We start from the raw sequence: 132,260 nt of genomic DNA on the forward strand, positions 1-132,260 counted from the left end.
TGGAGAATATACACAGCGCGGGTTAACCCTTCGCAGTGGCCAGATTCATTTCATTTTTATGGGCGTCACGGTTCTATTGTGACATAGTCAAAACTGATGATTACAGTGTTCGAGTCGATTTTTATTTTAGCGGGGGGAGGGGCGCATGTAAGCTGGCGACAACCTTGTATGAGAAGTTCCACATTGTCGATTTTTATTTTCCTAATTCAGTTTTAATTTTAGCGGGGGGGGGGAGGGGGCATGTCAGCTGGTGACAACCCTGTATGAGAAGTTCGACATTCCAAAGTCCCTTTATAAATTTGAAATTTCTACCCGAAATCAATCAATATAGTTTTTTCAATTTCCAAAATGTCGCATACAGGCATACATATACCGGAATACCGGTAAACTTATTACCAACGCCTTATTAATCTGATGAGGGAACTGATGGCTCACCATATATGTTCACAGTAGAAATCACATTGCAAGCAAAACCGACACTGTCGCTATAGAGGCACCCATCACAGTAGTCAACATAAATATAATATGTATACGAGGATGATGAAATGTATAACAAAATCTCTGACAGTTGCTGGCGAAAGCACAAGTCCCGGTACAAACGAACTCAGAGCTCTTCGATTCTAGTTAGACATTCCGTCAACACGAATTACACCAGCCCATCATACACCGACAGTGCCTTCACGATTGTGACGTCATTTTTCGCGCCTTCCACAAACTCCTCCTTCGTAAGCTTACCATCATTATTCTGAAAAGTGGAATATATATCGATCTCAAACTATAGGTTAGTTAACTATAAACAGTAGACACACTGATCAAAGAGATGTTGGTATGAGAGCGGACTCTGGGCATTCGAATTGCTGTCTTGCTGTCACCAGCCACCATGAAATATTGATGTTACATCCTCGTTGAAAATATGTTTGTCCCCGCTTAATTGTCCGGCTATATAAGTGTGAAGACGGCAAACCTTTCAATATTCCCAATATTCAGACATCTTTTCTCGCGGCAATACCGGTAGCATTAGCGATGCAATGAATATCAGACGACCACGACCAGTGGTTCTCAAACTTTTTTAGACACGCCCCCCTTTATGATAGTGAAAATATTTGCGCTCCCCCCTCCCAACGGATAGTTTGATGACATGGAAGGTTATGACTGCTGATGAGAGAATTCTCAAATATGAAATTCGAACTATACACAGAGCAATAACTATGAATTGGAGGTAAATCGCGCAAGTCGTAAAAAAATTCAGTTGACCGCAGCTTCGCACCCCTCCGGATGCCTTCACGCCCTCCCCCCAAGGGGCATGTCATGAACACCGCGCGTAACCACGGGGCGTGAGAACCCCTTGACCCCAAATGCTTTGGCTCGGTCATTGTCACGCCATATATGTTCACTAGGGTTTTTCAAGAATAACTTTTTTCCGGATCCCGAGGTTTCGCGGATTAAATCGTTAGGTTGCATAAAAAAACCGCTGTACACCAAATTTGACTCAATTCCAACCAGTATACGCCGACGCGGCCCAAATTTTACTCTCCACCAAATGATATTGTTGAGCTTTTTAATTTTTATTGTAAATTCGAAAATTTCAATTGGCTCTGCGTTGTCGCATACTGGTTGGAATTGACCCAGACTTGGTGTGCAGCCTTTTGTTACGCAGCCTGACAATTTGATCAGTGAATCCCCGGGATCCGAAAAAAGTAATTTTTAACAACCCTAGTGCTCACTGCAAGTCTTGATGGATAGGCTACTTGAAATTAATTTTGCGCACCTCTGATTACGTAATTAACCCTCCCAAATTTTCATCGTGGCTAGATCTTATGGCCAGCATCAGTTTATTATTAATGTCATCAGATCAAAACACTGCACGATTCCCGGCCGATGTAACATCGCTCGTGTGTTTGCGTTCTTATTATAGAGTTTGAAAATATAAGAAATAATGTGGCCTGCCCATACAATTTTATGTGTTTCATGCGATCCGCAGTACTCAAAAGGTTTCTAGCTCCTGATATGTATGATACAAAGTTGAAAATAGCAAATCATATTATAGATTACGAACCTACGGATAGATACGCAAGTACCGTTGTTACGCTTCGGCAAGCAGCTACACTTGTTGCTGAGCAATCTAAAAGCGGCATAATTGGTGGCGTTATAGCTTGCGACCCGAGGGCTTGAATGTTATGAAACTGGTCTTAATCGAGAGCTACTGCCGCACTGATTCCGAAAATACAAATTAAAATCTTGTCGGGGATATGAAACCACCTCAAAACAGCCCTCAAAATCTGAAAATCGGCATTGTTTCAACAATGGCACCGCCGCAACACGATGAACGTAACAATGCCAATTTCGTCAAGCGATTGTTCAGAACAATGCCGATTTTCAGACTTTGAGGGATGTTTTGACGTATTTCCATTTCCCTGACAAGATATAAATTTGTATTCTCAGAATCAGTGCGACAGTAGCTCTCGATTAAGACCAGTTTCATTAAATTTCACCCCTCGGGTCGCAAGTTATAACACCACCAATTATGCTGCTTTTAGATTGCTCAGCAATAAGTGTAACTGCTTGCCGGAGCGTAACGACGGGACTTGCGTATCTATCCGTAGGTTAGTAATCTATAATCATATTTAGATATTACGAATCTGGGATAATATCAAAATCAATGGATATTAGCATTTCAGATACGGCACGGCTCACGTTAATGCAGTGCGCTTAGGCTGCTAGCCCTCCGGTATAATCCAATTACTTTCCACACCAATATTCATTTGATCCAGACCCAATAACGAGCAAGGCAAATGGAAGGTACCGCTTCCTGAAGACGGATTTCTAAGACACGGAGCAGAATAAAATGCAGACAATATCTATTTTGTCCCACTCAAGGCGGCCCGTAAGCGTGTGCTCAGTCATTACGCCATTAAATATTGATTCCATCATAACTCAACAGAGTACCGCGTCAATAATTGATGAGGCATTTTTCGGCGGGGAACGGGTCGCATTGTGGGAGGTACAGACATAGCTTTCAATTAGCTTAGCGCTGCATTTGCGACCCGTCTCGACGGGCCAGATTATTGGCAGTTATCCTCTTCGATCGGGGGATATCGCGCTGTTATTTGATGCGATAAATGTGACTCACATTGGAAGTGGGAGTGGGGGAAGAAGAAGATAATAATAGACACGTGAGGCAACAATTTTAATTTGTAGTTAGCGTATGGCATTCGGTCACAATTTCAAAATCACGTCAGAATTTTTATGACGTTACAGTATGCGTAAATCGGGAACTTAGGACGCTGCCAATAGACTCCATTGAAGCTCTATCGACAGTAGTGATACTATGTTAAAAGATGCAATTGATTTTGCATCATAAATCCATGGTCGTTAAAATAACAATAGCCTTTGGTATATACCTACTCAAGGATTATAAAGGGTTTTCCATTAAAATAATCAATATCGGATTAACTTCGGTCTAGGATTTTGGTCGGATTTTAACATCCGACAAAGAATACACTTATTTTTACAGGTGACATTAACAGATATCGAAATTGCAGATTTTTATAGCAAATGTTGATCGGTCGTGGGTTGACCGTGCCGGTAGACTAACAACCGGTTTCCATGGCTAATTTGCGCTAGGTTTACCCTTTTTTAGTCAACTTTTGCGTAAATTGTATAGAAAGCCAGTTTTCACGTGTCTTTTCCACCAATATTACCATTTTTAGTTGTCTCTAAATCGTCACACATCACTCACGATAATAAAAGAGGGCATTTTGGCGTCCTCGGAGAACATTTCGGTTTTCTTGAAAAAAGAGGACAGATCATTTTATAGAGGACATATGGTTTTCCTATAGAGTACGGGTTGTTGACAGCACAAGCATACCTCCCACGTTGACAAATCAAGATTGAAAACCTGCCATTTAAGATACACAAGCCGGAAGATCGATATAAAGACCCCTTCATTCCCAGTATATTCGAATGCTATCATAGCTGGTAAAGAGGCTCACAAAAGCGCATTACCAAGCTATAACTCGCCGTTGAAGGTTCTTTCTCCATTCTCGGCAAGCTACTTTGTAAGAACAGACACTTTCTAACCGAGAATGTAGGAAAGTATCATTCGTTGTACTATACAATGACTCATAATTATTTGTACCATAATGCGAAATGTAACTACTGGAATTATTCATAGGTCTCGATTCCGTTGATATAAGGTTTTTTCATGTAAAAATTTATTATTTTCAAGTCAAAACGTTTTTTTCAGGCCAACACCTAATTTACATACATGAGGGCAAAATTCTGTCAAAATTAAGATTTTTAACGCCACAAAACGTCAAGATTTTCATTTTCAGTGCAAAATCTTCCGTTTTTAAGTAAAAAAAATCGCCCTAGTCAAAACGAAATCGACAATTTGTTTAGGATAAAGCACATTTATATGATGGAATGACAATTGTAATCGAAATCAGCAAATGGTACCTGGTACGTATCGCTATTATAGGGAATCAACTGATTGAGCGATGTCAATGTGACGAGGCATGGATCATAGTATCGAGCTCTTCCCTTATAGCAGGCACACCTAACACGGCATGAAATCAGCTGTATAATGACGCAATGTAGTTACCTTATCCATAAATTGAAAGATTTTATTCACTCGCTTCTCTGGGGTGTTTTCGTCCTCTGGGAGATCAACAGTATTGCCCTGTAAAATACATCGAACCAATTGTAGGACAGAGGTCAGTCGGAACAAGCCAATAAGTAATGGTAGCATATTTAAAGCAGGCGGTTTAATATGGGCAATGATCTCAATATCGATATGAGGTCACGCTAACATGATGACGTAACAACGTGTAAAATTTCAAATATTTGGGACTGTGTAGCAGGGATGTCGAGTCGGCGTTTTTTTTAAGTGTTCGGTCGAAGGAGTCGGAGTCACAGAAGTAATGTAACAACCTTCATTCCTTTTGGAGTCGGAATCGGATTTGACGAAACACATACAGGCTGGAGTCGGAATTGGAGTCCGTTAAATAATGCTATGGCTCTGACTAGGACTCTCACACAAACTATACTTTAAATTCGAACCAAATGTTCTCAAATGTTGATAAATCAACCGTTTTGATTGATTTATCAAGTTTTTCGCCTATATGCGGACTAGGGGAACAAATTTAATTTATTTCTGTTAGCACCATTTTCTTTTAATTTCTGCGAACCATACTTGTATAATTCCAGTGCGATGTCTAAAGTGACTTGTAATAAGCGAGTAACGTAAGCCTAAAGCAGTGGTTCGTAATTTATCTGAGATGCGCTCCCCTGCCTACGGTAAAAAGAAATTAAAATTAAAAAGAAGGTGTTCATCAGGTGTTTGCATTAAAGACATATTGTCTTATGATATGGAAGGCTTAACTGTCTAAAGAAGCCAACCAACCGGGAACGCAGAGCGTTAATTTCACATGGTTACAATTACGAGAGCCATTCACCAATCCAGTACTTTTGAATTGTCTTAATGTGAATTGTTTCTATAACAGTGACATTATGCAAAATGCGTCGAGCATACACCAGGAGTCGCTATCGGCTACATACATTACATTGTAAACAACGTAGGTTGAAATGGTTGTTACTTATCTTCACAATGCATATTATGCATTGGGCAAGAGACCCGTGACCTGTTCCGAGTGGGATAATGGTGCTAATTCTATCGGTTTCTCCAGACAATCATCCAATTCGATGCTATGAATTATTCATGAGCTGTAATAATCGGAATATCTCAGGGCAAAATGGAGATTATACACCGGTAAAGTGTCATTAATCACGAGAATCGCAAGTCAACATTGCACTGTAAATAATTGGGTGCATAATAGGTTTATCTACAAGATCTTCGCTAAGGTATGGGGTCCACTTGGGTATGCAATTCGATCTTTACACCCACATCAGTTTTTGAAAACAACAAAATAAATTTACTCTCCAGAGGCCAAATCCTGGGTGTGTTATGACCCTATGAGTCTTGTTTACACCCAATCTTTTCGCACGTCCTTGCGGTGGCTAAAAAAAACAGGACCCGCTACACCCCTGAGATACATATCCAAATGCATTCATGTAATTGGATCATTTGCACTAACTGGAACGGGTGTGCAACTGTGCATGTACATAGGGCTGTTCAAAAATAACCTTTTTCCCGGATTCCAGCCATTCACTGATTAAATTGTCAGGTTACCCTAAAGAACGCTGCACACCAAATTTGGTTCGATTCTAACAAGTATAGGACTCCGCAGATCCAATTAAAATTTTTAATTTAATATGGAAAATTGAAAAAAAAATTTTCCAAATTTTTCTGCCAACCCCATGAAATTGTTGAGCTGTCTTCAAAGACGTTGAAAAACAAATTTGAGTCAATTCCGACCAGTAGAAGCGGAGTTATGTGAGTTTTTCGTTGATAAATCGCGGATTATCCACCGATCAAGGATAATCCGAGAATTCTCATCGAAAAGCTCACATAACTCCGCTTCTACTGGTCGGAATTGACTCAAATTTGTTTTTCAACGTCTTTGAAGACAGCTCAACAATTTCATGGGGTTGGCAGAAAAATTTGGAAAATTTTTTTTTTCAATTTTCCATAATAAATTAAAAATTTTAATTGGATCTGCGGGGTCCTATACTTGTTAGAATCGAATCAAATTTGGTGTGCAGCGTTTTTTAGGGTAACCTGACAATTTAATCAGTGAATGGCTTGAATCCGGGAAAAAAAGTTATTTCTGAACAGCCCTAAGTACATGTGTCCAAGCATAATTTTGTACCATTTGCACTTTACGACAAGGTGGAACTTGGTATACAATTTTCACGTGGAGTAGTGTTTCACAAACTTTTATACACGGCGCTCCCTGGACCGCAAACCAGATATCGAACGACCCCCAACTCCCTCCTACTCCCGACAAGAAGTTGTTTGGTCCATTGCACAGTCATTACATTTTCGCGTAGATTTGTGGCAACTTATTGGCAACTCGATATACGTTACACGCTATATCGGAGTGGTACGAATTCTAGGACAGACACAATCAGTGAAAACAATCGTCCAAGGCCATTTCTCTTCCAAAATCATGGCACTTCGTTTTGGTGCGGTATGCGTTTGAACTTTCGTCGTCCTGGTGGTATACATGCGTTTGAATGCATGCTCATAACTTGCGCTCAATAAGTGTCACTGAATAATTATACTACTACTTGTTTGTTTGATTGATTGTTAGGTTAGTTAGAAAACTCAATGCCACGTAACAATGGACATCCGTGGACGACAAGGGCGGGCAGCCATCTTTACCAGTGGACCAAATGAAAAGCAGAACATACGTGACAGTTTCCGATAGTTCATAGGGCCTATGTTTATTCTCACAGCCCTCTTCCTTTCTCTGCGGCTACTTTGGGGCTCACTCACTTCGAGTGTAATTGGAAACGAGGTCCTAATAGCTGGTGTGTACAGCTGCGATCTCGTGGCATCTAACTTTATTGCCCAGGCATTGGCATCCAGATGATATCATGTTGCAGATGCAACTTCCCGAATGCGAGTATATTGTGCGTGGAGCAGCGATGGGAGTTAGGTCGGACTTTTTGGGTTCTACTTTGGAAAATATAGCTCGGGCTTTACTTGGGGTTGCATTCAAAACAAACGGTGTTTTGAACAAATGCATCGTGTTTTTTCTTTTCAAACGTTGTGTAATTATACCATAATGGTGTAAATATGTCCGTAAAACCATGCAGTATGTTCCTACGGACGATCAGCATCCAAAATAGTCGGCGTATACGATGTGGGGCGACCGGAAACCTCGAAATCGTCGTCGGTACAACTATAGAAATTAAACATGGAACTGCAACGACCGATTTTGCAGCTTCGTTCCGCTTCGTCGAGGCTGGAGTGGAGACTGGTTTTGCGTAAGCGACTGTAGGATTTCTGGTAATTCAAAAGCTATCTTCCCGAGCACAGAAATTATTGAATGTGGTCTTGATCGAAAGCCACTGTTGCACCGATTCCGAAAATATAAATTAAAATAATGATCAGGCACTGATCCACCTATAATCCGTCCTCCAAGTCGAAATATCGGCATTGTTCGAACAATCGGAGAGTCGCAACGGGTCATTGTTATGGTCATTGTGTTGCGGTTACCCGATTGTTCTGAACAATGCCGATATTTCAGACTTGGAGGACAGATTCTAGGTGGATCAGTGCCTGATCATTATTTAAATTTATATTTTCGGAATTGGTGCAACAGTAGCTTTCGATCAAGACCAGATTCAATCATTTCTGCGCTCGGGAAGATAGCTTTTGGATTGCCAGAAATCCTACAGTCGCTTACGCAAAACAATTCTCCTCTCCAGCCTCTGCGAAGCGGAACGAAGCTGCAAAATCGGTCGTTGCCGTTCCATGTTTAATTTCTATAGTACAACAGTTTTAGCACATAAATATGGATCATTGGTACGGAATGGGTGTTCTGATGATGATGACCGCCGACCGTAAAAATGCTGCATAACGATGTATATAGTCCTGGTTAAATATGCTTTTGTCTGTTTATGACAGTGGTCGGAAGCCCTATCCATCGAAGGAGCCATATTCGTGACGTAACGCTAAAACACACAATAAAAACATGTTTTTAAACAAGGGCCTTTGTTTTAAACATGTTTGTTTTAAATTGATTTCTGTTTTAATGCAACCCTTTACTGATTACTCAACTAATCCACGATTTACAACTTGTACTATAGTATCCGGACTCAATCCGGGGTGTCATATCAGCCCCCAGGATCTGAGCTAAAACCTACATGTTTCGGGCCCAATGTACACCGGCCGATTCCACATTTGGGTCATAAGCTGGTCACTAACGATCGAAGTTTAGGCCTACTCAGGTGAAATACTCATCACCAATGTTATACACTTTTCCGATTTTGTCAGGTGTAAGCAGATTTGGATAAGATTATTCTTATATCATATTCCGAGTGATTACAGCGTTTTCGTCTATATATAGCGCATGACTGCAGTTGGAACATGTTTACAGAATGTTTGTCACAGCTCGAAAAAAAAATCGACAAATATATACAAAGCCATAGCGAATCGCCGCTGTTTCCAAGATAAGACACGTAAACTCATACATATTGCATAGCCACCCGATTTCACCTTGGTATAGTTATCCAGAGAAACAAAATACACCCCTCTTTGACCTATACACGTGAATTTTCAAAAGCATACATCTTGGGAATTAGATGTCTTAGAAAATAGCAACAGATGTTCCCTGCAAAGTGATATACGCGATGATGTAACGTACAATAAACTTTCAGCACAAACCTTGGCCATATGCCAACCTCTCGGAAATTTTTTTGAAATATGTCATCTCCCAAACCCGGAAACTTGAAGCACGGTTTTGTAAACTGAAGTGGAGTATTAATATTTTATAGAGCATTATCGATATCTTTCTTTGAAAGTTACAAAAAGGTACGCCTACATATTTAATAGTTTTGCACAGTTGTTTACTAATCTGTGCCAAGAAGAAGTGCAAACCTTACGCAGCCTGGGATTACGGTTTAAGTGCTAATATCGCATCAATTTTTCGTTATATCACTAAAGGTCACATGGAACAGAGCGTATATTCGCAACAGTGCCACTTGTTGTGAAAATACCAAGGTCTAAAAGCTCCATACGGCGTGAAGACAGGCCTGACCATCAGGACTAATGAAAATGAATTTGTTCCAGAGGTGGAAGCCGGGTCGGCATTTCACGGTCCAGACCCACTTCGGAATATATTTCAGGTGGTTGGAATGCCCATCTCGACAAATCTACGATATACACTGGTACGGTAATTTATCATGCTCTAATCAGGTTACAATATCTAAACTAGGGTTTAAGTCGGATTTGGATCACCCCAATCTCCCCTTTTCCCAAAATTGCCAGGCCTTGCATATTATTGCGACGATACATTGTTATTGGTCGATATTTGCAAATGTAATTTTACTCCTATCCGTCGTATCACCGCAGTACCGTGCCCAGAGTAACATTTTAATACAATTATAGAAAGTCTGTAACAAAAACACCCATTATACCCGCATACCATCAACTCTAGTGAATTCGATTGTTCTATTCATTGCGAGTTATGACAACTGTCTTTAGCGCTATTACCAAGGATTTATTGCGACTGCTGATTATACTCACCACCATCATGAATATTGAGCTGACAATATCCAGCATTTCCTTTTTGGTGATGAATCCGTCGTCGTCAAGGTCGTAAAGGTGGAAGGCCCCTGAAATAAGTGGCCTTTGTTACAGCGCGATACGGAAATGTTGAAATGTACTGGGATTTGCTTGAATGCTTTAGTTATAACAAAACTAGGTACACGGTCATTTCGTGACAGAGGTGGATGTCCGGACGGGAATTTTCGGTTTCTACTAATCTAAGGTATACAATTTGTAAAAGTGATCGGAATCAACTCAGGCTGCAATAAATCTTTGGATTCGGTACCAGTGTACAAGACCCGACCCCCACATCTGTTTTCTGAAATTATTTCATTGATTAATTGGCGCATTACGTCACGATTTCGACCTCTCCGTTCGCCCGGAGATCAGCATGAATTTGTATGCGATAAATCCGTATTTGAAGATTGTGTCGTATGTAGGCTATTGGATTCGTATTCCAATGATTCATACGAGGAGCCAGACCGAAAGAGTCAGAAAGCGTCAAACGACACAGATCATTAGCGCTATTGATTCACCATTGATATGCATGGAGTTTATATCAGTATTGAGTAGACCGAGGTATAGTTACAAAAAATATAGCTGTTAGATTGATTGACTGACTGTACAGTGGCAGTATGCAGCCGGTTCTACGAACCGGAATCATTATCGCAAAACAGAGTGCCATTCCTCATTTAAGTTAACGCTTGACAGACGACTAAGGAGATCGTTACCGGTCCGCGAAACGTTTGTATACATTTTTTTCGAGCAACGTGAAAGATAATATATGATCAGTGATCAATATTTAGGCGAAACCCACTAATAGAAACCCTTTAAATTTAAACCCTGTAATAGAACCATGTGTGTTACTGGCAGTGGTATAGGTGGGGAAGAGTGTTTCATGTATCCATGGTAGCATGAAAGTTATTGAAAGTACAACGATGTTACCAACGTTGTGAATGAAAGTCGTGCCGGAATAACCCGACCTTGCCGAAAAATAGATCCAAAACTTTGCCGGCGTTTGCGTTATTCCTACTTTAGCGAGTTCGGATTTACCGCAATGGAATAAATTTTCAATGTTGAACATTTGTGGATTTGAATAAAATTTAAACTTTGAAACTGGTCCGCAGAACAAAAAAGGTTACCGACCCTTGCCCTGGAATCTAGATATATCCCCTCGTCGACTTCCTAGTAGGTTTTCGATCACGTTGACCGCAGCGCGTCGCAACTCGCCGCACGTATATGACATGTCGCTTCGCGACTGATGATAATACGTTTTTTTGTCGCGGGTGACGAATTTACGTGATTTTCAAGCTGATTACTAAAAGTTTTCAAAGCGATCCGACCCGGCAAGTGTGGTCATTTGAGATCATGAGTAACGACGAAAATATTTCAATAATATATGCTAGAAAGTAAATAGGCTGACAGGTACGGGCGAATTGACTAGAACGCACCGGCTGCGTTATTTTTTGTCAGCGTCCTATGCTGAGTTAACATCTATCTCAGCCATTTTGATCAGCTACCGTGAACAAAGCCTACGGGCTAGCCTATCCACGACAATTCCTGTGTGCTGTGGATGAGCAAGGGAATAGGCGTAGCCAGTATGAAATATATTCTAGGGAAGTGTCGAGTATAGGCGATATTATTCTAATAATGACAAGTATCTATTGACAGGTGGTGAAAAACAATTACGCCACAACCTCCAATTCGAATATTTGGATGGCACATATGGGACCTTTCCCCACCATCTATTATGCTTTATGACCCTGGACATGGACTATGGACTCTGCGTATAACTTCACATAACAACGTGGAGGGGTAGAGGTGGTCAAAGTAGTTAGCCTTGCTACTCAAGTAGAAGTAGTGAAACAAATTGTTGCTAATCTACAAGTAGAATTTCGAGTACATGTTATAACTACTTCAATTGGAAGTAGAAAGTCAAACCTGCTTCAAAACTATTTCAAGTGGAAGTACTTGTTGTTATGTTCGTGCATTTTACGTTGGTATCGTTTGTCTCGTATTTGTCTAGGATTAGTAATTACCGCCAATCATTATTTCCTCGCGTATCGTGCTTCGTATTTATACCCTGTGTTCTGTTGTCTACTGGTCTTTCGTTTAACTGCACTCTGGATCGTGTCGCCTGTTTCAAGTTATTCTGCTGTATAATATACTAACTGCATATTGCAACCTCTTCGTATGAGTTACTGTTCAAACGAGATCAAGAACATAACACTTGTCCCTAAGCCTGACAAGTACTGAAGTAAGTATAGTTTCAAAAAGTACATTTGTTCGCGTGTCGCTTGGTTTTTGCAGCTAATCGGTGTTAATCGGTGGTATAATATGCATATTCGTGACTACAACGCAGGGGCGGCCAACCCGTGGCCCGCGGGCCAAATGTGGCCCGCGAGACGGTTTTGAGCGTCCCTCGAGTTAATTCCCGAAATTAGTTACAATATAAAAATATAAATTAGCCAGGAAATTTATTGTGAAGTAGCAAGACTTCGAAATTTGAACCTAAAATACTTCATACTTTTCAAAATCCAAATTGTAAAAAGTGAGTTATAGTTATACCTGAAAAACCCTCTTTCAGTATAGAAGTGGAATTAGTCTGAAAACATCAACATAAAAATTCTGAAATTCCATCATTATTTCATATGACGTCCTGTCGTGGTATAGATTGAGTTTCATTGACCGTGGTACAAAAGGCCCTCAGGCGATAAGCAACCTAAGTACTCCGACAAATCAGAAGTAGGCTACTTCTTACTGACCAGCTTTGGTAACATACACCTCGCCAGACCCTTGGCATCAGTTGAGACTCACATTTCAGTTTCTCGTCCAGCGTTCCCCGCGAAGTGATGCTCAACGCCAAGATGAACTCCTCGAACTCGATCGTGCCGTCCTTGTTCTCGTCGAACGTGTGAAAAACGAACTTCGCGAATCTCTCCGAGTTCCCCTGCGGAAAGAACTGCTTGTAGATGCTCTTGAACGCCTCGCAGGTCAGCTTCCCGGAGGGGCAGTCGCGCAGGAAACCTTTGTACCACGTGTTGACTTCGTCCTCCGTGACTGAAAGGGAGGGAGGTAACGTTCAGCTATCACAGGAGCCCGATCGATATCGGATTTTTGAACCGATACCGATTAAAACCGATAACCAGCACTTTCAGAGATAACCCCAATGCCGATATTCAAAATATATGGCATCTATAGCATGCATTTCCAAAACTTCAGATAATATATTTAAACGGCTTTACAGCTATTGGTGCGCTTGTACCATGTACATTGTACATGCAGATATGAAATAATCTAGAAGGGCTACATCTGTACGCCTACGTAACTTATATGAAATATATCAATATTCCCAGTGTAACAGTTGCAGGTTTTAGTTCTATGACTCCCTATACTACAATGTTGTGACGACGAGAATGGCCGATATTTATTTACCACTATAATGGCCGAAACCGATATTTCCTCCAAAGTGCGACATCGAATCGATATTGTACTCGAACCGATAAATATCTAGTAGTAGTAGTAGTAGTAGTAGTAGTAGTAGTAGTTGTTGTTGTTGTAGATGTGGCGCTTATCGCCTGACGGCCTTTTGCACCAAGGTCAAAGACATTGTAAACGAAAAGAGGAAGTCGTATGAGATAATGACGGATAATAATCTAGTTATGATAGATTGCATGCTGCTGAGCGTTCGAACAGAAATGGGGGAGTCGAAGTCGGGATATTTCTGCTCACTTAGGAGCGGAGGTTCAAGTCGAAGTACAAACAATTTCTGCGGAAGAAATACTATAGTCAACCCTCTAGTTTAACGGACCACTACCTGACATATCGATCTCGCCTTCCGACACATCCCACCTTTTAATGTCACCTGTCGTTTTATATTATCTTATTTCACTTTTCATTCAGTGTGCATGCCTCCTTTTTTACGTCGCCTAGGACAAGGTGGGTGTCTGATTTCGAAGACTACTCCAAGTCGTTTCGACGCCTTCCTATCTTTCATTGTATCGCAGTCTTGTGATGTATTGAAATGATGAATTTTCTAGCAATAAATTGAACTAAATTAAGGTGATCAATTTAGTCATCTTTGGTACTCAAATAGTAGTAAATAAAAACGACTTAAATTTCAACGCAATTAAAAGTATTCCAGGCCTACTTTCTGACCACCTCTGTGTGTGTTCAAGGGTCGAGAGTAGGAGCATGAGTTGCTATTCAAATCTAACTGAGTAGCGAATAAAAATTAATTAAAAAGTATAGTGAGTTAGAGTCAGAGGCGGAATTTTGAATCCTACGAGAGTCGGGATTGGGAGTAGAATCGGCCATAAATTACTTAATCTCCCATCCCCGGCCGTTACAGACAGACAGACAGACAGACATTTATTGCTTCGTCAAACAAAAAAATGATTTTATTGAATTTGGTTGAAAAGCTATAGGCTTGATGAGTGCAACCAGCACGAATGTACTGTATACATGTGTGAAGATGATACATTTTGTAACATGAAGGCCAGAGGTGTAAGAAAAGGCGGCGTGGAGAAATTTCAAACGCAATGCCAATCGTGTAAAGACATTGCGCGCATCTCGTAAAACGTTGGCCGAGCATTGACATTCGGAAAAAATCGTAGAAATTTCGGCTATTTCTTGAGAAATATCACTATAATTCTGCGGTAGAATGTATGCTCGAAGTGAGGGGTCGGTAGATATATGTGGAATTATTCAGTGAATTTGTTGTAGTGTCATGAAGTTGGGTGAATTCTACGTAAATTTCTGTATACGTTCGGACCTATACAGAGTTGCGATAGGGACTTCGGAACTGTATTGAGCATTATGATTCTGTGGCCACCACAATACATTGCAATGCGCGAGACACAGATAATTTCAATTGTTTGCTATTTTCCGCCAGCGCGCGTGTCGGAAGTTTTATTAAATACATTTGGCGCGTGTCATTAGTAAGCGAAACGATTACATTATAGCCTAATTATCGTGACGTACTGGTTCAATTGGTAGGCAAGTTATTAGTAGCGCATGTAAAGTTTGAAAGATTGTCTCGGAGAATTACAGAGACGGGACTAAAGATAAAGTTCAAGGTTTTGCGAAGCCGCACATAAAAATTAATTGTTACGTCACTCAACTCCTCATCATACGAGTCATACCACTCAGAATATATGTCCGTATAAATATTCCAGTTGTATTTATCTGACGATGGGTTATTGGGATAGGAAGATCGCACACGCTCTACCGCCAAGTCCGACAGGAAATCCGCAATAGGATGAATTATTTATCAGAAATAGCAAATGTGCGAAATAATCAAGAAATTCCCGGGAGACAGACATTGTACGTATTAACTGCTGAAGATGGCATAGGATTATCTTTTGAAAGCCGTTATCACATTTGACAGCGATCATGGCGGATGATTACCTATTACAGGAGCCTATAACCCGAGACCAATCGCCCCTAATCTCTTTCACTTGAAAAAGCGCAAAATGTCGTCAACAGATCATGTGTATTTGTATATATAAGATATATGATATTTCATGAACAGGTTATCCAGTACCCACTCATATATCTGCGCTGGAAAATAGAAGCGCTTTATATTCCCAATATTCGTCAATACATGGTTATACATTCCCGACTCACATCCACATGCATCCAACAATTCTTACGGTGAGCAAATTTAACACGCATTACTCTAAGTCAGGGGTGGGCAAACTTTTGAGCTCGCGGGTCGCATTCAACATCTGAATCCATTCGCGGGCCGCACTATATAAATTTGAGATTATAAACCAATACGCAACATTGGTATTTGATTACATAGTGAGGACATGGAGATAATATAAATTTTAAACAAACCAAACATTGCTTTGAATCGTACACGCGTCAGAAACAGTGGCGAGATTTCATAGGCTGGTCGACCTCAATAACCAATTTGTCAAAACTATAGAGATGAAAGTCGGTTTCACCGATATTTCGAACAGGATTGAAATTTAAATCTGTGAGCGGCGATCTGTTCATAGATCTACTAATTCCATTTTTGGTTCAGTTCCAGGACACTCAATGCTGACAGTATCATAACCATGTTGTAAATGTTAGCTTCAAGCACGCTTCTACTCGATGTGTAGATAAAATATAAATACCCTAATTCTACGCATACAAAGAACGAATCTACCTAAGACACGAGCGAATATGTTGTACTAAGCAGATCACTGAATTAAACAAAACTGGAGTGGCCAATCTGAAATCACACTCGCGATCTGAAAGATGTCAATCTCGTTTAGGATTTCTGTGATGTTTAGCAGTTGAAACTTTTCAAACAGCGTGGGCCTTGAGATCGGACTGTCGCGCCAGAAACTAAACATAAAAAATAATATAGGAAGTGTTTACCTCAAAATAGTGGTTCTCAAACTTTTTAGGACATGCCCCCTTATGATGGTGAAAGATTTCGCGTCTCCCATATCGCCATATCACAAAACGCAACCAGGCTACTAGTAAACCTAACGGATAGTTTAATGGAATGGAAGGTTACGACTGTGGATGAGAGATTTTTAAATATGAAATTCAGACTAAATACAGAGGAATAATTATGAATTGGGTGGAAATCGCGCCGGGCGCAAAAAAAATTCAGTTGAGCTCATAGCTTCGCGCCCCTTTCAGATGCTTTCACGCCCCCCAGTTTGAGAGCCGCTGCCTTAGAATTATCATGGCCGCTTGACCAAACGACGATATAACATTAATAGTGATTTTAGAGTTCAAATCGGGCTCGAATTATGAAAATTAAAATTGAAAATGGGATCATGTTCATTTTGTGCAAACATTGTTTAAGTCACATCATGGAAAGACTCGTGGTTTAGCCATCCCGCGAGGTCTTTTCCTGCTCGATATAACATCAATCGTCTGCTTTGAACTTTCCATACGGAATTTGAAAATGAATAACTAATGTGGTCCATCTAAAGCAGTGGTTCCCAAACGGTGGGGAATTTAATGATTTCTGGGGGGGATATAGACGCATTTGTTCAAAATTATATACATGACAGTCTACATATTAACGGAGACACATGCGCAATTACCGTTACCAGTTAATTGCTCTGGAATGTATGTATCGAAAATTATATTGCGTGTTGTTCACAAAACCTCATTTTTAACTCTGGGTGGCCAATGATGGCGCCACAAACGCATCCAGCACGACTAGTTTGACGTGGAATAACGCTATCGCGAAATTTTGAGCGTTACTGGTATCGGTTCACAATACGTTATATGTTGCAGTTGAAGGCGAGTGGTGTGGTCGTGTGTCTTGTGTAGTCAAACCAACAGATAGCTCCTCTGTGATGACAAAAGTGCTGGGTAGTGGGGAGCAGGACCGTAGTGGGGCGTTCTCGAAGAGGCCCAAAATTTTTTCGTGAAGTAACATAAATTAAAGTAGTTTTTTTTGAAATTTATGCCACTTGATCAAAAAATTTTCGCTCTAGGTGCGCGATTTAATATTGCCGAATATCTGATAATTCGGTACCCTTCCCCCACGAGAATACGTAGAATTTATAGAAATGGAGACTTCGGCGTCGGCCATTACTGCACCACGACGCACTAAGGCCATGTCACATGCAACTCCGAGAAGTGTACTAGAACGATCAGCAGCGGGAAGACCTTGGCCGAGAAGGAATTGCCTTGTGGTTACCGAAAACTTCGATATATATACAATATACATATATGTTTAATTGTCCTTAGGCGGCTAAATGGCTGGCGCCGAATGTTCCTGTCCTGGCGATCCGAACCCCACCGGGCAAATGCCATCCCGCAGGGAGAAATTATTTGCCAGTAAAGCAATACCAATTTGAAATCGTGTGTGCCTTTTATTTTAGGCGATTTCCATATCTTTTGACACAGCAGATATAGGAAGTCACGAAATAGCATAATGTAATGAAGTCAATATACCAACGAGTCCGCCTGAAAATGATTAATAATTATTTAGGGGACCTACCTTTTCCAACACACCTCACTCAGCTCTACCGGTAAATCTGATTACGTGAGCAGAGAGGGGATAAAAAAATTGGTAACAAAATATATGCAATTCCAGATTATATTTACCGATTCAAACACGACCTATATAAATTTTTCGCGCTTCGCGCGTTTAGTCCACATAAGGTGACGCACTAAACAGTATACCCAATGTCGCTGATAAGTAGGGGGAAAAAGAGTACACGTTCGGTGGGGCTGAGGGGGTTCTGGGGGGCTTCGCCCCACAAAAGTTAGCTTTATCGCCCTGTGGGGGCCCATCATCAACGGTTTTTTGGGCGGGGCTGACGCAGTGCTGTTACGGTCCTGGTGGGGAATGATGGTTCGGAATAAATCTGAAGTGGGGTCTGGGAAATGAAGACAAAAAGGTTGGGAACCACTGATCTAAAGTTTTAGGCCATTCATGTGGCCCGTAGTACTGAAAATGCACCACTCCTGTTCTAAAGGCGTCGTAGTCGCCTTGCAATACAATTGAATGCGCAGACAGAAGCGACATAGTTAACCCAGCTAAAACACCGATTACACAGAGTGGATTACAGCCACGGCATGTCAGATTGCTTACAGGATTTCAATATTCATTTCTGTCTTCAAATAGGAAGCGAAAATAGTCTACATACATTTGGTTTCCTTCATCAGTCTCTCCATGATTTCTGGTTTCAGCTTGCTTTTCTTATTTCCCATATTCGTTCTGTCCGCTCACGATATCTAAAACGAATTCGCTGAGCTTATAACAACGGCGTCCTGAATGAACGTCAAAATAAACAACTACGGAGCAGGCTTTCGCTCTCGTAACTAAGGTACCAACGCTGACTGGAATGGCTCTCGTGCGGTATTTAAAGCACTGGAGATATGAGAGAACCCCGTTGATAAACAGAGCGAGAGTCATTGCTTTATTGTAACAATAGGTTGAATAGGGCTGCTACTACCATGCTAACATAAGCGCGTGGCCGATTTTTCATTCAAAATAAATAATGATGAAACAACGATTGGTGTGCGCTAGAGATAATATCGTATTACAATAAGACAGAATGAACTCGAAATTCTGCTATGACGAATTAAGCGCCCCGTAACGTGACACGAATACCTGCAATCCATACCCCACAAATAGTACGGATATTGCGACCGACCGTAACACCAAATAACTGCTCGGTTTTACATAATATTAATATCCGCAACCGCTGAGTTCAAACGAATTGATATCTAAATCGTCAAGATTTGGTTGGCTGGCATAAAATTTTCAAATCTGCTATATTCATAGAATTTGACAAGTAACAATGTTCAAACTGTATATTAACCTGTCCAACATTAAAAAAACATCAATTTGAACAATGGCGATAGTGTAGAGATGCGTGATTCAAAAATGTTTGTATCCAAGCAGAATGGTGCTTTTCATTCTCCTTCTACGAGCTAATGGTGCCCGTTGGTGACCAGAGACATGACAAAACGGCGATCGTAAATTAATTATACTATAGCACAGTGGTTCTCAACCGCAAGTGCGCCGCGAGTGATTTATTCGGAATTGTTGGGATTATGCGCTAAATAATTCTAGTCTATAGCAGACGACCAATAATTAGAAACGGGCTCGTTACAAGTTTGTAAAGTACATTTGACAAATCAAAATTGCTGTCATGCCCGCAACCAACATCCTCCGCGAATTCGCTTTACCCGACATATAGCCCGCTATGAAGGTTGAATTCAGTTTTGTACATTGCGTTGATTGAACGCAGAGAAGAGAAGACACATCGGCGCTTGTAAGACAATGCAATTTTCAAATCCTCATCGTTTTCCTAATCTCCACCGAGAAGTGAATTCCTTTAGAAGTGATGCTCACGTTAACAAATTCCAATTACCAACAATATACATCCACATTGCGATTGTTAGACAGCGTGTCGGCACTGCCATTAAAATGTAGGCTCGGAGCGCAACGTTATGTTACCGGCGACGAATTTGAGAACTGAGAAGTAAAGTTGATCTAATTACATCAGTTAACAAATTTTCCGCCAGCAGAACAATTTAGGTATTGCTATCTACCCGCGTGCTACACGATCTGCGTGGAAATGCGTTTGGCATACGCCTCTAAACCTCCGTATTCGCTTGTGGCGATCGTGCTTGGCCTGTTCGATGCGATGGTTAATTATATCGACAATACGGTAGTGGGTAGAGTATATTTTCAAACAAATCTTATGAAATATAGCATATAAGTGCAGACCAAAGTTTCAACGAGATCACAGCGGGCTAGTGTTGTGGGCGCAGAGGTAATAGCTAAAAACTCAAATCCTCACTCGGAAGCGAAGAAAGTCATTCTTCGGCTTGCACTAGAATCGTAAAATAAACTTTGGGACCAAAGCTGCGGAAGAATTGAAAATGATTCCAGTGTCAAATCATACCATTCGTATACGTATTTGTGCTGATATAGACGATACCGTAATTTCTTCTTTGAAGCTGAACAAAACCTACTTGAGTGCTCCGAAAGGTTAGAAGTACTTCGACTGTAAGACTGTGGGTGCTGCTAAGTATTCTGGTAGTTTTCAGGTGCCGTAAGCCAAAACAAGTTGAGAACCAAGTGTGCCGCGAACAATTTTTCTCCCGTGAGGTCAAAAAGGTTGAGAACCACTGCTATATAGCATATCACTAATAGCCTACCTACCGACTGCGCGACTACGAGTGATTACTTTGGATAATTCGTTACGACGCAATTGATGATAATAGGTGAGGTACAAATGAGCAGTGCGGTTCATAAATTCGACGTTCCTATATTATACAAGGCATGCGGTAATCGTGATTTGTCATCGATCAATTACGGCGGTTACAGCATATTCAAGTTGGCTAATCGTAATCTTTATCGAATATATTGGAATAAATAGACGGTTCTGTATAGAACATCGTTAAGATCGAGACATATCAATAGAGACTTTTGCGTAAAATCTGCTATGCGGCAGGCTACTTTCGGTTCAACGCACACCCATAATAGTCGGTTCGGATAACGAAATATTCGCCAAATCATTGAGTGACAGCATTGAAACTTGGTACATAGTTAGCCGATATAATCAAGATATACCATGCGAAATCTTGTCCCCCATCTCGATATAAAACATCTTCAAACTCAAAATCTAACAATACCGACTTTTGCATTGAATCAGTGCTGCAAACGGATCGACAATAACTAAGTGGACTACCCAATCAGAGAGTGACGAAGGGTATTCACCGTCAGTGTCCGCACCACCTTCGAGCACGCGCTGGTATCAGTATAGGACCAATTTGTTGATAATCAGGCAAATAGAGGATTGAATTCCTCGAGAAGTTGGAACAATGATGATGCAATAAACTAAATAGACCACAGGTGAGGTACAATTTAAGCTTGATCCTGTTGACGAGCAAGGTAAAGGCTGAAACTATATTCGCTCGATGTAAATGATACAAGATGATTGGAAAAATCCACCCAGAGAAGTACTAGGGGCCAAGCGAACTACTTCAGTAGTCAGAAAGTGCTTCGTTGTTACAACCTCTGTTCACCTGCTACTGGCGTGTCCCGCCATCTCCTCTGCATTTCCTAATTCGTATGGACGGCACCGAATAAGCCTACATAGTTGCAAATCGAGCTGCGGGTCCGCGCGATCGACCTTCCTATATTCATTCACTAACGGTCCTATAGCCGGTAGCGCGAGACATCAACGATCAATCAAACATCCATAACAATCATAGTACGAATATTGTTCAAAATGAGCGGAACAGGCATCTATAAAATTTACGGGCCACGCCAACGAAGCAAGTCGTAAACACTCCTGTATCCAACAGTTTGCTAGCGCTTGCGACAAAATCTCATAATCTTATAATTCAACAAATTCGGCATCTCCGTTCGCGTGTAGATCAGCGTGTCTTCGTCGATGGTGATGTTGACTTCCATGGAATCGGAAGCGTGAAGGTCATGCTCCACGCACACGGAGTTGATCTTCTTCCCGTCTTCATTTTCGTAAATCGAAACGACGAGATCTGGACAAATTACAGCTACTGGGAGAGATTAGTCGACTTGGGAAAACAGCAATGTCAGAGAGCACCGTGAAGAGAGGTGGCGGATAACGAGGTACTTCTACTAATGAGCGTTCACCAACCGTAATTTTACGACACCCTAATCCTAACCTCCCATCCTAATCTTACGATACCCGGAACTATCTCTAACCCCCAACCCTACTTTTAAGATACCCCGACAATCAACCCAAATTCCAAAACTAAAACAATTATAAACGCTATAAATGTGACCTGTTCGTGGGGAGAACTGATTAGTAGGGCAAGTTTTTGCAACTTTTGCAATTTTTTTTACGGCTTCCGACAGCTTCCTAAATACTCGTAAGATATGGAGAATGCTGTTTTAAGCTGTTTGAAGGAATCTTATAGTGCAACTTTTGTCCATTTTTTTTCATGCAACTCTTTGCAACTTTTTCGATTTTTCATGAAAGTATTTTCGGTTTTTGTGAAATACACGGCCAAATTCGACTGAAACACCGTAAATCAGCACCGAAGTACGGGTATTTGGGAAGCTGAGCCGGTAAATTGTCCTTTTATTAGTCAATCGAGCAAAATGTGGTCTTATAGTGCAACTTTTGTCAAAAATAGATAAATGCAACTTTCCGCAGATTTAACTGCAACAAAAACTTGCCCTAGTGATTAGTTGTGTAGATGAGAAGATAGTACACCAATTTGGAATACTTAAGTAGGTTCTGTGTACTTCCTCCATTGCACTGCTCCCACTTCTACTTTCACTCGAAGTAGTTTTGATGTCTTGGAAATTGCTGCGACTCCTAATACGAGACGAAATTTCATTGTTACTTCTACTTGAGTATCAACACTGAATACTTTGACCATCTCCGAGAGTAAGCAGTTTAGCTTCTACTTGAGTCCTCTGAAAAAAAAAACAGTAATAGAAGTAACTTCATAAATTCCTACTCAAGTACAAGCATAATTAATTAATATAGTAAGTATTTTAGGCCTAGCTTATTGAAAACTTACGTAGAAGTAGTCTAAAATGATAACCAGTGAGAAAAATCTACCCGAGCACTTCAAAAAAGTAGAAATACTTCAATCAACGACTGCTTTAACCGGCTACACTTGTAAAAAAACGAAATCTTACTGAAGAGCGCATCAGGTGATAGATTGTTCTGTCGTAACGCGGACGCCTCCAAATGTAAAACCGCAATAACATCCAGCTCGTTCTCGTACGACATGGCGAGCACTCCTAGTTCCGACCCCGTCGATTGAGAAGATGATAGCCTGCGCGGGCTTCTTAGAGTTCGACCATAAGATGACCTTGCAGCTAAAGAAATTAACAGGACTTCCAGTCAATACGTAACAAGAAAACAGGAGCGGTCACAGTAACCAGCGTTGATACTCAAGTCGAAGAAACTCGAGTAGCTTAATAAAAGTAAAAATTGGTATATGGGTCAAATACTTTTAGCAGGGAAAATTTATATTGTTAACGTGAAACAGTGACTATTGCACGTAACCTAATAAAAATTTTCCTTGTAAAAGTGACGCAAAAAAAAACCACTTGAATAACCAGTGCCAGTAGGCTAAATCTACTCGAGAACTAGGAAAAAGTAGAAGCACATCAGTCCCGAGCACCTTTGCACAAAACAAAAAGCATGCTCACCCAGTAGTTGGCATTCTTCCGGCCTATTGATTTGGATTTCATACGACTTTTTCACACCTAGTTCAAGTTTTGCCGCGCATTCCCGCGATTGATTCGACACTGCAGGAATACCAAAGATATATACCACTTTTCATCCATGCTGACAAGACTCAAATACTTTTGCCTTACCGGAGTCATTGCCTTGAGGCTTTGTGCTAAAGTGGTACACTGTCGCAGTACGTTTATTAACTACCAGTATGCGTCCGCTATTGTCAGGATGAAATCGAAATCCGGACGTATGACTGCCGTCCCATTTCTGATCAACCTGCATCAAAAATGATGTGTGAATTATGTGACTGCTGCTCTGGTAGCTATAATGGTATGTCAATTATAGGAATATCAGATCACCGCTACGAAATACTATCTGGAAAGCGTTCGACACACACTGCGATAGATATGCCCTGTGAGTGATGACAATGACGTCCCGACAAGGGTAAATTGTTTCAAATAATTGGTTGTACCGATAATAAATGTGTCTGCTTTGGATCCCTCAACCACTACCAAGGTTGCCAGATTACATAGAGCAGGGGTGTCCCCTGACATAGAGCCAATTTCTGCGATCAATTGGACACGAACACAGAACAATTTTAGGTTTTCAGTGACACCAAAAGGGAGTTCTAATTTTGTAGTGGTAATGCTAGTTTAATCATAAGTACTTCTAGAAGTAATAGTAATCTATCAATATCATAGGAAACTGAATGTAGGAACTCCGGTTATTTTGACATGAGAAACACTTCATTTTGATATCCAATGATACCATTTGGCATTATATCAACACTTCATTGTGCAGATTTGCACCAAGTGATCTGTGGAACAGTACCGGTTCAGGGATCAGGGGTCGGCGACTCTTCAAAGCTACAAGGTCAACTGTGATCTTCATATGGGAAGAGCTAGCGACCAAATGAAAAATAATACATAGTACCTACATGAAACTTTAACACCTCAATATTGTTCACCAAACTCCTCATCGACCAGGTCGTACAATTTGAATCAACCGGAACTGCATAATGGTATGGGACACCGCCGATCCGCACCAAGTGCTTAGTAGCCTGTTAAAAAATATTTCAATTACATAATGTAAAACCAACAAATTCAATATACAATTTCGAGTTAATATTTCTATATGATCCCGAGAAACTCATCGCCAAGAAGATAGCAAGACACAGGAATATTAGCTTGACAATATTTTTGTCAACTGTAATATAATTTGCAATCGAGCTGCTTTCAGTATATGTGATAGGTGTTCAATGGTGCAACACATGCAGTAGGCTGCTAAAACATTTTGCTGATATTTCTTAAGCCGCACTATGATACCAAAACAGTGTCTCTTACCTTAGTTGAAAAAAGTGAGAGATCCGACCATTCTTCGAAATCATCCAGGAAGAGCGGGTTGCTCATGTATGGCAAACCAATCGATGCATCACCGACAGATCCACGGATATAAGTGTTTGATTCGGAGAACAGCATAGGCTGGCATATTTGTAGATCGCCTTCATTGATTGAGAATTTTGATAAAATATCCTACGGTATCGAGTATAACAAATTAGGTTCACAAAAGGTAACCAACGTCAAAACGAGATCACCTTTCTCCCGTAAAACGTAACTTTCGAGCCGGTTTTCTTCGTTAAAACCAACATATCGGTCATTAAATCAATTTCCAAGTCGGAATTTTTCGACACAGTGACAAAATGATTGATAACACGCATTGGAAATACACCAAGAATAACATATGCTTTGAAAATCTGTCCTTGCACGGACGCAGTGCTTTTAACGAGAACTTCACCCATTTCTTCGTCAGTGCTTATGTATTGATAATTGAAAACGATTGAGGAAATCTGCTCTCGAGCTTGATATAATTCTTCATTGAAGATGTCCTCTTTGTCAGATGTGCGCGACTTGGATACGGTGAAATTATCCGCAAACAATCTGGTACGGATACATATTCTGTTCAATCGCCGCGCGTCATTTATCGAAAACTGGTAGATCCAACCGTCTTTAGTCAGAAGAAAGATGCAAGGTAGGTGTTGCGAATTGGGTTTCGGAACACATCCGTTGGGAGGATCCATGGAGACGGCGTCTACGATTCTTGGCCTGCAATAAGTCTGAGCTTTCGAGACGAGAAAACATCAGGCACACAAGTAGCTAAGGAGAGGTGGGATTGGAAAAAGACGATTTGCGGATCTCAACTAGATTTGGATATGGAATTACTAGCAGTGTCGGGATCAAGACACTACCTTCGAGTCACGAATCATTGCACATTTTGACTCGAGTCGAGTCAATCGATTTTTGAAGGTGACTCGAGTCAAGTCACTCGTTTTTTTGGATGTGACTCGAGACAAGTCAAGTCAAGTCGAGTCACGAGTCAAGTCACAATTCAAGTCAAATTGAATTTTCGAAGTATCAGTGACGATCCAAAGTCATTACATTTTGCTAGCTGTGTGAAAGACAGAATAATTTGCCACTTATCTTACTTCAAATAACTAATCTAAAGTTCAATATGCAAGCGAGAAGGTGTCTATCACGCACACGTAGAACCGCAAATAAAATACGCGACTAACTATATAGCTATGCCGCAGTCTGTTATTATATCAGCCAATAGGATCGAATAGATAGAAGCCTCGAGAAGTTGTAAAAAATTGATATGGATTTCATTTGAATCATACAAGAGGGTTGGTAAAGGTGATCACTGTGCAATGTTAGCACCGAGCCGTCTAAGAAACATAGGTCCGCTAATTGCTATTGTTTTCTTCTTCTACTACTACGACAACGTAACCTGTGAACATTTCAAACGTACATTCAGTGAATGCCTGGTCACTCTCACGACTGACACAGGCGTATTGCGAACAATACGAACATACACAAAATACAGTGATTTGATTGATACCGTTTACTTGATGACTTGAAATTGACTCGTAAATTTTGCTCCGAGTCATGAGTCAATCCGCATTTTCGAAGCGCCGAGTCAAGTCAAGTCATACGAAAAAGTTGACTCGAGTCATCCCAACACTGGTTACAAGTATATATGAATAAATGCGTGTTATCAAGGGTTGTAACCAAGTCACAAGTTACCGAGTCACAAGTCAATCTCACTTTTATAGTTTTGACTCGAGTCAAGTCGAGTCATTTTCAATTCACCGAGTCAAGTCCGAGTCCAAGTCAGCGAAAAGAGGGTCGAGTCCAAGTCACAGTATTATGACTCGAGTCGAGTCCAAGTCATTGTGCTCAGTTTCTTGTAAAAGTCATGTTAAAATCCCACTTTTATAACTCTTTTTGGTGGTATCGAATGGTTTGATGTTATAATATACGAATTTTCCTCACTTTAAGCAGTTTCTGGTCGCATTTTCAAGTACCAGTACCAACAGACGAAATCCCAATATTAGTGTGTTGGCTTTGGAATTACAATGAACTGTCGGTCTTGGACGTCTGAGTCTCGAGTCAATGACTTGGCTCGAGTCCAAGTCGAGTCACTACACAGATTGACTCGAGTCGAGTCATTTCCATATTTTAGAAAAATGACTCGAGTCAAGTCGAGTCATCAGAAAATCGTGACTCGAGTCGGACTCGAGTCGAGTCATGACTCGAGTCATTACAACCCTGGTGTTATCGACTTTCAAGACAAATTAAAAATCCGGATCCAGTCCGGCTACATTAAAAATCGATGAAATCCTGCTAATCCAGCCCTGAACCGGATCGTGGCCACCTCTGACTGGGATTCAATAACGTTTAATTTGGATTTCAAGTCAGTGGTTCCCAACCTTTTTAGGACTCATCGCCTCCTTATCAATCTCGACCCAAATTTTCGCCCCCCATATTTACGGATCAGAAAAAGTGGACATTCAATCGCGATATTTATTCACCTAACTCTGATCGCTGGTGAATTTAGCAAAAAGAAGCTATTTTCCGAGGTGGTAGATGCTCGGAAAACCGATGCTCCCTTGACCTTCGCGTCATATGCAGAACAGCCCGCCTCCACGTGCATATTTTACCGCGTTAATTAAGTATATCTCACTGGACGTTCTACGATTTTACCCCCACTATCGCACCTTTGATATTTTTGCCCCTTTGTCTCTCAAAATCGCCCACGTTGGAGGGAACCACCGTTTCAAGTCATGGAATGCACTAATTTTTGATTGACAGAGAAAATAAAGCACATAACACGCAGGTTGGATTAAAAATTAGCGTTGAAAAAGGGTGGCGACTGGCTTTCAAAATCATGACGGTTACAGGGAACAGTTAGACTTCGAATTTCAAGGCTCAAAACATATTTTTCCTCCATAATGGGAGCGTTTTCAATGACGGCGAACAATTGAGTATTTTGAAGATCGTACAGCGAAAAAAATTCATTTTGAAACCAGTCCGCAGAGCAATCAAAGTGGCCGACCCCAGCTCTCCTCTCCAGGGTTGTAATGACTCGACTCGAGTCATGATTTTCTGATGACTCAACTTGACTCGAGTCATTTTTTCAAAATGCTCAATTGACTCGACTCGAGTCAATCTGTGTATTGACTCGAGACTCAGACGGCCATAAGACCGACATTTCACTGTAATTTCGAAGAATTGTGAAGCGAGCACCCTTCTGGGATTCCGTCTGATTGGTACTGGTACTTGAAAATGTGACCAGAAACTGCTAAAAGTGAGGAAAATTTGTATATTATAAATGCGAAACATTCGATATCACCAAATATAGTTATATAAAGTGAGTTTAACAAGACTTCAACTGGAAACTGAGCAGTCAACATAATGACTTGGACTCGGACTCGAGTCATAATACCATGACTCGGACTTGACCCTCTGCTCGATGACTTAGACTCGGACTTGACTCGATGGTGAATTGAAAATGACTCGACTTGACTCGAGTCAAAACAATAAAAGTGAATTTGACTTGTGACTCGGAGCATTGTGACTTGGTTACAACCCTGCTCCTCTCCGGCCTGATTGGAAACAGTGGTTGTTTAAGACAATGAGTTGCGCGTGACAGAGGGGTTTCGTACATAAAATAATTGAGGAAGTTAACGGAAAGTTGCGCGTGACGTTACCACCAATTCCACTCTGGCTCTCCGGCAACTTTCCATTCTACAGTGCCAGGACCAAACTTTAAAATCACCTCTTAAAAATACCTGAGAGGTAGTGGATTTACATGAGTTGCATCTGGATTAAAAAGGTCGTGCATCATCAACGAAGGACCAGACGTTGGACTCGTGCACAAATTGAACCATGTGCGATAGTTGTTTGTGAATAATCGATTGTGATAAAACGATGGCGCATTAGCCCGATGAATTCGTTTTCCTGCTATGACCTGAAGGAAAAATATGAAAACAGATGAACTATGTTCAAACTTTCGTTAACTTTGATCGGACCACTCATACCTCTAGATATATATCTTTGTCAGCCAGTATGCACTTGAGGATTCGGAAATCACATCTGTAATTGCTGCGAGAACGTCGTACCGATCGTCCATTTTCATTAAGTGGAAGACCCAAGCTGCGGCGATTCAACAGGCACAATACGTTGGTCGTTGCAAATCGATCCTCCATCCGTTACCAAGCATGTATATTATCTGTCAAAGTGAAAAGAATGATGGTAATCACTAATCAGTGATGGTACGCCAAGTAATGAAATGCTATATGTAATTTTGATGCACAGCCGTAAAACATTGGTACTCACTGAGAGGCCGAGAACGTAGGCGCTCCCATTCCTAATGTCATGTGCAACGTGCAATGAAGTTGCCTAGAGCAGCCACCAACCCTAATCCACCATAAAGGCTCACAAGTATATTCAGCAACGTAATAAATTCAGTATGTCGATATACTATATATATATTTTCATACGTGCAAAGAACCACGGGATGCTATCCCATAATATGGCAACTAGAGTCATACTGCAGGCAAACCGTGGATTCAGCGATACAAAAATCCAAACTCGGTCACTGTGCAAACTAAACTGCAGAGTGCTGCAAACCAGAGATGAGCATGGATTAGGATTAGGTTTTGAAAAAACAGGATTTGTGAAATTTTGTCGGATTTGGATTGAATTTGGATTAGACATTTTTTTTAGAACGGATTAGGATTTGGATTGGATTTATCTATTTTCTGGGAGATTGAAATGTCGTGTGGCGAATGGCGACAAACTTCATTCAGATCAGTTATTAATGTACTTATGGTTACTAGGTTATCTTGAATCAAGTGAATCGTTGGTTGTGAAAGAAAATTTTCGAATCCCTCCATTGCATAAATTAGTTTTTTTTTCCGAATTTCCAGTTGGAATTGGATTAGGATTGGACATGGACTTGAATATGAAAAAGTTATGGATTAGGATTTGGATTTGAAGGTTCGGATTTGGATTGGATTAGGACATCCAAGACACACACGCGATGTACAATGAGATATACAAGACACACACAATGCGATGAAATGAACAGACAGGGGATGCCGAACGACCAACAGCTGGGGTCTCTTGAACTGGCATCCACCTCGACCTATTGCCCGATGTCACAGTCTTCTTCGATGTTTTTCTTTCTTCGTCGGTCCTTTTTAGATTTAGAAGCTATTTCTTGCTCCTTTTGTTTCCTTTATCGGGTATTTTTCATCGCCGCAGGTACAACGACACTGGGGACGAGGAGCCTAGAATAACCTCCGACGGTGGGAATCGAACCCGGTCCGTGTGCTTGGATGGCGCCGACGCTCATCACTATGCTTATTACGTTTGTTAGTATTTTAATAATTACGAAACACCACAAAACTGCGATAGGAAGGCGTCGAAGCGACTTGGATTAGTCTATGGAATCAGGCACCCACGCTGGCATAGGCGATGTAAAGAGGAGGCATGCACACTGAATCAAAAGTAAATAAGATAGTACAGAGAAAAACAAGCGCCAAGAAATGGGGTGGCGAGATCGATAGGTCAGGTCGTGGTCTGGTAATCTTGAGGATGCACTGGTATTCATTTAGAGTGTCAGCCGAAAATATTCGGGTTCATTTCAATATGAATATACTATTTAATTGTATATTGAAGTTCTGTACCTCCAAGAAGCTCTTAGTAGTAATTGCTTGTATTTCGACTTGAATGTGGACATGCTCGTCGACTGTCGGATAGCCGGTGGGATGATGCTCCACAATTAGGGTCCGGCATACTTGATAAAGTAAAAAATGACTAATCAAATTCTGTAAACCTTCGTGACGGACTTGAATAATTAGTGATGGAGTGTGTGAGTCGAAATATTTTAACGGCGTTAGTTGCCATAATATATTTCGACCTTTTCGGAGTGGTCAAATAGGTTCTGTCTATTTCTAATGACGACCGAAGCGATTAATTTCCGCTCAGCAGTTTTTGGAGGAAAATATATTTTTTAATTGTCAAGTAGAAAGTAATTTTGTGATGAATTTGTATCACTGAGGTGAATCGTCATTCGTGATGTAGCCACTATAGCAAGTAACGATAGCGACTTCGAAAATCTTAATTACGGCACGACTGGCTAACAAGTCTTATCCGTCTTCTAGTTCTATTCTTTAAAAACTACTTGGGTAGTACCAGACTTAAGGTTTATTTATTTCTACTTAAGTTGTTTTTCTGTCGTCCTGAATGTCGCTACACTTGCAACTGACTATAACTAGCATTGAGTGATTCTACTTGGACTTCACTATCATTAATGACTACTTGCTATAACCATCTCAGTAGACACACCAATATGGAAAACGTATTGCAAACAACACATCTTCAGAGCGCATGGACAAATCATATGCTCAGATTGCATGACTTGTTTGTTGTTAGTTTGGCATGTACTTCCGTCCTATAATATAATAGATATCGCTCGTTCCACTTACCAGTATTTCTGGGAGGTTCACCAAAAAGTCCACGCAGCATATCGAAGAGCCCTAGTAAGTATTCCTGCACTAGTGATATAGTACACATTTGTTCTTCTCGGTCCAGCACTGCCTTGCTCATAGTCACAGCGACATTACATCGACAACTTCCTACTCATCAGAATGAAGCCTTCCAAATACGATAGCGCAATTTCCATAACAAAACCTTTCATTACACATACATTATATTGCATTTAATCTCGGATCAACACACTGTGCTTATGAGAAGAAGCAAAACCGGCTTCCACTAGCATAAGACACATTAATTAGTAATTACCAGTAATTCAAAGTGTGACAAGGTTAGCAGAGTAAAAATTACCGAATACATTTACCATAAACAAGGAACAAATCACATTAAAAGTAAAATCCTTCGTGCGAGCATAATAACACGAATAGCCTTCAAAAAGCTAACATTGGTTTACCAGAATTACAAAATCTATACTGATTATTCAACATCTAAAGTGCTAAAAAGTCAACGACATCCACTACAAAAATCTACGAGTGAAAATATAGAAAATACATATCGACATCTTTACCATGATAGTCTGATCCAGTTCGCAAGGTACGGTGAGCTTAAAAACGGCATTTTCAAAGTATCATTAACATGCGAACACCTCTAAAACAAACATCCGGGACGGCGGGTATAGCCCGTCAAAGAAGTTCAAAGTACGGCCAGGTGCACAACACCGATATCACGGAACATAGGGTACACATTACGTGGAAACAACAAAATAATTTCAAGTAATCAATAGGCTCTACAAGATCGGGGGTGCTGCAACTAATCCAACCATTTCATAACAAATGTTATCACGGCCAATCAAAGTTAAAAGTCATGAATCAGCTATTCAAGCTTACGAAACCTATCCGATTGACCGATGAAAAATAATTTAATAAATGTCTCTCCTCTGGAACACAGTAACTCTCCATCACATATCAATATCGCAAAACGAGCCTTCAACAAAGCACAGTGAGTCACATACCAGACGGATCCCCATACTTCAAATATGAGTTGCCTCTGTACTGTAGGTCGTGAGACAGTCCCGGATGAGTCGTGTTCATTGGGTTCGGGTACAGTACTTGCGAATTGGTGTTATCATTCCGATTCTGCGCCATCATACTGGAAACGGCTTGCGAGTATTGCGGCAACGGCGTTGAATTACTTCTCGAAATCACAGACTGATACCCTCGCGGTACCGGCATGCGATGGGGTAGCGATGTGTTCATCGCCGGTACTTTTCCGTTCATAATAGCTTGAGCGTCGGATTCCGACATTCCGGTGTTTGAGTGAACTCTCGGTCCCGCGATTTCGGTCGAATGCTGCGGCACGGAATATGGATATTGAGGTAGATTGGGATGCCGTACCGCAGTAGACTGGTTGAAATACGTCGGGTTCGGTATGTAGCCGTGAACGGGCAGATCTCTGTCAGATCTGTAGTGTACCGGTGCGCCCCATCGTGCCGGGTTCATCTGCTGCGCAGCGATAGGTCCTGACAATAGCTGGTGGTGGTGCGCGAGAGAGTTTCTGTGATAATTTGAAATTATACATTTATACACTCCTGGAGGTGCAGAACTTCAATACAGTCATATTGAAACAAACCCAAATATATTCAGCTGGCACTCGTCCGCAACTAGTAGAGATTGCATGACCCATAATTTTCAAATAAATATATCAATAGCCGTATCACCAAGTGTGATGTCACCAGCATAAAAATCTTAATAATAGATTGCCTTACTATTTTCAATGCAGCATTATCAACTCGTAGACTTTTCGTGCATCCCTTATCGAGAGTTAACAGCACAACGACAAGCATAGAAACAAATTCAAATGAAAACCAATTATGGCGTGACGATATAATTTTGAAAATAACACTAGACGCAGTCAGCTGTCTCGGTAACTATTTGGTAGCAATAACAAAGAAAATGAGTGAGAATTAAAAATATGCAACACATGGAGAAACGTTTAACAGACGTACAGCAGGGCATATCAATGAAAAATTTTGTGTTCGTAAAGGAACTCTTCGTTGACCTGGATTACTTGAATTAACTTTACTACCACCAGTCACCTATCCTATAATATTCATATTTATTTGAAGCATAATATTTTCCCTTACCTCTCGTGAGGATATTTCATCGCCTGATCGTACCTAGCCGTGGCTAAGTCCGGGTGGGGCTGTCGCATCGATTCCAACCAGTTCATCGACACTCCGGGCTGCGTCTTGACAGATTTGTAGTTGGGAGAATCCAACGGGGTTTGTTGTGCCACGGCTGTTTCGTTTTTCTTCTCCAGCTGATAGACGAAGGGGAATAATATTTTTCGTTACGAGAGCTTCCGCACAGTATTACATAGCAATACATTCGTAGCATTGGCGGTGCCGAGTTATTCACATTCGTAGATCTTTGCCGCGTTAATCCAGATAGGAGCATTTTGAACATTGCAAGATTGCAAAGCAATATGGGTGCACCGTGGTTGAAAAATTTAAGTCGGAGGTCATAGGTAGGGCTGTGCCTGTGCAATACCAGTGTGATTCAATTATGAGTCAAGTCAAGTATTTGAGTAACAATTATTATGCAGTGCGATAACAGTAATATTGACTTTAAAAGTCATCAAGTAATGAGACTACATTTTTCTTTGATAAAATATTACCTTCTGCCTTTTCCTCTCCTCCTCCTTGGCTTCGTACTCGGCGGCGCCGTGGTTGCGACAATTCATGCTCTTGTGCTGGTAGAACACCAGGGATATCCTCGATGGGTAAAATCGATTTGGGGAACGTAGAGCGGTGGTGGCGTGCAGCTCCTTCTTGGCGCACTCGATCAGAACCTGAAAATTAACAGTTGAAACGCGGACAAACAGGGTGAAATTTCATTTTGTGAAAATCGGAAGCTATTTCCAGAGGTAACCAGGTAAAAAGTAGGCCTAGTTTTGCTTGAAAACTGAAGTAGATGTATCCGTAGTAAAAAATCATAACTGCTAGGGCAGTAGCTCTTGAACGGGGGTCGTGATAAACGGGGTTCTCAGGGGGGAGGGGGGAGCATTATAATCTTTTTGTTTGCGTGGATGTCATGTTTCAAAGGTTTTGTTCCTTTAATACTGATGTGAATGCAGTTCATTGCGTGAAGCAATATTTGAGTAATATATTAGATGTGTGATGTGGTCGATTTTTTTTTTCGTGATCAGGCGGAAATTTAGGCAACAAACCTAATTTAAGCATTTTGAAAAGTAGAGTATATACTCACCGAACCGTGTCCTGGAGCGACCGCCACTCCCCCGATAAGCGGATCGTGAAAATTATCCTCGCAGTCCGAATACTGAATCGTCTCCTCGGGCAAGGACGCCTCGTGCGGCATGCCAGGCGGCGTGTTGGCATAGGACATCGGGTCGCCATACGCGCTGTGTGGCGTGGACGGCGTCGAATACCCATCCGTGCCCGAATTCATGCTATGCATCATCGCAGGATTCACAGCACCGGGCGATCTCAAACCGCCTTGGGCCATGGTTGTGCTATATGGGCTGCCGACCACGTTAGCCCTGGACGAATGGTGAGGTGGCGTTTGATGGTTGCCTGGATAATTTTGCACGGGGCACTCCTGTTGCGGATACCCCTGTTCCTGGCCTTGGACGAAGAAGCGTTTTATAGAGGGCAGGTTGTCGTTGGGTATCAGGCCGTTGCTGGGCCCGGGCGGGCCGGCCTCTGTTATCGGAGCCATGCACTTGTGCTGTTCGGCGGCCGCGTGCCGGTGGTACATTGGCGGCTGACCGATAAATTCTTGTCTGCAAAAAACATGTATATATAGCCATAGCCCAGTTGGCGCTCCTGGGTTGAGTCGCAATTTTTTTGGTGACTCAACTCGACTCGGGCCATATTCTTAAATACAGATAATTACTCGACTCGACTCAATTTGTTTATTGACTCGACTTGAAATCGTGTCATTGTGTATTTGATTGCAACTTCGAAGAATAGTAAAGTTGACGATACTGGCATTTCGTCTATCAGTAATCGTACATGAATATTAGGGCCAGAAAGTCTTAATAATGAGGAATATCAGCATATTGCGAATGCGAGGCATTGGATATCACCCAAGCAGAGTTGTAAAAATGTGGGTAGAACATTACTCGAACTCAAAACTAAACGGTGAACGCAATGCCTTGGACTCGTGTCTTAACACTTTTCCGTGAATATGAAAATTTACTAGACGCTAGTCATTCTGTGTATTGAATCCAATTGCGCTCGAGTCATCGAGCATGACTTCAGTATGGGAGTACTTCTACTTTTCCAAGTAGGTTTGTCTACTTGCACTAAGTAAGTGGTTATAATTTTACTTCTACTTCTAATTGAATACCAGCGATAACTACTTTTACGACATGATTGACCGTGACCAGTAACAACGCAACTTGGTTTCAACCCTGCTCGGTACAATATTCACATCAATTCTACTCACTGGTACGGTTGCTTCATGTAGGCAGCGTGATCCATATTGGCGTCGTTGGCTTTCTGGCACTTGCCGTTCTGCGGCGGAGTATCGTACGAGGTGGACCTCTTCGGTGGACGGCCCTTTCTCTTGAACGAGGGACTGTCGGAGGCGTTCTCTTTCTTTTTGGCCCTCGACTTTTGCTTCTTGGACAATTTTGGGGCGCTACGCAGCCGCACCTCGTGATGATAGCGACCCAATAGCTGGAAAGACAAAGGTTTCGTTACAGGGTCCGTCATACGCTATCAAATCGCTACTCAAGTAGAAGAATGAGAATGATTTGCTACTAGCAACCGTAATAGCACTGCTGACCACTCGACATATATCATGCGACACTTGAGCACGTGCGTTGAAGTTAGGGTTAGTTTGGGGCTTGTGAAGTCGCAGGCTCAAGTGTTACGTGCTTAACTATCGGCGTTCATTGAGTCACATGCTCAAAGGTCAGGCAACCCCTCTGATACATAGCCACTGACGGTAGCTACTCAACACACAAGTTGCAAAAACGAATACAAAAATGCCCGTTAGAGCAGGGCATAGTATGGTATGGGACAATATTTCGGTACGGAATATGGAAATGTTCAAGTATGGTATGGTATAGGAATATCCAATTATGATATTGATATATATTCTTCTATACTTCCATACTTTCGCAATTTTGCCAGAACCACGAAAAAATATCCCTACTTTCGATTTGTCATATCGATTGACGATTGCATACCTACAAAAATCGTTCACTGACAGGTCTCTGTTCAGATTTCAAATTTTTAGTCAGACACCGTGATCGAGATGTTTTTGAAGTAAACTAAGCGATAAGCACTCTAACGATGATGCAACCTACATCGCTGACGCAAAGAAATTGCAATGGCATTGATTATCAGGGCTTGCTAAATGGATCAGGGACCCAAAATAATTAGTATGTAAAGGCTGGACAAATTTCCACCATCAAAAATTGAGAAAGTATGGAAACTGTATCACATACGGTATGGTTAATTGTAAGTATGGCATGGAACCAGTGAGGCGGGCATAGAATATAAAAATTTTCCGTTCTATGCGATACGATGACTTGGTTAGAACAGTGGTACCGTATGTGACTAGGCGACAGGTAACAAAGAAAAAGTAATCTCCCACACCTCTATAGCTCCCGACGCCAGCTTCTTCTGCATCTTCTCCGCACCGCCATTCTCATCCGTCAAGTCCAGCACGCACAGCGGCAGCACGTGAAGCTGCTCGTCCGCGTTTCCAGTACCAGGTTGTCGCAGCTCGGGCTTCGTGAAGGTGAGCACGACGGTGGAGCCGTTGTCCATGTTGTGCTGGTCCTTGTGGGCGTGCGCGCAGAAATCGAGGCACGAGGTCACGCCGCTGAAGGGCCGCGAGTTTTTCTTCTTCTCTTCGCCGAGACGGCACTCGTAGCCTTTTTCTTCGTGCTCCACCTGAATACAGGCCGATGTTGTTACGCAAGAGGAAAGCAAACGTGGTGAAGTATGACAGGGCCAAATTGAGTAGGCTACTACTACCATCTTGTGACGTAACAAAAATATTTCTTTTAAAATGTAATATTTAGTTGATATTATCGGTAATCCTATAATCAGCATGTTATTATTGCATTATAATCTAGTGTTACAAACCAAGAGTCGTTTTCCACGGTACAACGCATTTGGTGCAGACTATCCCATTCGCTGTGTACATCAGTGCTTTAAAAACGGGTTTACCAGAGTTTCTTAAGATTGTACCAGTGTTGGGATGACTCGAGTCACCTTTTCGTATGACTTGACTTGAGTCACTTTGCAAAAATGACTAGACTTGACTCGGCGTATCAGAAATGTGCATTGTGCATTGACTCGTGACTCTGAGCAAAATTCACGAGTCAATTTCAAGTCACCAAGTAATCCGTGTCAATAAAAATCACCGAATCTTGCATATGTTCAGATTGTTCGGGAAACGCTGGTGTAACCCGTGAGAGCGATGATCGTGTTTTAATTAGCCTCCATTGTTCTCTCACAAATAAATTGACCACAAGCGACGTGATCGAAGCTTACAGCATACGTTCTTGTAAACTTGTAGTAAAGTAATGTAGAAGCAAAATATCTACTTCTGTTCTCTGTTCTTAACTTTATAAAACCTCTTGTTTTATTGAAATTGAATATAGTATAAGTACTAATCAACCATTGGCGCAGGCTCGAATTGAATGATATGAATATATAAGTGGATAATGTATTGCATCTTATCACTTCGTTTCTCTATTTTCTATTCTCTATCTTGGCTGGTAACTACAAATAGAGGCTATGCAACTGCTTATGTAGTTTAACACTCGACCACTCAAAATGTATTTCAGACAGCTAGCAAATGTAATGACGTAATCATGCCTCGTACTTCGATATGGGCAACTTGACTTGAATTGTGACCTGACTTGACTCAAGCACCTTCCAAAATCGATTGACTTGACTTCACTCGAGTCAAAATGTGCAATGACTCGAAATGACTTGTGACTCGAAGGTAGCGGCTTGACCCTAACACTGGAGTGTACGACTGTTATAGGTTGTACAGGGGTATATCCGACTCGGACTAGGACTCAAGGCAAATTGCAACTGATAATGAGGCCATGTGATGACCGTCTTTGTATTTTTTTAGTCATCATATCAGTGATGGCGAGATTAAGGCGAGAGTGATAACCTTTTTTTCAGTCAACAACTTTCTACACATTACTCCTGGACCAGAGGGTATACCTTTTGTGTAAAGGTCAAAAGCGTGTACCATTCCGAAAAGGTTCAAGAGCACAGGAGTAGACTACAAGCTGACACTACGAGTAGGCCTACCAAGACAAACGGTTACCTGATTATTGAACGCGTCCGGGGCCGCCATCTCATACAGCGGCGACATGGCAGTGGCCAGTTTCTCGCAGATCAGCCCGACAAACTTCTCGGCCTCTGGGTCCTTCGTGCCGACCAGCTTGTACTTGTTGGGGTTGTGGGACCGCGCGTACTTGCAACCGTTGTAGTACATCGACCACGAGCAACCGAACGAGAACGAGGCGCCGCACGTCGACTCGTCAAATCCTTGGCAAGCGCAGGTTCTCCTGGTTTGAAAATAATGCCGTGTCGTCAAGTTTGACACCACGTCTATGGCAGGGCGCAATGACGTGAGCTGAATAGTGAAATAGGACTTTTTCGAGCATTGAAATTACACACTAATTGGGAATTATAGTTTGGATTGGTCGCATCACAGCATACGAAACATGTACTGTAGTACGAAGCAAGGTTGTAATGACTCGACTCGAGTCGCGATCTTTTGGTGACCTGACTTGACTCGAGTCATTTTTCAAAATGCGTAAAATGACTAGTCTCGAGTCATTGTGCATGGCTTGAACGAAGTCATATGACTCGAGACTAGGACTGGCAAGACAGACATTTCATTATAACTTCAAAGAATAGTGAAGTTACCACAAAATTGGTATTTCGTCTATCAAGCCTGATGCTTGCAAAATGGGACAGTAATTGTTAAAAGTAAGGAAAAAAACGTTATTATGAATCGAATAGTTTATTCATATTGAAATGAACCCGAATGTTTTCTGTTGACGCTCGTCAGGGGTAATCGTCAGCCACTAGTTGAGAATTGGAAAGAACATCGTATATCAACAATCGTATCCCGAAATGTGACGTCACCAGCATGAAATTTCGAATGAGAGAACGTTCAATTCACTATTTTTAGGTGGTACACAAACTCTTTTTGTTGACAGAGTTTTGGTTGGAGTATTTTGATAAAAGTGAACGAATGAAAGTGTGAACGGCCCCTCCCGACGACGCGAAATCCGTCGTCTCGATAATTATTCGCACAAATCGGATTATCCAACAGATGTTTGCCGATTGCAGAATTATTGGCCTTTGATCGCTCAGCATCAAGCTTGAGCGGATGAGTTAAGTAAGGGTGAGCTTTTCACCGAGCGTGATGCACGTGTTCTGATAAATCTTAGGACATGCTGGTTTATGCGCTACTGCAAACGCTGTGACGTTCTTCCCACGCGGCCACAGTGGCACTTATCTCATTCGAAATTTCATGCTGGTGACGTGATATTTTGTGCTATGATTGTTGATATACAATGTTCTTTCCAATTCTCTACTAGGTGCTAACGATTACCCCTGATGAGTGTCAGCCGAAAATATTCGGATTCATTTCAATATGAATATACTATTCAATTGTATATTGAAGTTCTATAACTCCAAGAAGCTCTTCAGATATTATGAATGCAAGCCATTCTACATCACTTGGTCAGAGTTGAAAAAAGTGGGTTGAAATGGGACTCCGACTGCCAGTCTTACTTACCCATGATTTACGAACAAGAGTGACCCCTGGATTTGATTAATATTGATTCTAAGATTTTGGCCAAAGTTGGATCAGATATAGAGTTATGATTATGTTTAAGCTAAATTAGGATTCGGCATTGAAATTACTAATTGTTTCCAATTTACATGCGACTTTTGAATAAACTTCCGCCAATGCAAGGGTTGGACTAAGAGGCAGACATGATACCTAATTAATTACCGTATGCGTTTAGAATCAGATATGAATGCAAAACCAGATCTATAGATTTATGATTACTTGAAAGCAGTGTCGGGACTTTTTCAACTTTTTCTTATGACTGGACTTGACTCGAGTAACTTTGCAAAAATGACTGGACTTGGCACTTCAAAATTGTGGATTGACTCGTGACTCGGAGCAAAATTTACGAGTCAATTTCATAAGCAAATGGTGTCGACTGAATCGCTGTGTAAGTGTACAAATTCATATGTATAAATATTATATATCATATATTTTGGCTGATAATAACAGATTGTAGCATGTAACCATACAGTTACTCACATATTTTATTATCATTTCTATGTGTGTGTGTGCGATACAACGCCTTGAGCACGTACATTTAACTTTATATTAGTTATTTGTTTCAAGATAAATTGATAATTAATCTGTATTTCACACAGCTGGGAAAGTGTTATGACTTTTAATCATCACTCATACTTTGAAAATTCAATTTGACTTGAATTGTGACTTGACTCGAGTCACCTCCAAAAATCGAGTGACTTGACTTGACTCAAGTCACCTTCGAAAATCGATTGACTTGACTTTGACTCGAGTCAAAATCTGCAATGACTCGAGATGACTCGTGACTTGAAGGCAGTGACTTGATCCCCATCACTGCTTGAAAGTCGGATTTGGATTTGAACAGAAATTTCCGTATTTCTGAACTGAACCATTTTCTAATTTCACTAGATTTTTGAACAAATTTCAGCCAAAAATCTCACTCTTCATTGGTGGCGCATCTTCTCTCCGTGGGCTCCCCGTGCTTTGGGACGTAATTCGCAAAATTCGCGTAGGCAAAGTCGGCCAGGGGTCTAGCTACTCCGTCCCAAATCAAGATAATCACTACGATGACGGCGGTGGAGCAACGGTGGCCTGGACGGCGTCGGCAAACGACCAGGACCTTCTCATCCGGTCCGGACCTTCGTATCACCTGCGCCAAAAGAGACATTCGAAAATTTTGTTGTCTAAAGCCGCTGTATTCGTCGAATGAACTTACCGATTTTGTCATGGGACAGCCTTGGGCCGTTCTGCCCTCCTTTCCAGTGTAAATGATCTGAATCGAAGCAGTTTGGGTTTGAGTCGGTAGCGGAGAAATTCTGCTTTTTCTGAGACTTCTGGTAGATGGCGACTGACTAACTTGTGTTACAAGATCAAGCATTTTGTTTTACAAAACTACATCCAATTTCACTTCAACAGTAGGTAAGAATATATTTACTTACTTTGACGGATCAAATTACATTCAGAATGAAGTTGTTTTTCGATAAATTTGCGTAGTTTCTCGATATAAATTGTGGGAAAAAATGGGCAGTGTCTTCCTTTTAACTTTTAAATTACTGTAATTTGTGTTTTCGGGGCGCCGTTAGCCATTATGAATCAGGTACGTACTGTACAGAGAGAGGTGTACTACGCAATGTTAGAGGAATCCCTATATGTATGTCGAGGAAAAATTGAGTACGGCAGCTGAGTGATTCTATTTCGAACCGGGTTTTAATCTTGCATTCGATTATTCAAGTACCATCATGTTTTGATGTCATGACAGTAATAATCATTAGAAAGTTCAAATTTATGCCTTTTTGCGGCCACGTAGAAAATTAAGCCGCACACTTCATCAAAATTCATTCTGTCTTTCTTCACCATGACATTTCGTAGCTCATGGTGACCATATCTTGCGGGTAGATTACTACTTCATGGAAATGTAATTTACACAAATATTATTTTTTGATGGCCAACCGGGGTTTTGACGCGCTTGTGCCTAGAATTTTGGTACTCAAAAATATAAACTCTCAGTACTCGACTTAAATCATTACAATTGATACCGGTACTTGCAGGGTTGTAACCAAGTCACCAGGTTCCGAGTCGCAAGTCAATCACACTATTTTAGATTTGACTCGAGTCAAGTCGAGTCATTTTCAATTCACCACCGAGTCAAGTCCAAGTCCAAGTCGGCGAGTAGTGGGTCGAGTCCGAGTCGTAGCGGAGCAGAGGTGGTCAAAGTAGTCACCGTCGCTACTCAAGTAGAAGTAGAAGTAACGCCGGTATTTCTACTCAAGTAGAAGTAGAGGCGGTGGTTCACAAGTAAGTAAGTAAGTAGGTATTCTACGCTTATTTTTGATTACAAAACTGAAAACTGTCAAGTAGAACTAGAAGTAGTCTAAAATCATAACTAGTTAAAAAGAAGTGTGAGTAGGAAAAATCTACTTCAAGTACTACAAAAAGTAGAAGTACTTCGTTACTGACCACCTCTGTAGCGGAGTGACTCGAGACCAGGTCCATGACACTGTTCAGTTTTGAGTTCAATCCACTCGAGTGATATAGAATGGCTCGCATTCATAATGTCATAATTTTCTTCAGTCCGAATAGTTTCTGGTTCTATTTTCCAAGTATCAGGACTGATAGACGAAATACCAATAATGGGGTGACTTTACCTTTCTTCAAAATTACAATGAAATGTCTGTCTCAGCCGATGGCCGTCCTAGTCTCCAGTCATGTGACTCAAGTAATACACAATGACTCAAGTACAAATCGAGTTCAATACACAAATTGATTCGAGTCGAGTCATTTTACGGATTTGAAAATATGACTGAGTCGAGTCATGACAACCCAGGATACTCGACGACTCAGATTCGAGTACTTACTCCTTGCACCCTACTTATTTCAGAGTACCCAATCGGAAAACAGTTAAAACCCCAACCCCAGCCAAGTACCTTCTCGATTCTGATAGCGTCGCCAGAATAGCGCATTCTTTTTTCAAACAGCGAGCGAATGCCGGCAATATCCGGGGCAGCACCAAGATGCGTGTAATACGGCGCCTCGCTTTGTTCCACTGGAAACATAATTGGAAATTGACGCAATGTACGCTGCAACACAGTCAACAAAGTCGTACCTGCATTGCAATTGCACGACGGAAAATCTGATTTCATCTTCTGGACATCCGCGCTTGCGACTTTGACATTCAGACTCTGTGCCGACTGGCGCGGAGGATCGGCTGGCGGTGGCGGTAAAGAATTCAGTCCAATGTGGCTGCTGAAGTGTGCCGCAACCTTGACGGTGTTTTGCCGAGAGGTTGGAATTGAAGAATCATCCACGAGTTGATTTTGAAGTTGACCTTAAAAAAATGGGCCCTGACAGAATCAAAACAAAACCGACGCAACAGTTTGCAGGGCATTGCAAATGGCAACATTCAAATCAGATCAAGTTGACAGGAGAGTCAGAACAATTTGATAGCTGCCACACAATACTAGTCATAAATAGATTACCACTACAAAAACATGTTTTGTCAGCCAATACCACAATTCCTGTATTTTGAAAAGTAATCCAGTAACTGTAGAGATTATTTTGCAACTTTGCTGCTTCAATTAAAAATTTCGCCTCGTACACCACATACCAGACTGCAAAATCGACATCAAAAACATATAGAAAATGTACAGATTTCGTGAAGTTTTGTTTTGCTATAGCAAGGAGTCACCTCATACCTGTGGTTGGAGTGTTGTTGAGTCCTTTCAAAGCTGTTTGGGTTTGAGGTTTCATCTTATCTCCCATCCTAGTCACAACAGCTTTTGTGTAAGAGAGAGCCGACAGTACTCCTTCGCTGTAACTACATCAATCATTGCAGTAGCACACAACCTAACGTCCAGCTAGTCATTCAAAATACCTTCGTTTCAACTGCTTAGAGGTATTCGACGATTTGGAAGCTGGCGTATCGCAAGAGGATGCTCTACGTCTCACATCCGCACGCTGAGATGCTTTATTTGAAATGGCTTTTTCAGTAACGCAATCACCATCTGGAGTAGTTTCTTTACCCTGGCGCTTTAAGCTTGCGGGTACAATCACCTTGGCTTGATCAGTTGTGTCCGCAACAACGTTGCGACTACCATTATTCGGGGTAAGACTATTCTGCACAGTGCTTGGGGCGCATGCGTTAAACGGTAAGCTATTTGTATTTGATGTCGCTTGTGAAATGCAACGAGACGTAACAGGACTCCGCCCCACCACAGATGAACGAGGATGCGATTTCAGACTATCCACAGGTTTTCTGTTACAAGCGATCGCATCTTGCGTTCCAGTCACACTGATAGGAAGCCCTGGCAACCTGTCGCCTCCCTTGAAGTCGACAGAATCAGGTTGACGAGCCTGCTCCCAATTTTTTCCGGACATGTTGTACATGTACGACAGTCCGGCGGTAGTTTGAGTTGGTAAGGTCGACATAGTTTGATCTTTGGTTGAAGTATAAAATTGTGTGGGTGTACTTTGATTCAACATGGGACCCGATCTCGGTAACGGCTGCTCCCAATTCTTGCGCTGTGAATGAGCTAGCGGAGAATTCGATTGGGAGGCAGGATACATTGTTTGATGAGCATACGACGCCCCGCCTAGCTGTTGAGGTGGCTGGTTGGAGAAGCTGATATGATTGTGGTCTGCCATCGAATACTGCAACCCGTAAGCGGGATTTTGAAGCTTGTATGCCTGCCGTGGCTGCATAATCGAAACTTTTTCAGGAAGACTGTTATTTGTGGTGTAGACTGCATTTTTGAGGTTATAAGATCCGTTATTGACACTTGGAGCAGTGTTCGCTCTGTAATGGTAGTTTAGAAAATATGGCTCCAATTCTGTTCCGTTCCCGGGTACTTGCGAGCTGTTCAAGGGAACAGGGGCTCGATTTGGACTCGGAAGATATTGAATAGAATTAGCCATCGCGACTTGATTGGGCAGACATTTTGGTTCGGACTGACGGCTGACATACGAATTGAGATTTTTCTTTGGGAAATTATCTGCATTGTGAGGAACATAAAACCGGTTGTCCGTGTCTAATCTGTCTATGTTATCCATTATAACATCTACCCCAGCTTGAAAAAGCAGCACAAGGAGTTTAATATTCACTTCACGCCAATGCACAAATGTACTTCCAGTGAATGTCTACAATTGACCTCACATCGACTGTTGAGCTATATTGGGGAAGCGGAAAATCGTAGGCAGAGCGGGCAAATGAAGATGGTTGATTTTCGACATTGATTAACTGTCTTCGCTCAGAAATCCGGCAGTAACGCTTCTATCATCCAGTTATTACTGAAAAATTGTTCAATATGGTGAAATATGTGATATATATATATATAATCAAAACTCAACTTACCTTTGTAGTGGCAGTCTATATTAATATTCAAAACATTTCCATTAATGAAAACAGGAAATATTCTCTTCTTGCATAGGTGAAGCGTTAAATAGCCTCATAATCTCAATAAAGCTGGAAAGGATTAAGTTTGAGGGAGTCATTTGTACCCTAATTATATGTAAGAATGGAATGCGTGCAATTCAAAAGTGGGCAATGCCGGCAACGTATCAGATCACACTTATTTAATTTAGTTGTGACACACGCGCAGTGTGAAACAGTAAACAAACCCCTCTTGAGCACTTCAAAACATCAGACCAGTTTAGATGGAACAAAACCAACAATCAATATCCTGGTAAATAAACAATACCTCTAATGAGCAGCTACATAACAATGTCCTGTATTCAACTTGAAAGTTAAATCAACCATCCAATATTCCTTCATGGTTCGTTAACGAATTAAAGTCCAATAATATCCTACCATATAATCAATTAGAAGACATGCAAAGCCGCACAACACAGAATCAAAGCATTCTTGCAAAGGAGACCCGATCCTTTCTGGTGCGTTGAAATGCAATATAGTAAACGGAACAAATGCAAGCAAAACATGACAAATATGTAATATGCACAGTGGGATACTTCTAGTTGCTTGTAATTGGGAGAATTAAGTCATTTAGAGGTTTACGTTGATAATAATGTTAATTTATAGTCTACAGCGACCAGTACGGCCTCCAAATTTTAGTAAAGTGCCCAGCTGAATTAAGTAATCACTGAGATGTCATGTCCAATTCGTACGGTACAGCTAAGAAACAGACAATAGAATATTGATATCGCTCTGCAATGGGGGGTACATAATTCGTTGTTCCTAGGAGACAATCGTCACGGTCATTATCAGAAATATTTGTGTACAGGAATGGTACGCAGTGTATGCAGTTTTTACAGATAACTAGTTATCTATAGTTTGCTCCGGTATGTTAAATCACAGGGCTAACACTAACTTTATGCGCTGCGATCAACCTGTTTCCTTAATCCTGCGTTGATAAATTGTAACGAACGTGATAATTTACTTTATTGCTACCGGTAATCCTACTTTACTATCTTTGCCCTAAAGGAGTGAAGATTTGATATAATTTGTTTATTTTTGTTTGTAAATGGCGATAAAATGGCCTACATTGCAATTAGACATGTAAAAAGTAGCCATTCGGATCCGAGAACATAATAGGAGCAGTCCTACCGGAATAGAGTACATATATGTATATCATACTGGAATTCAAATTTTGCAAGTGTGACTAGGATGGTGTATGTGTGTATTGATTGGCTTTAACACGATATTACAAAATCCAAACAAGCTAGATTGCTACCGCATCAAACCTATGATTCCAGAAAATAGTACAATTTCAAGTGATTTTACTTATTCAAAGAAAAAATTTCGATCACCTCAGACTTGAAATGCAATTTTGTCTAAACCATATTGAAATGATAAAATTTGTGTAGGAATCCATCAACGAACAACATAAAACTGGTTAAAAGGAACAACGGGTAACAAATGAACAAAGCACAATTTGACTCAAAACTACTTTGAACATCAAAACACACTCCATGCATAAATTTATGTATTTTTTCTTCAAATTATTCCATTAATAAGACATTAACAATACAACACTAATAGAAGATATAGCGAAAATTTGATTGCATTAGGATTGCTGATCTTTATGCAAGCACAGGTTACAATAGCCCTCAATCGCCAAAGTTAATATTTCCTTTCATTATTGGAGTATAGGCCCACAATGGAATACTACGATCTGGTATTGAAGTAGGGGTGTGTCTGGTAATGTGGGTGTGTTTAGGAGGCGTGATCAGATCAAGCGAAGAATATTTGAAAAAATAACCGGCACCTAGCAAAATGAATTTATGTCACACCCATATTTGATACATATATCTGGTTCAAATTTGACATACCATGGGCACAGCAGCTACCAAGTAATATTATATCCAATATAATACAATAGAGTAGTTGATCAGCAGATCATTAACTAACAAGCAATATGCATACCCAATCAAAACTTTGGCAACACTCTGTATTGCTATAGGTGCTGTAATTTAGTCCCTATCTTTGCAAAATAAGTCCTTCATTATCGCCGTCGCAGGTAAGTTTAATCATATCGATCAAGATCGGAAGTTAGGTCTTAAAGATAAAGGTCTAGTCCAGTGGTTCCCAACGTGGGCGATATCGCCCCCCAGGGGGCGATTTGGAGGTCTAGGGGGGCGAAAATACCGAAGGGGGTGATAGGGGGGCGAAAACGGACGAAGGGGGTGATAGGGGGCGAAAACAACGGAGGGGCGATACGGGGGCGATGGTGCGTTAAAACGGCTACATGGAGTCAGGACCTTAACTGCCGCACCCCAAACCCCCAATTTGGGGGGCGAAATCGAAGGGGCCCAAATTATTTTGTGAATTAACATAAATTATAGAGTAATTTTTTTAGAAATTCTTCCAACTTTTTCAAAAAATTTTCGCGCTGGGCGCGATTTAATATTGCAATATATATTTATTTTGGGGCACCCTTCCCCCAACAACAATACGCATGATTTATGGAAAAGGAGACTTCGGCGACGGCCATTACTGCGCCACGACGCTCCAAGACATATGAAGTTATAGGCCATGTAACATACGACTCCGAGAAGTATGCCAGAACGATCAGCAGCGAGAAGACCTTGGCCGAAAAGGAATGCCCTTGTGCTGACCGAAAACTTCGATGTATATACATATATGTTTAATTGTTCATAGGCACCCCAACGAAAATTTAGCTGTAAAAGTGTAATTTTGAGGTCGAGCCGAAAAGTTGACCTTTTTCGGTTCCCAATATTTGGGGGGCGATGATCGGTGTGGAGCTTCAAAAGGGGGCGATGAGTCGAAAAAGGTTGGGAACCACTGGTCTAGTCAGTTCACTCCTTCACATATCAAAACGCTACTCTTAATCACAGCTGCACCCTGGACTCTATACTAGGCCTGGGGCCACTTATTTGGTTAACTAGACGAAAAGCTACGAAATCATTTGCGTCTGAATGGACGCGCATAATAGTGAACCTGTTGAAATGCGCAGCATGATGTATTAGCGCTACCGTACCAAATCGTGTCAACACAATACAAAATCTTCTCTTCAATGCATCCAAATCGTAATAATATGCTACCGCATAGCATAAGCATACCAAGATTGATCGAAAATAAAATAAACCGACACCGCATCTCAACAAAGGTAAGCGAAGATACAGAAATGTATCCTACAACAGCAACCGGAAATCGATAAAAGCGTAGCGCCTTCAATGATCGAAATAGCCACAGGATTTTCAGAAATTTTACTCTACTACTGGATTGACCCCCAGCAGGTGGCGTTGTGCTAGAAAATATCAAGAGCAGCATCATATTCAGGGTGGCCCATCAGGATGTAGAAGTGTGGAAAACTGCTAATTAATAAAAAAAAATCATTCAATTCATATTATTTATGATAAGGAGAGACGCCAAAACTACAATGGGTATGTTGAATTATAGCAGACTCCCCGCAGTTGATTTCAGTTCAGTTTCCCGAGCATTGAAAATGTTTGTTTTTCATACATGCTTACAGTTCATCATCATCTTACAGTTTATACATCAATCCCTTTTCATGATAGCTGACGAATATTTCGTTTGCCATATGAGACTTAGGCTACAATACTGGTAAATTATATATTTTCATCTTTCTTTGTCTTTACTTTTTCGGCACTTGAGCATGACCGTTTCCTAAGAAACCATCTGGCTTCCGGGATTCCCCATTGTTGTTTTTGTAATTTGAGAGAAATTGGATGGCCAATTGGCCATGTCTTGGAACATACAATTCGAGAATGCATGATAGTGTAAATTTGACTACGTTCGGGGACATGATAATATGAGCTTTTTTCATTGTATGTTCCGAGACATGATAGGATGTGGGTAGTTCAGGCATAGAGAAACTGAACCTAGAAAAATGTGGATTGTCAAACAACCATCAATGCTATTCCGCGCTTACTCATTACGTATGGTCGTCAACCCACAGTCCCACATAATAAGGTACCGGTCAAGGCCTCGAGTAATTACGGTTCAACAACTTCGACCCGAATTACTGATACAAATAAAACATTTCAGAAATAAATGCAACCAGTCAGATAAGTAAAAATTAGACGTATAATAAATTCTGATTAGTTTTTGTGTTTTATTCTGACAGTTGATCCAAATTTCAAACTATCAAAATCTATGCATTGCCTTTGCTTGCTCTGATGTAAGAGACGCCAAGCCAGAACAGAAGGCCTAACCCAAGAATATAATTCACATTTGCACGAGTGTTCGTTCAGCTGCACCACTCATTGATAAATCTCAATTATTTTCATTCATTAAATCCAATCTAAAACAAAACTAGTCGCATCAAGATAAAATTAGCATATTATTGAAATTACTTTGGACAAAGTACCCTTCTCAGTATTCTTACTGATTTGCGACAATGCAAAAAAGCAACCCGGTAACAATTGCATTTTTAAGCAGGGTTTAACATGAGTTAGAGAGAGTAGAATATTCAACTGAGCAGAATGATGCGACCAATTCACCAGCAACAGACTACCTGTGGTCTGCAAGTTTGTCAACACCCTCTGTGTTGGGATACAAACAGACAAGCGATCAGAGGGCTCTTGCATGAACAACAGGGAGGTAAAGGCGATGGCGAACCACTTGGAAATAATATGTATGATGACAGGTACAGCTTATTATTGGTTATACCAATTCAGAAATGTGTGAATATATAATAGACCGCTAGTGGTAGGATAGTATGTGTAGCAATTTTTATATGTTTCTTCAGGTTTGACATATATCTACTGCCTTATTTTAATATTCTCAAGATTTAAACTCATGTTTTATGAACAGACTTTCGCCAATAGAAACTGGAGAGCTCCATTCAGACAGTGAAGATGATTTATACGGTAAGAACTAGGCAAATATAATAAATGGATTGATTTATTCCTGTGTATAGCCAACACAATGGTAACCTGATAACACTTGCACAATGCACAAGGTTTGCGATATTCTCTCAACATTGGCTATATAAACGTGCCTACCTCTCGTTTGAGAGACTCCTTTAACGCTAACCTGAAACTTTCGTATTCAAAATATTTCAGTATTGCGGGTATCTGTGGATTGAGACTTCATGTACAGTAGGATATCAGGACGCAAGTTCAGTACGTACTGTTTCTGCTCAACCTATATTATTAGTTAACTACCTTGTACACCAGGGGTTCTAAAGTGTGGGTCGCGACCCATGTTTGGGTCCAAATTTTGGTCGCGACCTCATCAGACCAATCGTTTACTATGTCTGTAATATTTGCCGAATTTCTTGCAACAGATAAATTTCTTTACGCTTCGCGCGATCTCCTATAGGTATTTTGTATGTGTCAACTAAATAGTGTTGGGCACTACAGCCAATAGGCGACAGGCGCAGAAAGTGGTTACGGCATGCATGGAGATGATTCCATTAATAGTACCGGTATCTATAATAATGTTCCCAAAATTTTGAAGACACCTCGCAACCTGTACATCAGATCCACAGGCATACCCGATCACATGGACTGAGAGCGGAAAAGAAAATGACATACTTTATTTTTGTCCTTGATGTTTTTGCGGCATATATACCGACTCATGATACACATACACACGTTCTGCGCATATGCATACCATGAGTGCATGATGTGCATATGGGGGAAGGTGCAGATACAGCCTTGAATGGCTTTCTAAGTCTTGCAGCACCTCTCCATGCTATCCCAGTAATGCATGAGCGCCAAGCGGGGAAGTCATGGATACCAGTTTTACTAATCAGGTCTTTGGTCTGACCCGGCCGGGGATCGAACCCACGACCTATCGATCAAGAAGCTGGACGCTTCACCATTACGCTATCTTGTCGGTAGGACTAACAATAATAATTGAAGCTATATCTATAAGCATATGTTTTTGACAAACTTCGTTCATGGTCAAAAATTCGCGTTTCGCCATTCTAAGCCTCTACTTGCAATTTTGCGCGTAGTAACCCAACAGAAACAAATGGATATGTCTTTCGTTCGTAGTTCGGCATATCTTTTCCGGCGCGTTTGTGAATCTCGTGATACCGTACTTAGTTGTGTGTGGTGTACAATAAGGTTGTCTGCATCTTCTCTATTTTGTACATGCCCGCAAAAACGTAGCATTCATTTTAATGGATGAGGTTTGGGTCGCGCGATGTCATAAAAACTCTTGGGACACGCGCTAATAAGTTTAAGAGCCACTGTTGTACACTGTAAAAGGTAGTTAACCAATACTTTAGGTTGAGCAGAAACAGTACTTAATTTGTGTCCTGATATGTCCAATGAAAACTTTGTGTGATTTGGTAATCCCACAGTCAATAGGAGGCATTAAAGGGGCACTGCACTCTAAAAATGAAGTGGTCTCAAATTGAAGGGCAAAACGAAAGAAAATTTTGGCCGGAGCCGTTTTATTCAGAACGCCACCGTAATGGAGCTGTAATGTATTGGAATTTCCACAGTTGCATCACGCTCCAGCAGTCACGCAGAGATCGAACTTTATATAGTTGTCAGCCGATGTAATGAAGGAAATATGTCGTACACGCCAAGGTGGTTTAGATACCGCGTTCAACGGAAAATGACCAGTCAGGAGATTTATGTCAAAATCGGGCCTAGTGTATTCTATTTCCTTCATAACATCGGCTGACAACTATATAAAGTTCGATCGATGCAACTGTGGAAATTTCAATACATTGCAGCTCCATTACGGTGGCGTTGTGAAGAAAACGGCTGCGGCCAAAATTTTTCTTTCGTTTTGCCCTTCAATTTGAGACCGCATCACTTTTAGAGTGCAGTGCCCCTTTAATCATGTTGAACGGATTGCTTTACTAACACGGTAAATGTTATGTCACCAGATGAAAGCATAGTATTGACGATCAGTAATAACTGTTGTTTTAAGAGGCAAACTACTAGACACATAGGCATAGTATGTTACCAACTCTCGTATCTATTCCAGGACTTCCGACATTAAAAATTTTGAATATGATCGACGATTATGGGGACAGTCCGAGTGAGGCAAAATTATCGGAATCACTTAAAATCGACCGATCATTGAGAGGCATGATGGGAAAATCGTCGCAGGCCATGGGAGGCTCACTACCAGCAGTTCCAAAACTTGCCCTCAAGTCATATGCGAGGTAATAGTTTGTCATTGCAGCCAATAACATAATCTTACTCGAGTGTTGGACATTGCCTGATAGGTGGTCATTGGTCAACAATGAAGGATTCTACTTTTCAGAGTACTTGAAAGTTTTGATTACTTGCACTACTTACTCAAGTTGTTATGTTTTTAGAATACTTCCACTTCTACTCAACAAATTTTTTAGGCATTACTACTTACCTTTTGAACATTGAATTTTGTAATGTATGGAGCATATTTGGGATTTGCTTGCTTCCATTTTATGGGTGTAATTGTCATAACAACGCGGTGAATGAGCCCCTTTATCACAGTAACTGAATCTATATTCTAAAATTGCATCTATTTTAGGCTTACCATATTTTGGAAATCCAAAAAGAGGACACTTTTTCAGAAATATACCACTTGCAAAACCGGAGTGAAATTCTCAAACATCGGTTAATTTTTCCCACTCTGTGATCGGTTGACTAAAAAAAAAAAAAAAAAAAAAAAAGGTCATCTTTTCCGCTCAGATCTCAAATTAACGTTATTTACTCCTCATCGCTAGGTGGTTGACTAAAAAAAAAAAAAAAAAAAAAAAAAATGTCATCTTTTCGCTCAGAGCTAAAATCACCGTTTTTCACCCGCCGGAGCTTCATTTCTGTGCTATTATGTGGCATATCACTCGCAATTTGCTCTAAATATGCTCTAAATCCTAAAAAAGAGGACAAAATCTCAAAAAAGAGGACAAAAGGGCGTCCTCCGAGGACACTTTCAAAAAAGTCAAAAAAGAGGACAAATCCTCTTAAAAGAGGACGTATGGTAAGCCTAATCTATTTGTAGTGTCATTAGTCATTTAATGTTAGTCTAGCTAAAAGTATGTGACATATTGACCAAATCTACTATAACCTAGTACCAATGTTGTGATGTTATACTTGTGTATTCTGACCCCAGAAGGTTACTTCTTACTATTTTCTGCAAACGGCTTGTTTACTGACGTAGCACAGATTCTGTCTCAGATCACACAGACAACTTTGTTTTGTTCTCGTCTCCACGACTTGTAATTTTATTGAGCCAATTGTACCAATGATATACGAATCGTTTCCAAAATGTTATGCTGAATAATATGTATTATACACTGTATCGCACACATACATATATATATATATATCGCATAAATCAGGGGTGGCCAACCTTTTTGCCATTGACGGCCGCATTTTGAGTACTGATGTAGCCTAGGGCCGCATTCCAGGGCATAGTCGTAATGAACTAGTTGGACCCCAAATATATACCCATGTTAAAGAGTCTGTGGCCATTCCCTGTGAACTCCGGACTACGTTATTTAACCATATAGGCTTACTATACGCACCAAAGTCGCGAGTGATGACTGCGTGGTCACTGGTCAATGGTCATGCTACGAAACTGCTCATAGTCGCGCTACGCGCGAAAATTTTTTCAGTTTCACCAATGAATTTTGTCATTAATATTAGTCGTTTATATATTACTATCAAACATTTATCCTTTCTTATCCCATGCGATCAGATTCACTGGTGAAGTTGACGGAGGGGGTGTTTTCTAAAATTTCGGGCAAGTTGTAAATGATGATGCGTCTTCGGTGGGCCAATTGTTATTAGTCACTTTGTTGCATGCCGTTATTTCTTGACCTCCCATCAGGATTGTCGGTATAGTGAGGATTGCGAGTTTGTATTTCAATATGGGGCGAATCTGTACTGTGGGTGCTGATTGGAAATGGCGCTACTATATAATAAAATCCCAAAATGAAGTTTCATTGAATTTCAAGATCAGTTAAAATCTCTCAAGGAATCGGGAGTCAATTCGTAAAGTTAAAATTGCATATCGACGGCCGTCAACACATACTAATTAAATTATGTGTCCACGAACGCACAAATTTCCTTCTACGGCCGCAGGTTGGCCACACCTTGCATAAATACAAGGTCGTACACGATGTATCTTATATGTATTCCGCTTGTAGGTTACTTGTAATGGAAATTTACAGCATTACAACCACTTTGAGTAGCAACACAGACCATGTTAACCACCTCATTGCAAGCAAGTTTTTATTGTGTTATCATATCATTAATTCATCTTCAGCATGTCCGTCGATGATGTTACGGCACCAGCTAACACTCCATTACATAGCTATCACGACTTCGAAGGGACAGGCAGTTCTACCACCAGCACAAGCCGGAGAAGGACCAAAGTACAAAAATCAAAAGTTTCAGATTCTAAAAAAATAGAATCCACTCCGCCTAAGTACGGTAAAGTACTGCTCCAAATTGGAGACAATAACGCAAAACGTCGGCCACCAAAGAAGATGTTGGTGTGGTGTCCTTCCTTGAAATCCAAAAGGTAATATCTATGTCACGGTAGCTGGTTAGTGATGATGCTCAGTGTTAGAATCGACCGTTTCAGAGAGCAGGTTTTGGAAAGTATTCGGTAAGAATTTTTTGTAGCTTTGTAGTGTCGTGTAGCTTGTGATTTCGTATCTAACCTGTAGATTTTTCGATTGTGTTTGTTTGTATTTTTAGATGCTGCAAGGTAAGTTGAATACTGGAATTTGGTAATCAAATGCTGCTAATATGCAATCTGTATATCTAACGATCGTCGTTTTTGCTGAAAGAAGTCAGTTTAGGAAACATAATCTTTTAGAATACCAACTATCAAACGCAGCATGATTCATTTCAAATACTGCAACTGATTCCAAAAAAAATTTCCATTTCTTTCTTCTTCCATTTCCGTTTGACAAAATATCCTGTTTTGAAACGTTAGGTGCCGCAGCTAAACGGTGACACTTCATTATGTGTGTTAATAATTGCATGTGATGTCGTAGAATGCACTCCAAAGGTTTCCAATGTGACATAGGATAAGTAGGCCTGCCATAATGGACCGTAACAGACCTGGAATGGTTTGGAGAATTTTCCACTCGGAATTATTTGTTGCAAAGGACCGCATCTGTGAACTTTGTATGAAGTCATCTATGCGTTATACCATCAAATAAAAGATCTGCGCTGTGGTATCATCAGACAGTATAACGATAAATTTCAGATTATTCACTTTTCTGACAATGGTTTGCTGTTGCTGCACTTGGTTCAACTCAGGACTCATATGTATAGACTTCAAAATTAAGTAAAGTGTGTATAAGAATTTAGCTTATGCATATGTCATAACCTGTAAAATCCCCACAATCATTATCCACACTGATTTGTCTACAATTTTGTGTTTGCAATACCTCAGTGATATTAAATATTAAAATAGCTTCATGTTAACTTCTTGGGTTCCGTTTATTCAAACAATTCACAAACACATTTCCCTGTTTTCGTAAGAAGGAAACAGTCATCGATGAAACATGTCAATTTGCCTCTGCATTCTGTTCCCGAGTACAACCTCACCTTCGCGTCGCACAAGGCTATCAAGGGCATGGTTTGTAAGAAGAATCGTACCGCGAACAATTCAAAAGTGCGGGGAACGAAAGAAATGTCGCAGTCCAGTCAGGCATCGAGGATCACCCCACAGGAGGTGGAGTTGTTGAGAAGAGTTCCACTAGGTCAGAAAAAACGAAATTTCTTTTGACTCAATATATTAAAAACGATTACTGGTACAAACACTCTGTTTCTGATGTCTGAATCATTTGTTGATGAAATTATACCTTTGTCATCACTGCTGCACTCTTTATCATTGTTTTCACTGAAAAGTTTTTATCATTGAAACTATTGATGCTAATTGTGTAGGCCTACGTTCTGTTCATTTTGTCTGTTTACTCATAGCGAATTGATATCCCTTTCTTTCCACGAATGGCATAGGGGATGTCGCATTCACCTTAATAATAATAATCAAATTTTTCAGATGTCCTGATAAGAGTTCTCAATCAAGCGGAAGAAAATAAGTTAATCACAAAAGAGCAAAGCAGGATCTTGCTGGCACGGGTAACAAAGATCATATCTTTGTATAAATGTCCTAGATAATCCTAAAATGACAATACCGAACGGTGCATAAAGGTTATGACTTCATCAAGCCACAAAGTAGAATTCAAACTAGTGCTTCGGAATAATTACAAATTCCAGAGTTCTGTTTATTTCTTAGTCAATTTATACTACAAATACAAGATTACTAAACCGTATAAATACATAATTGAATAGTATATTCAAAATGGATATAATAGTCAATTGTATATTGAAGTTCTGTACCTCCAAGATTCTCTTCAAATATATACATAAAAATAAAATTCACTGAGTACTAGGTGAATGATATTGACATCATATTCCCATACTAATGCTACCAACACCATGGAATACATAAACCTACCCTTGAAACAAAACCCCCTGAAATTTAACGCCTTGATGAAATCAGATGTGCACCAGACCGTATTTTGAGTCTACCAAGTAGTCTGTGTGATTTCAAGATCGGAAAGAAAGACCAACTTCCACCCATCGGCGAAAAGAGCGCGGCAGAAATACTTTCGAAAGTCACCAAGCAACAAATGGAAAATGAAAACAAGGAAGAGAAAGCGACCGCGAAACCGAATCCGGTGAAGGTATGTGACCCGGCCAGGGTATTCCAACAAACTAATTCGCTCTCACATACTGGTTACGGAGTAGGCATAGATTATGACTACAAGGGGAGTTAAAGCAGTTGATAATCCATCACCATGGACACGAGATACTGCTGTATAACTACAAAATTCTCAGCTTCTACAAATTAGATTGGAATTAGAATTACTGAATTCGTGGACACTAGGAAATTTCAAAGTTCGTTTTCATAAGCATGAGAATAGCAGATGTCTGTACACCACGCACTATACATTTCGTATGTAGCATTTTCAGGGAAATCAGGAATTTGATTAGAATTGAAATTTGAGCATGGAAACATTTCACGAACTAGATTAGAATTAGATTACCAGAATTACGCTCTAATTACTCTAATTAGACTACTACAATTATTTAGTTGTCAGATCTGGTAGTTCAAGTCTCGGCTGTGGCGCGTTTCAAAGTGTCAGATGTTTATCAGCGCTCCACTGCTGTACTGTGTCTATACCTGATGCAGGACGATTACAGGGAAGAAAATGGCAAGATATCTAACTGATGAAGATTGAACACCGTGACATTGGTCAATAATATTATTAATACCAGTATGTTAAGGTGGATTGATAGACTGTACTAAATTGTTTCGGCATCGTCTTATATGTTGATTGTATCGCATTCAGGGTTGTAACCAAGTCGCAAGGTTCCGAGTCTCAAGTCAATGTGACTTTTATAGTTTTGACTCGAATCAAGTCAAGTCATTTTCAATTCACCGCCGAGTCAGGTCCGAGTCCAAATCACGCAGAAACGGGTCGAGTCTGAGTCATAGGATCAAGATTCGAGTCCGAGTCTAAATCATAGTGTTTACTGTTCAATATCGAGTTCAAGTTAGGCTCATCTCACTTCTGAGAAACTCTTGGGTGATATCAAAGGCCTTGGATTCGTAATATACTCATTTTCTCAATCTAACCATGTTTATTCAAACATATAAAAGCCAGTTTCTGGGCCTCCTTTTCAATTTATTGGTCTTGATATACGAGATTTGAATAAATCATATAAAATGTGCCGAGTCGTACGACTTCTTCGTGTCATGCGCAGTGACTCGAGTACAATTCAAGTCAATACACAAATTGACTCAAGTAAAATCAACTCAACGAAAAATTGAGACTCGAGTCGAGTCATGACTCAATTCATTACCACACTGATTGCATTGCGCATCGTTCGTTTTGAGCAGATGAAAATAATAGAACCGCCGATTATAAATACGAATTGTATAATACTACGAGTCCTCACTTGAGCTGTGTAGGTTTGGTATTACTTTGCATTGACACAAATTTGTTACCAACTTTCATCGCTTCACCTAAGTTGAATTTACATTACAGATTTTGGACCTAGAGTATTCTCAAAGCAACGGCGAAAGGATAGTGTCCGCGGGTCCCGGTATTCGCGTTGATGCCACGGCCACCGTAAAAGCGTCCGAATTGATGCCGAGCAGGTCGATTATGTGATTAAATTTATCTGTAGCATTGAAATTCCTTAATGTCTTAACGTTACTATACAGAACTGCCCCTCCGTCAACACGGGCTCTAGCCGAAGATTCCCAGTACGATAAAAAGCTGAGGAGTATGGCGGACGAAAACTTGAAAAATATACGATCGTTGATAGATGAAAGTGAGTGGTCATGCGCAGGGGTGGTCAGTAACAAGTACTTATACTTCTTCAAAATTGATTTTGCCTGCCTGCATTACTTGCTCAAGTGGGTATGTTTTTAAGCCATTCCCGCTTGTACTCAACATCTTACATGACAAAATTATTCCTTACCCTTTGAATTCATAAAGTAGGAAATGATTTTGGCGTATGTGTGAGATGGACATAACAGTGGGCGAAATAGTCCCTGCATCGCAGTAAGTTACGAGGCTAAGATACATCTAGACCGCTAAAAGTATACGACCCCTCAACCAAATCTATATTTTGAAACTCACTTGAGTAATTTCAGACATTCATTTTCTACTTCGACTTAAAGGTAGATTTGACATGCTTTGTATATCGCCACTTGTACGTGGATAGAATTTGTAATGTTATTTCCACTTGACTACCAACTCTGAGTACTTTGTCCACCTCTGGTTATACTTCTGCTTTGTATCTGGATATCACTGTTGGAATCTCTTTTATTTTTACCCGATCTGGTGACATACGGGCTCTTATCTCTTCTAATCTCCGTTATCCGCTTGTTTTCAAGGGTCACGTCGAAAGCGAACGCCTGTCAAATACATCGCGACTTTGTTCGATGAAGATGTGTCCACGGTCAAGCCGTTTCACTACAAGCAAAGTACAAGGGATCTATTTTTAGGTGAAATTATTGCATTTTAATCATCACGAATTCGCCGGTACTCACTCTGCTGCTAATCACAATTACTTGCAAAAGCTATTTGTATCAGATTCTATTATCAAAAATATGGTTTTGCGTTCTGCCGCTTGATAGATGACCTATTAACGGATTCTTCATAATTATATTCACGTATGACTGGACTGCCTGGTTCAGTCAACAGTAGGATCCCAATTGATAATGTGGATCCCGCTACTGAAAAAGAGAATGACTAAAAAAAGTGTGATCGTGACTAGTTATCCTTGGCAGTCTACTAATACACTAAAAACGCCAATCTGATAAATTCATTGTGCATATGTTACTATCTAAAAAACTTTGATTGAGAATTTGTTTGCAATGAATCACATTACCAGGTCCAATACCGTCACCGCCGCCACCGTCACCGCCAACGGAACGCGATTCCTTATACGATCCGCAATTGGGAGGGTCTACGGTTCTTGTCAACCCATCGGTGAACGAGCCATCGACGATAACTTCGATCGGTGATAGGAAATTATCTGCTCGGCAATTAAAGACTCCGCTATCGATAACGGAAGATGAGGATGACGCCAGGTATTGAATTGGCATACTCGAAAACTCCAATCGAAGGTTTATGCTCAATTTGTTGTTAAATCTCGATGTTGCACAGCCCTAATTCCCGTGTATGGTACATTTCCAAAAGACTATGCCTCATTTTTGTTACATATCACCATTCATGATGCACTTTTGTATATCACAAGTACATGTACTCACGATCCGTCCGATTTTGTTCTGAAGACATGCCAAAATGACGCAAACAAGCGGATCACAGATCCATGACATTCCGGTCGTATCCCCGTACGATTCCAGCGTTGGAGATGGCTGGCCTCAGGTAATTTTAAAATTTGTGTTAGATCGAGTTTACCTAATTTGTGGTGCATTGATATTGTCCACCTGATGAATACCTAGCCATGCGTTATCATGAATTTTTATAGTCTCATGGTATTTTGACATAAATTGTATAATACCTATCGTCGAACTCAACTGTGATATTTGAGGCTATTGGAAGCTGAGAAAGTGTTTGTAATATTATAGAATGTAAACGTTTACATTCTATAGTAATATCAACTGTGCTAAGACGGTCACATGCTTTCAAAGTGTATCGCCGTGCTTATAATTGATAAAATACTTGTGATTAAAATAGGTGACCCTCCAATCAGGCTATGTTACGCCTTTGAAAAGACTACATCTACGCTGCTGGAAGCAATGTGACTGCAAATCTCTTTTGTCAATTATGATCCAGGCTAATTTCATTGTATATAATTTATAAATTACTTGAATGACTAAAGTCCCATTGCAAATTTTGATTTTTCCTCATAGTAGAATTTCACCACGAGATTTGATCTATTGCTGCGTAGTCGGTCATTTTACATTCTAGGGAATGACTTGAAATTCCCTACCGATACATTGCCACCATGGTATCCTGAACATTTCGTTGTTATTGATAAAAACAACCCATCGAGAATTACGTATTCACTGGCATCAAGGTTAACGAAGGGGAGTTCCTGGAACCTGTAGTTTCATCCGACTACATGAGCTCACCCATCACCTCTTTCATGGAAAATGATATCAGGACCTTGTCAAGAAACGAGTCTGCGGAAGAAAGCAACACAGGGGAAGAGGTAAAATGTTGCAATGTCCAAGTCATAAACTAAGTGGGCTGAAAAACAATAGCCTACAGACGCTTCTCATATGCATATTTAGTAAGTAGCCTAGCAAATATCAGACACAAATGCTCATATTCAACCCTAATGACGTCGCATCAAGGATACATATGAAAGAAGTTATGGTACTTCAAAATCAATAGAGCAATATATGCTATTTTAAACATAATACTTGCTAGACGATGAAGTACTGAAAGTGGGGCTTGCTCTAGCCTACCCGATTGAATCTCTGATAAGGGGTCGACTTTAAATAGTCTCTCAAAACCCATCTTGGCCTACAGATTTTAATAAAAGAATATGCCAACAAGAGCTATGCGCAGTTGTGTACATAATGGAAAGTAACAGGAGATAACCAGAGGTGGTCAAAGTAGTCACCGCTGCTACTCAAGCAAAGTAGAATTAGAGATCTCACAATAGTCATATTTTTCAAACGGTTCTGTTACAATAAGTCATTGACTGCAACTTATAATACAACCCCGTTAGATCAGAGGTCTCAAACTCAAATGTGCTTGAGGGCCAATTTCCTTCTTTTTGATGACGCCGCGGGCCGCAGCATCGATAATAGGGATATTCAATGTATGATTTCTAAGTATGCGGGACGGGATCTTGTAGACAGGCATTCCACAAACATCGTGGAAATGAAATTCACTATTGTACTATTCACGCTTGATACGGAAAAAATCACATTTTCTAATATTTGATTGAACTTGTTTTTGTGCCGGGCATAATTTGTTAAAATAATGAGTTATAGACATCATGCGAAGCGATTGATCATGACATCGTAAAACTGTCAGGTTATAATATTGCAGCTATTAAGAAGAACTCCTGTAACAGAAATGTTCAATCGCAAAAGAATGCATTGGTGTTACAGCTGTGGAGCGTACTAACACCTTACTCGCCACCGATAATAAGGTAGATAAAAAGAACAAAAACACCAGCATGTAACCAACTTTACTTCATGGGGGTCACAGAATGCCACTGGTTGCCAGACTGGCTTGATTAGATAGCTATCTATACACCCTACGCAACGCAAGCTACGACCTTTATGATGTAAAACTATTCCCCACGACAGTTTCATAGATTGTTGCGTCCGTAGGATTACCAAGTCGTCGTTGCGAGTCGCAAGTCATTCTCTGATTTTAACGCTTGATCCGACTCAACTCAAGTCATTTTTATTTATTCACCCAGTCAATCCGAAACAGCGCATAATTTTACGAAAGGTCGCACCAAACCAAATCACAATTTTCAGTCACAAATCATCAACCGGTCATGTTTTATCATCATGAAGTCCAGTGTTGGGATGACTCGAGTCACTTTTTCATATGACTTGACTTGACTCGAGTCACTTCGCTAAAATTACTTGACTCGGCGTATCAGAAATGTGGATTGACTCGTGACTCGCAGCAAAATTCACGAGTCAATTTCAAGTCATCAAGTAATCGGTGTCGATAAAAACCACTGTATCTTACATATGTTCGGATTGTTCCCGCAACGCTGGTGTAACCTGTGAGAGCGACCAATCATTCAATGATCATGCGTTTTACTGAGCCTCCATTGTTCTCTCACAAATATATTGATCGCAAACGAAGTGATCGAAGCTTACAGCCTACGTTGTCGTAAACTAGTATAGTAAAGTAATTTAACAGCAAAATGTATATTTCTGTTCTGTGTTCTTAACTTAACCAAACCTTTTCTGTTATTGCAATTGAATTCGAAAATAGTCCTCAACAATTGGCGCAAGCTCGAATTTTATCATATCAATTTGCAAAAGGCTGCTGTGTTGCATCTTATCAATTTGTTTCTCTATTTTGGCTGGTAGCTATAAACTGAGGCTGCGCAAGTACTCACGTATTTTATTAGTTCTACTTATATGTGAGCGATACAGCGCCTTACTTGCGTGTATATTCAACTCTATATTCGTTCATCGGTTCAAAATCAATGACCATTCAATCTGTATTTCAGGCAGCTAGCGAAATACAATGACTTAATCACGCCTCATACCTCGAAAAGGCAATTGGACTTGAATTGTGACCTGACTCGTGACTTGACTTGACTTGACTCGACTCGACCTGACTCGAGTCACCTCCGAAAATTGACTGACTTGACTTGACTAGAGTCACCTTCAAAAAACGATTGATTTGACTTGACTCGAGTCAAAATGTGCAATGACTCGTGACTCGAAGGTAGTGACTTGATCCCAACACTGTCATGAACTAGAAATGTGACGGAATAGCGGATCTTCTACCGCATGGTATCTTTTAAAAGTGATGTGATAGTGAAGTTTGTTGAGATTTCAGTGATTTTTATAGCAGTTTTAGGGTGAACTCCAGGTTCTTGTATCTAAAAAAGATATATAGCACTTGAATCTATTGATGAATACTTCAAATTTCAAAATTCCGTCGCGGGCCGCATGTTTGAGACCTCTGTGTTAGATGATCTCATTAAATTGCCTGAGACAGTTCTGCAGAACCGGTCCGAACCAGTTGAATCCGACCACATTCCCCAAAAATTCAACTTCCAACCATTTCCTCAACAGCTCAACGACAAATTTTCCAACGCCCAACGGGATGAAACGGAATCTCCGGTACCACCGCCGCCATCGCCCGAGCCCACCCCGGGGAGTAAAAGATCGGAATCGGAAACAGCAAACGAGACCAGACGAATCACAGGCGCAGCCACGGCACTCGGTCTCGTAGGTTTGCCGAAAAACACATCGACGGAAACCACTCCTGATACCGATACCGGGACTACGCCCACGCCTGTCGTTAGCAGCGTCAGGAGCACGAGGCCGAGTTTGTCGAGGGGCGCCACAGCTTCGTACACCCCGGACCATATGCCGATTGTGGAAACGCCATATGAGAATGAGCTGGATGACGAGCCGGAAGACGTGAATAATTTTGAAGAGAACGTTTCTCGCGATGTCGCAAGAGCCGAGCTTGAAGAGGAAGTTAAAAAACTGGACGTATCGTAATCCCGGTGTTTATTTCGTTCATTTCTTACACGCTATCATTTGCAGTGTTTTGTCAATAAATATCTACAAGTTTCAGTTGAAGTAGGAGCCTCATCGATGTAATTTAGATTCCTCTCGGGATTTAAATTTCTTTATTTATCATGCCAGGCAAAATCGGAAAAACCATACTAGTATGCCGATAACTGACAACAAACAGGTTCATGCCATCGACACAGAGTTTGTAACCAATTCACAAGTCAATTTGACTTTTATAGTTTTGACTTGGGTCAAGTTGAGTCATATTTAATTTACCGTAGAGTCAAGTCACGGATCAACAGGTCGAGTCCAAGTCACTTCTGTGAAACTCTCGGTGAAATCCAGGGCATGCACAGTGAACACTGAACACATGCACACTGAATGAAAAGGGAATATAAAAGGCAAGCGACAAAATGACGTGGCACGTGGTGATAGGCGAGATCGATATGTTAGATGGTGGTCCGGTAATCTTCAAGGCTGACTAGTATTCATTTAGAACAGGGGTCACCAACTCAAAATTGGTCAATTTTCCAAGGGGGGAAATTTTCCAACTTGGTAGGAGGTGCAGGCCAAAACAGCAATATCGAAAGGCAATGGGTCTACGATACTGCTGCTTCACTCAATATACCGTTTCCATAACCTGTTTTCGTCCAGTAGATGTTCTTGGGGGCTACATGCGGCCCGCGAGTTGGTGACCCCTGATTTAGAAGAAATTGCTTCTATTTCGTCTTGACGACCGTCGGGTAGCCGGCGAGATGCTGTTCCACAATTGGGGTCCGGTATACTTGATAGAGCAGTGCGTTTTCTTGCATCTGCAGCTGTCAACCATAACCACTTTACCAATGAAAATAAATAGTTGTATCCACACTGTTTTTATTCATGTCAATCGATTTGAATCGCCTGAACCAACTCAAAGTGATTTGCATTGCCCATCCCTTCTTGACAATATTTAATTTGTCGTGAGGGCCTGATGGGTGTGTGATAACATTTTCGAAATGTCACCCTTTTGAAGCAGTGTCAAAGACATCCTGTCACAGAAGCTCAAATTAAGTCAAGGGGAGCTCTTGGATGAAACCAAATCAATGCCGTATCCCTCAGATGATAACTCAAAACACCAGCTAAATCTGCATCCTCTTTTCTTGCATAAACACCACACACTACCGTCCGTTTTCTACATACAACCTACAATCACAGCCACGGTGGTTAACTAGGCAGCAGCAAGGATTTTCCTACTAATACTTCACTACTGGTTTGAGTTCTGAGGCTGTCAGCTCTTGATGATATATTAAGCCTGTGACGTCGCTACTTCCTTTCAAACACTTTCCATACGTAACATCACTGCCAAGTTCTTTCCAATACGCAATATTGCAAATGAGTTTGGTAATCTATAACGGTAGCAGATCATATTTCATATGCATCGAACATAAGAAACCTGCAATAGACATCACGCAAATAGCAGAACGTAGCGATGTACTTGGAAGTAAAAACTGTACACTTGAATATTACGCCAGCCAAAACAGAGCAATTGGTCGCCAACTCGCCGGCAGACGAGTCTGTTCCTATGCTTACAACGCCTCACAAATTTGGCACATTTCAGAAATTCAATCGATCACTTCATAGCGACACAATTCAGTAGATGCGAGAACGCAAAATTCATATACAACGAAAAAGTCCGATCCCGATATCATACCGGTTCAAATAGCAAACAGGATTCATGATCATGATACTGTAGTTACTAAGCTTACACATTGCAACATATTGTGTCTACTCCAGCATAGCAAATGCTACATAGTAGATCTGTGGGGGAATGCTCCATTTTTTTCATAGCAACTATAAAGGCAAGACAGAACGCAAAATGGCTTGCAATACAAAGAGGCACTGTTCTACAGATATCAGCATTGATATTCTGACATGAAGGCCGTCAAGGCATCAACAACAACGCCCACAAACAATTTCACCAGATTATCAACCCCGTATTAACGAATGGTTCACAAATAAGGTACTACCGAGCACGCCGGTGATAATGTTAAATGCCAAAAACACGGCACACAGGGTAATGTGCAGTTCTTGGCTGTGATTCCCGCAGTCTGCACTGATTTTGAATCCTAAGACTAACAAATCATAGTTCACAACCTGGTATACAATACGACAGTACTATGCTGGGTTGTACGCATCAGGATTACGTTATTTCAAGAAAACAGTCACACGTTCCATTAGCTCATAGTCACAGACAGCAGTAACCAGCAATTCAATACAGTCTCATGCAAGGACAAACCACCCTACCGGATTAAACGAGCATACGGAAAACAAGCTCACAATGCTGGCAGTGAAAAGTAGAGCATATCGTGGCAAATAATCTTTTGCTTCAGCATAACAAGCTTATTATTTCAAGCGGACCGAAACTGCCAAGATACCAAACTTTTTGAAACTCTGGAACTTTCCGTAAGACCTCCAGTACGTAGTGCCAGGATAGGTTATCGCCTTCCAATTTGGAGGCGGCACATTACTAAAACATAGTGTCAAATCCCAGCCGACTGCCGGCTACGAAAAGCGTTAGCACTAAAAGTAACGTTAGAGCCTGCGATATTGAAAATATGTATAGTTGTTAGCGAAAAGCGTGTTAAGGTATATCATCCTGAGCACATATCTACTTAGATTCTCGGCGTACGCTTAGAATACGACGGCATACAAAAATGCGCGATCCTACAAATTCCACTAGAAAACGTTAATTCCCGTATATATTATCATCGCAATGCCCGATTGCGAGTGAATACTACTAAAAGTTTTTCGAGAATGTCACCCGTCGCAAACAGCATTATATAGAAAACAACAGATACAGAATACAGGTATTGCGTCAAATCATGAAATCGGTAGTAGGTACGAAAATCTTAAAAAACAGCCTACAAGCGTACTGTGCGTCTGTCGAAAATCGGCCCGAACGGGCGTCAAATGCCGCACCGTTTCCGTACGCGGCCCGGTTTCAGACGTAACTGCGATTGTCCACAAAGTCGGTCGTATCGTGGCTATATCGTCGCGCGATTCATTTCGTGGACCATTCGGCGACGTAATCGAATTCGAGGAATTGCGCCTGCTCGGCCCGGCTCAACGCCTTGTTGTTTTCGTGCGGCGGCGTTAAGACCGGGTCTTCGTTTGTGAATTCCTCGTCAAAGTTACTGACGTCGGTCGCGGAACGCTGTAAACGAAAAATAGCCATTGCGGCGTCAATGTCGATACTGCATTACAGGCAGGGTTGTAACAACTCGAGTCATGACTCGACTCGAGTCGCGTATGGCGATTCGACTTGACTCGAGTCAACTTTTCTATTGAATCGACTTAGATTTGAGACATCGTGCATGACTCAAAACCAAGTCACATGACTCGAGACCAGGACGGCAAAGACAGACATTTCCTTGTGACTTCGAAGAACAGTGAGATGAAGCGAACCCATCGTATAGCTCTTTGTTATGCCAATCAAAGAGAATAGAACCACACTAGAAATAGTTTATAGCATGTTTTTAAATCCCTCCTTTTACATTTCAACGCAATATCGGATAAAAGTTGCAGTAAAACTTTGCATTAAAAATAGAGAAAAGTTTCAAAAAGTTGCACTATAAAATCACTCCAAACATCATAGTAAATCGAGATTTTGAGTACCTAGGAAGCTGCGGGAAGCTGTAAAAAAGTTGCAAAAACTTGCCCTACTCATCAGTGAACAGAATGACGTGGACTCGGACTCGGTGGTGGAAATTATTGAAACAATATTTTACGGTGATATAATAACTCTTTGAGTGCAAAATCCATACATTTTCCTTACCGGTACTGAAAAGTATATGTTTACGATACCAAATGTATTAACTACCCATTCCAGACCCTCCTGCCTTAGTTACGGTTACCGCAAGCTCCTGCCCGTCACTCGTTGATATGAAAAAATTACAGAATCAAGCGGAACTCACAATAGTTGGAACAAACGGCGGCTTGATTCTCTTTTCCAAAAGGGCCATCCAATCCAGTTTCTGCAAGACGAAATTTAGTAAGCAATAGAACAATCTGGTATGTACGGTAACCGATAATTACAATGACCACACGCAATAATTATGATATAACATTGATTGGTTAGGACTTATTAAGGTAATACGCTGGTTGAGCTTGACTAAGAAGTAGCTTATTGTTGTGCTACTAGAATAGACTCAGATGATAAATTTTTTCATGGTTGGGAATCTCTGCTGTGTAATTATCGAAAATTTAGAACTACGTATCATAATATAAAAGTGAGAGTTTAGTTTCGCATTCAGCGCTATCACAATAACAAAATCGAACCCTGAAGAAAGGCTGTTTCTTCACGTCTTCCGCGTCCCGTTCGCTGGCGCCCAGTCTTCTTTCGGGATTGCGTCTCAGCAGCCGTCGCATCAGGCCGATCGCTTCGCTGGAGAGAAACCGCGGATATCGTACGTCGTCGTTGACGATCGAGTCGAAAACCTCTTCTTCGTCGTCTCCGGGGAAGGGCGACTGGGAAGGAGAAATTTTCCTTTAGCAAACGGGCGATGATTCAGGTTAGGACAGAAAATATCGCTAATCTCACAGCGACCTTCGGAATTCCAAATCCAAACGTCGACTTTGTATCTAGATTTGCAAATTTGTGACCCGCACGTACGCGATATCAGATGTGGTCAGTAAATAGGTACTTGACGTACTGTTTTTCACTAGTGTAGGTTTTTCTGACTTGCACTATTTATTCAGGACTCAGACTCCTACTTCTACTTGTAGCTAGGCAAAACAAGTTACATTTTTACATTACAATTTTTCATTTTTAAAAGCAGCAAAGTTTTGGGATAAGTGGTCATGATTTTAGATCTCTCCTGCTTCTAATCAAAAGTTTACAGCTATTCGGCCGAAATTGGTATATAGCACTTTGTTATTTAATTAGAAATTGCAATTTCTACTTATTTGAAGAGCTTCTTGCAGGTATAGAACTTCAATACACAATTGAATAGTATATTCATATTGAATTGAACCCGAATGTTTTCGGCTGACACTCGTCAGGGGTAATCGTCAGCAACTACTAAAGAATTGGAAAGAACATTGCATATCAACAATAGTATCACAAAATATGACGTCACTGGCATGAAATTTCGAATAATCGGGGCGGAGAGAGCGCTTAAGTTCAATGTGCTATTTTTAGATGGTACACGAACTCCTTCTGTAGGCACGGCTTGGTAGGTGTATTTTGCAAGTCTACTCCAAGGCGCCCAAATGAAAATGGGAACAGCCTCTCCCGGTAACGCGGAATCTGTAGTCCCGATAACTTATCCTCGAGGTTAAGCGCTCTCTCAGCCCCGATTATTCGAAATTTCATGCCGGTGACGTCATATTTTGTGACACGACGATGTGATATGAGTGTCAGCCGAAAACATTCGGGTTAATTTCCATATGAATATACTTATTTAGAGATTTACAAGTTACTTCTATGTGAACGACAACGGCGATTGCTAGACCACCTCTGCTTTGAGGCAATGCAGAATCTACAAAATGAACTTCGAATATATGAACATTTTCTGCTCGTGAGACGAAAATCCCCAAGGAATACAAATTCACGGCATACCTCTCCCACCAGCATCTCAAAGATAAGCACACCGAGACCCCACCAGTCCACGGCCCGAGTGTACGAGGTATCGGTCAAAACTTCGGGCGCCAAAAATTCCGGAGTACCGCAGAAAGTGCCGGTGCGGTCGCCGTGACCCATTCCTGGAAACGCAAACCAAACGGTCAAATCGACCGCGACGGAAACGGCCGCCGGATATATTTCACCCACCCTCTTTGCAGAGGCCGAAATCGGCGATTTTCACAAATCCGTCTTTGTCCAGAAGCAGATTGTCCAGCTTCAGATCTCGATAGACGATCTTATTGTCGTGCAAGTACTGAAGACCCAGCACCACGCAGCCCGTGTAAAATCTGCGCAGACGAAATTTTTCAGCTTTCCGATAGAATAAAAATATTTGGCACCACAAGGTACATGCACTTGGAAGAGCGTCTTATTTCCACATATATAGGCAGTATGACATACTTGACAACAATATAGGTTCCCTAATTCTAATAATCCAATTTTACTAATCAGAGTGAAGTGTAGAAAATTTACTTCTAATCTAATTTGTGAAATGTTTGTATGCTTAACTTTAATACTCAAATAATTTTTGGTTTTCTTCTGCCATTTGGTATCTAATTTCATACCAGATCGGACTAGACTACCATGTCATGCTCATAACCGCCAACGAATTCGATATTTTCAACAAAACACGGGTAAGTGTGTTGCGTTTACAGTATTATGCCACTGAAAAGTCATTCCTAATGTACATTTCATACCATGGATCGATTACTTCGCATGCATAATTCACGGAACAATATGGAATTCGTATCAGAAATAGTCTTGAACTCTGCAGTTTAACACTACCCCCACCCGCATACAAACGCTCGGCAAACATTGCACGTGTTTGGCACAGCTCCAGTAATGTTAACCTGATCGATGATCAATCCAGCTTATCTAATCTCTGATTAGTCAATTGTCTGATGAATGATACCAGATACATTGCGCTTAGCAAAGCATGGTAGCAGTGATCATAATCTCAATAACGGGGATTGATAAAGATCTCACGGAGCCTGGTTCGTGCTAGGTGGGTTGAGGGCATAAAAGTCTGGGATTATTTACATAACCTTAGGCTTAATCCTGACAGCACAAGGAGCAATCATGCTTCATAGCCAAGGCTTTGCAGCAGAAAGAGATGCGATAGTTTAACATATGATAACAGGACAAACAAATAGTATTATTAACAACATTTGACAATAACAGAGAATATAACAAAAAATGATAACATTGGTGGAGAAAGACACAAAGTAACAAGATCTCTCAGATACTTTAGAAGACAAGAAACTGAAACCAATCAAGTAGCAATTTCTAGTATTCTATGGCTAATTTTGCTCAAAAAATAAAAACCTTGAAGCATAAATAGACTAAAATCATTACAACGTTAGTAAGTAGCTCAAATACGCGAAACCTACCGAGCACTCGGAAAAATTAGAAGTACTTCTTTACCGACCACCTCTACAAAATACGTGTAAAATCCTATAAAGACCCACGCACCAAAAGTACCGCACTAACACCGTTATAAATTCACTTACACGGTCCGACTCTCCGAGAAGACGTCCGTGTGAATGTGCAACATGAGATCGCCGCCACTCGCGTACTCCATCACAAAGCAAACGTGCTCCACGGTTTGAAAGCAGGCAAACAGGTTGACGAGAAACGGATGGCGCACCTTGGACGCACACTCGAATATGCGTCTTTCACACATCAAGCTGTAGCAAGCAGAACATTACATTTGAAAAAAAGAAGGACTCGTTGAAAAACACAACCAACTGACCTGTCGATTTCGTCTCTGGCAATGATGTCGCCTTTCTTGAGCGCTTTGATGGCGTACATTTCGTTAGTCTTCCGATGTTGCGTCAGCAGCACTTTACCAAAGTGTCCGCGTCCCAAAACCGCGATCGACCGAAAATCTTTCATTCCGATTTGAGTCGAGCTGTGAAGTAACAGGGGGGGGGGGGGGTGTTTACAACAGTGGTTCAGTAAAATGATGTGTCTCCAACCTTTCTAAAACTAAACCAAATGTTACTAAAAATTGACGTTGCAGTTACAGAAGTTTATAACGTAGGTAGTTCCTCACAAGTTTAATTTCTTTCTGCGAGCATAATTTTTCTTCATACCTTTTAATACCAGTACGTGTCTAATTCCCCCACTTCATGGGGTGGCAGGTAGCAACACTGGTTACTTTAACTGTCACTTATACGCGAAAGAAGATTTTGCAGAAGAAATCTGGTCTGTTAGAAATACAAATTAATTGAATAAAATATGTTCTATGTTGAATAAAATCCATTCGAATAGTCGTACCAGTGCTTCATTAATAATTCAGCACAAAATTTTTCCGTTCTTCAAATAGAGGATATATTTTACAAACATGTTTCTGATAGAATACCGCAGAAGCAGAATCACTACTATTAGGAATCAGCGATTCAAAAAATAGGTTGATTCACTTGGTAATATCAATAATAACCAAAAATGTAACAGGCGTATATAATTTTCAAAGTAGATTTACAGGAATGTCGGACAGAGTTCTGTGAAGAAAATATTAGGAGTCTAGTATGTTTAAAGTTTACAGAGACGGTGGTAAAGTGAATCCCATCGTCGTGTATTACCAATAATAGGGCAAGATATTCACACAACCCACCCGAAGCGCGTGGACTTTGTCGACGGCGCCGCCTGTCTTCGACTCGGTTTCGGGGGTGACGTGGCGTCGACGACGCTTCTAGGGGTCGGTTTCGGGGGCGCCTTGCCATCGTCGACGAGCCGCTGAAAAGAACCCTGCCAAAAATCGAGAGGGTTCAATAATGAAAAATATTTCATCAATCTGTAAATGTACCGTGACGTCGTCCATTACCGACGGCGATTCCGGATGGACCGCTTTCCTGTAGGAAGGACGGGCGTGAGACGGCGTGGACCTGGACAACAAGAAAATTACAATAGCATTTTGTGAGTCAAATATATATTAAAAAAGCAAGATTTCCTCTCTTATCCACTTTTAGCAGACATGGTCAGTAACAGGGTGTTCCTACTGCGCTATTTACTTCCTACATTATATAGGCAACACTATATAGGCAACACTATATTGGCAACACTATACCTAAAATAGTCATTTTTATACTTACGTGGAGCTTCAACATTTCACGAATTACCTTATTAGTCCAATTAACAACTAGAAATCTAGTTGTCCAGATCTGCTTTGCAGAAGTACTTTGCCACTGAACCCTTCGGCACACACACAAATTCCGTACTCACTTTTCCGTTTCCTCCTCTTTCGTTTTGGGCAGCGTGCCCGGCACGTGCCAGATCATGGACGGCGTGCGGGCGGCGGCCGCCGTTTTCTGGACTCCGTTTTCAGGAATCGCGGCCGGGTCCTTAGTCGGTGAGAACTGGTCTTTCGAAGTCCGGACTTGAGCGAATTCGGACGGCGTCACTTGGAAATCGAGCTTCTGCGCCAGGACGTGCTCGCTCGACGGCCTGAATGGAGAACACGGCGAGTAGTACTCGAATCGGCGTCAAACAATACGCCACAGCACATCGTATTATTGCCCACAATGGAATCCAACTCGGAAGCACAAAGATTTTAGTAACACATTGATAACATAAATATATTAAAACCCGAAGCTTTTAGAGCTAATACTCTTCAGGGGCGATCGTCAGCAAAAAAGAAATTTCAAAAAACTTGCATCTAACTGCATTTCACACTATAACATCATTGAAACAAATATGAAGTATAGGCAAACCGCAAGCGCGGCTAGGGGCCAATTTTTAACATGAGCAAATATTCCTTCTGTTGCAATCTTACTAGATGGAAGTAGTGTCACAAATAAGTATGGGACCACGGGTGAGTGGGTGTAAAGCAAAGCTCACCTCTTGGTGGGCGCTTCCGTCGCTGCAGTGACCGACTCGATATCCTGCGAGGCGGGTCTCCGCGTCTTTGGGTCCTGCGGGCTGAGCGTGCTCGGCGCGTTGCACGATTGTGGGATGGCGCGTTTCATGAGTCGGCCCCACGTGGCGATGTTGATGTTCATCTGCTGGGCCCGCAAGAAACTCTTGCCTGGGAAACGCAAGACGTCAGAACGCGAGTGTATTTCTGAGTGTGCCATGACTATATTTCTCAATTGGGTTGGCAAACCTTGTTTTTAATTGATAAATTGAATTCACCAAAAATCCTACCCTTCTTGTTGTCATCGGCATTCTTGCCGTCTTTTGAAGTGATGTATAAAATTTTTTCAACCAAATAACTACAATAACCAGGGTCAATATCAATCTTACCCCATTTCAAAGACTGCGATACTATTTCATATTGGAAGTGCCAGCTTCTGTTTCACCAGTATGGGAAATAGGGCTCTTAACCTTTGGCGCAGTTCAAGCCCAAAATATTTTCAACGGTCAAGTCCAACCCCCCCCCCCAATCGAACTTAATGGGTTATGCTGTAGTGATTATTGATGTTGATAAAAAGCTTTACCGGCGCAGATAGGGGTCGATTGGCGGAGTAGCAGCCCTTCAAAATGAACATTACAGATTCAAGCGTCCGCCAAAACACACCTTTGTTTCTGAAAATCTTTTGTCGCTGCAGTTTGGGACGTCTCTCAATTCGCGGATTGCTGAAGGTGACCTGCAATCACAACGCAACTGTTAACAGACACCGCTCACTACGATGTGTCACACACACCCACCAACTCTCCCGGTAAGCAGTAAGCACACAGTCATGGATATATTGATAACGAGACTTATTTTCTAATGTGTATAGTTGTGATTCAAAATTGACACAAAAAAGTTCAGGAGGTGCCATCTTAAATCTTTCCTTCCACCACCACTAAAGAAACATTGATGACGGCTTACAAAAACACCTCAGCTAATAATACAACAACTGATTTCGTCAGAAAGTGGCATGTCCTGTCGAATCTATCGAGCGCAACAAAACACGTCACCTCTGCGAAAAGTATTCCTTGCGGTTCGAGATGCAGGGCCATCCCGTGCCGCTCGTTGTCGAGAAAGTCTTCCAACCTCAGGAACTTGACGGCGGCCATCGCTCTCCAATCCTTCCAGTAGACACAGATCTCCATTTCTCTAGCCTGCGGGTGTTTAGGCGAGAGTAATGAAAGGGAGAAATACTGTCAGGACGTGCATAGCTCATGCTTTCGAAATTGCAATAGTAACACAATAATACAGTGGATATTTTTCTTATTTTCGGGGTCATGCCCCTAATATTATATTACAAAGTGGAGTTAAAATCATAAGATAGTAGTACTAAAGAGTGTATTACACATTGGATAGTAATAAACCAAAAGGGGTCCGCAATAAAAAGGTCCAAGAACCCCTGGCTTGTAAAAAAAGGTAGAGGAAGAGCTCTTGCTTGTTCACACATTTCAGTAAGCGTAGCAATCCGTATCTGAGATCCCACAAATGTGGTAGAATTTGGGTCACGCTTCATCTATGGCAGGGGTGTCAAACATACGGCCCGCGGGCCGCATCCGGCCCGGCCTGCGAAGCAATTCTGAGTGGATTAAAACATCCAATATTTTCCAGCACATTTGTAACAACTGTTGAGATATTTTGCAGGAAATACTTCCATGTTGATAAGCCCCATTATAACCACCCGACTACGTCGCTGTGGTTTTACTCTAGTTACCAGTTTTGCCACTAATAACAAGTCGGTGAAATCGACATCCAATTTCAATAAGGCAAAAAGTGCACACTCAGTCCAGAGTTTTATACAAATATGGATCAGAAAGTACTTATTCACATAAGTGAAAAGTGAAAACGCCAATGCGAAACCGTTATATGCAGTTATAATGCAAAATATATTAGTGCCACAAATATATAATTAAAACACTATGGTCGCATTGCTGTGTCACTTTCGAACCAATAGATCTCCAGACATGAGAGAAACCGGACTCATAGTTTAATGTTAATAAACCAATTTCCAACGTCCACATCTCTAATCAAAATCTTGTATTGCTCTCAACGAATATGAAGGGCGAACGCCAGATTACGACTATATCAAAGGTATCATAGAATATGCCAACTTATATTGTCGTAAACGCCAGTGATATAGCGTTTCATAACTGTATTCAATCAGAAAATCATCGTTTTTTTGCTAATATCATTGTTCGCGGATAAAAAGGTGTTGCGACTTGCCACTGCAAAAACCCTATGAGCCGTACATTAGACATATCTGTATATGATTTAAGGTATTTAAGTGAAAAGTAAGAGCACGGGGTAACATTTTGGAATCAGTTGACAGGTCCGGCCCGCGAGCGATTTGAAGGCTTGAATCCGGCCCGTGACGCAATTTGAGTTTGACACTCCTGATCTATGGTGTTTCAACGCATAGGCTATGCAAGTGCAACCCACGTCATAAGAAAAAAGTGGTCGTTTCGTATGCAATTGGGCTACACTGAAAATCGATTTGGAGGTTGTAACCCGACCCAGTGAGAAAAGCACGACACCCAGCGTATTCTACTTTATTCTGTTCAATAGGCACAGACAGAGACTAAGCCTGCTTCTGTTGTCTATTTGCGGTCTACCAGACCCATAGGCGCTGAACTCAGGTATGCTAGGTATGCCGCGCATACCTAGGAATTTTTTTAGGTATGCGGCATACCCAGAATTCGGCTAGGCTGGCTGGTGAATTGATCGATTTAGAATTAAGCAATGTATTTCGTACTGCTGCTGAACACTTGAGCAAATCAGCAGCAATACATTCACGCGCGTAGCAAAACCCCGTCCTTTTGAAATGACCATTCTGATGTTAATATTCAGTTGCAATTCCGTCAGTCTTATTTTATCAGTGTTGTGCGCGGCCACGGCCAATTAGCGAGAAGCGTGTTTACAATTAGCGAGAATCGTTTGTGCACGATGTAACGCAATGCGATCTCGATCTGAGATGATTCCGAAGTCATTGATTACTGCGCGCTCTGCAATCGCCGCTGGCCTGACTTATCGCACCTCCAACAAGCCTCGTTCCGATGGCTTGAAGAATCGCATCTGGAATAGGCGCAGTGCGCACTGTACCATCGCTGGCCTGCACACGATACCATCGTTGGCCTACACAATTGTGTGTGCAATAGGCCTGTTACAAAATATATCATCACTAGCCTAACGATCGCGTCTCGTGCCTAGAATGCTTTGGCTCTAGATTGTGATTAAAGATTGACGTCGCGAAACTGAATGACATCAAATGTTCACAAGCATTTGCGACGCGTGCGTACATGCGTACTTGATTTCCGCTAATACTTAAACATAACCATCAGAAGATGTGTCTCAAGGTTTGAGTTACTAAGGATGTCAATTTCTATTGGGCGAAATGTGGCGATTGTCATCTCCTGCTGTGTCGGAATATAATATCTGATGTGCCGGCCGGAACTATCGCGTTTTCTGAGATTGTGATGTCAGACTGGCTCAGACATTGAACATGGACGGAATTGATTAAAATACATAGCCTACTGATCGTGAACAGACAGCGGCGTAATTGATTTTGATTAACGCTAATACTAAAACAGAACATCAGAAAATTGTCTTGCAGGCGCTTGATATCGAAACTTCCGACCCCCTGAAATCAGAGTGACTAATGAATATAGAGTCCAGCACGCACAGACTTTCCATTTGTGAGAATAGTTCCTGTAACTTTAGTTTATTAGCCGTCGCCACAGATGCGTATTCGTTTGTTCTTGAGGCGAGTAATTGAAATTTCCTGATTGTCGGCGCGCGTGTTGGCGAATATGTTGCAGGAGATTGCGAGCTCGCTAATTGACTGCATAGTCGGACTCGCTAGTAATCCTATAGTAGCGTGATGTGTCGTAGTAGTGTAGAGTATTACGTGGGAGTCTGTTACACAAGGATGCTGATCCGATCGATCTATAATCGGCATTGGTGGATGCACTTGACCATAATAAACTGATGCTACCTTGGCAAATTTGAAATCAATTCAATCAATTCAGCAAGCGGCCGGCTGGCTGCGCGCTTGCTTAATACTATGCTTAATACAATTTTGTCACCATATACAAGTGAAAGGTGATATTGAACGCTTGCGAGTCGGCTCATTTGTCAATTCTGATGCACTATGACGCCGGCCCTTTGTGACGTCACCGATCCCGCATACCTAGGGAAAATCAGAGTTCAGCGCCTATGCAGACCGTATATATTTAAACTCGAAAGCAAACATTCAGTCCCGTCGCCTACCGAATCCATTTCGTTTTAATCACGCACTTGAAATTTCATCAAGAAACGTCAGTTAAAATATCAAGATACCCGCCAATATTTCGGCAAGAGATTTAGCAAATACAACCTGAAACCGGTCAAACACTTGCCAGCAATGCAACTGATGCTATCTTCGATCACTTTGAATGCTAGTGCCAATTTATCCATTGCCTGCCACTGACAGTGACAATTGATGCCCAGCATGACAAAGTGTGGCTACAAGATGATACTTGTGGGTACCCAAAATCTAGTAAGGCTGGAAGCATAACCGCAACTACCATATCACGACATTTGTCGAATAACAAGTAAGTCACCCTGTCCAGGTCTTTAACGAAACGCGCGTCCCAGCACTGCTGATTGATTGGTCTATACGTGGTTTCGCAAAACAATTGATTGTCCAACTTCAGGACTGCGATGACTTCATCTGGAAGAAAAGAATCAGTGTTTACCAACAATGGACAAAAGCAAATATTGTCATTAAACGAAACTGTCACTACACAATGAGATCACGTAGGGGCTGGACAATGTCTCGAAGTGTGATCAGTGATCATTCATACCTAGCTATCAATCATCATATTATTACGGGTCCGTAAAATCCCAGTGTAACGCTCAAAATCTTAACCGGTGGGAATAATCCACAACAAATGCGGTGCATTACAAAAATCATATCAATCATAGTATTAGCGGCTGTAGTGGCACAATGCCGATGCATATCATGACAGACAGTGTTGCGATTGAATAAGGAACAGAATATAAGTGTATAAGTCTTTGTGCAAGTTAAGTCTTCCACTAAGGCAGCGACTTGATGTTGTCATGGTGAAATCGGTGAAGCCAGGTGTTATATCCCATAAAATCGTGAAATGCCTATACCGCAACATATAATCAGTAACCTTGACAGACTCTACATCACAATGTGGTGTCACGTCATATCGCAGACAGTTTATCAGAACAGATTGCTTTTTGGTGAGTCTACAAAGTTATGGAAAAAAGTCACGTACTGCCGGATGGATATCTTATATAGTAGTTAAGCTGTAATGATGTCATAAATTCGAAAAATAACATTTGTGTGCAGGCTACATCGTATTTTACAATCACTCTCAATCTCAATCATTTATACGGTCATACATACATATTGCAACCAATCACAAAGTATTAGCAATACCAGATGGCAGAAGCCTTCTGAGTATTCTAACGTGTGATGAAACGAAACAAAATTACTCACATTCGATAATTCAAACAAAAAAATCAATGAGCCAAATGTATGCTGTTGATTAGAAGTATTTGATCATCTGACACACAGAGTGAAACTATTCGCATAACACGGATTGCGTGTGTCCTCCACATTAATCCAATACCGAGACTCCGACGATTAATGAGCATTGCATAATTTGCATTAACAACAAAGTGTATTGCATCAGTCTTGGAAAGCATCAAGCGAGTGAGTAGCGCTGTGCCCTCACCACATCTAACACACAATGCAAAGTAGAACAATGGTTCAAGCACATGATGCAAAAACAGATCCAGTACGGTATCTCAGATCTATGGAAAGAATCATATCTTAGTCCCACGATAGACTGGCATGTATAACCAGAGGTGGTCAGTAACGAAGTACTTCTACTTTTTCAAAGTACTCAAGTAGTTTTCCTCTACTTCTGGTACTTACTCAAGTAGATCTGATTTTTCGCTACTGCTACTTCTACTTCCTAATATTTTGTGATCTACTTACTTACTTTTCGCTATTTTCAGTTTGTCAAGTAGAAGTAGTTTAATCTTCCAATTAGGAAGATAGCCTGAGGAATTTCGGGGCTGTTTTCAATGAGTATCAACATTTAATTTTCAAAAATGTTGGGTAAAGCCTAGAATTTTCGTCGCGTTTCGCGCTCAGTGGATACGGAGTAACCAGTATGATTTCACGAAAATATCGGTGAATATAATTTAGGTAGCGGGTTGGCGTGGTTCCGTTCACACCGCATTGTCGCCCATATGAAATATTTAATCACAGTATATGTAGCTCATAACGTTTAAAACTGATGTTTCACAATCTAGCATTTACTTATCATATCGTAATCTAGCAGTCCATGGCGTGTCCTAATCTGGAAAAGTGGACTCTGACTTTTTTTCTAGTCTAAGAGCTGTTTTAGCATACCACCTTGAGACCTTTCTGGACTAAAGACATGAAATATATTTCCCGTTTTAGAAGTAGTATTTATATTTCACTTTCAATTCCCAGTATCATATACTTAGAGTTCTAATTACTATCAGTTCTTTTGGCTGGTTAACATACATGTTGAAGTATAAAAGCAAGTGTAGTATTGCCTTTAATTTCCTGAAATAAAGCTTCACAATATGGCATTTTTACGATCCACCATATTTTTTATTCACGTTTGCTAATCACGCAAAGTGTTTACACCGTATCCTATACAACTTCTCCGTATTGCTCTTCGACTACACTACGGGCCTTTTAATATGGGGGAGTGCGCCATACCATGCTATTTTCTAAAACGTGCCGTTCGAAAAACAGAGGATTAGTATCGCATTTCCATATCAATACTATCATTTTCATCCCATGACGCAGACGAATGATTATGCTGAGAAAATTGAATACCTCCTGGTATATGTATGAATATGAATCAACTAGGCACCTTTCACGTAGCTCAATTTGCTCCTTTTGACAATCCCTGCGAACGAATTACGATCGTTTTCACAACTACTTACTTACTTGAGTAGATTTAAAGTCAGTCAATTCTACTTCTACTTCAAGTAGTTTTAGGTTGGTTATGGACAAAGTACTTCTACTCGTACTTGAGTAGATTTTTTCGTCGCTACTTCTACTTCTACTTGAGTAGCTTTCTTGACTACTTTGACCACCTCTGTGTATAGCTGGACCAAAAGTAAGCGAGCAATAGTTTCCGGCAGGCAAAAGCGGCCAAGTTCTTCATGCGGAATGCATATTTATCATAATTTATTACGAGTGCCAACCAGACGCTAACAAGACCAATACAGTAATACCCGACTTGACATGGAATAACTCGCTAGACGGCAAACGGGTTTTTAGCAACCAGTTAGTAAAAATAGTGTTAATCAGGCGGAAATTTGTGTTGAAACACAACTCAGGAAAGACTAATCCCCATCAAAACTCGATCAACTTACTTGACATATCGTCCGGTTTCAAATTATACTTATTGACGCTCTGTTTTCCGTGAAAGCTTTTGCTCGCGCCTCGAAGAAAAGTGGCTTTCGCTTCCGCGGTGCCGCTAGGAAGGTGTACGGAGGCATTTCTGGAACGGCCGGGTACGTTTTCCATGATGTCTTGACACCCGACAATTCGCACTTCGAGTTTACCTGAAATTACACACGTTGGCATTGACATAGAGGATCATCGAATGCATTGATGTTAAGTTAGAGAGAAAACACAAAGGACTCTGTGAAGGCAAATGTGAAGAAAAGACACACTATGGGCGCGGAAAGATGCTTTTCGATGAAATACACACTTTTCACTTTGCATACCAGAAAGGAATAAGTATCATCGAGTAAGCAAAAAAACGGCTTTGGAATTTGGTGTATGTCCTTTGTTCTGTGGGCATAAACGAACTGGGTATTTAGGGTTCATCGTAAATGGACTCAGGTAGAGCTATCCAGTCCACCCTGTAACCACGCTAACCTTCCTTTGTGTTATATGGCCTTGGAAAATAAGTTACGCGACTCCGACTGAGTCTACAGCTAGAGCACCCGGGTTGAAATTGCAAAACTAGGGGTGAAAATACAGTCTTGAAATAATCAATAAGTGCCAGCCATGTTGAATCTGTTGATCAGGAATGAGACAGACAATGCTGAAAGGCCAGCTCTATTTAAGCACCATCAACGTGAAAGACACAAGAAACAATACTTGAAAACATGAATCGAGATGGGAACAAGGAATTCGATAATGTGTACTGCATACCGTTCCACCCCAGTAACCAAGAATCCACTAGAAATGAATCTTATCTTGAGCTGTGATAAATTTTTCAAAGAGAACGAAATATATTTGAACAATATTCGGAAGCACCGGCGCTAGGTAATCGGTATTGCCATGCATGAGTGATAAACTCCCACCAACTATCAATCGCATTGTCTTCCACCAGTTACCTAATTCCATTCATGAGATAACATGGATATTGGGTTTCAATGGCTCAGTGTCTAACAAAGAACAATTCCAGTTGCAGAAAACAAATCAGTGCACTGTATCAAACTATTTGATACACATGGCAAATGATCCTTAACATGGATCCTAGATGGTCATTTATTCACAGAGCAATAAATAAATTCAACTGTGGTACAACTAGACAGGGCCCAATGTTAACTATACTTAAACATAAACAGCACTTGGGGGCTCTTTAAAAGGCTATTGTTACATTATGAAACTAATGCTCATCACATCTTGGCATCTTTGTAGGTTCGGTGCTAAGTTAAGGTACAAATCAGTATTCACATCATTAAGCTACACCCCGTAAAACAACAATTCTATTCCCAACATACCATCGAGAACTTAAGAAAACAACTCGACTGAGGATGTACTAAAAAATTGATGACGAACATGACATATTCTGACTCTTAAAATTGACATATTTAACAACGAACGAACGCAGAGACGAAGCACGTCGATTTCACACCTGGAGACTGAAATTTTAAATGTGCGCGAGCAACAAGGTATTTTAGACAGTTAATTCTACCCCGTATCAGAGATAGGCATGGATTTGGACAGAAAAAAACGGATTTGGGGAGGCCGTATTTGGATCAGACATGGATTTACGCTGTTTTACAAGCTGGATTTAGAAACATAGAAATTGTAATATCTTCCGATTCTTGTGCAATTTTTGAATGAATTCAAGTCATGAACACATAATTTCAAAGAACATGAAATTCTAATGTGATTTTTGAATGAATTTCAGTCATTATAGTATTGCGCATGGTTCAAACAAAATTTTGTACCCGGATACAAAACTCAAATCTGCGAAAGTACCTGGACTCTGCTCCACACACACACACACACACTATTAACTTCGATCAAATCTTACCGGTAAGTGCGACAGGCTTGGGCATCGTCGCGTACGTATTCACCACCGTTCCGTGGCTTCCGTCCCGAGACTTTGACGACTGGTAACCTGTCGGTATCGAGTTCATCTCCTGCTCCAACTCCTTCCGCTGCTTGCTTTCGGGCGGCAATTCCGCCGTCCTTTGCTCGAGCGATACTTTCAAGAGGTCGAGCTTGTGACTCGATTCTTGGAGCTTCATCTGAGCCTGGAACAAGGTCTGCATTTGAGCTCACGTCTTGTTTGTTATCATTAACTCCGGTATTAGTAACCGATCATAGTGTTGTGTCGCTGGGAACGCACCATCAAACAAACCACAGATTCAAAATTCGCGAATTCATGTTCCGAAACTTGCAATTGGACCAAAGGCAGTGGTACAGCATGTAACGTTTCCAAAGTCACATAAAATCTGAGATAATTAGTACTTCTTTTTAATCCTATCAGCAGCAAGACACACAATGTACAATGCGATACACACTGCAATGTAACTAATGACTAACACAGAATACAAGAAACGGAAGGCCAATTATAACGACACAAAACGATGATGTCGGTCGCCTGGGAATTCTGTAGAGAAAATATCACGTATCCAACATATCAATTGTTTACAGATAGTTCCAAGTCCATCCGGTAAATATGTAACAGAATAATGATACAGAGATATTCATTCACAATTCCAACCTTCACATTAGTCAATGTCTGCCAACAGAATGGGGAGAAACGAAATTCACAAGTGGTGGGAAACAAAGTTCTTATACTTTTTTTAAAGTACCCTACTCAAGTATATTTGCCCGTTTGCACTAATTACTCGAGCGGCTGGGTTTTTGGACTACTTTCATTATATATATAAGGTAGGCCTACGGTAGCTTTGAGATATGTCTGAGTTACTTTTACGTGTAAGCTTCTTGGAGGTACACAACTTCAATATACAATTGAATAGTATATTCATATTGATGAACCCAAATACTCTCGGCTGACACTCGTCAGGGTTAATCGTCAGCAACTATTAGAGAATTGGAAAGAACGTTGTGTAGGCCTATCAACAATCGTATCACAAAATATCACTCCACCAGCATGAAATTTCAAATAATCGGGGCAATGAGAATGCTTAAGCTCAATGTACCACTTTTACATGGTACACAAACTCGTTCAGCCGAATATATTCGGGTTCATTTCGATTTGAATATACTATTCGACGTGTGAAGTTGCCCTCAAACTGTGCAAAATAGCCCCAACATCATGTCAACTGAATATATTTTTGAAGTCTGTGTAGTTTTTCACTTTGCATTAGTCACGAACGAACGAACGGACATTCGTGGTTTCCAATGCAGCCCTCTCCAATTAACTGCTGAAAATACGTGAGCCATTGACTAAATCTAATTATATTATTACTTACCCAAATACAATACAGACCTTTATTTTCTACTTCCTCCAAAAAGACCAATTCAACTTGCAATAGAGTAGCAAGATACATCGTTACTTTCAATTCTATGCTAGTGCCAGCACCAAACTACATTGTCCACCTCCGGTGAAAACGCAACGAACACCCACCTCCAACAGCGCGTGCTTGTCGGCATTCTTCTGAGTTGTGCTCATAATTCGTAGCACGTTCCTGGAGCCCTCCATGATTGCGCTTTCGATTTTGATATGATGTCGCAGCATGGCGATGCGTAGCGACAGCGGATCGCTGATTTGCGTGGTCACGCTCTCACGCTTTGACCTCTGACCGCCACCTAGGAAACGTATTTGAGATAGCTATAGCTTTTACATAGTGACACTGCTGCTAGCCATAAGCCAAGTGATTCCCAGGCCAGCAATGCGTTCTTCTAATCAAAAATCACTATTACAAAAGAGTCATTCAAACGGAATGTAAATCCATAAATTGTGTGGTTGATTGTGGCTAACAATCGAGAGATTTGGTAAATTCAACTAGAAATGCATCTTGTGAATAGTTCACCAAGTATCTTACCGCCCGCCGTTCCAGCCACCAGAGGTCAACAAAGATACTTTTCCAGAGTAAGCTTGAGCGGATTTTGCATTCATGGAGTACTTACACAAAAGGTAATGCTTTTAAACTTCTACGTGCAAAACTACTTGCTACGGGTTTTCCAAAGTATAAAGTGGCCTTGAGCCAGGTTTTCATCACTTTTCAGAGTGACACAATCATGAAAACCATGCAAAATAGCCCGCCGATCACGGTAACTAAACCGTAGGTGTTGATCCTACTTTTACGCGAGTAACAATCACCAACTACCGTACTTTGTCTACCCCTGCCAGCCACTCAATATGACAATGCATGATCGGACCAGACGAAAATCAAACAAGACACCAGCACTAGTACCGGAAAACCATTCAAACTTGATTTTACATTCGCCGAGTTGCGGCACGCATTACAACCGATCACAAACAAAATGAATTGTCCAGGTTGCCTACCGAAAGGACTTTCTTCTTCCACCGCCATAACAGACTTCCTCTTATTGGCGCTATCGTGTGCTGCACTCGACTTCAATATCTGCATTCTTATCACTTCAATCTTCGTCTTGCTCTCGGACAGCATTTGTTCGGCGGTTGCTATCATTTTCCTATCCTGTTGAAAATGCAAAGCATTCTTTGAACACGATACGCATCAGTTTTATACATTTACAGGCAAGAGACAAAACAAAACCATTATTACCGTGCAAGAAAACTAATAGTCCTTACGAGAGCAAGGAATGCTTTGCAGCACCAAAACTTCTGACGTGTGTTGCATTTTTATGAGCAGTCATTAATTTAACAGCCAGTACTTGAACAATAATTTCGGTCAGTTTCTCAATCATCAAATCTAATAACTGTGTCATGGCTATCTGCGCCTTAGTACCCTAGTGCAATAGCAACTAAACCAGACCTTTATTATCGAAAGTATATATACCTTGGTGTGGCCCATATGATAGGACTGTAGGAGTTTTTCCGTACCCTCCTTGACCTTTGTCTCAATCCGAAGTTGCTTCTGCAAAGCCGCAACCCTTGGATTGGCTGTAAAATGGTAAAATCATGAGCTTTTACACCATGGCGCTGCAGTAAACTGTGGCATTTGTGCGTATTTAGCTATATCCAGGAAATAGCAATTGAAAGTTAATCGTAGTTGGACGTGGACCAGTTATTTTAAATTATTTTAGCACGCTCTACACTTTTCATTGCTTCCAGAGCAAAATTTCTGAATTATTCTCTATTGTAGCCTGGAACAGAAGGATATGGGTCGAAGCTCACATAGACGCTGTCATATTTGCAACTATCAATGAGCCTTGTGATTAAGCAAGATAAGTCAAAAATGTCATTCGCCTATTGCTTGGACACAGTCGCTAGGCTATATATTCAATAAGATTACAGACATACCGTATAGCCCACACATGGTGTGGTCCGACGACCACACGCTTGAGCATGTGTAAGTATATTGAAATGCGTAATCATAATATGAAGCAAATAACAATATTTCCGGCATAGAATGCTTCCTTTTTAGTCCCAAAACAATCACAGAGGAAACAGTCTCTGCTCAGGAACTGAATGCTACACAAGGAACTGTGTAAGACACCCATATTACAGAAGTGTACCAACACTAACCATCAATTCTGAAAGAATATCGCTAATACTAACATTAATAGCTGACAATATGAACACACTGAGAGATGAATACATATCGACAGGCAAGCGCATCTCTCGATGCAGAAAGTCGAAACTACAATAACAGGTGATTTAAGAATCCTTGAAGAAAATCCTGTAGGCGGAGGCAAATATACTACATTGTGTGCATACCGAGCAAACAGTGGGCGTTGGCCAAAGTAATCGTTAATTCATTCATGAAGAACTTTCCAAGGTGTTGAATTACACATCGTCCGGAATAACGTCTCAAGAATTCACGTCACCGGCACCACATTATATTCGTCCGATGGTTCTCAAACTTTTGAAATCGTTGCCCCCTTGTCAGGCCCGACATGTGTTCATCGCCCCCCTAATAGCCAGACGTCATCAGTATCGAAGCAGATCTACATTTTCGGGGTATATCACTTACTAAATTAGTCTTGTTTGTATACTACTACTACTACTACTTCTACTTCAACAATATTTGCAATTTTTTTCATCTGTAATAATTTTTTCCAGAAAAAAGTACTTTTTGAATAAACTTCAGTCACTTACATTCAATCATCAGAGAACGAATCGTCAGATGGGCTTAGGCCCAGGTTAGCTATATAGATCAAATATCTCGCTACGAAGACCAGATCTGCCGAGGTGAAAATGCATTGCGGCTTATCGCATCTGCATAAATAAAAGGCGAAAGGCTGGGGATGAAGGGGTATAATTGCCAACTTTAATAACCCCTGTATCTAGAGAGAGGTGCACTTACCTTTGGCTTCGTCGGACCCGTCACTTGACTTCTCAATCTGGTAGGCGTCCAGCTCGCCCATCTCCTGCTGCAGCTCCTCGAGTTTGCGGTTCGACTTCTTCAGTATATTTTCAACATTTGCCAGTTGTTTTTTGTCTGTAGTGGCCTGCAACGATTGTGGGTTACTATCGCCCACTCACTCAATCGTCACATCAACAACAGAGGTGATCTATGAAGCAGGGTTACGTCACGTCTAATCATCGGTCACGCTGTCGTTTGTAATTCCAATGTTTGGATACAATGACGAAAACACGGGAATGTCGGGAGAAAAGCACCTCTCTGATCCAAGGGGACTGTCCCACATAGAAAGGTGGAGAATAATTTATCCAAATTATCAGTGTATACGACATGCCTTGTGTATGCGAACTTTGGATATATGGATTGGATGGTTCTTGCACATAGGAGCTGTAAAAGTGAATGTCTTTACTGCGTTTGCTCCTTACACCACAATATATGATCTGTTCCCTTTAAATATGGTGTTGACTATTGTGCGATACGTGAAACTTGTATAACTAATCTTGCATAACCAGGTAATTATCAAATATTGTCTTGACTATGACAGGACAGCAGTTTCTATAGTAGGCTACTAATATTCCCCGTAATGTCAGATACAAAAAAACAGGTAACCTTTTTCAAATTCTCGGCGCCTTCTTTCAACTTCAGCTCCCTTCTTATCTCCTTTCGAAGGTCCTCTTTGACTTCTTCGATCGATTTCTGGAAGCGAGTGTCCGACAGGTCGACATCGTTGTCTTCGGCCATGTATCCAAATGTACCTGCGCCACTTGGAGTGCCAGGCTAAGTAGAGATCACAAGTTGAGATCAGAGTGATCAACAAGCACGATTGGGTCTTTGAAGGCACTCAACCGACCTCGAGAGGCTTGTATTTATAGATACCTGTGGTAATCTACTTGCCTATATGGCATAAAAGAGGCTCATCTGGCATCTTGCAGGGCAACAGAAGAAATTCCGTAAGTCACAATAACAATTTGTTAGATTAAAAAAGAAATAGTAGCCTACAACCATCAATTGTCTACAGACTTGCCATGCCACACAACTCAACAAATTTACTTTTATACATCGAAGAAGTCACTATTTCATTTGATTACTCTAGAAATTACAAACCCATGAATTCAATGCAAAAGTAGATTATTGGATATTAAACAAAGTCAAGTAAGCGGGCCTGGGAGCGGAGTGTTTTTTTGTGAATTTCATAGTGTTACAATCAACACTACCTAGACGACAGTATTGAGGTCCAAGTCTTTTTCACTGCTTTTTTTTTAAACCAGAGCAATAAAATTCCATACAGCAGATAAAACCGTTGAATAATCTACATACCTATTTGTACAGTTAAATGACCACTTTGTGCGCCAAAGAGAGGTTAAAATCACAACTTAGCCGTGTCTATCACATGGCAAAATATGCTGCAGTATCACTAATTTAAAGAGATCATGTACTAGTGATTGAACCCAATGCACCTATCTTGAATTGATATGAAAACCACAAGCATTCAATTACAGAAAAGTGGAGTAAGCAATGCTGAAACTAACTAGAGTCAGTAGGCTGATACCAATTAACGGGTTGATAGTTTTATGAAGTAACACACTGACGAAGTAGGCATCCTAATGGTAACGAATCCTATCAGAGAATTGTACATTTGACGTCTGTTGAACTACAATATATGAGCACAAATTGCTCTCCGATATAGTACACTATCACTGCAAAACGAATTTTAAGTAGGCTTACTTCTGCCATAAGGTAGTCCAGAGAAAACTTCTTCAGATACTCAGACTTCAAGCCTGTTCAGTGGTCTTTTCAGGCTGTACTTATCGATAAACAAAAAATGTAGTGTATCCCTCTATTCAATCTGTAACTGGAATACACAACGGCATGCGATTAGCTGAAATTCAATATTTATTGATGATCAATTGTGTGAGCAGTAACACTCAAACAACTGTCCACACCAGAGATGTGAGACTCGGTCAGGGGCTATCACTCTGGTTCTGTTTGCTAGAGGTAGGCCAACTTACAAAACGATCAAGTCAAAACGGTCTACGTACGCAATAAATTTTCGTCATCACAAAAGTCCACCATAAATAACCTGTACTTGCTCCAAATGCTTTATTCTCTAGTACTGGTATGTTAGTTCGAAACAGTTAACGTACAAATACTTTTGATCCACGCCAGTAACTATATAATAGGCCTAGTGCTCAATATAATTCATGCATATTTAAACAGTTATTAAAATTGATACAAGTACAAATTGCCAGCACTATTGGTGGGCCAGCAATAAGGATATTGAAAATACACTGGGTTATTGCATAATTAACTCAAAATGTCAGTATAGCCATAGCTTATTAAACACAAATAGATTCAAGATAAATATTTTCATTGATCAAATATTTCCCTTACCCACACTTAAACCCACACCATGCATGAATGTCTACACCCAGAGTCAATCAGAGAAAACATTCGTCCATGGTCAGTAAAATTTAAAATGTAAGCCGCAAGAGGATTCACTTTGTTAACTTTACTTCAGCTAGCAATCAAATGTCAACTGGAGATGCACTGCCAAGAAGTGTAAAGCCATAACAAAGTTATTTCCATACTTGAGATTGAAACTGCTAATAAGCTGGTGAATACTAAAATCTAGGATTATCCGTGGATCAATCCAGATAATTAATTGGCATAATCTAACATGACAGTGAAGGCATACCAAAGGACACAAACTGAAAATCTACCAAGGAAAGTATGAGCAATACTTGCACCTGCATAATATTGCTCAAGTTAATGCGGCCTGCATTGTATCAGAGGAAACGTGCTTTCACTCACAAAAGTCTTAAAAATCTATATACAAGTCACAGCAACATATCTACCGTTTACGGTAGCTTATCAACAAGGCTCTTGTACGCACGGGAGATTTAAGACCAGTGTTGAAATATATATATGATAACTGAACCAAGAGGTCACCAATACCATGAGTTGGTTCACACATCTCAATAGTCTGTTACTAGAACTTTAATTCACCTATAAACTAAAATGTGTGCGCTTGCATCAGACATTCCAATATAGCGGCAGTTCCTTGAAATTATGGCTGGTACAAATTATAACAATGTTGAACGCATATCGATTAGAGGCATTATAAGGTCAGGTGACCTTTGTTATGACCAATCAATAGTGTAGCAAATGCTTTGTTACATCCACTTTGGTATTTTACGATCAAAAATTTAGACAACCTATACCTGATTATGAGACGATTTACAAAACGGCATGCTCTCTTACAGACATTTAGCAACATCAACATTGTCGTAAAGAATATTATTACGACTAATTATAATCATATTTATATCAATTGAAACTCTGAATTTGTGGCCTATTATCAAAAAACCTTGTCACTGATATACCAGTTACTGGCACAACCAAGGAGTCATGAATATTATTGTCAGGTTAAATACAATATACAGTGTCTGGCTATTCTCATGTACTTTGATAACACAAGAAACTAGTAAACCAACTCAACCATATTCATGCATAACAATTCACGTCATCACATAAAATATACATTGAAACAATACAATAGAAACTTGTAGGTTCACAAAGATTATATGTATGAACAAAGACAGATGTTCACAATTCAACAACAACCAGCCATACAATCAATGAAACAATACATTTGATTCATCCGTGATAAATAGTGCACTTCGTAAAAACTAAGGAATATGAGTGAAAATAATGAGTCAATGTAGAAAGTAGGCAAGTCTAATACTGCAATCAGTGGTGTAAAAAAACACTGTACACACAGCATACAAACTAGAAATGTTTGAAGAGCTTCTTGGAGGTACAGAACTTTAATATACAATTAAATAGTATATTCATATTCAATTCAATATGAATATACTATTTAATTGTAAACTAGAAATGGAATACAGAAAATTGTTAGCATAATCTGAACAGGTTATTAGTGACCGCCGTTTGGATTTGGAATTTTACTACAGAAGACCAGCATCAGCTCAACATAATCAGCACCACATAGGTATAAAATATAAGAAGGGTTGCGATACCGTGCATATTTTCAAGATTAGTCCTTTTTTTTAAGGCTAATGTTTTATAAAACTACATTGGCCTTATTAATAATATTTGTGTTTATTTACGACTTGTGTTTTATTTTCAGCACGATTAGTCTACTGATTCAGACTGGGCGAAACTGATGACCTTTTGTCACTAACTTACGAAATAGACCGTTGAGCAGGCGATACTTTTTCAGTCATCAGTTTACAAATTCACACATTTCGCAGCTAGGCTACCAAGAGTTTTTGGCTGTGTATAGTGTTTGATCCACGTCGATGGCAACCTTGAATATAACAGAATAGCTACATACCCACTGCCATGACATCGTATATTTGATCAGATCTGCAGATTGATATAAGTTTGAGAAAATGCAAGAAAGATGAATTGAAAGCCAGTGAAAGAAGCCCACACAGTGTCGCGAGTTGAAATACGAGTAGATTGATTCTACCATGACAGTAAAATGATTGAGTGATACGCAATGCACAGCTTGTTCACTGTAAAAGCACAGTCGCCAGACCAAAACTCATCCAATATTTAATATTTACAGATAATTTCTGGAAATTGTTTGATTAGAACATCAAAGTTCTCAATCCGCACATAGCTTATAGAATATTAACAAATGACAGATTAGGTGTACAGTACATTTAGATTCAACCACATGCGTAAATTCAACCATTACAAGAAACATGCTTTCATCGGCCAACCATTGAATGGTTGTTGAATGATTGTGATGCAGAAGTGAAGTGGTATAGGCCTACTGTAACAATTTTAGAGCACGAGTTCATCTATTATTTACTGCATCTAACACGAATATCTGCAGTATATATATTACAGTATTGGTACTTGGTATATACACAAATTCCATTGAGAAGAGCTCATGACACATTAATCTACATTAATTTTGGTTAAGGTTGGGAGGCTACTTGTGTAGGCCTATATGGCCGGGTATCACTCTGGGTTGGGGATCTTGCCAAATCACTATACCCGCTTACCTCTACACTTTGATATAATAATAATATAACCCAAATGTGGTATAGGCCTACTGGCCTAGAGAGAGAGAGAGAGAAATTTATTCATGAATCGCAAAATATAAAACAGGCACCAAAATAGCATAAACTTCAGAAACACACGGACACATACAAAAAATATAAGTTGGATACAGTGTCAATTTCAAAACAAATGAGACGTGTACGATGTACAGTTCATAAAATGAAGGCCAATATGCTTTATGATTGCAAGATTAAGCTGCAGCAAAGCGATCTGTTGATCATCGAGTCCACTATGCAGCTGATAGGAGTAGATTGGCTATGAATTGCATACATCGCACAGCATATTGTGTGAGGAGTCCAATAAAAGGGTATAATCAAGTGATGTAGAGAATATATGTCATAGGATTCAGAGCAATACAGGGACGGGGCCTAACATCAGAAATCATGTTCTCTCATTCTCCCTGTATGGAATCGGTGTCCTGTGCTCACACTACGTTTCATTTTTTAATTATTTTTTATTAAATTACTTCACCTTGGAGAACCATTGCTGCTCACCTGATATAGGCCTATCAGGTAAAACGTACCGAGATTCCAGAGTGGCATTAATCATACATAGGTTACTTTTAATTTCTATCACCCACCTCTGCGGCTGACGGAAAGTCAATGAATTTCAATCAGCAGAATCTTCGAAATTCGTTGCATTTGCAGCAATATGGCATTTTTCGTACACTTTTCGATACGGAAAGGCTCTATATTTATAGCTTAGCTATACGTACCATCATAATTCAAACATTCTATCAGAAGAACCAGCTGCGTTACCGTACCAGAAACAAATGGAAAATATTGTGCCACTGTCGTATATGATTGATAACATAGCAACAAACAGGAATTTTATTAGGCACTGAAGCCAAGCTAACACAATAATAATAACCGTTACCGTGCCAAAATTCAGATTCGCTGCGCCCGCGCCTACACCCAGCTGTGATCGACTCGTAAAAACTGCTTGTGGCAAACTGTATGGAATCAGCGGTCAGGTGAAGCATAATTGGCGCCATGGGGAACTCGATATTTTTAGATCTTGAACTGTTTGCGACCACTGAGCTATGCGACATGCTATGGACGATGCCTTCAATGAATATTCGGACAGACGTGAATTCCAAGATAAATATGCAATTTTAATAGCGAACAGCGTGGCGGAAGGTGAGAAAGACAACACACGTAAGCGAAATATTGCACTCTGTGTTTACCGAAGAACCCGAAATTCACCCGGATTCTACTCAATCAAAAGGTAGTGACCGTCGTTGACAGGAATAATCATCAACCGATAACCAACTGAACAATAGTACTCAGCTTGTGCTATTTTCGGAACTTTGGTACTTCTAACGCGCCAGCGTGCACTGTGTACAATCGCTAAAATCACCCAGTGGAAGACATACGTAGATTACATACGCGTTTAACAGAAACGATACTCCTCCATAGTACGACGCATGTCATATGCTAGAATGCGCCAGTAAAAAGGACGGATGATGGTTAACCGTGAAGCCATCTATTATGGTGACCGTCCTGGTAGCACAAGGCTTAGTCGGTCGGAGGAAATGATGGTACAGACCAATACATGTCAATAAATTTACAACACACAGCCCAGTTGGATTGACCTAAACCATTCCTTACGTCGTCTAGCCCCAGGTGGGTGTCTGATTTCAAAGACTACCTAAGTCGTTTCTGAACCTTCGTATCTCTTGGTTGTATCACAGTATCGTGGTGTTCCGATCTGATGGAATTATTAATAAACTTGAGTCAAACATCACGGCTGCTAATTGCAGTTATACAAGGCAGGGCCAGATCAGCGTAGTCGAACTACTTACCTTATGCAACTCTGCTCCCAAATACGGACATGAGATACAACCACTATTCAAGTACCAGAGCGGCGATTCACACTTGAGGACCATATAAGCCCTAATAGTTGACATTCTCAAATAGAAGCAATATCTTTTACCACATTATGTCTACAACTGTGTGAAGCTCCGCAACCATGATATCCAGTGTGAACAACCGTGTCAACAACGCCCTGGTTCCAAACCTTTTTCTAGTCACAGTAGGCTTTGCAGAAAATTTTCACGCTCATGCTCGAATAACCTATAAATTTTAAAATTTGATGCAAACCAATATCCTGGGAGACTGATTTTACTGACAATAAACCTAAATTTGAAATCCTAACAAAAATTCCAAGTATGACACGTCTGACTTTAGTTAGCCGGACTCCCAGTTGGCAACTACCAGACTAAAGTAACGTTAACAAGAAACTCAAGTTGCAACATGATTATTCTGAGCGGAATAAGTTTTCACAATGAACGAGAAGGACACATTGAGCCTACACAAACATAAATACTCTAAAAATCATCACTATCTAATACAGTACCAAACAATGCAATACAAGGCTAGGAAACGAGAAGATTAGAAAGTACCATAAATACACAAAACATCAGAGACAGTAAGTAATTACAGAAAGAGTGCATTGTCGGTTTCACATCTGGACCTGTTTACACAATTCAAAAGCGGGCACAATAATACACTTTTTGCTAGTAAGTATATAACACCGTTCTTCCGATTCATCGACTGTGCAATTGCGGATGTCCAGTCAGTCAGATGAAAGGGAAGCGGTTCTTGGTACCGACCGTGTCAAAACTGCAAAATAATTGCCTCCGTGTAACAGTGTTGGGATCAAGTCACTACCTTCGAGTCACGAGTCATTTCGAGTCATTGCACATTTTGACTCGAGTCAAGTCAAGTCAGTCCATTTTCGAAAGTGACTCGAGTCAAGTCAAGTCAGTCGATTTTTGGAGGTGACTCGAGTCAAGTCAAGTCAAGTCCCGAGTCAAGTCACAATTCAAGTCAAGTTGCCTTTCCCGAAGTATGAGGCATGCTTACGTCACGCAAGAAGGCGCTGTATCGCTCACATATACGTAGAACTGTTAAACCAAGTAAGTAATCGCATAGCATCAGTTTATAGTTACCAGCCAAAACAGAGAATAGAGAAACGAATTGATAAGATGCAATACATTACCCTTTTACTAATTGATATGATACAATTCGAGCCTGCGTCAGTGGGTGAGGACTATATAAACTATATTCGATTTCAATTTCAATAAAACAAGAGGTTAGGGTACGTAGATTTTGCTATTAAACTACTTTACTATACTAGTTTACGACAACGTAAGCTGTAAGCTTCGATCACTTCGTTTGCGGTCAATTTATTTGTGAGAGAACAATGGAGGCTCAGTAAAACGAACGATCATTGAATGATTGGTCGCTCTCGGCACGGGTTACAGCAGCGTTTCGCTAACAATCCGAACATATGCAAGATACAGTGATTTTTATCGACTCCGATTACTTGATGACTTGAAATTGACTCGTGAATTCTGCTCCGAGTCACGAGTCAATCCACATTTATGATACGCCGAGTCAAGTCAAGTCAAGTCATTTTAGCAAAGTGACTCGAGTCAAGTCAAGTCATACGAAAAAGTTGACTCGAGTCTGACTCGAGTCAAGTCATGACTCGAGTCATCCCAACACTGCCGTGTAAACAGGACTCAATATGAATGCAAGCTAATCTACTAGTAGAACAGTCTTCAAAAAAATTACACCTGTGTAGTTACAAAACATTATCAAGTTCAGGCACATATAAACATGGATTGGAGTCGACCGTTATAGCATTGTGTCTAAAGAATGCCTGTGCAAGCACCAACGGCCTTACTGCCGTGACAAACACCGATCGAAGGCAACAGAAGTGGAATATGCGAAGGGTTGTAGTACTCCGTTTGATACGGCGCGTACTAATTGGGAGGCAGATTCGTGGCATCATGCATCCGCCTGGCTACATTGTGGATGTGCTCGATGCCAGGCCTTTTGTCAGGATCGGGATTGATACATGCCGAAACGAGTTCCCGGAGCTGAAATGAAAGATATACTACTACCGTGCTGCCAACTCCAAGAAATATGATGATTGCATATATAAAATTTTCTTTGAAATATTTATCATAGTTTGACAATAGAAACATCCAAACTGTTGTGTCTGACGATAGTCGACAGCGCAAGTTGGTCAAGTCTTCGCTATAAATAGATACAGGAGCTAGCAATTCTCAATTCGAGTGGCCTACAAATATTTCACACAACGAATTCAGGAGGTAACAATCGACCAAATGTAAAGACTTGTCTCGTAAAGCCTAGAAAACTCATTGGCGTACAATAGAAATGACACTTATCACATTTAAAAACACCAAGTCGGCTGTGGATGCATACATGTCTTTTCTCTTTTACTCCTTGATTCAAGTCGAAGTGCTTGCTGTCTCTCAAAAGACAACAATACAGAGAATGTAAGGTATAGTAACCAGGCAACTCCTACGACCATTGTAGTGGGACTACTTTAAAACACACCTGGCTATATCTCAATAAAACATTTTAGATATGTTACAGATATATACTGTCTGTCCAAAATTGAGGATGACACTATTCACATATCATTAGTCAAATAAAGTTTTGGATGTATCATCCTCCTTTCTAGTACTTTCAACCTTTTCCGTCTGAAATAAATGTTGACTTGTTATGTTAAGGACTAATTTCACTGTCAGTATTACAATTATACATAATATATATATTATTATACAAGTTCCTTTCCACTTCAAAACTTCATTACATCTGCTTGTACCACATAGAATTCTGCAGCAATAATGGATTAGTTCTACTGTATATTTTGTCGTTATCTCCATATTTAACGTCACTGGAGTTGTGATCACATGACAGACACAGTCATAGTCAACAATCTAATATACACCGATCGATGGAAGGAAATTTGGTCAAAATGGAGAGCAAAACAAGGAAGTAGTATCAATGGCGCTTCGTGTACACACGCAGACCAACCAACAACAGCAAAACCACTGACCTCATCAGAATAAACGTCACCGGGCAGAGGTGGGTATTCGCAGCTTTCTATCTTTTTGCAAAGCGCATACAGATTCATCTTGTCCCCATAAAAAGGAGACTGCAGCGCCGCCATTTCATATAGCAGGCACCCCAGCGACCAGGTGTCCGACTTGAAGTTGTAACCATTTTCGTGTATCCTCTCTGGTGACATGTAGTACGGAGTCCCGACTGTGAAAAAGAACAACAAAATAATGTCAGGTTTATCCAATTGCTGTTTCATTTTGTTCGGATTCGGGACCATGTACTTCATTTCAGACACCGTTCCATTACATAGTAGCGACACATGGTAGACACTGGCCGCTGTCAAGCTGAAAATCCAACCCGCGAGGCATTGGCTCAAACTCCATACTGAATTATTCATGCTAATTGATTGCCATGTAATTTTCCAGTCACACACAGAGTATTCCTATAGACCAGCGGTTCTCAACCGGGGGTCCGCGAAGCAATTTCAGGAGGTCCGCGAGACCTCTCAATTTTTAGAATGGTTGATAACCTAATTTTTATTTTATTTTTTTAATTTGAGAAAGCATGAGGCAGTTTCGCACCACAACTGCTAAAACCTCATGACTCATATCATCATAATAATCATCTGACATGAACTATCGTAGTGTCGAAATTCATTTTCATTGCCAATTTTCCAATAACCTGCTAATAGAAACATATTGCTGTTTAGAGACGCTTTGTTGGGGTTAGTGGAAAAAATAAAAATATGGAGATAGTAACGTCAATCAGGGTGACTTCGTAATGTCTGCGAAACCTTCTCGATTTGAAGTTGTCAGTCTCATCAAATTAGTGAACAGTGGCTTGAAACAAAAATTTCCGTAGCATTTCCCTAATTTGTCCCGTTGCCGGAATTGAAACCTCGCCACCAAACCCATTATATCCTGTAATATAGGCTACATAACCACTATTTGAACAGCTTCTTGTAGGTACAGAACTTCAATATACTATTGAATAGTATATTTATATTGAAATGAGCCCGAATATTTTCGGCTGACATTTGTCATAAATTGGACAATGATTTACCAGCTCTTGAAGCTTGGCTATCAGATTTGGTGCATTCTTATTGCGAATGCCCTATCGACAAGGCTGGTTTTTTGATGAACAAGGAGTGTTTCGTTGCTATCAAAGCATTACGCTCCAACCCTGTCATTCATATCACCAGTTATATTGGTATGCAGCCTTGTCTTGTTAATGTTTCATTGTTCATGGTCGAAAATGTCTCCTCGTAAATATATATATGTAAACCCGAACAGAACAAGTCGTTTCATGACAGTCTTTCTCAGGTTGGAAAACTTGGATCCATTCTTTGGCGCATAAAATTTGTCTATACTTTAGATTAGGATTTCACTTTGACGGTAGAAACTCTCTGCGGGTCGATCAAAATGCCGTCGCGGGCCGAATCCGACCCGTGGCCCGTATGTTGCCCGTCGCTGCGCTAGATGCTGGGCGTGATATGTTCATAAAATATATGTTTCCTCATTTTGGCGCCATAAATGTTGCGATCACACCAAAAGTATCTTAGGAAGCGTTTTGCGTTAATATTGCATTAGCCTCCATCTATCTTTGCGGAAATGGTTTCCGCCACTCCTCGTTCATATCAAAACGAAGACGCGAATTTTCAAGATACGACCACGTACTTCAAGAAATACAGCAGCAAGATTAATAAAATAATAAAAGGCTACCAATTTCTACATAAATAGCATCATGTTATTTTCAAGAATAATTATTATTTTGCTGTTTATCACAAGCCTACAGTTCATATTTGCACAAAACAGATGAAGGTTGCACCATAATAGAGCTAAAATTGAACTAAAACTTGAGGGGGTCCGCGAGAGTCCGTGACGCTCAAAAGGGGTCCGTGAAGCCAAAAAGGTTGAGAACCACTGCTATAGACAGTCTAAATTTCCTGCAAATATTAACTCCAACCTTACTGGTGATGCACAGCACATGGGGACGTACATTATAAGCTCGTTGATGATTGCCCGGTTCTAATGACAAATCTTATAGGATTACATCAGTATATTGACTATTTCTAAGCCACATATAGTCTTTGTATGGCTGTCGCGGCCTACTCGACTAGCAAGAATTACTAAACTCACCCAGACTTTGAGCAAAACTCGTTTTTGAAGAAAAATATCGGCCCAAACCCAAGTCACCGAGTTTTACAACTCCTTGCGCTGTGATGAACACATTTGCCGGTTTGATGTCACGATGCATGACTCTGTATGAAGAATTTCAATTACAAGACCAGACGCAATCCACCGTCGCGTGACGCGTCAGATTTGAACTTGATAATTATCAAGACCTATCGAGGTGCATGGAAAGATTCGATATTCGACATATTGAAAAGAAAAGTGTGAAATTTAGTAGCATCAGTTTTATTACATTTTGTGTGATTTACTGGATATGAAGGCATGTGTGTACGACAATATAAGTCTCATGTAAAAGTCATCACCTTCTCGAGTGCATATGTTCCACAGCCGAAGCAAGTTGGACAAAATACTTCCAAATCGTGCGTTCTGGGATCAGTCTCCTTTGTTTCTTGAAATGCTGTCATAGGTAATGTGAAAATCAATGACTTTCTAATCATCCAGGATTGGTCACATACGTATAGATCTACAGGGAGGCTTGACTCTAACTAGTTTGAAATTTAAATGATCGATTTCGAAAATACTCACCCGGTAAGAGCCCTACTGCACTGCATAAGAGGTACAGAATATTTCACTATGTCTGGTTATCGGATGCCACCCAATACGCATGTGACTAAATACATTGTAAACAAATATACTCACTTTTATCATCCTGCTCAAGTCCCCGGCGTCTGCGAGCTCTAGTACAATGTTAAGTTCATTGTTTTCAATGAAGGATGCCAAGTATCTTATGACGTTCCGGTGATTCAATTGCTGTCGAAAGAAAAATGATTGTATTCGAAAGGAACTTTGTTTGTGCTTCAAATACAATGTGCAAAATGTAAGAGACACAATATTTTTTCATTCTTTATAAATAACAGATCATACACATATTACTAAATGGATAGGCCTACATAATATTTTTCGACAAAATTCATTTCATCTCACCAGGAAAAAATATATTCTGGAATGTACAAGGTAATGATGACAGACAGTAACAAAAATTACTAAAAAGAATTCATAGTAGTAAAGTTGGAGTGATTTTGTCCTCACCAAGTTACCGCCATCCATTATATAGATCGCTATCAATTATACTAGGCCTGGACTGCAATAATTATAATCAAACCAGCGCATTTTAATTCAATCACAAATGCCGGATCAAATACACTATCTGAAAATAGTAACGGGTCTACAACTTTCATTAGGAAATACACTATATTCAAGCAACAGGACGCAGTACACGAGTAGCCTACTGTTCTCTTCAGATGGCCATATCTTTCGAGAGATATTCACCTTTAGCAAATCAATTTCCTTGATACAATCTTGGCGAGCTTTGGCATCCATCATATCAAATATCTAGAAGTCAATCACACAAAACATGATTAAAACAAAGGAAGTGCTGTGAGACGTAAAAGGTATCACAAACTACTTTTAGAGTACCATAATATTGAACGTTAATAGAATCACAAATTTACATGTATGCCAGAAAACAAAAAGTTGAATACTGGCTATTATTCTTGTTTTGATTTCAAAAACCAACTTAAGGGGACTAGCAACCCAAAAATATCAAAATTTTTGATTTTTTTTTTCGTGTAGGAAATATCAACATTTAATCTCTGCTGTCACCTCATGTCCATTTTTCACCAAAACAATAACTAAAACCTGCAAAATTTCGATTTTATTTTTCTTTGATAATTGGTGGGGGGGGGGGTAGTTTTTTTTCAAGTTCCAACCAAAAGATATCATGTTTCGTCCGATGACTTTATAAAATATATGATTTGACAGTTATAAAATATATCTATCTGTATTATCTCCGGGTACAAATTTGTTTGATTGTTGTCAGTTGGCATTCTAGCATTCTGGCACTCATTCTTATCGGTAACATTGGTAACACTTGTTCATTGACTTTTTACGTTTCAAGTGTTTGATAGTTGTTTTCTCAATTGTAAAATTTTGTTGAGTTGCATCACGGCAAACCAAAACTTTGTTTGAAATATTTGTCGTAAATGCATCACTCAAGGTTTTTTGAAAAGCTGAGATTCATACCTGTGCTATGCTAAAAGTTTTTAGTCATAGGTCTACCATGTAAAGAGGTACAGAATGTCAGAGTAAACTTACAGCAAATTTATGATAAAAATTTGGATTTTTTTGAATTTTTGAATTTAGTAATGAAATTTATCCTAGGTGGGTTGCATGTAATCCTTCAAATTTTAGCATAGCACAGCACTGTCCTAGTACTTCCTAAAGAAGGCGTTAGATCGTAAAAAGGGCTTCACAATATCGAGATTTTGCATTCCCCGTGTCTGTGCATTTTCTGTCCTTGAAACACAAAAAAATCCACAATCTGCAGGGGAGAACGAAAATTTTTGGTTTTTTGTTTATAGCATAGCGACATCTAGCAACTGTGAAAATTTCATGGTGATGGGGGTAGCCATCCGAAATTTAGGTTTTAGGGTTGCTAGTCCCCATTAAATATTAAAAGCACAACGTAACAAAATCTGCATAGGTATACGCCATACGGTACCACAAATAAACCCAAGTGCAACTTTCCGTTGCACTATTTGTCAATCCAATTTGCACCCCTGTGGTAACATATTTCAGTGCATCATCAGACATAGTCACACTAGTCAGCATTGTTACTCAAGTAGAAGTAGAAGTAGGTGAGATGTCTTCGAATAAATCTTCTGAAAGTAAACTAGTCTTAAAAAGCAGATTTGGTATGGGCATCGCATACTCTTAGTCAGAGGCAACTAGTTTCGAAATTGAAAAATGCGTGATCATGGCTAACATGAACTGACTAGCGACAATGTAAATGGGTGCATTTTTCAAAAATATAGTCAGTTGCCATGATGCTGGTGCCGTTTCATTTGGTTGTCATCGCAATTGAACTCATGAAAATGAAGCAAACTTATAAACATACGTAAGATCATTGCATATGCATACCATGAGTGCACGATGCGAATATGCCACTGGAAGGTGCAGAAATAGCCTTGTAAGGCTTTCTACGTCTTGCACCACCCCTCCATGCTAACCCATCAATGCTGAGCGCCAAGCCGGTAAGTCATGGATAAAATAGTTTTACTAATCAGGCTCTTAACTAAGTTGAAGGTTATAAATTTGCAAGTAAATCACTCAATTCAATTGTAATATAGACTGCAGCCAGTTTGCAAATTAATAAGAGTATACTGGCGAGAATAGTGACATGTTTTCAACCAGTACCCAGCGAAGTCACTTGATAACAACAAAGCATCATACGACAACACACAATTGTGAATTGTGATCATAAAAATACCGACCTTTACTTTCTTCAGAGCTGTAGGTGTATTATCAAGCAAGCACACTGCTTTGTAAACTTCGCTGAACTGGCCGCGGCCAATTTTCTTCTCAATATGGAAGTTTGCCAAAGAGTTGTATCCAAGCTCTGGTTTCAATGGTGGTCTTTTAGAGGGATCATCCATGGTGACAAGACTATTCGGAAACAGTACAAGTCTAAAATGCACCTTGAAATTATAGTTCATTTAATCAATGTCTTTTACCCGTGTAGAGCAGTTGTTGCATTGGGATGCGTACAGCGCCAGGAGATAGACGGCACGGGAGCAGAGTAGCCAACTATATAATTAATTGACTTAATCGCCATTTTACTTCATTGCATCATTGGAACATCAACATGCGTTACTAACAAGTTACCAGTACTGTGGCAAGCATATGAAGCGCTTCGTCGGCATGCATGTTTGTTCATCTTTGACTAGTATCTTAATACAACCAAATCGATCAAGAATTGATGGCATGCACGGTAAAACAAAGTCCACGTCCACACGACAACGACGGTACCCGTAACCAAAAGTCCAAACATTATAAATCGAATCTGTCGTGATAGTTCTTTTTTAAACAACCGGAGGCGAAATATGCAGAGCGTCAGGTATTTATTATCAGCCCCGGCCATACTTTCAAACATCATTACTAGCGAAATCTCAATCGACTGCCAGTTTCCAATGGATTCTACATTCAACCATCAACTGCTCAAGCTTTGCTCAGCTGATCTCAAAACAAACGGGTCTTCACTAAAATGTCATCTAGGCAACAATCGAATGTAAATCCCTTTTTTTATATTTAGCATCTGCAGAATATCTTATTCCAGACTTCAGTACTATATATTAGGAATTTATTTAAAGTAATAATCTTTAAATCCACTGAACATGCGCTAGCCAAAATCTCGACTTTTCCGATTCCTGTCTGTACCACCATCATTGCCGTCTGTTTTTTGTATTGCGGTTGGATGAAAATAGTATCTCTCTCTCTCTCTCTCTTAGTATCTGGAATTGATAAAATGATAAACGGAGGACTAATGTTTTCTGCAAAACGTAGCTGGTTATCTAGCATACTTATCATACATCAACACATTTATCAGTTCGCTTAGGTATTCAGAGACCACTTCATCTTCAATCTCAGTTATCTCATGAGCGAAATACTCAATAGTCGGTATTATATGCAGATGTAGCATCCGCGTCGCTTCATTCGCTGCGGAGACGTAAGATTTTTATTGAATCGTTTTTGAAACACAGTTTTTGATCGATCATGACAAGTAGGATATGTATGGTAGATTTTGACACCACACCAAATAGCTGAAAAATCTAGCAGATGGATATTTTGGTTTAGTCACCAGTCCTTTGTATTTATAGATTGGCCAAGCTGCAAGCATATTATTGAATACACCCTTTGCCTAATGCCTATCACATCAATCACAGCTTGGTGCATAGTACATTTCTATATTGTGTTGTTCCCAAAAATTTCAATAGTAAGGGTTTGAAATAATCATGCATTGAGAAATCAATGAATAGGAATTTTATTGTAACATGTCATGAAGGCGATTGGCACAAGTAAGGAATTGGCATAATGAAACTGAAATTGGTATATTATATCACAGAAGGTCACGAATTGCAAAATATTTATAACTACTTGAGCTGAGACAGTTCGTGAAAGTATGCTGCGACAAGTTTGATGCCGTTGATGTAATTCGAGCGATCGAATTTCTCATTTTGAGAGTGAGCCCCATCGTCGCATGCACCGACAGGAAGCAACATCACATTTTTCCCGGTAGCTTCTTGAAACGTCAGAGTAACTGGAATGCTTCCACCTTCACGCGTCAAGTCTGGTTCCACTCCGAACACAGTTTTAACTGCTTTACGTCCGGCCATGTAATGAGGATGATTGAAATCTGAAACCCAAGGTTTACCGCCGTGTATCATGTTCATGGTCATTTTGTTTGAGGAATTCCGGGCAGCAAACACTTTTTGGACGTGATCTTTTACGTTCTGCTCGACCTGCTCAGGAGTTTGATTGGGCACTATCCTGATGGAGAATTTACCGATAATTTTGCGTGGAATCACGGTTTTGGCACCAGTGCCGTCAAAAGCCCCTTCAATGCCATGAAGCGAAAGACTCGGAAATCTCCAACGATGCATCAAGATATCTTGTTTCGATTCATGCATCAGCTTTTCGGCTCCAAAATCTTTTTTGTAGTCTTCGGGATCGAAATCGATGGTCTTGTAGAGCTCGATTTCTGCGTCAGTCACAGGCGCGACCGTTTCATTGACTCCGTCGATTAGGATCTTGCCTTTGTTATCCACGAGAGATCCCATGATAGCGATCAGATCGGACATTCCTTCTTGCACACTGCCACCAAACACTCCCGAATGCAGATCTTTACTGGCGCATTCGATCTCGCAAAGGAAATAGCAAATTCCACGCAGGCCGTATGTGATGCAAGGCTTCTTCTTTCCAAGCCAGTAGTTGTCGGATATGCAGACATAGTCGACATCCTTGAAAAACGTGTCTTTTTTGGAAAAGATCAGATCATCCAGCCCTAAGGAACCAGACTCTTCCATGCCTTCGAAGCAAAATTTGATGTTGACAGGGACTTCAATACCAAATTTTTGGTAAGCCTCAATGCAGTTTAACCAGCACAACACCGGGCCTTTATCGTCAGTCGCTCCTCTGCCATATAGCTTACCATCTTTTTCTGTGAGAACAAATGGTTCAGTGTCCCATCCGTCTTCAATTTTAGCAGGTTGCACATCAAGGTGCCCATAAACACAGACTGTTTTCTTCTTGGGATCAGCACCCAGGTTTCCGAGCAGCACTGGCGGCAGAGGGATCTTGTTTCCGTCCGGTAGTGTTTCCATTCCTACGTCGAACAGCTCGACATTGCAACCTAGTTTCTTCATCCAATCCGCCACGTAATTCACCATTTTTGTGATCTCCGGTCGGACTTCTGGCCATGCCGAGACACTTCTGATAGCAACGGTTTCAGCAAGCCTCTCCACGTAGAGGTCTTGCTTCTCGTCAATATGCTTGAATATCTTTTCGAGGAAGGCCATAATGAATGGTAGGGAATAGGCACACTATGATATGCTCCAACTACATTACAAAGAATATGTCAGATTATAAAATAGTGACATTGTGCATTATGACAGTTAGTCAATACCTAGACATGATACATAGCTGGGATGTAGTAAGGTATAGTCAAGCTGGGATGTAGTAAGCTATAGTCAAAGTCTTAAAATTTTACAAGCATGCATTGAAGCCATTTGCAATCTTACCATTCAAATTCATCACCGCATCATGGTAAAAATGTATCTAGAAAGTATATGGATTGGTTGTTATTCCATAATTCATACAGTGCAACCTCAAGTAGCTCCAATAGCTGTCTATAATGCTACAGGTTCTTGAGAGCCATAGGCCGGATAGCAAGGCACGAAGTAAAAAATTAATGAAAGACTGGTGACATACAACATTCTTTACTCTAGTAAACAGATGTATTACGATTGGCTGATGGGCTTGATCCTACTTCATATGTGCCGGGCGTAGCGCCGCCCCAATATTGAAGCTAATTCAATAAATGCATATTTGGGCAATGTGCAAAGCCTGCGTAGCATCTTGTGTACATACACTTGGTAAATGTACATTGTACACAAGCGCTTCGGCGTTATCTATATTACGAGCTACCAGCGTTCGTAAAGCTGACCAACTTACTCAATATGCGAAACTTCGTTCCGTATTGCGGTATTGGCAGAGTCACTCCTTACACTAGCAATGCCTATAGCTTGCCTACCGCCCAATAGAAATGTCACGAGACTGTTTGCTGTCGACTGTCATATGCTGTTTCAGCAATCGTGTATAAGTGACACTCTTTCGACTGCACGCATCAGCGATTGTTTGCTCATTTATTTATACCAACTCAACTTAGCTCATAGTATCAACTCACCGTATCATATCATATAGGAGTATAATCAGAAAAAACGCGATCTGTTCTGATTGACAGACATGTCGACAACTTATGGTTGTCGCAAATCAGGCCCGGGATACAGCGTTATTCTTTTTTCGATGGTCCTTTTGTAAGAAGCTAGAAGGATTGTGGTATAATCATATTCCCAGTTTGCTGCTAATTTCATGTATGGGCAGTTTAGTCTCATTCGATAATCCGGGGCACGGCTACGTCGGCTATATATCTTTCTGACAGAGCCACGCACTGTACCTGTTTCGGGTCCGACAGTCCACGAGCATGTCCAGTTGTCCACATTCAAGACGAAATACAAGCAATTACTACTAAATAACTACAGTCCATCCTCAAGATTACCGGGCCACGACGGACCTATCGATCTCGCTTCCCATGACACGCCGCCCGATTTCTTGTCGTTTTTTTTCTATTCTATTTTCTTTACTTTCATTCAGTGTGCATGTGCAATTGTGCATGCCTCCTCTTTACATCGCCTATGCCAAGGTGGGTGTCTGATTCCATAGATTACTCCAAGTCGCTTCGACGTCTTCCTGTCTTTTCATCGTATCGCATTTTTTGTGGTGTATTGAACTGATCAAATTGCTAATAAACTAATGATGGGTGCATTTCGTGGATTCATAGTTCATACCCGTCTCAGAGGTATATCTCCAAGTTTCTGTAGGCTTACAACGAAGTTTCTACTACGTCGAACAACGGGTAACGGATTGTAGGGTGGCTACAACGCACACTAAACACGACGAATTCATGCATAAATGGGATTCAAGCCACATTGCAAGAGCAGCAGCCGCATGTCAAAATCCATTTCAAGTTGAAACAAGGCGGTAGGCCTACTTCCCGCAACTATGCATTTCTCAAAATTCATATTGATGCCTGCAATATCTCAAAACACGAAACCGCGCCTTCCCAGTTTCTACTAGCCCTGCGCACACAATTGTATTAGTTGCCTAACTATGATTTAATCGCTCGGTTCAACACAGGCTGACACCGCGCACAACGGCGGAAGCGATAAGAGATAGCTGACCAACGCATATGCAATTGTAAAACCTGGAGAAAAAAGTCGATTATATTCCATAGTCGATACAGACAAATTAAAAGTACTAATGACATCATGCAACAGCTATAAATAGTGGACTAACAACCTATTACAGTCAGCCTGACGAGTGACGAACGTACTTGGAAACGTACAAAACAAGCACAGTAAATACAGTGACATCCCACGAAAGAGCCCGCGATTGAATAATAAGTGGACTGGAAGCTACCCGAGGGCCGTCCGGGAATGGGTTCGGACGAACCACCGAGTTCTCCGGAAACGTAAAATCTGCGTGTGTACTGAGCATGAGCAGTGACGCGAGGAATGCAGGCCTCGAATAGATTTTGTCAGCCGCCGATGCTGGATAGACGATATACATATGAAAATGGAAGGAATGAAATCGTATATCATGTTGATCGAAAGCCAAGGAGGAAAAAGGAGTGGAATAAAATAAAACGCCAGAGTCCCACGGGCGTGTGGAAACGGGCTGGAAATATCGTACGTGACAGCAGCAAAGCACCGGTACGCGGTAAACATAATTTGGAACAGCAGCGTTGATTTCGTCGCGCGTGGGAGTAAAGCCCTCGCGGAACCCGTGAAAAGCAGTAGGGTTGGGCAAATAGAGCATTAGTTGTAACGAGTCGAGTAGCCAGCCATGATTTTTTTCGAGTACTGAGCTGATATGATATGCCCTTTTCCATTAAGAGTTACTTTACCAACAAGAATCGTTGCGTCCAATACTATTTTTGCACCGTGGAAACTGTGAATCCTCAATCGATCATATCACAGAATACGTTACACCCAGTACAAAGCTACATTCCTTTGAGGTCGTCGTCGTAAAGTGCAATGAAATAGGTATGATCGAAATGATACCACCAATCTGTCTCTAATCTCGTGCACAACTGGTATTGTTTTCTTCGTCGTATCAGAGAATACGTTAATGGTAGCGCAAAACTACAAGGGTTAGCGGACATGATATTTCTGTCAAGTCGCCTTCAATCATGGCCATAAAGCATAATGAAATAGCTATGGTCAAAAAAATACCTGTAGACCTGTCGTTATTTTTTTGTCACCTGTAGACCTGTCGTTATTTTTTTGTCATCATGTTTCCATATCAGCTTTACCCTTACCTAGCTATGAGTGATGCTAGACACGACTACCTACCACTCGACTCAGAACCTAATGCGCTCGATTTCACCCAGCTCTAGTAGGCCCATCAGTCTAAAAAGTGTCGATATTCGAACCGGCCCTGATCTTTTTTGGGGCTGTACCTCATCAGAGGGTCGTGGCAGTCGTCCTCCTCGCCCATATTTTGGTCCAAAAGGCTGGCTTGGTTCTGCAGTGTGGGCTTCCCGGAATGTGAGCAGCCGGCCCCTCGATAAGCCTGCGGGGTCGCCTGGCGCATGGGAGATGGGGTAGGTAGAAACAGTGACTTGGAAGAGTTGTTGGCGAATGCTGATTGCGCGTTTGTAACAGGCATGATGGCGTCCCCGGTGGGGTTTAAAAACCAGGGGTTCGTCGAAACGTTATTCATGAGTGGGTAAGGCGTGGCGGCGTGAGAGGTGACAGGGACGCCATACCCCGGCTGAAATTGATGCTGTCCCGGGCGTTGAGGTATAAAACTCATCGACGAGTTACCGGAAGCCGGGACTCCGTTTTCAGCTACAGATGGAAACTTGGGGGCGGGCGCACCCATCATGGGCGACACTTTGGCCGGGTTTCTCCCCGGGTCAGTGCCCTTCGTGTTCGGGTTGGGACGCGGCCTGGGCGTGACCGCGAGCGTGCTGGGACGCTTCATGGACGTGTCGAGCTGGGACTGGTCGCTTTTTCGGCGCTGGTCGCTCTTACGCGCGGGTCCCGGGATGCGGTACAGTTCGGGGTTGGCTTCCGGCGTGCGTGCTGAAACGGGGAAATGATTTGTAAATTGAAATACGGTTGCCAATATCGAGGGCTTGGCACACTTTTTAATGCAAGGCTTCTTATATTTTACACTTTGGAATTTGATGAAGCAGAAAGCAGTTTTGTCACATGCCTGGATCAATTTTACAGGGTTGCAATGACTCTAGTCTTGACTCAACTCGAGTCACGATTTTCTGATGACTTGACTTGACTCGAGTCATTTTCTAAAAATACGGAAATGACTCGACTCGAGTCAATCTGTGAATTGAATCGACTTGGACTCCAGTCATTGCGCATGACTCGAACCAAGTCATATGACTCGAGACTCAGACGGTCAAGACCGACATTTCATTGTAATTTCGAAGAATAGTAACATAATCGTCCTATTGGTATTTCGTCTATTGTTACTAGTAGTTGAAAATGCGACCAGCAACTGCTAAAAGTGAGGAAGATTAGTATGCGAACCATTTGATATCACCAAACAGAGTTATTAAAGTGGGTTTAACAAGATTTTAACTGGAAACTGAGCAGTCAACACAATGACTTGGACTCGGACTCGAGTCATAATACCATGACTCGGACTCGAACCTCTGCTTGATGACTTGGACTCGGACTTGACTCGTTGGTGAATTGAAAGTGACTCGACTTGACTCGAGTCAACACTATAAAAGTGAGATTGGCTTGTGACTCGGAGCCTTGTGACTTGGTTACAACCCTGCAATTTTATGCGTTCAATTGTCGAGACGACAGGCCGAAATAGCCCCCGCGTCACAATGCCTTCACTTTCTACTTCCGCTCAAAGCAGTTTTGTCATGTCTCGTAAATTGCTACTTCTACACCAAGCAGTGGCCGCCGACTCAAAGCGGCTCGCGGGCCACTTTCCAAATTTCATAGAGACCGCGGGTCGCATGAATTGAATATTGAGATAAAAACAGGCCATACAGTTCAGCACCAAGCTTTTAAAACTTTACGTCAATACAAAGCTGTGTATTCTGACATGGGAAACATGCGTAATTACCACAAACGAAATAATATTTTATTATTATAATTATAATATTATTCAAATACAACAAGAACTGTTACGATCCTCACTTTCATTCGATTTTGAACTATGAGCTGCACACGATACCTGACATTGCTGACAACACTTCAGCGACTAAAGAATCGATATTGGGGTTAGCTATAGACGTGGTATTTGGCGGAAAACTCTCTCCTCCCAAAAATCTTCCTAGCTACTGTAAGATAATTTATCAAGAAAAATTACAGTATCAATAGTATTTCCCATTATGGAAGGTTGTATACCTCGATTGGTTGTATCGCAGCATACGATGCATGTCGTACAGAGCTGCACACGTTATAGCAGTGCTTCTCAACCGGGGGTCCGCGAAGCATTTTCAGGGGGGTCGATGAAACCTCCAAATTTGCAAAAACGGTTGATAATAAAATTTCTATTTTGTTAAATTAGAGAAATCACGAAGCCGTTTCGCTTCGTAACTGCTAAAACTTCAGGACTCGCGTAAACAGAATGGCCGTCTGAGATGAAATATTCTACTGCGCAAACTCATTTAATCGCGAAATTGACAACAGCCTACTGATACGACCACATTGCGGTTTAGAGATGTTTTGGAATAATTTCCAAATAAATAGTATGATGTTATTTTCCAGAAAGGTCATTCTTTTGTTGTTTATCACTAGCCTATAGTTAATATTTGCGCAAGACAGAGAAACACTGCGTTAGAGAATACGAGATATTTGTGAAGCCGTGATTAACCCACACCATGGTCAAAAAGTGCAATCAAAAAATACCATATAATCTCTCAAGTGATGTAGAACTGGTACTATATTCTATGTGGGAGCATAAAAGGTACACATTCGAAGTTTCCACAGCATTCATTTTATTGTGACGTCATCATCAGAATTATTTGAATGCTCGATTTTGCCCATACCTATCAGGATAGCAACGACCGACAACGCAAGCCTACTCACATCTCCTGGCATTTGCGTTCCGGTTCGCCAGCACTCTGACCGCGTTATCCAAGGACGGCATCGGCACTCTGCCGTCGGACGGGGTCCTTCTGTGACCCCTCTTGAATTTCATGTCTCCGTCCGTCAAGAGCTGGGCCTCGGCCGGTCCCCACGAAGAGCGCTTCTTCTCGTTTAAACGCACGTTCTGCCGATACTGTACGGCGCTGTTCGCGTTTCGCTCTGCCACTGCAAGAACGACGGGAAAGCGATGAATATCCTCAGACGGGCGTGTCTTCAATAGCGAACGGGGGTGGGCAAAGTTGAACCAGAGACGTTCGTGCGCTTATATATCATTCTCATTTCAAAACGCCACAAGATTGCGACACAATGAAAATATAGTTTAGGTGTCAAAATGACCGGGAGTAGTTTTTCAATCAGACACCCACCATGTCCAAAAACGGGGCTACCGTACCCAAGTGATTCAATCCAGTATGGAAACAAGCCATTCAGATTACAGAATACAAAATATTATTATTGGTAATTTATTCATTAAAACCTTTTCAAGAGACTCTCATCGGTAGCGGTGTCAGTAATGCGATAGATGTATTCGAAATTTTGGCAATTTCACAGTATCACCGGTGAGAGAGTCAGTCGAAAAGCTCTCAACGAATAAATAAACAAACAACGGGAAAATTTTTGTTTCGTGTAGTTCTCAAGTTCTTGCAGAGGCTCTTGAGGGTACAGAACTTCAATAAACAATTAATAATATATTTAGATTGAAATAAACCCAAATATTTCCGGCTGACACTCATCAGGGGTAATCGTCAGCAAACTGACAGAGAATTGAAAAGAATGTTGTACGCTTGTCGAGACCCAGCGTCAGCCGAAAACATTCAGTTGAATCCTGCAGTTCCGTATCCAGAATGGCTCGCTGAAATACTAAAATCCGAACCGGGTCACCCGGGTCCTTGCAAAAAGGCACATACCTGTTGAGAGACCGCGAGGGTTCGGACTAACGTCCATCCTGACCGTCTCGTAATCTTCCTCTGCATGGAACCCGGCATTGACGCACTTGTCCGAATTTTGCCGGACCGGCGTCGTCAAAGACCCACCGCTGTCTGTCTTCCGCATTGACTTACCAGCGACAGGAACAGTGTTTATATTAGAGTTCGTCGCCCGGCAAGACAGATCGCTACGGTCCAAAGCCGGGGACGAGTCAGCCGAGATGGACAGTTGAGTCACGGCCGAAGAAGGCTCACTGTCCACGCAATCGTCTCTGGCATCGCGAAGCGCCGGGCTGTCCCGGCGGGCGACTTGGTCACCCGAACCCTCCCCATCCGCCCCGGTGGGTTTCGACACTTTCGGACCGGCGCCTGGAGTGGGGTCTTCCGGGGCTGCGGCGGGCAAAATCTGGGCGAATTCGCGCAGGTCCCTGCCGAACGGCACGGCGGCCAGGATCGCGGTCATGTTCATGAGCAGCTTTTGGAGTCGGCGTTCGTCCCGTCTCAGGCTGGAAATATATACCGGAGTCAAATTGACGCAGCAGAAGGGGTCAAAGTACTCAGTGTTAGTACTCGAGTAGAAGTAATTCACACGGCTATTATGACAGGTGCATCCGCCTAAGCCAGTGGTTCTTAACCTGGGGGTAATTACCCCCAAGGGGTAATTTACCATTTTTCGGGGGGTAATTCTAATTGACATTTTTACGAACTTAAAACGCTGCACTGAAATATTTTCAAACGTTAATATGAATGTAGGCTAACATAGATTTTTGCGAGCTGGTATATAGTTTGTTTCACTTAACACACCATGCCTGCTGTGACATCATATCAACCACTAGTGATTATGAATATCAGGGTCGAATGTAGTTAGTATAGTGCTAGGCAGGTCCAATTTATTTCGCAGTGGTGCGAATCATATATTGTTACGCATGCCAGCAAATTGAAAGACAACAGGTGGAATCTAAATTCAGGTTTACAGCTATAATGCAATAACCATATCGTAGAAATATAGTTGTTAGTATTGAAAAGTGTAGAGGTCTAGTCTTGTCAGAAAAATTAAGTCTGACATCATCAAAATGCCTTCGAAGAAACAAGGGGAAGATATTGGAAACCTTTTGGGTTCGCCTTCAAAATGAATAACCAATCTTCGTCATAATGGCATTTGAACGTTCTGATTGACTTTCCTTCAACTTATTGCTGTGAAATAAGATTTTTTGCAATAGTATCTTTCAAAACGAAATATCGAAATAAGTTTGCGATTGACAATTACATGAGATGGTGTCTATTATTCTCCGCTTTGCCTAGATGTGACCATTGGATACCACAAAAACAGCTTCACATTGGATAGATATTTTCAACAGGCATTATGACGTCACTTTGTTTTACAATTAATTGAGCGCAAGCTGTAATTTGGTATTTTTTTAAAGGGGGTAATTGCATCTTGTCATTTTCTTCTTGGGGGTAACGGTACCACCAATGGGAGGGGTCAGTCCGCACCTGTTCTCGCGGCTGCCTTCCGGGGTGGGGTTGGGCGTCTGATCGTCACTTCCTTGACTCGAGTCGAAAAGCTCGGGCGGTACAGGCGGCGCATTCGCCCTGACCGTCACACAACTCTCGTCCGCAAAGCCACCTGTTGCAAGACAAAACGGGAGAGAATGAAAGATTGCAGGTGTACATAATAATATTCGAGGCCAACATCTAATTTTCAAGGGGTACTGCGCGACTTCGATACGACAGAGATTGATGGATTGAAATGGTACCTTTCGTGAAAAACTAACCGCAGTTCGAACACGGTGGCTTTCTGAGTAAAATGACTGCTGCCAAAACGTTTTTCACACAAATTCAACTTCAATTTGAGACCACATCATATCGTCACAGTGAAATCACAATACCTTATGTCTATTTTGAACACAATGTGACAAACATAGAATATGAAAATCTCAAAAAATCTTGATTTTCCAAAGCTAATTTGATTTAACTGCGCTGATATTTAGAGTGCAGTGGCCCATTTAGGACTGTTCCCACATACACAAGTTCCATTCCCGCAGCCACAACAACATAAAGACGCGTGTCTTATTCTCTGCGCGGGGACAGCCTGGTACAGCAAACTTCACAAACAACATTATATAACATAGCAAAATTTATAAAACAAGGCACGGCTAAAAGGTGTTTTCACCTTCCGCGTGGCTTGAAAACATCGATTTCGGTTCTTCCGATATCACTCTGGTAGTTCCTCCATTGTGTGATGATTCTGCTAAAAAGAGATTGTGATACTGGAAATCTTTCAGAATTAACCACAATGTTTCATTAGTAGAAGAGCACTATACGCAGGGTGGATTCTCTGTATGCAACAGTCGATATACGATAGTCGTCAGGAATTTATAACAGTGTAATGACCGCACTCAGATTCCGAAATATAGAGGTTCATACGAGATTGTATAATGAACGTCACTTGATAATGTGATTTCAGATTATGACCGGCGCGAAATTGTTTTCCATTATGTACCGGTGGTATCCGATGAAAACGATATAAGGAAACATCTCACATGAATATCTATTGTGGATATTACGAAGGTCTCAAATCAGTCAGTCTCCTTTTTGACAAATTGTCATTCCATGTCAACTTCTAACCAATCAAAACACGTTCATAAAGTCATCCATTTATTCGCACTGTGTTCAGGTATTGCGAGATATTTGGTGATTTCGACATCAAAATTTGTGCCAAAATCGGAGACTTGAGGTAGTTTGCTAATCCGCCAACATTGGCACAACAAACTGACATTTTTAGGTGTCGGCAGTAGCACGTTTCAGAGTGTCCGAGGATTATCTGAGCTTCCCTTCCCCTATGTCGCTATTCTTACTGCGTTTTTACATAAAAAAATCCACAGATAGACACAGCGAAGGGCGAATAAAATCAATGAAAGTGTCTAAAATTGACAGGACAAAGATCACGATAAAAAATTGATACATCAAGCGGAGGAGGGTGTTGAATTGAGACACCCTATTGATCATTTCGACATCTTCCTCTCCGTTCATTACATTGCATTGTGCCTTGTGTGTGGCATTGTACTATGCGTCTCTCGAGCGGATGCAAATAATAGAAACCGCTGATCATTATGTACGAAGAAAATGTCACAAAATTGATGTCTCACAATGTATCAGGTGACGGATGATGTCAATTTACGGTATCAAAACAACAATCATTATTATACACCAGAGTAACCGATGACGTTAAACTAGGCAACCCACATGAAAATATTTTCGTCATAAATGGCATCGTCGATGACTGTTTTACATTTTGCGCAAAATCGAATACCACGTGCTGCAAACTTACCGACGTCGGATAACCTCGCGGCATGTGCCTGCTTGGCTGCGTCCTCTTTGCTGGGATCTGAATCGAAGTTCGGGTAAGATTTAGGGCATTACTCAGCTCAAACCTAGTGAACCTGTTTATACATATGTGTAGTACAATTTAGAAAGCGACGGTTTATCGACCATACTATGGCAGTATGGTATTTAATTAATGAAATTTTGCGGAGTGCTTCATTCGCGCGATGCAATTAAACTGATGAAAGCATTCTCCGAAGGTGACTTTGTCAGATTAGGGGCAATATACTTAGGAATAAATTTTCATAAATCAATGCCCGGGTTGATTTGTTGAAGAGATAGAACATAAATCACAACAATACTATGAGTATATAGGCCGCTGAAAGTGTGGATATTAAAAATAATATCATGAATCTCTATGAAAGCACCAGTATGAAGTGTCGGTCGTTTGGACTGTTCGAGTTCGTATTATGTCTACATTAAATGCTGTGAATTGATGCTTTACTGCTCTGCGACAAAGCGAAGTATGAGAAGCCAACACAAAAATCTGATCGAGTTGATGAGATTGAATGTAAGTAACTGTTTGTGGAGATGCTAGGTATATTACTGCAGTCTTGCAGATTGCAAAACCCACCAATGATTGTTTGCCTTATCTAGGCAAGTGTAAGCCATATATTATAGTGAAAATGATCTATCGTAATCGATAATAACTGAAGTTTATCTCTTGTGGCAAAAATGCAAAAAGCACAATATATCTTGAGTCAACTTGGCTTGGATGTTTATGTTATCAGGGATAGTCGCTGCATACCACCACAACGGACCAAACAGCACAATATATGAGAGGATATTCAAGATTAGCCCCAGTCACTAATACTGGCGGCAATTCTGTTTACATTGTCGCTGATTCGATGATAGTGGTAATGTACACCTCAAACCATAATCAAAACTATAACGGATTCTATATTTCCATAATCTATAATAAAATACGATATTTTAACCAACAGGGGAAAGAAATACAGTAGCTAGAGTCTTCCATCATTGGTAAGTTGTGTCTAGATCTGGGCGTTATAGCTATGCCATAGTTATGATAGAAATGAAATCATTTTTGATAAACTGGCAATATTTTCGATGAGATGGCATGTTCAAACTATCCAGGCGTTTAATAATATTGTACGATGGTATCTCGAATAATTGAATTTGAATTCAATCATACAGGAGCTCAGTTTTCCCAGCTGATATATCGGGCAAATGTTGGCTGCCGCAGAAGTATCGATATCAGTCAGCAGCGGTAGATACGTATTAACCTGTTTGACGACGTCATACCTCCTACTACAAATACTTTTGGATTGAGTTTTGCGGACCATAGGGGTCGCTTATTGGAGAAAGTGCAGAAAAGTTGCATTCCATGAAGTACAAGGACCAGAATAACTGCAAGTTTTTCAAGTTTTTTTTTACTCAGTAGTAGTTTTATCGCAAATAAGCCATGTTTAGATAGGATATATATGTCAAATTACTCCAACTAATACCAAGTCCTGGTTGCAATAAGACACGTTTGATAAAGGCTCAAAATTACGATATCGATTGGTCTCACTAATCTCGCCTCAACATCGAGCCTCGTCATGGAACCAACCAGTCTCCGGTATCAAGGCTTACTTTTGATCGTCTTCAATCTGACGCGCGGAGGGTCGGGCGGCAAGTAACTGTTCCCGCCTTCCTTTTCGAGAAACTCGTCGAGAACCGTCTTGTGTTTGTCGTTCCACTCTTGATGCGCTTGCACGGATATTTTGTGTTGAAATCCTGCGGGTTGGAGGGTCGCTCGGTCAGAATACAGCAAGATATATCGAAAAGAACGGTAAAAGAAGAGTCGGTTATATCCACGAAGCAGTCATATCACAGATAACCTCGTCCCTTATCTTCAAAAGATAGATAAGTGATAAGCATCGGTATGTGTTAACATTCAGCGTACCGCGACCGTTCACTACATTTCCACATTTGCGATGAGCGAGTGAAAAAGAAAAATTAATGCTGCAATCGACTGCGCTAGCAGGTAAAAAAGCATGAATTTTCAAGAGCTACCGTTCCGCACGGTACAATTCTTCCGTAACCAGATTTAGACAATTAGATAATTTCAGCTGTCTGACTAGAGCGAGTTGCCACTGATCAAATTTTAATCTAATTTGTGAAATGTTTCGAGCCAAGCTTGGTGTACCTGCACAGACATTCACCGTTTTCATGCTCATTGGTGGGGATTAACTATGACTTGATACGAGCTAACTTGTTTTTTGTTGATTTTCTTTCCAAATCGAAATTTAATTCAAGTTCATGCGTATTCAGTTGGTTTGTTTAAAATTAACTTCTTTCCCGAATTCCGGGAATTCACTGATAAAATCGTTAGGTTGGCTAAAAAACGCTGCACATCAAATTTGACTCAATTTTTTTTGTCACATTTTACTGTCGACCCCATGTAATTGTTGAGTTGTCTACAAAACGACGCAAAAGAAATTTGGCGCAATTCCAACCAGCAGACGCAAATTTATTTTAGCTTTTCATCAATAACTCTCCGATTACCCACCATTCAATGCTATTTTTGCAAATCCAAAACTTTCAATCGGAAGGAAGTGAGCAGAAATTGTGATGCATCGTTCTTTTAGGCAACTTGCCAATTTCATGGGGTTGACAGTAAAATTTTGAAATTATATCAAAAATTTTGTTCAATGAATTTAAAAAATTTCAACTGCGAAATTTGATGTGCAACATTTTTTAGGCAACCTAAAAATTTAATCATTGAATCCCCGGAATCCAAAAAAAAAAGTTATTTTTGAACCCTAGTATTCAGTAATTTTAATTATAATCTAATTTTGAAAAAATGTGTAGCTGTAATCCTAATTCTAATCCAATTTGGAAAAGCAGAACATTTTCGAGTTACACAACCCTGTCCTCAACGCCGTATTTGTAAATCATCCGCAAACGCCCACCTGTCGGCGCACTGATCCAACCGCGCTTCTCCAATTTGGTCCGTCGGAATTTCCCGCTTCTCTTTGCCGGTTTCGGCCGTTCCTGACTGGACTCGTGTATCGCGATTCTCAGCTCCCGTTCGACGATGCCCACCTCGCGTTCCTGCAGCTCGCGCTGCACGCGGGTCAGGTACTCGGCGCGCAGTTTGTGCTGCAGGTTCGTCCTGTTGATCTCCTCTTCCCGAGAGCGCAATTCCTGAGAGCGAAAAACACGATTCGATAACGGAGGCAATCAAAACAATGTCGTTACATGGGTAGTAGTAAAGGTGGCAATTTTCAAGTAAGTAAGTGTTCAGGATAGGATAAGAAGCTGTTCGTTTTTGTCCTCGATATTGTTGCGGTGTGTACACCGATTCATGATATGACATCCACGCCATCTGTGCGGCATATGCGGCTGGACAAGGAAGGTGCAGATATAGCCTTGTAAAACTTTTCAAGTCTCGCACCACCCCTCCGTACTATCACGGTTATGCTGAGCGCCAAGATGGTAAGTCATGGATACCAGTGTTACTAATCAGGTCATTGGTCTGATAGGGATAGAGTTGAAGGGGAAATAGCAATTGGCAAGCAAAAAAGAACGTATTCAAAGCCTATTTTTGCATTAAAAACAGGATCGTCAGCAGAGGCGGTCAAAAGAGTCATTGTTGGTACACAAGTAGAAGTAAAATATGCGTTTTCCAATAAGTAAAAAGTTTGAAGAGCTTCTTGGAGGTACAGAAGTTACAAGAATATACAACTGAATAGTATACACATATTGAAATAAACCAGAATATTTTCGGATGACACTCGTCAGGCGTAATCGTCAGCAACTAGTAGAGAATTGGAAAGATAATCCTGTTTGCACAAAAAGCTATCGGGATGACAGATTTCGTGTTGACGAGAGAGGCCGTTCACACTCTCGTTTGGGTGCCTTGGAGTCGACTCTTATCAAAATACACCAACTAAGAAAGAGTTCGATTGTTCGACACTTCATGCCGGTGACGTCATATTTTGTGATATACGATTGTTGATATACAGTGTTCTTTCCAATTCTCTACTAGTTGCTGGCGTTTACCCCGATACCCCTGATGAGTGTGAGCCGAAAATATGAATATACTAATCAATATAGTATAAGTAAAAAAGTTCAAGACCTAGTTTTGCCTATACCTATATTAGCTGATTGTTAGCCGAGGCAGTCTAAGAGTCATTGTTTGTACTCGAGCAGATGTAGAAGCACTGGTAGCAATTTCCAATCAAGAGATAAAGTAAGTGTTGATGGCCTTGTTTTGCCAAAAAATCGAAAAAGTCTAAGCACTTCGCTAAGGACCAACTCTGACAATAGCAGGCTTGCAAAATCCCAAGAATAGCAAAAACTTCGTTGGTGACGCCACGCAAAATGACGATTGCCTTCGTGTTCGTCCTCTACAATTTTTTACCATTCAACATGCCATATTACGGGATGGACGATAAAAAATCATCGATTCAAATCAAACATGTCAAATCATATGATTCGAAGCGAATCGAAAGTATTAATAGAATTGCGGGATTTTTGTATTTCCTCACTTAGAAAAGCGGTTCTGATTGACAGCTACCAATAACTGTGTTAACCGACCCGATCACACACTCAAAGATCAATTACAGCTATGTTTGTTTACAGTAGGGCTGTTCGTGTTCAATCAAGACACCCGTATCGTGAAGTTTAAGCGATGGTGCGCACCAGCATATAAAAAACAATTATCTGCATGCGTTCATTCAACACATCGGCATTTTATTTTGCATCATTTAAAAACACCAAAAATTCGTCTGATTTAAATTGGCTGGGATTCGATTTCGTCCATCCATTATACTTTCATATCATTGTACGAGGGCGAATAAAAACCAAGCAGACAAACAAACGCATAAAACTTCATTGCCAATATTTCTAGCCAGTCATAGTCAGGTTAAAATGCACAGCAACAACAACGGCTGCTATATAATTATTTTTCGCTGGGACACTCTAAAAAATTGACTGCCATTATATCAATCAATACTAGACTCGGATATGAGTGGACAAATTCTTCCCGCGAACCTTAGCAAACCGTATGGATTTGATCCAATCTATAATACGGTACCGGAATTGATTTTTCACATAAATTTCCCAACAACAAATAGGTTTTATACAGAAATAACTTGGAAATGTCCCGTTCAATACAATTATATGACCTTTTGCCACTAAGCCACGACTAATGCCAAGATGAGCAGTACTGAGGAAAGCAGGTTCCCCATACTGGTGAGGAATTCCGAATCGAGATGAAACTTAACACCACTCCTTTGCTGTGCATCAGTGAGGAATTATTATCACAACATAAAGTCAAATTGCAAATGGACATTGGTAGAACCCTACTTCAAAGAACACTGAGGCAAGGAAGATTTTAGGCGAACGGCTGAAGCTATCTGATGAGTGAATCGGTTATATTTTATATATTTTATCCAACCAAAGATTCTGTATTATATTGATGCCTGTACCAGGGATACACCGAGGGCAACTCAAACATCACAATTTATGTGGGCAAGCTACAAGGTTGGACAGCACCTTAAACTATTTGCACTAGGCATCACACTAAATGAATATAAATTTCGAGAAGAACTGGGACTTCCTACTGGCCAATTGCAATTACAGAAGTATGATATACACAGGTTTACTGCATGAGATATACTGGTCGAGCATTGCAAAATACCACAGCCAACACACTAATACAACCAGGAAATCACGTTTGAAAAACAAAAATTTCCACCCCTTAACTACCTATGACACAAAACCTTGCCAGTCGATATCCGATTATTGTTTGTTGTTCTACGAATTTTCTCAATTTGTCAAGTGACTCACGTCAAAGAAAGTGCTTTCTAAGCATTATATTTTTTCCGTGTGCGTATCATACGTGTACCGGCAGGTTAGGAACACAGACGCGTCATCCTACCTTTTCCTTTGCGCGAAGGTCATCAAACATGGCTTGTATTTCTTCCCTCCAGTCATCCTGCATGGAACGGAACGACTCGTTTGGCACAGTGATAAAATCTGACTTGGCAATCACTTGAAGATCGTTGAGTATAGTTCGAAAAGACGGCCGCTCATGAGAGTTGGAATGCCAGCAGCCTGCCACGGAACAAGGAAATTATCGAATATAATCGGTAATTTAAAATTCAAACAGGACGCCAAATATAGAATAATAAGATTACGAAAACCGCAAAACTGTGTTCGATTCATCTCGAGATTGATTCGACTGTGGAAAATATCTCAAAATAGCGCACGCAACGCAACCGGTGCACCGATCAATCACGGCAACAAAGTATCTGGCATAGATCTCAATTCAATTTAAGGCTGCAAAAATCAATGCTAGCACCTCGCGACAAGAATTTCGGACTTACGTTCGAGCAGTTCCTTGAATATAACTGGACAAGTCGACGGGACTGGCAGAGTGAGCTTGTTCACGGCGACGCCATATGCGACAGCGAGACCATCTATTCCTTTATACGGCTGCTCACCGGTCAGGAGCTCCCACAATAATACTCCGTAACTGAACAAGCGAGAGTGTTTCAAGGGACATTGCAAGCTCAAATAAATTTCCCGTAGTGCCTGATGGACTAATAATGCAACATTCGGTTAAACAATATTCGAACAGATTGTAGTTTAAGGCAGGGAAGTGAAATTTGTACCGTTCTCCATGAAAACGCAAGCATTGACAAATCTAAAGTGAGAAGGGTTACTTTTACTACGGTATGTAAAGGTATATACAATTGCTGGTGACGTCATATTTAGTGATACAATTGTTGATATACAATGTTCCTTCCAATTCTCAACTAGTTGCTGACGGTTACCCCTGACGAGTGTCAGCCGAAAACATTCGGGTTTATTTCAATATGAATATTGAATATACTATTCAATTCTATATTGAAGTTCTGTACCTCCAGGAAGCTTTTCAAAGGTACATACATATACCTCTAAAGAATTACTCATATCGAAGGAAAAACTACCAGGAATATTCCAAACAACATGTTTACTCCTTAGGAAGGATATCCACGCTCCCGACTACAATGTCAAATATATGCTTATATCATGTGTCACTATCACACTTGGAACAAAGGAAGTAGAACAGGCGGAGGAATAACAGTTTGATATATTGCGGAAATTCAGCATTGTCTGAAATTTCAGGGTTGGATAAACAAAGAAACAAGTCAAGCATAACACTGAATCTAAAAAACCTGTATAGTAGCAAGCGACGTCATTTACTACAGCAATAGTTTACTATATCAAAGTATCGTCAATGCGCTTCAATTGGTTGTTTTCAAGTGCACCAATACGAAAACTGTACAATTGCGGTCAGCAAATTGTCACTTGCGAGTAGTTTTGGTTGGACACACTCCAGTTCTTGGAACATTATCATAAAGATACTATCTTATTCATTTCATGTCTTAATCTACCATGGCCAGTTGCACACAGACGGTGTTCAACTTAGCAGGTTAGGTTCCATAGTACTGCACACTTAAAATATCCATACTGTGGTCCACGAGATATTTGAAAAAGAATGAACATATCAGAGCGTTTTCATCGCTTTTTATGTTATTTTCGGTTACTTTCAATTCAATAAGTATGCTTCTTACATGAATGTTCTAGGACTAGGTGGATGTCTCATTGAAAAACTACAACAAGTCTTTTAAACTCCTTTCTATCTTTTCATTTTATCGCAATCTTATGGTGGTTTGAACCGGTGAAAATATTAATAAACAAGTGACTGAATGTAGTAGCCCAAATGATCCTATTGCGATATTCATCGATAACAGTCTTACACATTTATTGATTAACAGCGTTCAAGAATACAAGTAACCAATATGACCCACCTCCAAACGTCACTAGCTTTCGAGAAAGTAGATGACTTGATAACCTCGGGAGCCATCCACGCGTAAGTGCCCGCTGCACTCATTTTTGTCGTCTTGTACATTTCCCTCGCGAGTCCGAAATCTGTGATCTTCATCGTCTTATTTCTCAGGTCGTCGTTGGGAAGAATTGGCTCCTTGATGAGCACTGCCATACAAAACGTGAGCTTCATTAATCACGAGTCATACGCTAGTCTTTTTCGTAACAATGCATAGTGAATAGAAACAATACAATAACAATAAAAAGAGCTGATCTGAGCATGTGAAGCATTGTGGGTGAATGATAATGATGTCATGCCCTATTGATAAATTTTGATAACCACAGTTCTTGTTGAGATTATGTTTTCGCATGTTTCCAAATTCAACATATGGCTCCAAAAAGTTACCGGGTTAATGAGAAGACATAAACGGAAAACAGGAACTGAAGAAATTTGTTATTTTTTTCATTACTAAAGAATGTTTGCCGACTTCATTGCTGTAAAGCTGACGACAGTAGAGTGCAGAAATGCAAAAAGATCCCACATCCTAAGACTATTTTTCAGTAACCGCTACTAATAACTCGAATAAATCGTCCAAAAAATAAGTGACTTACAAGTTGAAATCAACCCAGAATGCCACAAGTAAACTCATGCCATATGTCGGGGTAATAGCCTACTTGTTGAACTACCGGTATGGTTTACGAAATTCTTCAAACAAAAAGGAATGCCCGGTATCAAAAAGCCAGGTGACATGAATTACAATGTAACATGGAGTATTGTTGTCAGGTCGGTTCATGGCCCACTGAGCATAACAGGCTACTGGGCTTTCAGTACAGGCATGATTTAGACGCAATAATAATTCCTGCATGAAGTATCGTATGGAGGTGGAAACGTACAAGGACAAAAGATAAGGAAAATAATCAGCATCAGCACAAAATGACTAAAATTTGATAGTGAAGGCAGAGGCCGTCATCCATATAAATGTTTTGCCGTATTGCCTGCATATTCATCTATGTTTCAATGAGCTACCATCTTTTGAAACTTTGGGACTTAAAAAATTGACCAACACAAGAAGAAGTGATAATACTATGTGTTTCAATTATGTTTTTGAGTTAATCCACACCCTGATAATGTTGAGATTGTTGTCTAGATTTAAATTAGATAGGCAGTATGGTAATTGTTTATTGTGATTTAGTGATTACTTGATTGCTATTGGTGTCCTGACTATTGAGTGACTCAATAGTCTCCATAATGGCTGGTTTCAATCTGCAAAGTTGCAGGATCAAATAAAATTGAAATTAGACTCACCATAATGGGGTTAGGAACATCATAGATAGAGATATATCATACAAGTGATACCATGACCAGTGAGTATGGCGAAACTATCCTATTAGCATTGTATCTCAGAATGAATAAAACTTGGGTCATCCTTAGTGTCTCAAAATAACATTGCAAATTTCGAGCATCAACTTCATTTGCAGTGCAGACTAAAGCGAACAATGAACATCTCAGATCACTACTTAGGACTCACAAGGAAACAGGCTTGATCATGGTTTCATGGTTTTCCATAAACACGCAAGATGAAACATTGTTGAAAAAATGCTCCAAGGATTCAACGAGATATGACAATGCACAATAGCCTACCTGTGCCAAGGCGTTCCAATATAACTAGGGCTGTATATTGTTCTTCAAAATTGTACTTCAGGAGTTTTACCATTGATTTTCAATCATCAAACTTTCAAAAGAAACAATATATATATATATAGAGAGAGAGATCAGGCTTGTAACCAAGTCACAAGTCTCCAAGTCACAATGCAATCTCACTTTTATAGTTTTGACTCAAGGCAAATCAGGTCAATTTCAATTCATCACCGAGTCAAGTCCGGGTCCAAGTCAGTGAACAGAGGGTCGAGTACGGGTCATGGTATTATGACTCGAGTCCAAGTCATTGTGTTGACGGTTCGGTTTCAGTTAAAGTCTTGTTAAATCCACATTTTATAACACTGTTTGGTGATATCGAATGGCTCGCATATCATTTCCTCACTTTTAGCAGTTTCTGGTCGCATTTTCAAGTACCAGTACCAATAGACGAAATTCCGACACTGAGGTTACCTTACTATTTTTCAAAATTATGTAATTTTGAAACAATGAAACGTCGGTCTCAGTCTTAAGTCATATGACTTGGTTCGAGTCATGCGCAATGACTCAAGTCCAAGTCGAGTCAATACACAAATTGACTAAAGTTGAGTCGCGTCATTTTCGTATTTTGAGAAAATGACTCGAGTCAAGTCCAGTCATCAGAAAATCGTGACTCAAGTCATTACAACCCTGATAGAGATACTCGTAAAAGGACGAGGACTCACCATTGCTCGACTTGAGATCTCTATGAATTATATGGGTTTCCGCCTCTTCATGCAGGTAGTTCATACCGACCGCTATTTGCAATGCCCAGTCCACGAGAATTTGCGGCGGCAGTTTGCGACCAGTCAAAAAACGATTTATAGCACCGCCCTGCGCGTATTCCAATACAATACACAGGTTTGGCTGTTTCAAGCACACGCCTTCTAACGAAATGATGTTATCGTGCGACAAGAGCGAAAAGAGTCGCGCCTCTTTCACCACGTTTCGTATCGTGCTGGTAATCTCCTCGTCAGGGTCGATTTTAGCGGCTTTGATGGCTACTTCTTTCTGCCCCCAGTAGCCGTGATAGACTTTACCAAAACCGCCGACTCCGATAATCTCTTCCAACTTGAGTTCATTAAAATCGATCATTTTTAAAGATGTATCTTCCTGAGCGAATATCTCCTCCACTGTTACTTCCATAGGCTCTGACGGCGAGTCTTCCTCGTCTAATTTCTTATAAACTTTCCTCATGGGCTGTTTCCCGATGCCCACAATATTTTGCGTGCTGACATAATTGCTCGGGAATATCCCAACTTTGTCTGCAACCTTACCGGTCCACCATCCTTCATCGCCTGACACGACGGAGTCTTTGGAAATAACTTCCACTGGTGTGCCTCTCTGGAGCGTTAGTTCGTCATCGGCGATGGCTTCGTAATCGTACATTGCAACATGACATGGATTAGTGTAATTGTAATTTGGATGCTGCCACGGCTGCGAAGTGTTTTGCGGGTAGGATGTCGGAATGGCAGGCTGAATGGGAGTGGCGTATGATTGTTCCGGGGTCATTCCGAATTGTGACACCATCGGCAAGTTAGGATTGGAAGAGTGAGGCTGATGGTTGCCGTACATTATGTAGAAGTCGGCAGACTACCCCGGCGGTGAGAATGTATTGCTTCTTAACGAGGCAATGACGGCTCAGTTCCAGATCACGGTAGAGTTAACGTGTATCCCGACGCTGCCAGCATTCTCTATCCGCCGCAACTTGTAGATACGGACAAGCAGTGAGAAGGTGTAATCATATCTATGTCATCTCATGTATTATATCCTGGTGATAGAAAAAAATGAGCATTAACGTATGTTACTCAACGAGTAATCATAGAATATTTATATACAGCCATTTTACAATTCTTCAGTTCTGCAGCCTTCCAACTTGATTATTCTCACTTTTCTAATCGCGGATGGTTTCGCGTGCCGCCAAAATTTCAGAAGTCAATGACTACGAGGTGATCACATCAATATCACCTCTATTTAAGCAATTCCATGCCCAAGATACGATAACTAACGACTAGACAAGGTAGCTACAGACCCATTCACGAAGTCATTCTCAAAGGATAATCTGTTCTTGTAGTTTCTAGATGACGTATCGCCATTTCACGGACCCCTAAAACGAGTTCACGGACCTCAAAGGGGTTCGTGGAGCCCAGTTTAGGAAATCTTGCACTAAATGTACATAGACAAGATGAACTTTATAGTTGGTTTGATTACTGAATTTCATGGACGTGGTATTCAAGATACATTATAAAGGAAGAACCATAAAGTTTGTCATCATGCAATTTTATCCGTACATTTACCAAATTGTTTCAGCTTGGTACACCAAAATAGGCATAACCTAAGTGATTTGCAATACAAGAGTACACCAAAATGTATAGACTAAAAAATATGAAGATTTCTGGTTTTGGTGACATTACACTTTCGTAGGGCCGTGTGGGTGTACTCAGCTATCGCAGCTACCGCAGTACCGCAACTTCCACTACTGTTGATATACTCAGCTATCGCAGCACCCAGACACGATGTAGAAGAGGCAACACAGTCCAAACATACCCCAGACATGATGTTCTAACACACCCCAGACACGATGTCCGACATGCCTCAGACCTGATATCTTGGCAATATTTTTATCCGGAGCTGGGAAGAGTGTGTTGCCACTCGTACATCGTGTCTCGGGGTGTGTTTTGACAGTGCTGCAACTCGGAAAACGTGTCTGGGGTGTGTTCGGACATCATGTCTGGGGTATGTTCGAACTGTGTTGCCATTCGGACATCGTGTCTGGGGAGGGGGTATTTAAACTGTGTTGCCACTCGGACATCGTGTCTGGGGAGGGGTGGTGGTGTTAGGGACATCATGTCTTGGGTGTGTGTGTGTGTGTGTGTGTGGTTGTGTCTTGGGATAGCAGAGTATATCCACAGTAGTGATAGCTGCAATAGCCAAGTACATCCACAGTAGTGATAACTGCAATAGCTGAGCATATCCACGGGGCCTTTTCGTAGCGGTCAGCCTGTCACAGTATTATATAGAACTGAGGACAAGTTAATTAGCTAGAAATATCCAGGAGAGAGAAATTAAATGGAAGATTTTAGTGACATCATTATTAGAATCCTCTCCTACACATCTGGCACTTCAGAGTTGTGACTGAAGGAATGATATTACTTCAAGAAGGCTGATTCAAACAAGATCATACACGTATCAGCATTCAACACAATATATGGAATAGCACAAAATGCTAACAGCAGTATGCTACCAATGACTGACAGTGCGAATTCGGTTGAAGGATCTAAAATATTTCGATTATGAACAGAGAATTGGCATTGGGCATAAGAGGATCAGTAAACAATTACAAGTTCTCTTCCAGAATTAAAATTTTGCCGAAAACGCTTTGTCAAAATAAATAAATCCAGCTGTAGCCCGGGGCGGAATCATGGTAGCTTTTCTGCAATTAATTACGCGAGATGATCCAGACAGATGCGATTTTGCGGCACAGCATGACTAGCGCCATCAGTAGAGACCCACTGTGAAACGATGGAAATGACTTGAGCAGTGCAATTTCATCAGAGATACAAGTCATCCCGGTCCCCCTACAACACATAACGTATAGCTGCAGAGGGCAATATAAATTAGGCAGTAGTGACAAAATAGTATTCATGTTGACTACACTGTCAAGAGGGAAGAGCCAGAGACTACCGTAAGCATTAATAGTGCTAAATGTAGTTTAGCAGTATTGGTGGCCAAAAATGTCTTTTGTATGTTTGCCAGCCTGTCGGCTTTCGTTACGAAAAACCAGTATAATAGTCAACAATAGCCGCGTGTAGCGGGTGCCATGGATTCCATGCTATGGAACATCAATATTGAAATAAAAATAAATGATAGCATATATGTAATGAAAATCATTAAATCAGACAATATGTTCTTCAACTAATTGCTACTTGCTGATTGAATAGTTGAATGAACACACTGTTACGACAATACTGAATAGCCATTGAAGATCAAAGCGAAGCAAACAATAACGGCGGAGCGATACAGACCTCAAGTTTTGCAATAACTCGCTCAAACCCGCCCGCGAGTCGCGACGACCTGCTACAGTTGATAATATTATCCTGATTTCCAAAGTCCGGACCTTGGTCAGTGACGTCATAAAATTTTCCTCATGTGCACCATAACCTATCTAATATACATGGCCCTGTGAGATTTGGAACTCTAGAAGTAATATAGGCATTGCGTTCAAAATGTTATGAAAAATAACCAGAGGTAGTCAAAGTAGTCATCATTGGCACTCACGTAGAAGTAACGTCGTAAATTTCGACTCAAGTACAAGTAGAAGTAGCGCTTTCCAAGCATAGTTTTGTCTATAAACTGCCAAGTAAAAGTATTCTAAACCGTAACCATCATCATAGGTTTATTAGCAATTTTATCAGTTCAATACACCACAAAAAATGCGATACAATGAAAAGACAGGAAGATGTCGAAGCGACAAGGAGTAGTCTATGGAATCTGACACCCACCTTGGCCTAGGCGATGTAAAGAGGAGGCATGCACACTGAATGAAAGTAAAGAAGATAGTATAGAAAAAGAAAGCGACAAGAAATAGGGCGGCATGTCATGGGAAGCGAGATCGATAGGTCAGTCGTGGTCGGGTAATCGTGAGAAATGACTGTATTAATTTAGTAGTAATTGCTTGTATTTCGACTTGAATGTGGACATGCTCGTCGACTGTCGGATGGCCGGCAGGATACTGTTCCACACATACCAATTGAGGAAGTAGTGTAAGTACTAAGTAGGCAGAATCTACTTGAAGTTAAAGTATAAGTATAAGTACGAGTTATTGAAAAGCTGAAGCGTAAGAAATCCAGTTCAGACGTACCACCGGAGATTTTGAGAGCAATGGCGTCATCCAAATTGATCATGGACAAAATTACAGAATTGTTCCAAACAATATGGGAGATTGAAAGATTACCCCAATCATTCGGCCACAGCAAGCTAACTGCCATATGGAAGAACAAAGGAAGCAGAACCGATCCATCGACATATCGCGCTATTCAAGTTGGAAGCGCATTCTGCAAACTGTTAATACAAATATTCATATCAAGAATAGAAGGATGGTACAACCAGCATATTCTCGAATTCCAATGTGGTTTTAGAAAAGGGAAGGGAACCACCCACTGCATGTAGGCCCTATGTCACGAAGCAGTCTCAAATCATTGCTGAAAAAATGATAAACAAATATATGCCTTGTTTGTCGATCTCTCCTCTGCGTTCGACCACGTCAACAGAACCTGGCTAATTCAGTCGCTACGAAATCGAATCGATGAGGAAAAGGGAACAAAAATCATCAGTTTACTTGCCTCTCTATATTGATGTACAACAACCGAACTGAAAAGCCACCCTAACCAAACTTTTTCCACAAAATCTGGAGTTCGACAGGGCGGACCCGAATCCCCTATCCTCTTCAATCTTTATATGGACTATGCCGTGAGAGTCTTCCTACACAGATCGAAACTAGCCGATATCGCTTTCAGCCAGTATCATTTCCCCACACCGGCCTATGCACGAGAAAATAAAAGGGACACGAACTCACCGCTATCAACATGGGCTCAGGCTATGCGGACGATCTGGAATTCTTTTTTAAAGACCCAACTTCTCTTCAGGAAAGTCTAAAACTACTATCAGAAGTTCTTATACTGAGTTTGGATTACAAATTAATGAGTCGAAAACAAAAACTATAATATTTAACCACAATGAAGAACTGACTTACCCAACTTCAATCTGCTCTCTGCATAATCATGATATTGAAAACGTGAAAACGTTCAAATACCTTGGGTGCATGATTCACTATAACGAAACGAATGTGGGGATATCCGAAATCAACAATAGGGTCAGCTCGGTTCATGCAGCTTTCCAAACCTATAAATACCTGCTTCGAAACTTCAGAATTTGGATTGGTACAAGAATAAAATTTTTGAATGCCTTTGTGCGAAGTCGACTCACATATGGCTGCAGTGTATGGTCTCTTTCGGAAAAT

General features: G+C 40.8%; 8 protein-coding genes across 14 annotated transcripts; 1 reads left to right on the top strand and 7 right to left on the bottom strand.

Annotated features, from left to right (window-relative positions):
- Window positions 1–225: 225 nt before the first annotated feature.
- On the bottom strand, window positions 226–18,995 carry LOC145458953 (neuronal calcium sensor 1-like). Its single transcript, XM_080337466.1, has 5 exons — window positions 18,793–18,995; window positions 12,995–13,237; window positions 10,157–10,245; window positions 4,604–4,681; window positions 226–745 (listed from the first exon to the last, which is right to left on the bottom strand). Exons 1-5 carry the CDS (start codon window positions 18,854–18,856, stop codon window positions 647–649), a joined length of 573 nt encoding a protein of 190 aa, XP_080193592.1. The 5' UTR covers window positions 18,857–18,995; the 3' UTR covers window positions 226–646.
- Window positions 18,996–21,865: 2,870 nt separating this feature from the next.
- LOC145459118 (DDB1- and CUL4-associated factor 17-like) lies at window positions 21,866–29,809 on the bottom strand. Of its 3 annotated transcripts, none has more exons than XM_080337737.1 (10): window positions 29,786–29,809; window positions 29,225–29,415; window positions 28,976–29,154; window positions 25,442–25,949; window positions 25,191–25,379; window positions 24,785–24,907; window positions 23,988–24,123; window positions 23,820–23,918; window positions 23,301–23,483; window positions 21,866–22,165 (listed from the first exon to the last, which is right to left on the bottom strand). In XM_080337737.1, the coding sequence occupies exons 2-10, from the start codon at window positions 29,390–29,392 to the stop codon at window positions 21,975–21,977; spliced, it is 1,776 nt and encodes a 591-aa protein (XP_080193863.1). In that variant the 5' UTR covers window positions 29,393–29,415; window positions 29,786–29,809; the 3' UTR covers window positions 21,866–21,974. The 3 variants fall into 3 exon arrangements, with proteins under 3 accessions (XP_080193863.1, XP_080193862.1, XP_080193864.1); XM_080337736.1 differs by lacking the exon at window positions 29,786–29,809 and adding an exon at window positions 29,523–29,773; XM_080337738.1 differs by lacking the exons at window positions 23,820–23,918; window positions 29,786–29,809 and adding an exon at window positions 29,523–29,773.
- Window positions 29,810–31,868: 2,059 nt separating this feature from the next.
- LOC145458839 (uncharacterized) lies at window positions 31,869–46,627 on the bottom strand. The gene is made up of 14 exons (XM_080337333.1): window positions 45,885–46,627; window positions 44,409–45,820; window positions 44,230–44,351; window positions 43,641–43,862; window positions 43,462–43,580; window positions 41,754–41,810; window positions 41,479–41,687; window positions 39,014–39,257; window positions 37,315–37,614; window positions 36,155–36,387; window positions 34,952–35,486; window positions 34,362–34,535; window positions 33,829–34,004; window positions 31,869–33,239 (listed from the first exon to the last, which is right to left on the bottom strand). Exons 2-14 carry the CDS (start codon window positions 45,581–45,583, stop codon window positions 32,690–32,692), a joined length of 4,116 nt encoding a protein of 1,371 aa, XP_080193459.1. The 5' UTR covers window positions 45,584–45,820; window positions 45,885–46,627; the 3' UTR covers window positions 31,869–32,689.
- A 3,735-nt stretch (window positions 46,628–50,362) lies between these two features.
- Window positions 50,363–64,742, top strand: LOC145458842 (uncharacterized). Of its 4 annotated transcripts, none has more exons than XM_080337337.1 (15): window positions 50,364–50,619; window positions 50,787–50,842; window positions 52,926–53,106; window positions 55,197–55,454; window positions 55,518–55,541; window positions 56,429–56,649; window positions 56,949–57,028; window positions 57,505–57,636; window positions 59,005–59,117; window positions 59,184–59,293; window positions 59,862–59,972; window positions 60,362–60,560; window positions 60,765–60,858; window positions 61,514–61,648; window positions 64,227–64,742. In XM_080337337.1, the coding sequence occupies exons 1-15, from the start codon at window positions 50,456–50,458 to the stop codon at window positions 64,659–64,661; spliced, it is 2,313 nt and encodes a 770-aa protein (XP_080193463.1). In that variant the 5' UTR covers window positions 50,364–50,455; the 3' UTR covers window positions 64,662–64,742. The 4 variants fall into 4 exon arrangements, with proteins under 4 accessions (XP_080193465.1, XP_080193463.1, XP_080193464.1 ...); XM_080337338.1 differs by having other exon boundaries at window positions 56,432–56,649; XM_080337339.1 differs by lacking the exon at window positions 55,518–55,541 and having other exon boundaries at window positions 50,363–50,619.
- A 2,614-nt stretch (window positions 64,743–67,356) lies between these two features.
- LOC145458558 (serine/threonine-protein kinase N2-like) lies at window positions 67,357–90,121 on the bottom strand. Its single transcript, XM_080336962.1, has 22 exons — window positions 89,741–90,121; window positions 88,625–88,792; window positions 87,959–88,103; window positions 86,489–86,592; window positions 86,014–86,167; window positions 85,132–85,313; window positions 83,566–83,788; window positions 81,662–81,853; window positions 78,826–78,935; window positions 75,241–75,384; window positions 74,855–74,924; window positions 74,176–74,362; window positions 73,561–73,782; window positions 73,145–73,223; window positions 72,953–73,086; window positions 72,089–72,247; window positions 71,847–72,023; window positions 70,486–70,625; window positions 70,276–70,418; window positions 68,994–69,182; window positions 68,630–68,689; window positions 67,357–67,869 (listed from the first exon to the last, which is right to left on the bottom strand). Exons 1-22 carry the CDS (start codon window positions 89,747–89,749, stop codon window positions 67,717–67,719), a joined length of 3,144 nt encoding a protein of 1,047 aa, XP_080193088.1. The 5' UTR covers window positions 89,750–90,121; the 3' UTR covers window positions 67,357–67,716.
- A 5,234-nt stretch (window positions 90,122–95,355) lies between these two features.
- LOC145458846 (serine/threonine-protein kinase Nek7-like) lies at window positions 95,356–103,853 on the bottom strand. The gene is made up of 8 exons (XM_080337347.1): window positions 103,460–103,853; window positions 101,457–101,519; window positions 100,827–100,937; window positions 100,490–100,584; window positions 100,134–100,255; window positions 97,991–98,199; window positions 96,625–97,001; window positions 95,356–95,751 (listed from the first exon to the last, which is right to left on the bottom strand). Exons 1-7 carry the CDS (start codon window positions 103,679–103,681, stop codon window positions 96,885–96,887), a joined length of 939 nt encoding a protein of 312 aa, XP_080193473.1. The 5' UTR covers window positions 103,682–103,853; the 3' UTR covers window positions 95,356–95,751; window positions 96,625–96,884.
- A 1,060-nt stretch (window positions 103,854–104,913) lies between these two features.
- LOC145458844 (cytosolic non-specific dipeptidase-like) lies at window positions 104,914–106,607 on the bottom strand. Its single transcript, XM_080337342.1, has one exon. The coding sequence runs from the start codon at window positions 106,538–106,540 to the stop codon at window positions 105,116–105,118; it is 1,425 nt and encodes a 474-aa protein (XP_080193468.1). The 5' UTR covers window positions 106,541–106,607; the 3' UTR covers window positions 104,914–105,115.
- A 2,959-nt stretch (window positions 106,608–109,566) lies between these two features.
- Window positions 109,567–128,706, bottom strand: LOC145458840 (mitogen-activated protein kinase kinase kinase 11-like). 2 transcript variants are annotated; one of them, XM_080337335.1, is made up of 12 exons: window positions 126,928–128,706; window positions 124,551–124,734; window positions 123,081–123,229; window positions 122,633–122,808; window positions 119,658–119,892; window positions 118,336–118,479; window positions 116,690–116,746; window positions 115,532–115,606; window positions 114,853–114,985; window positions 113,341–113,864; window positions 112,376–112,600; window positions 109,567–110,389 (listed from the first exon to the last, which is right to left on the bottom strand). In XM_080337335.1, exons 1-12 carry the CDS (start codon window positions 127,814–127,816, stop codon window positions 109,707–109,709), a joined length of 3,474 nt encoding a protein of 1,157 aa, XP_080193461.1. In that variant the 5' UTR covers window positions 127,817–128,706; the 3' UTR covers window positions 109,567–109,706. The 2 variants fall into 2 exon arrangements, with proteins under 2 accessions (XP_080193461.1, XP_080193460.1); XM_080337334.1 differs by having other exon boundaries at window positions 115,532–115,609; window positions 126,928–128,705.
- Window positions 128,707–132,260: the final 3,554 nt, after the last annotated feature.

Source organism: Botryllus schlosseri, chromosome 16, assembly GCF_051294905.1.
Source record: "Botryllus schlosseri isolate E-star chromosome 16, Bs_hap1, whole genome shotgun sequence".
Classification (NCBI taxonomy): domain Eukaryota; kingdom Metazoa; phylum Chordata; class Ascidiacea; order Stolidobranchia; family Styelidae; genus Botryllus; species Botryllus schlosseri.

What these genes read in the sequence shown, in the direction of transcription:
- LOC145458953 (XM_080337466.1), bottom strand. Translation starts at nt 18,856, where the DNA reads ATGGGAAATAAGAAAAGCAAGCTGAAACCAGAAATCATGGAGAGACTG. An exon ending in ACTGATGAAGGAAACCAAAT is followed by an intron (nt 13,238 to 18,792) that starts GTATGTAGACTA and finishes CCTCCCTTTCAG; the next exon opens with TCACGGAGGACGAAGTCAAC. An exon ending in TCTTTCAATTTATGGATAAG is followed by an intron (nt 746 to 4,603) that starts GTAACTACATTG and finishes TCCACTTTTCAG; the next exon opens with AATAATGATGGTAAGCTTAC.
- LOC145458846 (XM_080337347.1), bottom strand. Translation starts at nt 103,681, where the DNA reads ATGAACTATAATTTCAAGGTGCATTTTAGACTTGTACTGTTTCCGAAT. An exon ending in GAACATATGCACTCGAGAAG is followed by an intron (nt 100,256 to 100,489) that starts GTGATGACTTTT and finishes TTCTTCATACAG; the next exon opens with AGTCATGCATCGTGACATCA. An exon ending in GAGTTTTGCTCAAAGTCTGG is followed by an intron (nt 98,200 to 100,133) that starts GTGAGTTTAGTA and finishes TCTTTTTCACAG; the next exon opens with TCGGGACTCCGTACTACATG.
- LOC145458558 (XM_080336962.1), bottom strand. An exon ending in TCGTTAAAGACCTGGACAGG is followed by an intron (nt 75,385 to 78,825) that starts GTGACTTACTTG and finishes AAACACCCGCAG; the next exon opens with GCTAGAGAAATGGAGATCTG. An exon ending in TTTCGGCCTCTGCAAAGAGG is followed by an intron (nt 70,419 to 70,485) that starts GTGGGTGAAATA and finishes TTGCGTTTCCAG; the next exon opens with GAATGGGTCACGGCGACCGC.
- LOC145459118 (XM_080337737.1), bottom strand. Translation starts at nt 29,392, where the DNA reads ATGGAGGATCGATTTGCAACGACCAACGTATTGTGCCTGTTGAATCGC. An exon ending in ACAAAGATATATATCTAGAG is followed by an intron (nt 29,155 to 29,224) that starts GTATGAGTGGTC and finishes TTTTTCCTTCAG; the next exon opens with GTCATAGCAGGAAAACGAAT. An exon ending in TTACGTTTTACGGGAGAAAG is followed by an intron (nt 25,380 to 25,441) that starts GTGATCTCGTTT and finishes TCGATACCGTAG; the next exon opens with GATATTTTATCAAAATTCTC.
- LOC145458842 (XM_080337337.1), top strand. Translation starts at nt 50,456, where the DNA reads ATGATGCGACCAATTCACCAGCAACAGACTACCTGTGGTCTGCAAGTT. An exon ending in AATAATATGTATGATGACAG is followed by an intron (nt 50,620 to 50,786) that starts GTACAGCTTATT and finishes TTTTATGAACAG; the next exon opens with ACTTTCGCCAATAGAAACTG. An exon ending in GCCCTCAAGTCATATGCGAG is followed by an intron (nt 53,107 to 55,196) that starts GTAATAGTTTGT and finishes ATTCATCTTCAG; the next exon opens with CATGTCCGTCGATGATGTTA.
- LOC145458844 (XM_080337342.1), bottom strand. Translation starts at nt 106,540, where the DNA reads ATGGCCTTCCTCGAAAAGATATTCAAGCATATTGACGAGAAGCAAGAC.
- LOC145458839 (XM_080337333.1), bottom strand. Translation starts at nt 45,583, where the DNA reads ATGGATAACATAGACAGATTAGACACGGACAACCGGTTTTATGTTCCT. An exon ending in AGATGCGCCACCAATGAAGA is followed by an intron (nt 39,258 to 41,478) that starts GTGAGATTTTTG and finishes TTTTCAAACCAG; the next exon opens with GAGAACCTGCGCTTGCCAAG. An exon ending in TGGCGTCGGGAGCTATAGAG is followed by an intron (nt 36,388 to 37,314) that starts GTGTGGGAGATT and finishes TTGTCTTTCCAG; the next exon opens with CTATTGGGTCGCTATCATCA.
- LOC145458840 (XM_080337334.1), bottom strand. Translation starts at nt 127,816, where the DNA reads ATGTACGGCAACCATCAGCCTCACTCTTCCAATCCTAACTTGCCGATG. An exon ending in AGATCTCAAGTCGAGCAATG is followed by an intron (nt 124,735 to 126,927) that starts GTGAGTCCTCGT and finishes TTTGTATGGCAG; the next exon opens with TGCTCATCAAGGAGCCAATT. An exon ending in CGCGAGGTTATCCGACGTCG is followed by an intron (nt 115,610 to 116,689) that starts GTAAGTTTGCAG and finishes ATCTCTTTTTAG; the next exon opens with CAGAATCATCACACAATGGA.